The sequence below is a fragment of the Aricia agestis genome, chromosome 3 (assembly GCF_905147365.1).
Source record: "Aricia agestis chromosome 3, ilAriAges1.1, whole genome shotgun sequence".
NCBI classification, from domain to species: domain Eukaryota; kingdom Metazoa; phylum Arthropoda; class Insecta; order Lepidoptera; family Lycaenidae; genus Aricia; species Aricia agestis.
The window spans coordinates 7,696,164-7,840,342 of NC_056408.1; the positions used below are offsets into that span (position 1 = coordinate 7,696,164).

At 35.4% G+C, this 144,179-nt stretch overlaps 3 protein-coding genes across 4 annotated transcripts in view; 2 read left to right on the forward strand and 1 right to left on the reverse strand.

Annotated features, from left to right (window-relative positions):
• LOC121740331 (trans-Golgi network integral membrane protein 2-like) overlaps positions 1–5,262 on the forward strand; it is a 7,630-nt gene extending 2,368 nt beyond the window's left edge. Inside the window, exons 3-4 of the mRNA XM_042132999.1 lie at positions 3,455–3,585; positions 4,510–5,262. Of these exons, the coding sequence (XP_041988933.1) occupies positions 3,455–3,585; positions 4,510–4,644 (266 nt within the window). The 3' untranslated portion in view covers positions 4,645–5,262. The remainder of the gene's footprint in view (positions 1–3,454; positions 3,586–4,509) is intronic.
• Positions 5,263–13,432: 8,170 nt separating this feature from the next.
• Positions 13,433–15,418, reverse strand: LOC121740442. The gene is made up of 2 exons (XM_042133133.1): positions 14,213–15,418; positions 13,433–13,453 (listed from the first exon to the last, which is right to left on the reverse strand). The coding sequence occupies exons 1-2, from the start codon at positions 15,416–15,418 to the stop codon at positions 13,433–13,435; spliced, it is 1,227 nt and encodes a 408-aa protein (XP_041989067.1).
• Positions 15,419–29,820: 14,402 nt separating this feature from the next.
• LOC121740332 (tachykinin-like peptides receptor 86C) lies at positions 29,821–98,733 on the forward strand. Of its 2 annotated transcripts, XM_042133001.1 has the most exons (10): positions 29,821–30,087; positions 51,247–51,389; positions 55,037–55,250; positions 63,453–63,587; positions 70,189–70,266; positions 75,428–75,575; positions 92,516–92,712; positions 93,499–93,602; positions 96,153–96,236; positions 98,589–98,632. In XM_042133001.1, the coding sequence occupies exons 1-9, from the start codon at positions 29,948–29,950 to the stop codon at positions 96,197–96,199; spliced, it is 1,206 nt and encodes a 401-aa protein (XP_041988935.1). In that variant the 5' UTR covers positions 29,821–29,947; the 3' UTR covers positions 96,200–96,236; positions 98,589–98,632. The 2 variants fall into 2 exon arrangements, with proteins under 2 accessions (XP_041988935.1, XP_041988934.1); XM_042133000.1 differs by lacking the exon at positions 96,153–96,236 and having other exon boundaries at positions 98,589–98,733.
• Positions 98,734–144,179: the final 45,446 nt, after the last annotated feature.

Genomic DNA, 144,179 nt, shown 5'->3' on the forward strand with positions numbered 1-144,179 from the left:
AAAAACAGGGCCCGTACCACAAAACGGTTTTGAGACTCAAACAATCGTACGAGAATGTTGCGTCCTACTCTAACCAAACGTGAAATGACCTTGTTAGAGCAGGACGCGGCATTCTCGTCCGATTGTTTGAGTCTCAAAACAGTTTTGTAGTAGGCCTACAGGTTACAGAATAATTAACTATTACTGTAGTTGATATCAAATTTTTTACACTGTATTTTACTTACTGTATTTTATCTTCTAATTTAAAAAACATGTTTAATGATTTACGTAAAATAATATCATAACTCCAAAGATAAATATCCATGGATGTAGTATCAAACTATTTACAAGATAAAGTAATTTTGTTGTAACTAAACATTAAAACCTTTTAATAGGTTCTGTTATCACAAAACCAAAATGATATCATGTTTTTTATCGTGTTCAATTTATACCAGTTTATTATTTACAAAGCAAATATTTTTGAAGAAATAGTATAAAATTACATGTAGGTATAGACGTCGAGGAAAAAAGTACTTAATATTACTACTAGCATTACTACTAGAATAAGTCGCGTTTAGTCCCGAGTCTCACTTAGGGGGGTATTACATTATCATTTATATATGATCATTTCTATGATCATATATAGGATCCAATATAATATATGATAATCTAATATCCCCCTTAAACTAAAGAATTTAGCATAGCTCTGCAGATTGCATAATATAATACTATTTGACTGGCATTACACTGGTAAATAATTTACCTCTATGATTTGTTCTGCTAACATTTGCCTACACTTGTGACGTAACATTGCAAAAAATTGAGAAACGCGAATCATTCGTCATACTGACGTGCTGAGGTCAAAATAACGGCATATTTTGCCGTTGCCGTTATATAGTGTTTGCAGAGACTAGTAAAGTTTCGTCAATTACAAACGACAAAGTTTTAATACAAAAATGTATGTGCTTAAAATATTGGTGGTCAATATCCAATAGTTAGTGTAAAGTTAAATTAGATACACAAAAGGTGTTTCATCTGTTTCATGGTCAATCATTCAAACGAATATTATGATAAAATCTATTATAGAGACTTTTTGAGTTCCAGGATGTTTCCGGGAATATTCGATAGTTTTATCCTGGAAAAGATTACACGAATCCGGAATCCCGCGCAATATTCGTAACTTAGGTGCTAAATTAAACAGCTGCCTTTATAGTTGCCGATGGGCTATTTTAAACCTTGCAGGCATTGAACAACTCACGAAGCACATATTTTGTGATTCATAAGGTCACTGGTGTCACAACAGTGAAGACCTCGACCTCCGAACATTAAAAACCTTTATTATAATTTGTAATAACGATTAATAATATTATTATAAACGCAGTGACTAAAGTAGGCTCAAAATGAAAATAGTGCGTTGATTGCTCCAAAGATGAAGTGTTTAAACAAGTGTTTTATGTAAATTCTCAGAGAAAAACAAGGTCAATCATACTGAATAACAATAACTAAGTAAATCATGTTTTTTTTGTCATAAGTGCATGTGGTTTTTAAGGCCCAGTAGTCCCTAAAATAAGCAGTTCGATGTTTGTCAGTACGAATATCGACGTTAAGGACGTTAAAATAACATTCATATCAGCGCGCCTTGTACAGCTGTGGCTGTTACGCGCTCGCCGCGTGCCTTGATAATAGAAAATAGGAGTAAAAACCTTTTGTGTTTAGTATAAACACAAATCAAATATATCAAATCGTTTACGTTAGGTTACGACACATATATACTACATTTTTTGTTTTTTCTAGGAAGTGTGTAATTTAGCCATAAATGATTTAATTATGAAAAACAGCACTATAACAGTCATCTTTGAGATTTTTTTCTATCGAGCAGAATTTTTCAAATTGTGTACTGCTGATATACCTTTGCGTTTAGGAAATTTTCTTAATTTTAAAAGGTACTTATTTTATAAGTACTTAAATAATGACATTTCCTTTACTAAAAACGTGTTTTAAAAAACCCATTTTACGTAGTTGCAACAACCACAGCGCCTTAATCAAAAGCAGAAAAAAGTATTATGAATGCAATCTATATATTAATACGTGAGCCAAAAACTTTGTATCCCTTTTGACGAAAAATGGGGAAACGTCGGTGAATGAAATTTCGCACAGTTATAGTTTATAAGGTGAAGGAGTGCATCGAGCTAATATTATTTTGAAATTATGTTTTTATCATAAATTTTTTTAACAAATAAAACATTACACACACTACAACACACACACTAGGAAAAATGACATATTTTTGAGTGACAAGCCTATTCATACGAATTATACTCTTTTATTTATTGTTGAAGTCTGTTAACAAGATGACAAATTGAAAAAGGATTATAGTTTTTTTTATTGAATCTGAGATACTATTAGACAATGCTTACACGGCCAGTCTGAGATCAGCCGAGTCCCAGAGACAAAAGTTGAAAAAAAAAAGATAAAGACAATATTTTTTTACAAAATATAGGTAGTGGTCCTAATGTCGTTCAAACTAAGGTCGAATTTCGACCATTGGGCGATCTCTAGTACAAATTACTGCGCAAGGGACTTGTTATAGGCAACAAATTATGTCTGTTATATTATTCGTAAGTATGTCTATTATCTTTTGGCACAACAAAATTATGATGGAATTTGATATAATCCAAATACTATATGAGGCGGTAAAGAATATGGGATAGTTTTTAGAAAAATGAATTTCGGGGCATATAAGTTGCGAGTGTCGTAGTATTTTGCATTTATAAATAAAACGCAAAACCATTTAATGATTACAATAAAATGACGTTCTGTGTTAATAAAATGTTTATGTACTATCAGAAAAGTTGATTCCTAGGTAGATGGGGCACCTACGTAGTTTGGTGGTATTACATCAAACTCTTAGAGCCTGTCCACACGGCGCATTGCGTCAGCATTGCGTGGACGCAGCGCTGCCGTTGCGTTGTTTTACATATATACAAATAACCAAGGTGTTCACACGGCGCGCTGCGTCGTGACAGCAGCGCGCAACGCACACATGACGGACAGCAGCCCCCGAGACGAAGCGGGAGGGGGTGTTTACGTCAAGACTGCTTCGTAATAACTAATAACGCTGCGATGACGCAGCGCCCGTGTGGCCGGCTATGCGTCAAACGGCAGCGCTGCGTCGACACAACGCTGACGCAACGCGCCGTGTGAACGGGCTCTTACCCAGCCGACAGATCACAAATAAGATTGAATTGATATGACCCCACCAAAAATGACGTTGGTCTGTCAACTGCCTAGGAATCAATTTCCCGATGGTACTATCAGAGAAGTTGATACCTAGGCAGATTGCGGACCTGCGTAATTTGGTCGCTTTATGTCAAAATCAGCTGACGGTTCATGGCTCGTATTGAATTGACTTAATCTGACCAAATGATGTAGGTAGGTACATTTACATTAAGTACACTCTTTTTTTTTTCTTCAGAAATATTCCCCAACATGCAAGAGACATTCACGGAGGATGATGACCATTTCTTCCCCTTCTTCATGACTGCCATAATAGTGGTTGTGTTGCTGTACATTCTGTATCATAATAAGAACAAATTTACTAAAGTGGTAAGTGAATTGAGCTAATTCATCCTGTAAAGTGGTAGTAATTAGCAATAACTTACTCAGAGACATTTAGTGAATACTTAATTAGTAATTTAATGAAGACTGAGAGAACATAATTATTATATTATATTATTACTAAAACAGTCGTACCGTCGTACCGTACATAAACTGTACGATTTGTCACGCCAACTTTTTTTTTTATGATATAAGGGGGCAAACGAGCAAACGGGTCACCTGATGGAAAGCAACTTCCGTTGCCCGTGGACACTCGCAGCATCAGAAGAGCTGCATGTGCGTTGCCGGCCTTTTTAGAGGGAATAGGGTAATAGGGGAGGGTAGGGAAGGGACGGGAAGGGAATAGGGGAGGGTAGGAAAGGGAATAGGGTAGGGGATTGGGCCTCCGGTAAACTCACTCACTCGGCGAAACAGCGCAAGCGCTGTTTCACGCCGGTTTTCTGTGAGAACGTGAACTGATAATATTTTGTGCTAAAAGCAGAAGTAATGATTATTTTGCTCCATAACGTAAGAATACTCGTTTCAATTATTTTTTCACTTTTTATTATGTTTGATGGGAAACCTGAGTGCAGCTTAGCTCATGCAATTTCTTTCAAGAAATATTTGGCCTTAACTCGTCGCTTCGCTGCAGTGTATTTCCGCCTTTTTTCCCGTTGGGGAAATGCGTTTACGCATCCCCGGCAGTCTGAAGAGGGCTGAGGTCGAAACTGAGGTTGAAGGCCGCGCCTGGGCATACCCACTAAAACCCCAACGGTGTTCCTGCTTTTCCGCTTTAGGCAGGAACACCGAGGCGCATTCGGACGTGCGCGTTTTCTGCACGCGTTTTCAGCTCGCGTTTCCCAAACGCTACAGAACTAACTTTACTTCTTCAGGCCAAAGAATATGAAACTAATCATCAATTACCACTTTCAGATATTAGGTTTAATAGTGGAGGGTCGCCAGGGGCGGCGACGCAACAGCCGCGGCCACGCCTACCGCAGACTGGACACGCTGGAGCAGGCCATGAGCAGCAGTAGTGCCGCGCCGCCCAGCAAGATCATATATTAATTAGGTTACAGGCTCTGACACTCCCCTATAAACCGCAGAATATTAACAACACAGTAAAGAGTACCTCGACTTCAAAAGAACTGGTGAATCTACGCGAGTTAGGCGCGAGGACCACTTTCGAAATGTTTCATAATGCTGAGTTATTTGAGTAACGCCGCCTGCCGCCGGCCGACATGACATAACGTCGAACGTATAAACGTGATCTCTTCTGCCTACTACGAAACTGTTTTGAGACTTAAACAATCGGACGAGAATGCCGCGTCCTGCACTTATCAGACGACACCAAACCTGTACTATATAAAATCTACTACGCACTATTATAAAAATTTTAGTACACTGTTAAGAATGTACTGTAATGTACTTACTATTAAAATGTGTGCACTTTAAATCGTGTTTCCACGAATACACTAGAACTGGACGTTGACATACAAAATTGAGTAATTTCCGTCTTTCCTAAATCCTAAATAAATCACGACGAGACGAGAGGTTAAGTTATCTGTTTGATCTATAGAATCGACTAGTTTGAAATATCTTAAAATCTTACACATTTTTGTAATTTACTAAAAAAAAAAACATATTGAAATGATGAGCTATTAACAAATGACTTAATTTTATGCAATTACCTAATTAGCATAAAATATTATCATTGATTTATAATGCTAAATCAATATAATATTTTTTGATTACAAAATATGGAGTGACATTTAAGACGTGAGGCTATTATTAAATTCATAAATTAAAAACTAAATCGAGGCTTAAAAGCATGTTCATAATGTAATTTTCAATCGCGGCAAAATATTCAAAATTAAAATAATTATAGTGCGAGATATTGTTGACTGTTATTTTACTCTTACTCATTTAAGACAAGTCTACGTACCTACATATAAACTGATTGTCCGGTCCTTTAAGTCCTATCAATGTCAAAATTTTGCCGTCTCTGTAATACTTAGATGTTAGCCAACAAAATTTCAGTCAAACATAGTGGGTGTCAGAGCAACAAACATATTTTTATGTTCGCAGTCTAAAAAGTTATTTATATCGAGGTTGTTAGTTTTTAATTTTATGCTAAGTACTCATATACGGTTTTACTCGATCGAGCAATCACGTAGAGCAAAAACTACGGCTTGAGCTTTCGTCCACACATTCAGCATTACTCGATAGTTTTACTCCAAATCGATTAAAAAATATCGTGTGGACCGCAAAACTCACATGCTTGACTATAATAGCTCGACGGCTCGCGTCTAGTTAGTTCGAAGGAAATTAGATTTAATTCCATCGAACCGGCTCGATGCGAGCCTTCGAGCTGTGAGTTTTGCGGTCCACACGATAATTTATACTCGATTGGGAGTAAAACTATCTAGTAATACCGTATGTGAGTACTTAGCATTATTAAGCGTATACACAACTTTTATACACGTTTCTTATTCCTAGATTTATATCTAGAATGTAATGAAAATAAAAAGTTGTTTCGATGATGCAGGTGTACGGACTACGGAATTTAACGTTATGATTGGTACTTATTTCCATGTAAAAAAATTATAGAAATGAAACATTAAAAATATATAGTACAAAAATCATAGACATTGGATTAAGTAAATAGAAAAACAAATTGTAGAAAAGTGAGAAAACCTACAAGCTTTCTAAAGCATAACATTGTACTGTTCTCGTAAGCTGGTTTTTCAATTATTACAAAAATATTGACGACATATTATTTTTTAACTAAACAATACATAATATTTTCAATTACAGCTCGGCAAGGCTTTAAATGAACGTAGAGCAGAGCTCGACATTGACGGGAGCGCTGCTGGTAAAGGAGAACTGTCAAACACATGTCAAAAATGTCAAAGATGACGTTTTTGTATGATAGAAGCGTTTAGTTCCTTTTCTCGCCACATTCATATAAAGCCTTGTCGAACTGTATATAAATAATTTCACGAACAATATTTAGCATAGAAATTATTCAATTAGTATTATATTTTTCGATACTAGCGCCATCTATGCTCTGTCGTGCGGCAATTTATGGAAACTGTAACTGTACAACGTATTTTCCAGATGGCTCTGCTAGCTATTCCCCCTAATCTGTTTTCATAATCCAGTGTCTGAATTTTATTTCGCATCTTTTCCGTTAGTAATATCTAGTTTAGTTTCGCAGCTTGGGTCCTATACAATAAGTATTTAGAATATCCTATAAAATTGATAAGTTTTAAAATTACGGAAGTACAATGTTAGATATTTAATTAATTATATCGACTGTTTATTTGATATTCGTTTATTGAGAACTTTACTCGTACTTCTCTTATGGAATTTATGATTATTATAATAATGTAAACAGAAGACTAGAAAAGTATTCTATATTAAATATCTGGCTATGGTAAAATTTACATTCAATGTATCAGAAAAATTGATTCATAGGTAGAGTAGATGGACTAATTGAAAGCCTGATCACGTTAACCCGACAAAATGACTTAGGTCTGCCAATGAATCAATTTATTTGATGGTACCTATGTAAATATTGTAATACTTTTATGTATTCGTGGTACAGTGGACTAGAATAATTAAAATATACGTTGTTTTAATCGCAGATTTCTGTCTTACTTACGAGTGCAATAGTAATAAAATCACTATAACTTTAAATGTTTGTGAATTAGAATTTTCATATTTGTCCTTATTTTATTTATTCAAATTTCAAACTGTCTAAATTTTATATTTATAGATCTCTGTCGCACATTCTGTAGCTTTTTACCGTTAATTTCCAGTGTTAGCGGGTAGATTTAAAATACAGTGTAAAAATTGATTGTAGTTTTTTTTTGTAATGATTAATATTATAATCCTTACATATTATGAAATTGGCGTTTTGTTGTACAGGCCACTTTGATCTCAAATATCTCCTCTTTGGTTAAGAGCGCTTACAGACAAATGGCACGTGTCGGCGGCACGCGTCGGCGGCAGTCAACGGCAGGCGACGGCACGTGTCGGCGGCAGTCGACGGCACGTGTCGGTGGCACTCGACGGCAGCCGTCGACAGTTTATCACGCTTGCAGTTGTGACGTACCACGTAAAGGTAAGCGTCCATAGGTCGGTATATATGCAACGGACGTCTCGCATCAAACAGAAAAAAATTTCACATTACGTCCACTGTATCGGCAGCGTACGGGTTACCGACTAGCCAGTATGTTTATCTCCTAATTAGTCCAAACAAAGTTCTTAAGTCAAAATTTCTGCTTTCGACTTTTCCATGCACACCCCCCTTTTGAGCATTAATTTACTAGGCTAGTCAGTAATCCGTACGCTGCCGATACAGTGGACGTACTGTGAAAAAATTATCCGTTTGATGCGAGACGTCCGTAGCGTACGATACCGACCTGTGGACGCTTACCTTTAGGCGGTACGTCAGAAGTGGGGGCCTACCAACACCTCTACTACGCGACACCGTTTGACAGATGAGCAATATTACTTTAACGTTAAACTTGAAATTTCGCTTTATTTACGATTATTATGAGTTCTACCTGTGTGTGTGAGTGCTGCAGAAACAGCTCGAAGAAAACACGGCACGGTTTTGGTTCCAACGTTTTCGTTCTGGAAATTTCGACCTTCAGAACAACCCCCGTGGACGACCTGAGACCAAAATGAACAGTGAAGAATAAAGGTTATTGTGGAAGCGGATCCATCGCCAACCACTTCAGCAGGCTTCGGTGTAGGTGATAAAACAGCTTTAATCCACTTGAAACAAATTGGTAAGATAAAAAAACTTGAAAGGTGGGTACCTACCTCATGAATTGAGTGGAGCAAACCAGAAAACACTCGTCGACTGCTGCGTTACATTGCTCAACCGACACAATAATGAAGGGATTTTAAATCGGATCATTACTTGTGATGAAAAATGGATCCTTTACCTAAATGTATTGTTAAAAAATAAACCGCAATTTAAAGTTACCCAAAATGACTGCATGGGATATAAATTTTATTTTGCTTTTAGTAGGTATTTCTTACAACAGAAATTCATTATGTAAAAATCTCAGAAGTCTAGCTATAGCGGTTCTTGAGATACAGTCTGGACTCTGGAGACAGACGGACACACAACGAAGTGGGATTTCACCAATCACACTTCAAGTACTTAATAGTCTTTACCCTTTGAGTACGGAACCCTAAAAACTGCGTAGTTCAAAGAAATAAAAATTTCATAGTTTTTACGAATTTTTGTGACTTATCTCGTGGCTTGGACCATAGATTAAAGCCGCATCCCTAATTATATAAATATCTATGTAAGCCGTCCTTTTTGACCGACTTCCAAAAAGGAGGAGATAATATTACGTTCGGCTGTATGTATCTTTTTTAGGGTTTCGTAGTCAACAAGGAACCTTTATAGTTTCGGTCTGTCCGTCCGTCTGTCCGTCTGTCTGTCTGTCTGTCTGTCTGTCTGTCCGCGGTTTTGCTCAGAGACTATAGAAGCTACAAAGCTGTAATTTGGCATGCGCATTATAATATATACGACATCTGTGGCTCAATTGGTTGAGTGTGTGGCAGCTCAAGCTGGGGGTCGCGGGTATATATATATATATATATATATATATATATATATATATATATATATATATACAAGAATTACTTTCTACCGTAGAAGGTAATTTGAATAAATTTATAAGTAGGTACGTAGAAATTGTACATAATAGTCAAGTCAGAATCATTCTTCATTACAGTAGGTTATACTCCTAAATTATATATATATATATATATATATATATATATATATATATATATATATATATATATATATATAGTAATACAAGAATTCTTTCTACCGTAGAAGGTAATTTGAATAAATTTATAAGTAGGTACGTAGAAATTGTACATAATATTCAAGTCAGAATCATTCTTCATTACAGTAGGTACCTACTCCTAAATTATTAATAATAAAAATAATAATGATTTAAACTACGATTTAAATATCTATGGACGCCTCACACGACGTCCGTCTGGCCCCGTGCTAAGTAGTCCCGTGCAAATTCGAGCGTTAAAAAACCTGTGTCGTATCTTTTTATAATTTCTTACGCATTGTCGTATCTATCTTTTATCCAAAAATTGCAGTTTTTCGTCTAGTTACGACAATTTTTTTTAAGGTCTGTGCTAAAAGGTGTTAAAAATCCATGGTCGTATCTTTACTAGAATTTATCGTAGAAAGACGAGATATAGACCATTCGACGCAGATTTTTTTTTATACAACAATCAATTAAAAAGTGATTTTAGCCAAAATTCAAGTTCACTTCCGCTTTCACCCGTCGATATATATATAATTGGAATCTCGGAATCGGCTCCAACGATTTTCATGAAATTTAGTATATAGGGGGTTTCGGGGGCGATAAATCGATCTAGCTAGGAATCATTTTTAGAAAATGTCATTTTCATCGAATACCGAGCAAAGCTCGGTCAAATAGCTAGTTATTATTAATGTGATAATGGTTTAGTGATCTGATGGCGAATATCTAGCATACCTAGGTATGCTAGAATTTCTTTCTTTCTAGTTGTGTGTAGTTCTTTCTTACCTACTAATTAGTAGGTAAGTACCAAGTACTCTATTAGTAATCTTATCATAAGAGTAGGTAATCTTATGATAAGATTACTAATAGAATACTCTTATCATAAACTAGAAAGAAAGAAATTAAGGATAGCAAAGTAGGTATTACTTGCTATAATATTCATATAAATCTGTTTGTGTTCAGTTCACATTGGATTTAATATAGGTAGAACTACTTAACCTTTGTTTGTCCTTTTTACAATGAGTCATTGTACCATGTACAAACGAGTACATGAGCTAATATAGTTCCCTTACTCTACGTAGAGCTTGAGTAAATCAATAAAAAAAAATCTTCGATTCAGCTATAAAATATTTCAGGATGTTTTTAAAGAAATCTACTACCTATTTCATTTAATATAAGATACTTTTCCTTTCATAATTTTTCTAGGAAGGTAAACGTTAACAAACGCTGTTAGGATTAAGGCGCTCTCAAATTTCATGTCCATTCCTCGCAAAGGGTCAAGTAATGCGATATTATAGACCTTTGAATCGAAAGAAAACTTAGCGTCTGTACCTATTCCTTTCAGATCTCGAAAATAAAGTCTGTAACATTACTTGTTTTGCAGAAACAAGTTACAACTAGTAAGCAGTAAATTCGATTACCTAGAAACACAAGACGGCATTTTTCAAAGATTATTCTTATATTATCTTTCAAAGATTATTCTTATATTATCTTTCAAAGATTATTCTTGTAAACCTAACTTACCGTACGTGGGTTGATTGAAAAGTTCTTGGCCTAAAATACTTCTGCATTACTTTTTTTTTAATGAAATAAGGGGGCAAACGAGCAAACGGGTCGCCTGATGGAAAGCAACTACCGTGGCCCTTGGACACTGGCAACATCAGAAGAGCTGCAGGTGTGTTGCCGGCCTTTTAAGAGGGAATACGCTCTTTTCTTGAAGGTTTGCAGATCGTATAGGTCCGGAAATACTACGGACAGTTTGTTCCAGAGTTTTACAGTGCGCGGCAGAAAGTTACGCGAGAAATGCACGTTGGAAGACTGCCACTCATCAAGGTGATGAGGATGGTATATTTTTAGCGTGGGACGATGGCGAAAAGTTGCAGGTGGTATGATTCCGAATAATACCTCAGAGCACTCCCCGTGATACAACCGATAGAGGATGCAGAGTAACATCTCGGCGTAATTCCAAGGGGTCCATGCTGTTTGAAACACTATGGCAGTCAACAATTCGAGCGGCCCTTCGTTGGATACGACTTACAAGCTTATTTTTTTTTAAATGTAATAAGGGGGCAAACGAGCAAACGGGTCACCTGATGGTAAGCAACTTCCGTCGCCCATGGACACTCGCAGCATCAGAAGAGCTGCAGGTGCGTTGCCGGCCTTTTAAGAGGGAATAGGGTAATAGGGGAGGGTAGGGATGGGAAGGAATTAGGGGAGCGTAGGGAAGGGAATAAAGTAGGGGATTGTGCCTCCGGTAAACTCACTCGCTCGGCGAAACACAGCGCTAGTGCTGTTTCACGCCGGTTTTCTGTGAGAACGTGGTATTTCTCCGGTCGAGCCGGCCCATTCGTGCCGAAGCATGGCTCTCCCATGTAAATTTATTACTTATACCATGTATCATTATTAACTAGCTTAAAAAGCTTTAAACCATAAACCCACGCTTTTTGTACATTGCTTTGTTAGCAAAAAAATTTTTGAAGAACCATCTGCGCCAGTAAATTTTATAGGCGCGCGTTTTCAAGCAGTTGGGCTACGAATAATAAAAACTAAGGAATCGTAACTCCCATACTCATAACCCATACTATTACCGTTTTAAATTTGGTTCCTTTTGATCTGTCATATAACGTCAGCCTAGTACGGCTCAAGGTCACCTAAATATTGCAAAATGTATTGAAATGTGTACCTAAGGTACTCTTTTTTGACAAGTGTTGTGGAGCATGTTTTTTGAGGGAGTTACTTTTCCTTAGTTTTTATTATTCGTAGCAGTTGGGCAATGAGGTAGCTCGAAAGTTAAATTGATTTTTTGACAATATTTTGTATGAAAGAGATTCAAACTATATTCACTTAGAAATGTTGAGTTATTCATTAGAATAATTTTATAATCATGAACCCAAATAATAGCCTACTATTTTAATGAGGGTGGATAATGGAGCTAATATTATGAAGAAATTTTCTTGAAAAAAGTGTGCGTTACAGATTAAGGCCACAATTTTTAATTGAGGAGTACTCCTTATTAATTGTACATTTTTTTAATGTAATGACAAATTTTAAAATAGTAATAGTATCTATAATATCTTAGGTCTTTACTGTAAAAAAAATTGCAGTAGGTAGGGCCCTGCGAACATTATGTTCGGATTGTTGTAAATTGGGACAACCCAGATGTTCGCGCGCCCGCCTTGCAAGGCTTTTTTAGGGTTCCGTACCCAAAGGGCAAAGACGGGACCCTATTACTAAGACTTCGTTGTCTGTCCGTCTGCCTGTCCGTCTATCTGGCCGTCTGTCCGTTTCCAGGCTGTACTCAAGAACCGCTATAGCTAGACTTCTGAAATTTTTACAGATTGTGTATATCTGTTGCCGCTATTACAACAAATACTGAAAACAAAATAAAATTAATATTTAAGGGGGGCTCCCATACAACAAACGTGTATTTTTCGGCCTTTTTCGCTCTATATGAATAATGGCCCTTGAAGAGATAGGCACTTGAATTTTTCACACATTCTTTTGTGTTGTTATATTATGTGTATTTTATTATTTAATAATAATATTGAAATAAAATAAAAAAATAAGGGGTGATCCCATACAAAAAAACACAATTTTTAACCTATTTTTGCTCTGTATCGTTACGGAACCTTTCGTGCGCGAGTCTGACTCGCACTTGGCCGATTTTTTTTAGGTACTTATATATTTTATGAAAATAAATAAATATTTACGTAAAAAAATTTTCGCTATCCAAAACAAAACTTTAGACTTGGTTGTCAGTATTATGGTATTCGGTATATATAACATTTTTCAAATCTAAATTACAGTTAACAGGGATGGAGCTGATATTCACAATATTACAATGAGACGAAGTCATAGAAGTCAATCATTTTGTAAGTCTTTTTTAATCAACTTTTTAGTCATTAAAATTTATTGTACTTAAATAGATTTTTTAAAGACATAATATCTTCTAGTTTACGTAGACTGAATTTAAAAATAAAAGAAAAACACCTTAAATCATTTTATTGAAAAAAAATCTTAAGGCCGAGAACTTATCAATCAGCCCTAGTAGGTAACTGAAATAGGAAGGAGTATTTGAGTGTAGGTGGTAAGCACAATATAGTTACCTAATCGTAAATGACGGAAGCCGTCAAACTTATATATTTTTCCCGTTATTTCCACATTTTCCACTTAGTTAAAACTTTTTAATCGGGACTTAACGCGACTTATTCAAGTAGTAATGGTACTACGAATACATACTTTTTCTCGACGTTTCGGCCATGTTGCAACGGCCGTGGTCACGAGGGGACTGCAGGAGCGCGACGTCTTCGTTTGCACCGGGCGGTCTGTTCTACGACTACCCTCGAATTGTCCAATATTTGTGTTCCAATACACTGAAAGTCAGTAGGTTCACTGCGACACACAACACTAACTGTATCCGGGTTTGCACTTATAGACACAGGTGACACATGCGGTTTGCACCTATTAATCACTGGATTCCAGGCGGGCGACAATTTAAATCCGTCCTCACGATTGAAATTCTTGTACTTTTTAATTTCAATTGCTTCACGTATTACTCTCGTGTGGTAATGACGATCCGTAGAGAGGATTTTAGGGTCGTGTAGCTCCATCCAGTGATTAGTCCCCATATCAAGCAGATGTTCTGCTACCGCGGATTTATTTGTCTGGCGATTTTTCACTGCGGCTATGTGTTCTTTCACTCTTTCGCCAATAGTCCGTTTCGTTTGGCCAATGTACGAACTGCCACAGCTACAATCTATTTTATAAACCCCAGGAGTTTGGAAAGGTAAGGAATCCTTTGGTGACCGAAGTACTTGTGATATTTTACGTAATGGAGTATACACAGTCTTAATGGAGTATTTCCTCAGCTCTGTTCCAATTTTGTCCGTTACGCCTTTGACGTATGGTAAAAATGCTGCTTGACGGCTCACCTCCGGATACCTCGTTTTCTCCTTCCACCTTCTCAATCCCCTCGACACCTTATATCCGTTCCGTCTAAGTACCTCCTGAACATGTGTTAGCTCCTTGGGTAAATGTTCAGGGTCACAAAGGTTATGAGCTCTGTTTGTTAGTGATGATATAACAGATTGAAGATGCCGAGGATGATGGTGAGAAGATGCGTGTAGATATCTGTCAGTGTGTGTAGCTTTTCTGTACACAGTGTGGGACAATGTACCATCCTCCTTCACTTTGATCTCCAAATCCAAAAATGCGAGGCATCTGTTTTTCTCCATCTCGTAGGTGAACTTTATTTCTGGATGGATTGAATTAAGGTAATTAACATACTGTTCTATTTTCTGTTGACCCCCATTAATAATGCAAAAAACATCATCAACGTACCTCTTCCAAAGCTTCACAGTACATGGTCCAGTAGCTAAAGCTAGGTATTCAAAGTGCTCCATCCAGATATTTGCAATTATCGGTGCCAGGGGGCTACCCATTGCAACGCCATCGATCTGGAGGTAGTACTGATCTCTGAAGAGAAGGTAATTACCGTCCAAACAGTGTTCAATGAGAACAATATATTCCTTAGGCAACTCATGATCACACAGCTTGTTTTTAATCACCTCGATGCAATCTTTGACTGGAACGTTAGTAAAAAGTGACTCAACGTCGAAACTCACCATGGTATCTCCGGGTTCCAACCTCATACTCTTCACTATGTCCCTGAAATGGACCGAATCCTTCACGAAAGACGGTGTTTTCCCAACTAATGGTCGCAGCACTCCAGCAACATGTTTAGCCAAGTTGTATGTCGGAGAGTCAATCTGACTCACAATGGGCCTCAGAGGAATGTTCCTTTTGTGAATTTTAGGCAGACCATATAACTTAGGGGGTTGCACAGGTTTGGGTTTGTGTAGAAAATTGTACTCGTCCTCCGTGAAGACATCTTTGTATTCGTGGATCAAAATTCGAATGCGCCGAGTAACTCTGGCCGTTGGATTATATGACACTGGCTTGTATACATTTGTGTCAGACAGCAAACTCCTTATTTTCTGCACATATTCTTCGGTACTCATAACTACAGTAGCGTTTCCTTTATCAGCAGCACTAAGATGTCTTTGTTGTTTCTTAACTGTTTAAGTGCTAGCCGCTCTTCCTTAGTTATGTTACTCTTTGGCAGCTTCGACTTACGTAATATCACCGCTATATCCTGCCTTATAACTTCTGCATCCGCGGTTGGAACTTTATTACGTGATATAGCCTGCTCCACGCTACACACTATTTCCTCGTAAGGAATTCGCTGAGGTGTCAATGCGTAATTCATTCCTTTGGCCAATATACTTTTTGTAGGGTCATCCAGCACTTCATCTGACAAATTGATCACCACACGTTCAATGTCCGACATAGAGTTTAGAGTCCCATCACTAGTGGGTATCCGAGGCTCATCACGACGTTGGTGGGTACACAAATTATTAAATTTGCGGTCGTGGCTCACTCTACATAACTCGTATGTTCGCGACGCTTGATGGAACGTTATACGATCACATTTATCAAAATCTTCAGTAGACAACACAACAACAACAACGTCGCGCTCCTGCAGTCCCCTCGTGACCACGGCCGTTGCAACACGGCCGAAACGTCGAGAAAAAGTATGTATTCGCGACTTATTCAAGTAGTAATGCTACTAGCATTACTACTTGAATAAGTCGCGTTAAGTCCCGATTAAAAAGTTTTAATTATAATGCAACGCGAAAGTTTAAAATGTTATATTCCACTTAGCCCAAGAGCCAGCGACAGGCAGAATTTCGTCATTTTATAAACGCTGAAAGTTTTCCTGTAGGTATATTATGACTCTCATGTCCCTTTGTTCCCTTTAATCTTAAAACTACGTAACAGATTTTGATGCGGTTTTCTTTAATACATAGAGTGATTCAAGAGGAAGGTTTATAAGTTTTTTAATTTTATAAACATTCATTAATAATTAGTGGAGATATACTGTTATTTTTGAGGTATGTAATGTGATGTCTTAAATTATTAAATTTTTTCCGCTTACATTGCAAACGCACGCTGAAGCCTCACGATATTTATCAAAATAATGTACTAAGTATTGCACACAATGAAAAGGTATAAAGAAAACTCCGCGATGGTATATGTCTATCTCTTATGAAAATCCCACAATAACCTTGTTTCGTCATTTACTTTTTACTACAAATAATTACTAATTTTCGAGGCGATTTTAACCAATAGGTACGGAATTAATCCTTATTCAATTAAATACTTTAAAATATACGTTAGTTGATTTAATATTTTATATTATAGATCTATATGACCCTTAACAGAATAATATGATTCAAATGAATATTTTCGAAGATATTACACACTTAAAAATTGCGGGAAGTACCTTTTGCGGTGGTACCGACCAATGCGGGCCACGGGTAGTAGGTAATGAATCAAAATCAAAACTAAATACTGAATCGATTTTAATCATTTTTTCAGTGACAGTGAGTTACATACGCTATAATATTATAATATATTTTATACCCGTGCGAAACCAGGGCGGGTCGCTAGTCGCAAATAAAGTAATATAGATATTAGTATTCAAAAAGTAGCGATGAAGTGTGTGTATATTCAAAATAAAAATTATATTATTGTTTCCCATCTCTATAATATTTTAAATCATTCAAGCGTTTAAAATAATAGAACCTGGATGACCGAGCTTTGCTCGGTATAGCAAACACTCGTTGAATTCGTGTTACTTAACAACGCTATGTTCTGGAATAGCTTTAGCTGTTGTTGTGTCTTTAAAGCAATAATTAGTTGCTCACAAAACAGTATTATTATTCGCCAATAGATGTCAGGAAGAGTCATATTTTTCTGTTTATCGATTATCGATGAAACACGAATAAAAAGACATTTTCTAAAAAAGATTCCTAGCTAGATCGATTTATCGCCCCCGAAATTCAAGAAATTTAGTAGGTATATCCCCTATATATATATATATATACATACAAGAATTGCTCGTTTAAAGATACAAGATAAAGGGCTAACCTAACCTAACCCAACCTTTACACGGAGGGGTTTAAAACAGCAAAAATATCAGCTTTCAGCCATCGTTTTAAAGGAAAATATTTCTACCTTTTTACGTCTGGAAAACTGCGTTGGACAAATGAAAATGGAGCCTTCACGTACAATAGATTTGTTATCGTTATGATCAAAGGGATTGTTCTAGCTTAATCAAACAGGAGATTTCTCCTGTAATGCAAGCTTTACTTTCTAAGTTATAAATAACTAGACGTGTCCTGTTATCCCACCTGAACTATAACTACAAAAGTAACCTTTGTTACCTATCTATATGTCATGATCTCTGTATACTTGTGACTTTCATCAAAATTGTTCCAGTAGTTTGTAGCTAATTGAAACTTATAAACATTGAGTTACTCATTTCAACAATTTAAATCAAATAAACATTTATATAATATGCACTTTGGCATTAAAACCAAATTCTTAGTGTCTTTTATGAACCAGAGTCAAACACTTCTGGCTATGATAATTGTAAATTTTATACGTGGGAGAGCCATGCTTCGGCACGAATGGGCCGGCTCGACCGGAGAAATACCACGTTCTTACAGAAAACCGGCGTGAAACAGCGCTTGCGCTGTGTTTCGCCGAGTGAGTGAGTTTACCGGAGGCCCAATCCCCTACCCTGTTCCCTTCCCTACTCTCCCCTATTCCCTTCCCTTCCCATCCCTACCCTCCCCTATTACCCTATTCCCCCTTAAAAGGCCGGCAACGCACCTGCAGCTCTGCTGATGCTGCGAGTGTCCATGGGCGACGGAAGTTGCTTTCCATCAGGTGACCCGTTTGCTCGTTTGCCCCCTTATTTCATAAAAAAAATAATAATAATAGCTTAGTTTTATTCCCGTCTTTTATTTACATTTAGATTTAAGATTTCATATTAGTAATTCCTATTGGAAAATGTATTATCTTGTGTCTCATTTTTGTATTATTGCTGTCCCTTTCGCACGGGAATGTAGTGTGTTTCACACAATTGTTATTGCTGTCTCTTTCTTGCATAGTTGCACTTGAACTATTGTTGTCTCTTTTTACATAGTTTTATTTACACATTTTATTGTTAATTTATCTTATAAGAATGTTTGTTTACCATTGTATTAGCTTATAAGAATCCCATTTGATGTCATATTATGTGTAAAATTTTATATTTCATAAACGGACTGCATTCGTTCGACAACAACCGATAGACCCCCACGGGCTCTAACGGTACAAAGGGCATTGGGTAACTTTGTATGGACCTGTGGCGTAATTTTTTTTTCCAGCGGCCAGGGATAATACCATTACTGTTTTATAGCACTACATTAGAGAAACATAAATTAGTAATAAAAATTGTTCTAAGTAATATCGGAGCTGAGCTACGATTATTTTAGTATTTTATTTTTTGCACCTTAAGTTCACAAAATCAATAGTAATTAACGTTACTTTATGGAGCTATCCTTAACATACAGGTGTAGAAAGAGTATATTAATCCGATAGATATATATTTCTCACTAGCTATTGCCCACGACTTCGTCCGCGTCAAATATGAATAATAAATACTTAGTTAAAATCTCATTAAATGAATGTTAAGTCATTCTTCTTAAATGTACGAATAACTAAAGTTAAAAAAAAAGCTAAAAGAAAAAACTAAAACTAAATGATGAAATGAATAATTGTACTTGTATAGCTATATCTACACGTTGTAACAAACCTAAAATACTTTAGTTAGGGTATAATATATTATACTAGCTGTCCCGGCAAACGTTTCTTTGCCATATATAGTGTCCCTTGTATAGAGTTCACTGTGAAAGGAACTGCGCTGAAAGACCAAAAAAAAATTTTTGTGATTTAAATGGGCAAGTAGCGCCCTGGCGTAAGAGGTTCCCCATACAAAAGTGAAAAAAATGTTCTCTTTCAGCGCTACTACTTTTACAGTAAACTCTATACACGGGACTCATACACAGTGCACAGGCACACCCTAAATTATTATCACATTGTTTTATTATACCATGTATACTAATATTATTATGAAGCTGAAGTGTTTGTTTGTTTAAAAGTGCTAATCTCAGGAACTGCTTGTTCTATTTCAAAAATTCTTTTTGTGTTGGATAGCCCACTTATCGAGGAAGGCTTAAAGCTAATAAATAATGCCGTTTTCTTGAATATTCATGTTATAATTGAATTTACGTTTAGTTGAAAATGCGAACTTAAAATGCCGAATATCTCGGCTCCGATATAGTTTAGCTACATGTCCCCCATAATAAAGTTTACTCCCCTGGATATGTTCTTTCTTAATATGCCGGTTTGGTGAGTGGCTGCGAGATTTGAAAATGACGCCAATATTACCCAAACCCCTTTTCTATATAAACACGCACTTTCTCGGTGCATACACATTCACATCCGACAAGCCAAGCAGATGCACGCGTAAGCCCTGCTCCACCAACACTCCGCTCCAAGCAGTACCAAGTTTTCCTCCTGTGTTTCCTTCTCATCTCCTCAACCTGCACCTCCTTCTCCAGGAATCCATCCGGCATCCTTCACCCACAAGATACAGTCCACTGCTCTACCACCTGGCGACCACGGCCCCGCCGAGTTTGTCGTGTCGCCAACAATAATAATCATCCGAATTTCTTCGTTTTTTCGTAAATAACATCATAGTGACAAGTCTAAATTACAATCATTGATTATAATTTAGACTTGTTCTAAGCATGTTATTATTTACGATTTCGTGACCACGCTTTTAAACAGGGCTTCTGATCTAATCTTCCTGGTATAAATTTTATACAAATTTTTACATTTAATACGAAGTGTTTTTGACTCATCTCATGGTTTGTCCACACTTATTATGTTTGTGCTTTATAATTTGCGAGTGAGAATGATACATTATGAGAAAAGTCAGAAACTGCAAATTAATTCTTAGCCAAAAATTTTAAAGCACACAAACATTTTTACTCACTAAACGCGAGTATAATTTTCAGTTAACCTAAAAATTTGCTGATTCATTTCTTTCCGACATTCTTGGCACAAGGAATTAGCTAAAAATGTGTTAAACAGACTGTAAGTTTTTGGGCTTTTTGGTTTCAAAGAATGTTGGCATTCGCTTGTGGCTTCTAGCCAAACAAAGTAAAGATTTATATATCTAGTTAAACAAATTTGCCTCTTGAAATATGAACTTTATTTTAAAGAATACTTAGTTAGTAAAATAATAATTAATAAAAACATAACACAGGACATTCATCTTTTCCAGTATACCAAACTAGGGCAACAATTTTTTTTAATGAAATAAGGGGGCAAACAAGCAAACGGGTTACCTGATGGAAAGCAACTTCCGTTGCCCATGGACACTCGCAGCATTAGAAAAGCTGCAGGTGCGTTGCCGGCCTTTTAAGCGGGAATAGGGTTAAGGGTAATAGGGGAGGGTAGGGAAGGGAATAGTGGAGGGGATTGTGCCTCCGGTCAACTCAATCACTCGGTAAAACAGAGCGCAAGCGCTGTTTCACGCCGGATTTCTGTGAGCCCATGGTATTTCTCCGGTCGGTTAAATTTCAGCTCGATCGGTTAAATATATCTACTTCAAAATTGAGTTCCAAAATTTCACCCGAACACATATACTTACATACATACAGAGCAAGTTAAATAAAAGCTTTTAAAAAAGTAAATAATCCGACCAAAATCCGACATGATGCAACATGCGTCTTAACAAAATATTGACAGAAACGTTGCCAAACGTTGAACAAAACTTTTTGTTTACTGTCTATGTTAGTGCTGCCGTCTAGCGTGAACGCATTGCACCATTAATATGCCTATCAGTAAGAAAAAAACATAGTGAAATATCAGTAACAGTCATTAAGTATAATAAATTGTGTAACTACCAAAATTTGTGAGTGTGTGTTACCTTGATTTTCCAATATAGTTTTATGCTAAGTACTCATATGCTGTTTTGCTCGATCTGTTTTACTCCAAATCGAGTAATAATACTGTTTGGACCGCAAAACTAACAGCTCGAAGGCTCGCATCAAACCGGCTCGATGGAATTAAATATATCGCTTTAGAATAAAATTATCGAGCATTGCTGAATGTGTGGACGAAATCCCGAGCCGCGGGTTTCGCTCGACCTTATAGCTCGAAGCATTAAATTAAATAGTCAAAAGATGACTGACCTCATAAACGCATTATCTGTAACAGTAAAATTAACCGCGATTGAGATCGTAAACTAAGTTTTATTAACAACTAAATGACGCCAGCAACTCCGCTGCGACATAATTCCTTTATGGGGAAACGTAAAGTTTCTGGTATAAATAGTATCCTTTCCCGGGACATAATATTATACTTTGATACCAAATTTCAGGAAAATCGGTACAGCGCGGCGGTTTGGGCGCGAAGAGGAACAGACAGACAGACATACAAACTGACAGAAATATAGACACTAGACAGACATACACAATTTCGCATTTATAATATTAGTATGGATATGGATAGATCGGTAAACAGACAACTGAATCCTAATAGTACGACAAAAGTTATCTAAGCTTCTAATAAATACAATATACTTATTGAAAATGTATCCAGGATATTCTAGAAACATTTTATTGAAAAGTTATACTCCGACTTGGCGTCTTTTAGCGATATCAATACAGTAATATTATGTAGGAACTCTGTGCATTTCAGTGGAAAAGCTTGGAGTTAACTTTCAGTCAAGTTCAAACGCCGCCCTTGTGAGGTCGCGTCGCGCGCGATGTTACAACTTGTTGCTACAATATTATATTCTTGCTATAATATTATAAATATTACAAAATTATAGAAGGTTTTATCCAAATTGTTGAAAGTGTTAAAATTATTGGTAAAGTTTTTAATTGGGTATGTACTTCAATTGATTTTTGGTACAATGTAAAACACTAGTTTATTGGCGTAATGGTTTAAGAAAGTTTAATTGATATTTTAAAAGTTTCTTCTTCTAAAGTATGACTTAACAAATTTTTATTTGGTACGCTCTTTGTAAGATATTTCTAAATCTATCAGACATTTTAAATATTTTTTTGAAAATTTATGTAAGTTATATTATTATAGTTATCATGATCATATTAATATTATTAACAATAAAACATTTGCAGTTTGCAAATTTTTTAAAGTTTGTAGATACGTTATTAGGTTTCCTCTATGGTACCTATTGCAAAGCTCTTAAAATAACTCGAGCTAGGTAAATATAAAATTTTCGGACAACATTAATACCATTCCCGTATAAAATTTTACAGGAAAATTTTGGAAAATTCAGTTCACAAAAATATCCAATACTTACCTGAAATTCTCATCAAAGTGAACGCTGAATTTTAAATTTTTTCGCACAGGAATAGATATTTCATTGTGCAGGCGGCAATCATCAAGGGTAATGACTTTTCCTGAAAACATCTAGCGCTAGCTGCTTTTTTTATTTTTTTATTTGACTATTTATTTCAGGCATCTAGGCCCATAATACAAATACCTTACAGACTAACATACATATTCATATTAAGGACTAACATACATATTATTATTATATATTTAAAACCACACTTTGTCACGTGTTGGCGGCTACGTGACGCGCTTCGTTCCGGAGTCTCCCCCAGGACCTCCGGTAGACCACATCCATCGGCCAGAACTCCGGCGCCTCAAAGGTCGAAAGAAGATTCGTCGGTACTCTCACCACAAAGGAACTAAAGTTAATTTTGTGGCGAGACTGCAGACCTTCAAGCGCAGTGTCGTCTTCTTCTGGATGTGGTCCACGACGTCTTTGACCTCCATGGACCAGTGCAGGCGGGATATGTACAGGGGTGTCGCGGGGACCTCGCTCCGCAGACGCAGCTCAGGTGCATAGGGTGCGGTGCCGCGATGGTTGCGGGCGGTGGGCTTCTTCTTCCTTCTCTCTATCAGTATGAAGCCCTCCTCTTCGTCCCCCCTGCTCTCGTCCTTGCCAGGTCGAGAAGACTCTACTTTGCGGCTCTTCGTAGCCTTGCAGCGGCTCTCCATAGTCTTGCGACTCTCCAGAGCCTTGCGGATCACATTCTCCCCATTTGTTTTCTTCCGCGGGGGAGGTGCGGGGCGACCAGCAACAGTCGCGTATTTTTTCTGAGTCGCCTGCGGACCCTGCGTCGGCGCAACCGGGAGTTTATTGTTGGCGTTTTCATTTCAAGTTGCTGATGAAATATCATACGAGTAGTTTTTCGTCTTTTTTTTATTAAAATTTTATTTTTAATTTTATAGTACCTAAGTACTTACTGAAAAGTCAAGAAGGGCGGGAAAATTTTCTAAACGTAATCACGCTTAAAAGGTGTATTTTTTTCTTTATATTTTCACAGACGCTTATTACATTTTAAATATTGTCACCTTGCACATTCACTTGCGAACCGCAAGTGAATAGATAAACTCCTAATCTAAATCGGAAGTTGCGATTTTGATTGGCTTACGTAGAAAATATTAACCAATCAACAACGCTGTTGATCAAATAAACTCATGTTAGAAAACCTCAAACATAAATACCTAGTTTTCAATTTTCTGCCAAAATTATTTTTCTGATAACACTTGATCAAAGTTGTATGTTCAATAATACTTGTGAATCGTTGAAATTCGTTTAGTAAGTTATCTTCTACTTATATTATTAAAAGCCCAAAATTGTTTTTCTTTGAAAAGTTGTGTGATAAGAGCGAATCTGATTTATCAAATGGGTATAGTTAGTCTAAACCAGATCCTAGAGAAATGCGAGGCTTAGGCGTGGTTTTCAGACCTTTGGTTGTCCGCTGTCAAAACCCAAAAACCCTAAGCGAGAAAAAACATAGATAAGTTTTCCTAGAAACATACTAACTTCAACAAAAGTAATTTATTGAAGATTATAAAATAATTAAGAAATGTGAAAATTTCAAATAGTATGTACGACCATAGTTTAAGGCTAAATTTACACCGCCTCGGAACGGAATGGGAAGACTTTTTGAAACGAAACTGTACATAGCATAATGAACTTTATTGTCAACAGTAAAACATACAAATTAAAATGCGATACGCGCGTCTTTCGCGGAAATCAGAATTCTCGAGAATTCCGCGGAATAAATTCCGCGATACCAATTTTTCAGTTCGTATTTAATTTGTGTAACTGTTGACGTAAAGGTTTCGCTTTGGTTAAAAGTCGCCTCCATTTTGTTCCGCGCCGGTATAAATTGAGCCTACAAGTTTTTCCGGAGTACAGTAATAATATACACTTTTCATGCACTTTTTCCACTTTTATTAATAACAATTATGTTTTACACGACCGGTTTCGATAAAATCATCATCAGGTGTAATATTTTCCGGAGTAAACTCAATCAAATCCTTATAGCCGGCGCCAGACATGGGCTTCAAAGTTTGAGCAATCTTTGCACAAATAGGAAAATGCTAGCAATTAATTTGCACAAATAGGCAAATGTCAGTGCCACACTTGGCGAATTTGCGTATTTGATCACATGTCTGGCGCTCGCATAACGATATGTCAATATGAACTCAAATAACATAAGATGGTCGTCATAAAATGCAAATAAATTTACTAACTTGATATACTTACCAACGTAGGGCAGAAGATAAAATAAACGTTAATTTTCCTGGCAAGTGGGAATTAAAAACGTATTAAAAGTCAATTTTCATGATTTTTTGTTTCAATTTACCGGACAGACCATCTTCTCGAAACAGGTAGCCTTCTCTCCTCTCCTAGCTAAAATCCTGGGTACGCCCATGCCCATGTGTGTGCACGAGTCTGGTCAAGTTGGCCTACCATCAATCGGATTGATCGGTCTCCTCAAATACGCAGGCCTTTAGTAGGATAAACAGTGTGTCTGTACGCCATGGCCCATGTATTATAATAACACAATTATGAATTTGAACAACGCTGCTGGCACGCCTATCAATAATATTGATTTTCATTGATGATCAACACGATATGTTGTGACATGTCCATCCAACATTATAATAACATTATAATATTATAAAACCTCATTGCTAACACCAAAATAATATTTGTATTTAATATTTGCTTTTCCGATACTGTTTCTAATAGTAGGTATCCTTAAATTTTTATGTCCAGTCACGTTCGTGTATCAATGAAAAAGTAGACACCATATTGCACAAACTCAAAGGCTGATGTGAGTGATCCCTTTTTCGTATGTACTATCAGAGAAGTTGATTTCGTACAAATTGGAGTAAAACCTAAAACAAAAAAAAAACAAAAATTTTGAAAATCGGTTCACAAACGGCGCGCGGCGGAGGAATCGTTGAACATACAAAAATATATTATATAAATATTATATCCACAGCCGAACGTAATATATTATAACCTCCTCCTTTTTGGAAGTCGGTTAAAAAAACAACGACCGTTTTTATTGAATACTAGCTTTTGCCCGCGGCTTCACTCGCGTGAAATTCGAAAATCGTGTACAATACGAATATTCTTGCAAATCTCCTTTAGAAACATGATGTTTTTCCAAGACCAAAAGTAGCCTATGTTACTCTCTATCCTTTCAACTAAGTCGATGCCAAAAATCAAGTCAATTGGCTGCGAAGAAAGGACAAACAAACAAATACACTTCCGCATTTATAATATTAGTATGGATAGCTGTTTCCCGCGACTTCGTAGGCGTTAGCATAGTATAATAACGGAAATGGATAATACTCTCATTTTTATGGTCCCTTACTCAAATGGTAAAAAACGGAACCCGATTACAAAGGTATAATATCAGCCTGTCCGTCTGTCCATATCTAGGCAAAGCCTCCCTCATATTAATCAAATGACACTCGAAATCTGTAGGTTTCACTATTAATTAATAACTTACTTTGTTCCTAAGGAATAAGAATTAAAACTCAACACTAACGACGCAACATGTTTTTGCTTGGCAACATAACGCAACCCTTACAGATTTGTCATGTCTGTCTGTCTGTCTGTCCGTCCGTATGTCACAGCCACTTTTCTCCGAAACTATAAGAGCTATTATACTATTGAAACTTGGTAAGTAGATGTAGTCTGTGAACCGCATTCAGATTTTGAAACAAAAATTAAAAAAATATTAAAAATTTTAGAGGTCCCCATAGGTACAACTAAATAAAAAAAAATATTCATCTACGCTATGCCTGTGTGGTATCTATGGATAGGTCTTGAAAAATAATATTGAGGTTTTTAATATCATTTTTTTCTAACCTGAATAGTTTGCGAGAGAGACTCTTCCAAAGTGGTAAAATATGTGTCCCCCCCCCCCCCCCCTCTAATTTCTAAAGTATTTAAGTATTCATGATAAGTCAAAAAAAAAATAATGATGTACATTACTATAAAAACTACCAACGAAAATTGGTTTGAACGAAATCTAGCAAGTAGTTTTTTTAAATGTCATAAATGGTAAACCTTAAATTAACTTTCATTAAATCAACTCAAACGTAAAAATAAATCAAAACCTTTATCCAGTATACAATATTTTTTTTTCATTTGACCTATGCGTGTTCGTTTGACCTATCTATAGGTCTTCAAAAATCATATTGAAGTTTTTTATGTAATTTTTTTCTAACCTGGATAGTTTGCGAGAGAGACACTTCCAAAGTGGTAAAATGTGTGCCCCCCCCCCTTTAACTTATAAAGTAGGGGTATGATAAGTTTAAAAAAAATATATAAAAAACTACCAACGAAAATTGTTTTGAGCGAGATCTAGCTAGTAGTTTTTTTTTATGCGTCATAAATGGTAAACCTTAAATTAGCTTTCATTAAATCAACTCAAACGTAAAAATAAATCAAAAACCTTTTAATTTCATAAAAAATAAACCTTATTATTGCTGCGGAACCCTTCATGGGCGAGTCCAACTCGCACTTGGCCGGTTTTTTTATTAAATCTTAGATATACTAACGGCCGTTCCCAATATTTGATCTATCTCTGGTTTTGCCATACTAGAGATAGGAATAGCCCACAATTGACATAAAATTATGTCTAATGTGAGCTATTCCTATCTCTAGTAGGGCAAAACCAGAGATAGATCAAATATTGGGAACGGCCGTAAGACAATGCTTACACGGCCAGTCTAAGATCAGCTGAGTCCCAGAGACAAGAGTTGAAAAGAATATGATAAAGTCAATATTTTTTTTTACAAAATATAGGTGGTAGTCCTAAATTTGTTAAAACTAAGGTCGAATTTCGGCCATTTGGCGATCTCTAGTAAAATTATAATATGCTTGAATTTTAATAAATTGGTTTTACTTTGGAAGCTGATATCATGAGTATAATAAATAAAAATAGTAAATTAATAACGTGGAAAGAAATGTTCATATACTGTAGATTTTGGGTGTATTTTTATTATAGTTTTGTAGCTTTCAAATTACGAGTTATAAAGCTCTAAAAAGCGGTAAATTACGGCATCTCCGTAGGGGACAATCTATGATACTTAATAATTTAATAAAATATATGCGGAATAACATAATGTTTACCTTCGAATTTATTTACGATGGGCAAATTAATTCACCATGGGTGTGGTTAATGGAAACGGGCTATTTTTATTGCTGATAAAAGGAAACAAATAACACCGCCGAGTTAAGTGAAAGCTGCAAAATGGCGCTATAAAATTACCTTTCGCGAATTGTTACAATTCGCTATCAATATTTCGTTATAACTATTAAGACTGTTATCCGACTATCAAGGAAAGAAGGTTGTTACTTATTTACTGACATTAAACTAAATAATACAATGCTCTTCTTCATTACTCGTAGGATGGACACTAGTGTATGGCCAGCTCTACAAATTAAAAAAAAGCTAGATTATTTTAAAAGAATATAACAGCTACTTACATACTGCCAGTACCATTACCATTAATGTGCGTAAACCAGTTTTTTTTTTTATGAAATAAGGGGGCAAACGAGCAAACGGGTCACCTGATGGAAAGCAACTTCCGTCGCCCATGGACACTCGCAGCATCAGAAGAGCTGCAAGTGCGTAGCCGGCCTTTTAAGAGGGAATAGGGTAATAGGGGAGGGTAGGGAAGGGAAGGGAATAGTTGAGGGTAGGGAAGGGAATAGGGTAGGGGTTAGGGGATTGGGCCTCCGGTAAACTTACTCACTCGGCGAAACACAGCGCAAGCGCTGTTTCACGCCGGTTTTCTGTGAGAACGTGGTATTCATCCGGTCGAGCCGGCCCATTCGTGCCGAAGCATGGCTCTCCCACGTATAAAGTTAGACTGCAGATTAAGAAGGTATTTTGCAGATTATCTAGGTGAGTCAGTTAAAGTACTAAAAGTTTATTTTATCCTCAATAAATTACATAAAACAGGTTATTGTTTAAAAAAATACGTTATTTATTTGTAGAAAATTATTTAATATAATTTTTTGGATATAAACAAGGGAAAAAATTATTAAATTTTAAGTAAAATGTAACTCCACTAATAAAATATAAGAGATCGTATCAACTAAAGAGAACCAGTCATAACAACAACAATTTTAGGTTGACAAGCTTAAGTTAAAGTTTTTAGGACTGAAAGGAAGAGAATGCAAACTAAGTAGTTTAAGTGAAAATATTATAACCCTTTTTTTTTTAATTTCACACTTTAACGGATGGTAAAAGTGAATCTGCAAATTACCTAAGTAATGTGCAGATTCCCTATTATCATCCGTTAATCGGTTATATCTGTAATAAATCCGTATATATGTTAATATAATATAATATTAAACCAATAAAATTAAATTTTGATATCAACTTTCGTAATAAAATTGTAGAGCACAATAAAATCTTTATTCCTTTGTTATTATTTGACAAGATAGAGATAGCTGCAGTATAATTTCGTAAAGTAAAAGGAACTGCAATAAAGTTTATATTCTTTTGAGTTCATTATCAGTATTATTGTTACAAGTTATACCCTGAAAAATTAGGAGCAAAATATAAAAATTTCTGCAATATCTACCTAATAAAATTATGTTGTAATGAGAAAGTTAATATCATAAATCTTAATAATTCAATTACCTGCAAGACGAAGGCAAACAATAATTTAAGTTACAAAACGTACTTATGTAAATATGAAAACAATTATGTCTTAGGTACATTTTCAAATACTTAAGTCAAAACATTTTTCCTCAAACAAGGAATTGAGGGAGTTGGATGGAATTGTAGGAATTGATGGAGCAACTAATAAAGTTTATACCAAAGTTACGTTTGCCAAATAGCCATAAAATAGCATCTAACTTATTCAAATTCCTCGTAATTCGTTTTTATAATTCGTAGCTCGTAACATATTATTATAAAGCAAGTCTATTATACATAGGTATTGGAACTCTTCTCAGAACTTATTACTTTTAACGTTTATTTCTTTAAGTACTTAATTAAGTACAATAATAATTTTATCTTAATATATCTTTAATATTACTTTTACTTTCATCTTATTTTTATTTTAATAACGAATACTTTAGAAGAAGAATCGTAAAGACACGTAAAGCGACATTCATCGCGCCAGTGAATTAAAAAACAAATCTCAAAGGAGAGAAAATGTTATTTACAACAAAAGTGTGACGTGAAGTGTAAAATAAAGTCTCATCAGAAGAAATGAACGCCGAATTGGACATCCAGAGTTTCATTAACTGTACCCAGCAAATCCTGGGTCGAGACCTGCTCGACGATGTCCTGAACGTCACACAACTCCTGGAGTCTCTACCCGCACAAATTATTGAAGATATTAAGCTCAAGTAAGTTCGCTATCTTATTCTTGGATTTAGCCGTAAGTTGTGATTTGGATTTCGACTTCTAAATTAAGCCTAACTAAACCATCATTGAGTGAGTCGGCTTAATTGTATGAAAGTGAGTTTTCTGTAACTTAGTTTAGCTGGGACTTGGGATTTAAGAGATACTTAAATAATATTATGTGATTTTACTTGTCAAAAAGTTTTACACACTAGATGACGCCCGTAATTCCTTTCTTGCGTAGGAACCGTAAATTTTTCCGGTATATAAAGATACTTAATATACATCCAAGACCTATAAACAATGAACAACCGTTAGATCGGTCGGTGCGATTAAGGCTGATACCGCCCTGAAATTAGCAGACCGATGTCTGTCAGTACGAATATCGACGTAAAGGACATTAAAATAACAATTATATCAGCGCGCCTTGTAAAGTGGCGGTTGCGATGCTCGCCGCGTCCTTGATAGGGCGAAATAGGAGAAAGTTATACTTTTCACATGGACGTGATTGTTCGATTAAAAATTCCTCGTGAGGAACTGTAGTGTAACAGACAATGTATTAAATATAAAATTTTCAATGCTTTAAGCCAACAGGTTAGGAAGTTTATAGAATATTTGCAGAAAAATCGATGAACACAATATTAATATATTTTTTTAAAACCTATTGAGTTTGGAAAAAAACCCTCGTGAGCGATCGAAGATTAAAGAGCAGTCTACAACATATATTTTTTTCGGTATTGTGCTTTAAGTTACGCCCGACTTTATAGAGGTTGAACTTAAACTAAATTGCCAGGTAGCCCCTTAACCACTGCGCCACAGAGGTCGTCAATGTTCAGCTTCAGAAAATGAGTACTTCTACGGATTGGTGACACTGCTGTCATTGATACTGGATACAAAGCAAATACGTAACTATTGTGTTACGAATTACATATCGGTTTAGTGTTATCCGTCCTTGGCCAACCAAAAATAATTTCAATGGACATTGTTTGCCAAAGTAGTACAAATAAATCGTTATTTATTATAGGTATGTCCAACCCACTACACCCACTACAATGCTGTAGTATTTGTACATGATTGCTGGAGGATCACAGAAAGAGATTTTGATATAAAAGATAAAGATAAGAAAAATAAAAATTGATTACATTCATTATTATCATAGAGCGTTAAGTTTTTTATATCTTACGGAACCCTATATTTTTCAAAATAAAAAGTAGCCTATGTTACTCGTAAATAATGTAGCTTTCGAATGGTGAAAGAATTTTTAAAATCGGTCCAGTAGTTTTTGAGCCTATTCATTACAATTAAACAAGCAAACAAAGTTTACCTCTTTATAATATTAGTATAGATGAGACTCTGTTATATAATCCATATCTACTAATGTAAATGCAAAAGTGTGTCTGTATATTACCTCTTCACGCCCAAATCGCTGAGACAATTTTGTTGAGGTATCGAGATACCTTGAGTCCCAGGAAAGGACATATTATTATGAAACTTTGTAAAAGACATACGAATGTTTTTTTTAAACCATCACACTTATTTTTATACGCTTTTTATTAGCTTCACCTGTATGTTTGTTTGTAACCGACTTCTTTGGGCGCGATTTTGACCCACTTTAAACGGATAGATTTCGTTCAAACTTTGTAGATTTATCGAGGACCGATGACAATATACTAATTTGATATAGATATAACCAAATTAAAAAGTAAAAAATAAATAATAGTTAAAAAAAACTAAAAACACGCTTTTTATAGAAAACCAAACTAAAATATTAAAAATAAATTTTAATAAATTTAAATTAAGAAGTGTTAAAAATTTCAATAAATTTAAATTAATAATAGTGTGAATTAAAAAATATATATTTTATTTAAAAAAAAAGCGTGGGGTGCTTTTTAAGATATTATCAAAATGATAATCATTCTACTCTGAATATCTGTCAATAAAATATTTATAACAGCTATAATTATTGACACCATGCACACCACGCTTTTTTTTAAATACCTATTTTTTTTATTCACACTATTTATTTATTTAAACAATTTTAAGGTTAGCCAAGGTCTAAGGACTTAGGTATTATGTTTATAAATTTTTATATGTAATTTGATGTCTTCACTCTTCAGATATCTTTTTATAGATCCTACTTCCTAATATAATATTATAAAGGTGAAAGTTTGTTTGGATGTATGGATGTTTGTTACCCTTTCACGCAAAAGCTACTGAACGGATTTTAATGAAACTTTACAATAATATATTACAATAATATACATCAGAATAACACATAGGCTACAATTTTAACCGACTTTCAAAATGGGGGATGTGCTATGTTCGTTTTTTTATGTTCAACGATTATTCCGCCGTTTGTAAGCCGATTTTCAACATTTTTCTTTTGGTATATAGGGTATCATCTCAATTTGGTATTATATTCACAAAAGTGGTGATCTGATGAAGGATCCATAAGTAATCGAGGGAACTCCTTAAAATTTATAGGAAAACATGTGGTGACTTCGGTTTCGTGGGAAGTATTCTAAGCATATGCTACCAACAAGTAAGATTTTGCACCGAGGTATACCTAGCATACCATGGTTCGGAAGGTGCTGAGAGAACTCCTGATTCTTTATAGTTACAAGTTTGGGAGTTTCGGCGTTGTTTTAAGAACGGAAAGCATATGCAACTATGCAAATTACATTCATCATCATCACTACCATATGGTAGTGATGATGATGAATGTAATTTGCAAGGGTCATAATAGGCTCATAATCATGTGACGATGCATATTATAATATTATAATATGCATCGTCACATGATTATGAGCCTATTATGACCCTAATATTGGTACTTATCTTAGTCTTTTAGATCGAGACTCGAGTTTGTCAAGCGATAATTAAAAAAAATCTATACTTAATATTATAAACCTGAAGTGTATGTTTGCTTGAACGCGCTAATCTCAGGAACTACAGGTCCGATTTAAAAACTTATTTCAGCGTTAGATAGCTCATTTATCGAGTAAGGCTTTATATTATCACGCTAAGACTAATACGACCGAAGTAACTCAGGAAAATGTGGGAAAAACGGGGCAAATATTAGAAACGGTTTTGTCTCACGAACTACTGGAGCAATTTTATGGCAATATTTGGCACAGATATAGAGTAGATCACGTGAAGGAAGTATAGCTATTTTTTATGGGAAAATGTACGGTTTCCGTAAAATTCCTAATTATCGCGGGCGAAGCCGCGCGGGACATCTAATTGTATAATAAAATCCCTCCCACATACGGACGAACTTAATTTCACTCTATTATTTTAAGCAATCTAATATTAGCACGTTGAAGAGTTCCTTAAAATATACTGACATAATATATTAAATTTATCGACAGATAACTCGATTTTCATTTAAGTCACGAGCAAGAATAACATTTCCTTTTTTTTAGGGTTCCGTACCCAATGGGTAAAAACGGAACCCTGTCCATTTGTCTCCAGGCTGTATCTCAAGAACCGCGGCAGCTAGACTTCTAAAATTTTCACAGATATTGTATTTATGTTGCCACTATAACATTAAATTATACTAAAAACAAAATAGAATTAATATTTAAGGGGGGCTCCCAGACAAAAACTATTTTTTTCTATTTTCGCTCTTTATCGGTACGGAACCCTTCGTGAGCGAGTCCGACTACGATTTTTTCCTTACGAGGCGCGATATTTCTGGGAAACGCGTCGAAACCTTAAATTGATTCTGTTAAGATATGCGTGACGCCACAAACTGTTCAAATATATTGAAACACGGATTATGTTGATGTTTCGTGTCTGTAACGATGTGCGTGTAAGCTTTATTTTAATTATAAGGGTGCATCGAAGGTAAGTCCATTCAGCCAAGTGTCCATCACTCCAAAAACGTACAAAAAAAATCTGCGTACGTAGGTACGTGCGATTGGATTAGATTTTTTTATTACGAGTTAAAATGATATAAAAAATTAAAAGACGAAACTATCCTATGTCCTTTTCCGGGAGTTCAAGTATCTTTATACGTATATCCATTGAAATCGGCTGTTAATCGTGAAGACGTGACAGACAGACAGACTACTAAGTAGGATATGAAGCATAACTCATATTTTGATTGTCTCAGATAAATTCAATAAGGCGTTCGATATAGATCATTTCCTATTTAGCTTAAATTACATTGACTCTTAAAGGCGTCGCATATTTCGGGTTCTGGTGTTGTCCAGATTAAAATAATGTAATATGGATATAATATGCATAAAGTATTTTAAACTTCAAAGTAAGAGAGAGAGAGAAGAAAAATACATACAATTTATTCAGTATTTTGTCAGCGCAAAAATGGTATAATATAGCGTCATAATTATTACAGAATAATATTATGTTTTATGGACAGACATAATACTGAAACAAGTTAACTATTTATTAGGACATTTATTATTACATTAATGTTGGTTGTATCATTCTTCCTCATTCAAGTCTTTTCTGACCGCATAATAGGAACACCCTGTATACAGAGTTCAGCAAAGTGTTATCTGGCTAATGAACCTTTTTACAATCAACTCCTTACAAGTTACCAACAAGGGTTGTTTAAAAACACCCTTAAACAGTTAATTACTTAGCGCTCCCACAGAGTGAATATACAGAGAGATAATAAAAGAAAACTTTCTCCGGCAACTAATAAAATTAAATGGGACGTCATTTTTATAAGTCTGGAAAATACCAATTAGGTTCGTAAGGATTATTATTTTTTTCAAATCTTTTCATCGGATTATGTTGTCTTTGACGACATATTTAACATATAATGTGATACGTTACCAATCATGACATTATTATTATCTATATATTAATACGCGAGCCAAAAACTTTGGATCCCTTTTGACGAAAAATGGGGAAACGGAGGTGAATGAAATTTTGCACAGTTATAGTTTATATGGAGAAGGAGTGCATCGAGCTAATATTATTTTGAAATTAAACTTTTATAATACATTTTTTTAACAAAATTTAATAAAACATTACACCCACTACAATGTGTACACTACCAACTTTCCATCTTTTTGAATGACAAGCCTATACATACAAATTATAATAATTAATATAATTTACGTAGAACTCTAAAAAGAAGTAAGTACTGAATCTTATGTTATTAACTTTTATAATATTTTCTATTTTAGGCCAAATATTGATTTCTTTTTAAAGTTTTTATTTGTTTTGAGCCTTGAATAATCCTAATAAATATTTTCATACAAAGTGAAAAATGGACTTAAACCTGAATGTCATAAAAATTAAATACATGGGACGAAGGGCTGGATGAAAAAATGTAAAAAAATCATATCTAGTCTTTCGTCCCATTGGGACGATATTTTTTGGGACGAAATACACAACTGCTCTACACTAGTAACTAGGGGAAGGACGCTGCTCTAAGTCGCAAACAAATTTAGAGCTACGCACGAATACACTGCAAAAACAAGAAATGGAAAAACATAAAACGATCTATTATAATAAAACTGTCAGATGAAAACCAGCCTTTATTAACTTTCTATTTGTATCCGGCACCCAAAAGATTCATTTCAAGAAAAGATACCCTTAATATATTAGTATTCCAAACACAAAAAATATACAAATTCCGAACTATCCATTGCGTAAAAAATAGTTCATAAGAATATGCTGTGATAGAACCAAATAATATGTCTGTGACAATATGTTTCTATACACCATTTTTTGCCAAAATATCATGGTCTATAATGGTAAATAGCACAATGCAATAGATGAGTCATTGAGGCACACGCAGAATTTTTAGAAGGATATATTCTGCCATCTTTATTTCGATATTGTACAATATAATATCTGTGATGAGGCTCTGAGGAGGATCGAAGGAGTATAATCTAGTATCTACTTCTGACTTAGAATAACGTATAATATTATGGTAAGCGGTAGATACAGTATAGGCACAGTATAGCAATATGACATATCCCTACAGTAGTGAAACGAATGTACTTGCGCAGAGCAACGGAGGGGTACCCGCGGGGAAGCGGGCGGCGCGGGCCCGCGTACACAAACTCGCGGAGTTTGTATACCTGCGCCCACAGGGGTGACGTTGGCGCGTTGTCTACGAATTTTGTGTTGTAAAACGATAACTTATCTTATAAACAATGGGATATTATAATAAATGTTCAGTGTACGGATGTAAATCTGATTCAAAAAACAAAAAGGATTTAAATTTTCATAAATATCGGCTCATAGTTTACACTAATATTGTGTTGGCCTTGGCAGCATTTATTTGCATCTCTGTTTTATTGTTTACGTTGTAAGAAGTGTAACAAGGAGAGAAACAATATAGAATAAATTAAAAATCTGTCAAATACCCTGTTGCATACTAATTAGTACCTACCTAGCTAGGTACACACATCAAGTGTAACATTTTGTCCTTTGGACCGCCCTTACCGCGCACGTAATAAGAGTTTTAACCGGGGATGTTAGACGGCCACTTGGAAATCCTTGTATCGAGCTGGCTGAAAACTGGTATCGGAGACAGAAAACTGGTACGCCTGTGCTCCACTCCGGCGCTGCGAACACTGATGACAAACTGTGTCGGAAGTCGCATCCCAGTGGAAAAAATTAATATTTTAATTTCGTATACTGTTAATAGAGGGCAGTAATCATCGAACGCACAGAAGAAATATCATTTATTTATTGAACACACATATATCTATTATCACAGGATAACCTAATACAATAGATAGGAACCAAAAAACTTAATAAGTACTAATATAACAAACAAAAACTTAAAACATCAAACATTAAACATTAAAATTATGACAAAAAACAAAATGCGGCTCTAGTAAATTCAGTCAGTGAACACGAGAACAGATCAACATGTAAAGACAGATTGTTAAGCGCTCGCAACGCCCGTGTCAACGGCGCTCGCTGCAGCAGATTGGTGCGCGCGCGCGGTACCAGCAACAGCGGCGGCCGGCGCCGGCGCCGCGCGTACTCGTCCGGTCCGCAGCAACTTAAATAAGTAAGTTGCGAGAGCCACCTCCCTACGCAATTCAAGTTTGTAGTAACCCGTCATACCTAATACAAACAAAGATGGATACAATAAAGGGTACCCGGGGTAAATACCATACATCCTTGAATACAAAATATGTCTCACAAATTTATTTTGTATGCGCTCAAGTATTAATTTGTACTTATTTTCGTGTGGCGACCATACAGCATTATTGCATTCCAAGTGGCTCTTTACTAGCGTGGCTCTTTACTATCATTTTGAACTCCATTATCTTTTTGATATTGTACTGCATAATTCGGGTATAAAAATAAAATATATCGAAAAAAATAGATAAATTATTCATAACGAAGATTTTTATAAGAAACGAGGGTTTGTTTGCTTAACCAAACAATGGAAAAGAAGTCCGAAGTAAACAAATTGAGATTTCGAAAAAACATTTTTACACAAAACACAACTGTTTATCGAGACTGCTTGCTATAAAAAAGTTTTATATTATAAAGGAAATCTGATTGGAATGTTTTTTACATGCATCTTTGAAATTTACCGGTTATTCTATATGGTCAGTGTATTTTGGTCGGTCGAGGGCCAATCTTGGTATTTTTGCGTACAAGAACCAAGTAGTCTTGGTACATGGTACGTGGAACCAAATCTGGTATGTGTACCAAGAAATTGGTACGTCTGACGTCCCTGGTTTTGAAGTGCTTCTCTTACACCTGACGTGTGATTAATTATTGGATATTTTATGTATTCGAAATTTCGAATGCGTCTTCATTGTTAATCCTTCGATCGTGATTCGTGGATCCTTGGAAATCTATTGTTATTCTATTGTGTCTCCCTCACCGGTGAGCTTATGGGGCTTGATGGGTTAATTAAATTTTTAAATAGAGAACTAAAATCATTTATAAATAAAGTTTCACGTAAATATCTGGCAGTACGACATAATATGTAAATAATAAATATAACACGCTGATTAAACAGATTAAATGATAACATTTGCATTACAAGCACAATATTTTATTTTTATTTTATTTCCCGTTCCGTGGCAACCCTGGCATATCTGCTCGGTACCTATCATCGGTGGCGGCATCGTGCGACATCAAAGGCGTTTCGTTACTGTAGGGACTAATATTGCTATACTGTGGTATAGGTAATTATTTACAACGTAGTATGTTGTAATTAATATTTGATTATTCCTAGTAACTTTAAATATCAACACCATTATTTAGAACGAAAAATATCAAAAAATGTCTTAGTCAATAAACGATATTTGAAGCTTTCCAATATTTATTTCAATGTGTTCATTGAACTCTGAAACTTATGGCACAAGATTATTTAAGGGGAAAATTTTGTCCAATACTTTTTCTTTGAAAGCGTGCGGGCTTAACAAACTTTAGCTCGCTACAATAATATATTTAATCCCTCGGACCAGGGGCGGATCTACTATAAGGCTTTTTGGGCTGCAGCCCAGGGCCCCGCGAATACAGAGGGCCCCCAACCGAACTGAAACCAATAGACGATATTGTCAATAATAACAATTATCCAGAATTTAAAAAAATCCGATCATAAGGTTGGCGCATTATCCAAATGCCGTAGACGAACATATAAGGAATGAGTGCATTCAGTTAAAATACTACTTACTGCAGTATAAGACAGAGTCTTACACCTCTTGCAGTGAAATTTTTTGGATAATTTATGAAAAGAAACTTGTCGATGTTTTCCCAAACTGCTATACCATCTTAAAGATTTTTCAACGATGCCGACCACTAGCTATGAATCAGAGCCATAGAGAAATATAATACACGGGGAGCAGAGCGTTCTTTCTCCGAAGTCGTATATACTATATAGAAAATAAATACAGGACAACAATGTCATCATTAATTATCAGTTCTTTCGATAAATTTCGATTTAACAAAAGACCTACAGTGCGATGACCAAATAAAAGAATTTGCAGTTTGTTAGTTGAAAGCGCTAATCTCCGAAACTACTGGTCCTATTTGAAAAATTCTTTCAGTGTTAGATAGCCCATTTATCGAGAAAGGGTAAAGGCTATATTTTATCACGCTAACACTAATAGGAGCGAAGAAATAGAGGAAAATGTGGAAAAAACGGGGAGAAATTATTTGACAGAGCTTATTTGAACGCGCTAATCTCAAGAACTACTGGTCCGATTTGAAAAATCCTTTCTGTGTTGGATAGACCATTTATTGAGGAAGGCTATAAGCTATATTTTATTACGCTAAGACTAATAGGAGCTAAGATATAGAGGAAATTATGGAAACACGGAGGAAATTATTTGAAAGGGCTTATCTCACGAACTACTGGAGCAGCAATTTTTCTGTTATTTGGCACAGATAAGAAGTAGACAACGTGAAGGATCATAGGCTATTTTTTGTGGACTAATTTGCCTGTGAAATTCTTAATTTACGTGGGCGAAGCCCCGCGGAACGTCTAGTATAAGATAACCATTTATAACCCATATAAATAAATTAAATATTTTGTTTTCCTATTTTCTTCCTGTACTTAACATATTATATTATTAATATATTACACTAGATGTTCCGCGCGGCTTCGCCCGCGTAAATTAGATATTTCACAGACAAATTAGTCCACAAAAAAAAAGCCTTTGATCCTTCACATGGTCTACTTCTTATCTGTGCCAAATAACAGAAAAATTCCTCCAGTAGTTCGTGAAATAAGCCCTTTCAAATAATTTCCCCCGTTTTTCCACATTTCCCTCCATTTCTTCGCTCCTATTAGTCGTAGCGTGATAAAATATAGCTTATAGCCTTTGTTAATAAATGAACTATCTAACACTGAAAGAATTTTTCAAATCGGACCAGTAGTTCCTGAGATTAGCGCGTTCAAATAAGCCCTTTCAAAAGGAAAATGTTGAAAAAACGGGAGGAAATTATTTGAAAGGGCTTATTATTAAATTATTTAATTTCCTCCCGTTTTTTCATCATTTTCCTCTATTTCTTCGCTCCTATTAGTCGTAGCGTGATAAAATATAGCCCATAGCCTTTTTCGATAAATGGACTATCTAACACTGAAATAATTTTTCAAATCAAATCAGTAGTTCCTGAGATTAGCGCGTTCAAATAAGCCCTTTCAAATATATTTCCTCCCGTTTTTTTTCCACATTTTCCTCTATTTCTTCGCTCCTATTAGTCTAAGCGTGATAAAGTATAGCCTATAGCCTTCCTCGATAAATGGGCTATCTAACACTGAAATAATTTTTTAAATCGGACCAGTAGTTCCTGAGATTAGCGCGTTCAAACAAACAAACAAACTAAATAACCATAAATAACAAACTCTTCCGCTTTATAATATTATTAGTATTGAATATACCTACATCACTACAGAAAACAGTTTCTTGTCAAAATAGCAATTAGTTGAGTAATTAGGTAGGGCCCCTAAGCAGTATTAGCCCAGAGCCCCACAAATTCAAGATCCGCCCCTGCCTCGGACCTTCAAACCTTTAAAATGTTGAAGGTTATGAACTACGTCGTGTCCTCTTATCAAAATAATATTATATTTCTCTCATTGACTGTGTAAAATACATTTTCGTTTATTGGAATCAGTTATCTTAAAATTAAATAGACTCTGGGAGAAGACAGAAATCTTAAATTTACGTGTTAAAAATTATTCATTCGCACAATTCATCGTTGAATTAATAAAGCAAAATTTGACTTCAGTTAGCGAGATTGCTCGAAATGACGACCATTTAGAGAGGGTCAGAGTACCGGAGAAGTGTTGAGTGATTTACTCTCAGTGAAGAGCTGTCGCTTAGCGATGATCGATAGAACGAATTCAATTCTTTGAATGCTAAATTTTTATTGCTTAGCCTATAATAAATTTGAATTTAGAAACACACAACTGTTCTTTCATCTCTTCAAACCAATTGGGTAAGTACATCTTTTATGCCAGTAAGTATCATGTGGTTTTTTAAGCAAGTTGCCATTTTTTCTCAATTGAATATTAGACGAGATGAATTAAAACTTTAAAACCCCATCATGTAAATCATGTTTATATTTTACCAAGACAGTATTTATGTGTTTAGTAAAAAAAATATTGGAAATATTATTATTTATTTACTCATAATAATTAAATCGCATATTTTATTGTCAAGGTGTACTAATAATTACATGTATTCTGTGGTCAAAACCGATTTATAAAGTGCGAGTCTTTAAATGAACGTAGGTAGGAGCGCTGTGTGGTGGTGGTAAAGAACTATAAAAAATGACGTGTTTGTATGATGGAAGCGTTCATTTAAAGCCTTGTCGAGCTGTATATGCGGTTTAGCGGCTAGTGCAGACTACACCCGAGATCATAAGCGACAGTGTATAATTATGTTACCGTTAGAATGCAGAATACGTTAACGTGCACATTACCTAGGTAATCTGCAGATTCCCTAATACCATCCGCATGGTATGAATTTAAAAAAAAAAATATCTATGGAATAATATTTTTTAATAATAAATACCTTGTCTGCATAACAGCCTGCCTAGCATATGTCAACGAGATATCTCACTCTCGAGATAATTAAAAACTACTCGTCTCATAATGTCAAAATCTCGACATTATCTCGACAAAACTCTGTAACAATGTGTTATTTCGATGATAGATCTACGCGAGAAAAAATGTTTGCCATGCTAGGGTCAAAAGAAATGAAGAGACAAACCATTAAACATTAAGAAAACATGTAGAGTGAGATATCTCGTTGGCGTATGCTAGGCAGGCTGGTTTACGCACATTAACGGTAACATAATATTATATACAACGATTTATTTCATTAGCGGCGCTGTGGTACTGTCATTTAAACATACAATTATTGATTCAAAGCTAACCCACCCGTTCATGCGGACGCAAATTAATCCAGCCGGCAGCCTAAAATTGTCAAAATGTACAACAATCGCCAACACGTCTATTGTTTGAATATCACGTACGGTATTCAATACACTTACAAGTGTACGTGACAGTAACAAATCAAAAGTTACAAAACGTAGTAACTCCAAAAGATTTAATGAACTCGGCTCTAACGAGGGAAATAATAAAACTGTGTAAAATGTGGCTCGAGTGTAAGACTTCGGAAAATTAGTTTTCCTGTTCCACTTTACGACTCCCCATGCAACCTGGAGCCTTTTTTCTTGACGCGTGAAGAATTATTATAACTTCTAAGGATAAAATGTCACTGATAATCATATTGTTTTTAACTCGGGTACAGGTAGGCCAACTTGTGTTAGTCTGGGTTAAATCTAACCCGGGGTTAAATCTTAATTGAAGAAGTAAGTGCATAAAGTGGATAACTAAAATTTTATAACATAACAATAAAAACTTATTTTTTCCCTTATTATTTGAACAAACCTTGTAACTTATCTACTTCATAATCTGGCTTAAAAAAAATATTGATAATTGATTACTGAGTAAATGTAGCTTAAAGTTAAATAATTATTTACCCAACGCATGGACACCGGGCGCGGGAAGGGTAGCGGCGCGGTGTTTCTTTGATGGCGCACGCCGCCGCGCCGGCCGCATAGTATGCCTACTTGCCTAGCCTCATAATTTACTTAGTGCCCATGATCCATATTTTATTTAAAGGAAAATTCGGACAATATATCGGACATATAATGAGAATCGAGTACACACTCTCCTTAAGCATTGAACATGTCTCACCCGTCATGTTGTATTGGCTATAGATAAAATCCACATTTTTAATATCAAATCATTTTCATTAATTCCTCGTATTTATGAAAGAAAGGTTAACAAAGGGTTACTTTCAACCCGGATTTGCAAAAGCGGGCCTTACATGAGGTACGTTTTATATTGCCCTCGTATGTTGAACTTTATGTTTTATTTTAAGCCCTAACACCAAACAAGATAAAAGATAAAATTGTGTCATAGTCTTTAGACACATGAGTGTTGAGTAGTCATTTTTGTTTTACGTGAGAACGCAGTAAAAAGTCTATAAAGTGGTAGCACGTTCCTTGTGCGTGATACTTCACACTTCACAATCCTCACTTAGCCTGACTCATAGAAAATACAGTGTGTAACAAATTTTAGTAATCTTATCTTATATCTTTAAACGAGCAATTCTTGTATATATATAATATATATAATTGGAATATCGGAATCGGCTCCAACGATTTTCATGAAATTTAGTATATAGGGGGTTTCGGGGGCGATAAATCGATCTAGCTAGGAATCATTTCTAGAAAATGTCATTTTCATTGGATACCGAGCAAAGCTCGGTCAAACAGCTAGTAATTATTATACCAGAGGGCCTAGACAAGTGGCAAGCGATTATCGTAAACGCCTACATAATGTATGGGATTTGACATTAGTATTCGCTAGCGAAGCGATGACTTATGTCAAATCGCATACATTTTTTTGGCGTTTACGATAATCGCTTGCCACTTATCTAGTAGTTATACTTTAGGGTGCGTATGAAAAAGTGAAAGTAGCAGCGCTAATGCCCATTTTCACCAACAACACCTAAAATTTAGGTGTCCCTTAAGCCAATATAAGGGGCACCTAACGTAAGTTTTGTTTCAATAATATAGGGGATGAATTGACAACCCCGTAACTCTTAGGTGACGTATATCACTACATAGTATAAAACAAAGTCGCTTTTTCTGTCCACATGTCCCTTTGTTCCCTTTAATTGCGGTTTTCTTTAATAGATAGAGTGATTAAAGAGGAAGGCTTGTGATAAATATAAAGATATTTATGGGAGTTCGCTATTTTACAAGTAATATATCAGACGGCCATTCGATAACAGATTCATTGTCAAGGCAACCGTCATCTAACGTCGTCGTCGTTGCCACATACGTCACCTAAGTATTACGGGGTCGTCAATTCATCCCCTAAATTATAAGGGTCACCTAATGGTTTGGCGGATGAATCGCATAATAGGTTGTTTTAATCAAAATATACGTCACATAAGTTTTACGGGCTTGTCAATTCATCCCCTAAATTATAATGGTTTAGGTGTTACTTAAACTTCGGTGAAAACAAAACTTGCGTTAGGTGCCCCTTATATAGCCTTAAGGGACACCTAAATTTTAGGTGTCGTTGGTGAAAACGGGCATAAGAGTTACTTTATTATTATTAGTTATTATATTATTATAAATAACATGTTGTTTATCAGGGCCAGGACGGCGGGTGGGACGAATTGGGTCTCCACCCCATTTCGACAGCTGGAACAGTCTCTCAGTGAATCACCTATCATGGCCATGCCATCAGATGCCATGATCAAGGTGTATAGCTTTTCGAAGCAGTACCAGGTTTTTATACCTTCCAGGGAGGACTGGGAAAGAAAAAACCCAATCGATGTCCGCCCTAGCGACATAGTTTGGTTCACGGATGGATCAAGGAAAGACAACCGTGCGGGAGCCGGAATCTACGGAGGCAGGCCACGAAAAGGCAAATACGCCTGTTTGGGGGAGTTTGCGACCGTGTTTCAGGCTGAAGTCTTCGCTATCCTCGGTTGTTCACTAGAAAGCCTGGAGATGGCCCTAGTTAATAAAAACGTTTTTATCTTCTCCGATAGTCAAGCTGCACTTAAAGCACTGACTGCCGCAGAAGTCTCGTCCAAATTAGTTCTGGAATGCATTGAGACGTTAAACATGCTAGGAAGGAACAACAACATCCGCCTAGTATGGGTCCCGGGCCACAGCAACGTCCCCGGCAATGAAACCGCTGACGAACTGGCTAGGCTTGGGGCCGAGAGTCTTATATATGGTCCAGAACCAGTCTGTGGTATAACTACCAGTACCACAAAGCAAGTGCTCAAGGAATGGGGTCACAGACTATGCAGGAAGCAATGGGCTGAGACCCCTGGCCTTGAACACTCCAAGGCACTAATTCCTGACTTCAACAAGAAACAATCAGAATTAGTGTTCACCTTGGGTAGGAACCAATTAAGAATCCTTACCAGAAGCCTAACTGGGCACTGCAAGCTCAACAAACACCTAAACAGAATGGGTATTTGTAGCATAATGACTTGCAGATTCTGTGAGGAGGAGGATGAAACACCTATTCACCTTCTCCTCGACTGCCCTGCTCTACTACAGAGCAGGAACAGGCACCTTGGTCGCCACGAATACTCGTCCACAGAGGAAATTCGTGGCACCAACCCCAACCATATCGTTCAATTTATGAGCAGTATTGGGTTGGGGATGATACTCTAGTGCGAAGGAGTCACAATAGATCCTCATGGGTCGCAGTGACGTCAGGGCTACAGTGACCTGCATTCTTAAAAAAAAAATAATAATAATAATGTTGTTGGGGCGTTTCTCATTTAGAAACTTAGAAGTGGCATTTGTGATGTGATTTTATTTAGAACAAAGTTGATCAACTACATAAATTATGAGATGTATCCAACTAGGTACCTAATGATAAATTAAAATGATGATAATATATTTTGCTTGTAATTCCGTCATCCTTAATTATACTTTCATTTTTTAAATTGCTTTGCTTGTATGGAAGCAAATTAAAAGAGAGTTTACGCAAAAAATTAAAAGGAAAGCATGATAAGGTGCTGATAAGAAACTCAGCCTACAACCATTAATATTTAATATTCCAAGCAGAAATACGTCATTCATATGCGATAAGGCTCATCCAAGCATTATTTAAAAGAAATTCATTATTTAAAGAAATTCAATTAAGCTATGTCATTAAAAGACGCTTAAAATGCCAGTAGCACATTATTTTTGATAGTATTTTTAATAATATTTTGTTATTTATTTTTAATGTCGAGTTCATGTTCAAATTTAATTTATGAAAATTTAAACAAAATGAATACGTGCTAAAAAGCTGTATTTAAGCCACTAGAGACAATACTAAAATGCGCATTTAGTAAGTATCAAATTATTATTAATTAACTAATTAATAAGCCTAGACGTTTACGGTTTGTTATAATTAATTATACAATAGTCATAATAAATTGGGTCGCACCTTAGCCACAACATTTTACAATTATAATTTTGCGAACCTCCTTCAAAATATAATATTATTAATTATTATAATAATTATAAGTAACTAGCTGTTGCCCGCGACTTCGTCCGCGTCCACGTCAACATTTTTTTTAATAAAAAGAATCATACGTAACTTCTGATACCTCCAAGATTATACGTACCTACAAAGTTTCAAGATGATTCGTCCAGTAGTTTTTGCATGAAAGCGTAACAAACATCCACGCTTTCACATATTTAAATAATAATAGTAAGGATACGAATTACAATCTGACATTAAAATTATTTATAAATACTGAAATAGCTGCACACATGAAAATGTCAATGATATGTACTATGTAAAAGCGAAAATGCTTACACCATTGTATTTAATATTAAATTCATTTCAAAATATTCACATTTATTTACTGGACTACCTGTAGCATTTCTAAAAATATTTATCATTTTATAAACCGCAGCAATTGATTTATACGACATTATTTTGGAGCCAATTATTTTTACATCACGGTCCTCAGATGGCTTTCTTAAAATGTCTTCATTCATTTACTTAATTAAAACGTCGTTGGATATTTTTGTTGGCCATTTTAATTACCGTCAAAGTGAAATCGGGAATTTTAGGATTATTTCGCAGACATTATTTCCCAAACAAATTGCGTTTTAATCTTTAGTTCGTGTTGTTGTTTAAAATTAAAAATATTTGGAAATATTAAGAGTGGGCTGCCAAATTTTGCTGTGTTTTCTAATAAGTATTACGATCCCGGAAGACGATAGACTCAAATGAAATTGAGATTTATTTAATCATTGTATATTTATCTGATATTTGACTAACGGAAAACATGATTCACTTATTTTGACTCGATAGTTATATTTTTCGAAATTATGAATCTTTCTGGGCTTTTCAACTAATATCTGTTACACTTATTGAGTTTCTATCATTAAATAACTTGCACTACTATAATCACACACTTTATAAAATAATAGCTAAAGGAAATATTAGTATTGTATTTAATTTTTAAGTAATCATCAAAAAAATATTTAGGACTTACGACCTTTACTTTCGTGCTATTATGCGGAAACAATTGTTACGCGATATTGTTCACTATTAGCTGCAGTGTAAAGCACATTGCCCGGGAGCACGATTCATGGAATCATTGTACCACGATTGGAGGATAGCGTCTTGACAGCTGTAGGTTCTTAATGATAATTATTTATTTATAAACAATGTTATTTTAAAAGTACTTATAGATCACTCGCGGAAAGTTTAGTGTTTTGCGCATGATTTGTGGAAAGTTAAGTTTTTATTTAAGACCATCCCCTGAGCAAACGACCTTGACCATACATTTGCCGCGTTGCCGAGATTGCATCAAAATCATATTTTTTTAATTATCTTAGTTCAAAATTAACCTAAAAAAATTCAAACGGTGAATACCGTATGTAGTTAATGACGCTGTGCATCTATTGGCGTGTGTTTTTCAAATAAACGTAATTTGTAAATATTTTGTATTAATAGATTAGGTATTATATATATATATATATATATATATATATATATATATATATATATATATATATATATATATATATATATATATATTTTTATAGTATTTAGTAGAATAGTCTCACTCTATTAGGTATAATGTTTGCTTATGACTTAAGTTACATTTAGATTACTCTTCATTTATTTTATTTATTTTCTTCATCCTTTCGCACTATTGGCACCTACACAATTTTGTTTCTGGACACCTAAAGGTTGACTGGTAGAGAATGCCATCTGGCATTAAGTCCGCCTATGTACCAACATTGTGCAAAAAGCATAAATAAATAAATTAATAAATACTAGGGAGATGCTGAATGTATGCTTGAATTTAAATAAATTGGTATTACTTCGGAAGCTGATATCATGAGTATAATAAACAAAAATAGGAAATTAATAATCGTAAAAGGAATGTTCATATGCTGAAGATTATTGCTGCATTTCTATTATAATTTTTTAGCTTTCAAATTATGAGTTAATAAGAGTCTAAAAACGGTAAATTGCGGCATCTCCGTAGGGGGAGGGCCTTAAGTTAAATGAATATTTTTATTATTTATCAATGTAAGACATATTGTATTCTTACGCGTTTTAAGACAATGGGCATTGTCCAAAAAAAAATCACATGTACTTTTTATAATTTTTTTCGTTAAAATAAGGTATTTTAAGAATATAAATTAAATAATTTTGAAATTCGTTGGCTAGTTTTTTCTCAATAAATTTTTAAAGTTTCGCTCTGACGTCATCATCGGCCGCAATTGATCTCTGCAGTATGTTTTAAATTTCCTTTCAATCTTATTTATAATGGCTGGTTCGTCAAATGCAAGTTCTCATTATGTGAAAGCTGATACGAGAAGCTTACCAAAAGTTCGAAACGTAATGTTGGTCGAATTTATTGCTAATTTAACGCCATTGAAGGTCAAACAAAGGTTAAACATATTTGTTCAAAAATATAAGTAACTAATGGGGATTTTTTTCGTTTATATACAGAAAAACGATTACTGACCTTATTCCTCGAAATATTTTTGTAATGAGCAAAATTAAAAAAAAAATGGACAATCCCCATTACTTTAAGTATTCTAATCGGGCTCCCATACTACAAATTATATTTTAGTAAGATCTTTTGCCTTAGATAATATAATGTCAGTTTTTATATATTTTGTAGCTAATTAAATTTGATACTTATTAAAAAATATATTATATCAAAAAAGGTAGCAATAATTTGCTGTATATCGTTTATACCTTTAAGTAAAATCCGATGGTATTCATGGTAAAAATCTAAATCGCACAAGGAAAATTGAACAAAGCCTTTATTTATATTACGGCTTCCCCAGGGGAGAGTAGAAATATATTATGTGCTACGTCCAATATACTTTTTAAAAGGATTCCTTAGGCTTATTAAGTAAAGTATTGCCACCAAGCAAGCAGCGATCGACAAATTAATATTCAATTAAAATGCCACTTTATGACATAGACTTTAGTCAACGTCATAAAGTAGGATTTTATTTGAATTTTTAGGACTAATAGTCTATGTACTTAAGTGGCATTATATTTTATTTTTTGTCGAAAGCGGCTAGCTGCGGTAAAGATCGGAACGGCACCTTCAGTTTATCTCCGCTGTTTGTCTATACTTTCGTATTTCTACTGTAGCCATGCTACGGGTGCTAGAATCACTGGAGTCTGGATTATAGACTAGTACGTATATTTAATAGTAGTATTACATACCAAGTTTGAATCCTAATGCTCTTTTCGACTATAAGTGGTATTAGAATGTACAGAAGTTTTGAACTATGTGCGGAGTCTGCCCAAGGGGATTGTGGTTCGCCGGACTATACGTAATACAAGCACTCGTAGAATCCGAAATTTGCCACTCTGAGATAGTTAATACTTGTTAACATGAGCACTTTAGCCACAATACGGTACTCTTCAGTGGGATAATATCAATATTTGATAGTATACTTTCAAAGACCGAATTTATTGCTTCAAGTAACTCAAATATTTAGCACATCGAAGCTCACTGCCCAAGCCGCGACAGGACAAAAAGATTTCAATATTCTTGGGTCCAGCTGGCCGATTCTGTATCGTACATTTGTGAGTTAATCACTGAGTTAGTAACGAAGCAGAGGAGTGAGCAACGGAAAGTCTCACTTTTGTATGCAAGTGAATACAAAAAGTGGCACTTTCCGTTACTCACTCCTCCGTTTCGTTACTAACTCAGTTATTAACTCACAAATGTACGATACAGAATCGGCCAGCTGGATTTGTAGTAAATACGTGTTTATTATAATATTTATAACAACTTTAATTATTTTTAGTTATTTAATTTTATATTTCAGTTGCCTGGTACCCGTGGCCCAAGTTCTTCTAAAACTAACTAAATAAAAACTTTTAAACTTTTACTCCATAACAGCTTGTATAATTCCTATAGCCTGTTGGAAATGGGTCGGTATTCTTACGTAATAAGCGTTTGGGTTAAGCCGCGTAAGTCGGATGTTGATACAATACTCGGAGAAGAATATTTATTGGGGAAGTTTCGTAGAATCCGGTCCAACGTGCAGAAACCGTTCCGGAAATGGTGACAAATGCTGGCTCTTATGGCATGAACTAACGACTACTAAAAGTTGAGGAAGTTAACAACAATGAGGTCGGAAATATTGCCGGTTTAGAAAAGCTACGACAATGTTTACAGTGTTCTCTCTCTTAGCTTATAATAAAATGTGAAATGGCAACATTTTGTTATTTCCATTATATGATGAAAATAAAAAGAATGAAACAGAACACGTTTGCTTGTAGATACGCATATATTATTTACGTGTAATAAGTATAGCATTTAGCAATATTCTGTCACAAGACTGTCGAGTGACAGACAGTGTGCACTATTCTTTACACTTGTTGCAACTTTGTTATTACAAAGATATCATTTGGAGAAATTATTGTAAAAGACACTTTAAAAAATGTTATTTTTTAAAGTGTCTTTTTATTTATTAGCAATAATGTGTTCAAAATGAAACCTTGTAGCGAACCAAACAGCGCATAATCCTGGGCCCGTACCACGAAATGGTTTTGAGACTCAAACAATCGGACGAGAATGCCGCGTCCTGCTCTAACAACGTCATTTCACGTTTGTTAGAGTAGGACGCAGCATTCTCGTACACACCGACTGGGACCTCACCGTTCAAAACATTAATATTATTATTATGCAATTTATAAAACAATAAATATATATTTATTTATTATATGTATAACATATTATACTCTATTCTATTAAATATATATATACACATATATATTTTAAAAAAAAAAGTGTCCATGGCGTGATGGACCACAATTAATTAAAATTCATAATATTATTTCAATTATCCTTGGTGCGAAAAATCTAAATAATAAAATAACAAAAAAAGGATATGGACGAACAGTCCATAGACAGCCCCAATTTTATAATAATAAAAAAAAAAACATTCTCGTACGATTGTTTGAGTCTCAAAACCGTCTCCTGGTACGGGCCCTGAATCGCGCTTTCGAAATATACGACATTGGCTTTCAGCTGACCGAATATACAACCTCATTTTGTCGGAACTAGGAAGATCTTCCTTTAAGGCCTCCACTGATATTCCTATATTGGTGACCAAGACCTAATTTAAAATACCTCAACTTGTTCCAGGGCAACCCTCGGCAACTGCATGGGTCTGGGCAAGCGGCCCTACAGTCCGCCATGGTGGAGCCAACTCTCCTGGTTCATCGTGTTCGCTACCATGCTAACGCTGGCCATCATTGGGAACACGTTGGTCATATGGATCGTACTTGGTAAGTTTTTTCGTCTGATAACTTAGAGATGTATGGCGGTACCCACAATTCGCCTAACATCTGCATTGAGCTATCGAAGTTTTCGACAGTATATATAGTACGACAGCTGAAATTATCACGTGGGCTCCGGCCTGACCGAGCATAACACCTCGCTCGGTCGGAAGATCTTCCTTTGCGTATAATTTGCGTATAAAGTATAATAATTTATATTTTAAATAGTTCAATAAAAGTGTACTTAGTTCCTTGAAACAGCTAAGTACAATCATTTTACTTAAGCTGGTTCTTGGAACTGCCGCTAACATTAATTGTTAACAAATTCAAGATGAAAATTATTAACAATTTCTATGTTGAATTTGTCGAGGATAATATTATAATTATTAATATTTTTATCGCTCTCTTGGGCTTTATGTAGTTTTTTTTTACTTTCTCGTTATAAATAAATTATAAGCATTTTCAATCTATCACACGGCCATTTATCTATTTCATTTTTGAAGTGAAACTTCTTTAGGAGCGTTAAGAATGAATTTACGTACTACGTAGAAGAGGATCAGTATAATACTAATATTGCGTCACGTAAGCAAAATGATATTTATGTCAACAGTTTAATCCACAAATTAAATACAAGCCAAAAACCGGAGAATTCTCGAGAATTCTGTGGAAGATGCGCGTCGAATTTTTGACTCGTATTTCATAAAGTTCATTGCGTTATGTACATTGTACAGTTTCGTTGCAAGAAGTCGCCTGCGTTCTATTCCGCGGCGGTATAAATTGAGCCTAACAAATTGAATCACAATGGATAGAATGCAATTTTAAAATTGCTATTCGAGCTTCATTCTTGTAAGAGGATTACTCCATTACCCACTATGAGAGCTGTTAGCGCGTGCAGGAATGAATAGGATCTAAACTGTTTACTTAGCCGAGCGCTCTTGAGAACGGCGGATTATTTCTGAGCATAACTTACTTAATATAGCAGCAGAGCAGCAGAGCATAACTAACTTAGGACTAATTCTTTGGCTATAAAATTTGGTGATATTCTTTGAGGCGTGCGTGGCCTAATCGTATTTAAAAGGGAGCAGACGTTTTCTATATTTGAAGTTGCCAACAAAGCGAAAGGTGCTCACCGGGAGCATTCGCGTAAAATGTAACATTATAGATACGACTTTGAGCATTCTATTGCAAGTTGACTTCACTGTCACGTAGCATATTATATTATTATGTTACAAGTTGTATTAAGATATTAAAAATTGTATCATTACAAGGTGCGCATTGTAATGCTCGGTTTTCCTCCCTCACTGATGTAATGCTCGACTCTGTAACGTTACATTACAAGCTCCCGGTGAGGAAGCACCTTAACGCTCGACAACAGCGATTGGTACTTTGCATAATGTCACGATAATCGTTTAACAATAATATTACCAACACTGTTAGGTCTTATCTGGTTTATGTGTTACGACTTAAATACGTGATCAACCACGCCTGGATTTGATGTTATTCTCATAACAGTAAAGAAAATCATAGTCTGGAAACCTTAATGCTTGAGTTTCATAATATTATGACGCACTTAGTTTCTCCAGAGTAAAAACTAAATACGTCATAATATAATTATGAAAATCTATATCTTTACTGTACATAATATTATAAAACAAAGTCGCTTTTTCCATCATGTCCCTTTGTTCCCTTTAATCTTTAAAACTATGCAACGGATTTTGATGATTCTCTCAGTGTTAGATAGTCCATTTATCGAAGAAGGCTATAGACTATATTTTATCACGCTAAGACTAATAAGAGCGAAGAAATAGAGGAAAATGTGGAAAAAACGGGGAAAATTATTTGAAAGGGCTAACTTGAACGCGCTAATCTCAGGAACTACTGGTCCGATTTGAAAAATTCTTTCAGTGTTAGATAGCCCATTTATTGAGGAAGGCTCTAGGCTATATTTTATCACACTAAGAGTAATAGGAGGATGTGGAAAAAACGAGGCAAATTATTTGAAAGGGCTTATCTCGCGAACTACTAGAGCAATTTTTATGTTATTTGGCACAGATAAGAAGTAGACCGCGTGAAGGATCATCTAAGGCTTCTTAAAGGGATTTTAATCATTTTTTCAGTGGCTATAAGTATATTTTATACCCGTACGACGCCGGGGCGGGTTGCTAGTAAACAATAAACAAAATGTAGTCATTGTCATAATATTATCTCCAGTTCAGTTTAAAACTGCGCCAACCCAAAAAATATTAACTGATCATTTTAATATGCCAGACCATCAAACAAAACAATGTGTCTAGTTTTAGAACTATAAAACAAGATTTATATTTTTAAAGCGCAAAGTAACATAAAAGACAATTTTAATCTGAATTGTTTAGTTTTAAGTGGAATAGTCTGCTAGGAAAACCCCTGAGAGTTGTTCTGAAAGGATCTAAAAGTTTATTGACTTTTAACACTTTGTTGGTAAAATTATTATAAGAAAAGAAATAAAAAGAGAAGGTCAAAAACCCTATGTCCATTAGCAATGTGCAAACCAAAACACAAACGAAATTAATGTACCGAATAATAATTGTTTTGGCAATAAATCATAGCCATGTATATTAATGTGAGTCTGGAGTTTCTTGGCTTCTTACACACAAACTTTAATAACTTAGTACCTATTCTGGAAATCCGTTTGAAACAGTTCTCCATCAGAAGCTTCAAGAATCCTAGAAGTAAGGCTTGGTAATAATTAAGTGCATGCTTACCAGAGCAAAGTTAATTTGCATTTAATTGCAGGGAATATACGACGAGATCTTGGATCTATTTGCCTTGTCGCTCGTCGGAGATTTATGTACGGTCACGGGCACTGAAATGATGTTTACATGTTAATGATGCTTATTAAATGTCATGACACGATGTTATTTTTAATAAAGAAGACTTGTCCTTTGCCATGAGCTGTAATCCGGCTCGACTATCTACAACTCAAAATAATAATAATAATCTTATATATAAAATTCTCGTGTCACAATGTTAGTCACCGTACTCCTCCGAAACGGCTTTATTGATTTTTACCAAATTTTATATGCATATTCAGTAGGTCTGAGAATCGGCTACTGGGTACTTTTTATATTGATAAGTGCATTTGTTGAATAAATAATAGTAAATTATTACAACTCGAAACTGACGACGACCATTGTTTGTGCGACGGGATAGCGACATACTTAACATACTTATATAAACGTTTGCCGGGACAGCTAGAATTAATATGAAAATAATTTGACATCGGAAAATTTAATCTCATATTTTTCATTTACTTATCTATAATAGTGATTACACTTTATTACCATTTGGTACCAAATGGTAACAAATATTTTACTTTACCTATCGGTAATAATATAGTGTAATCAAGTTAGCAACGCATTTTATAGGGACTATTTGTTATGTGATTTTAATTGTGCATCGCTATCAATTATTAAAGTATGCTCGCATTTTCTGTGTGTATGTGTGTGTGTGTGTGTGTAGTTAATACTTGTAATTAGGGAAACTTAAAATTTTAGGGAGATCGCAGACTTTTTGTGCGATCGAGTCTGAATCGATCGCACAAAAAGTCTGTCTGAGGTCTCCCTAAACTTCAATAAGTTCTGCCTTCAATTTTTTTATAATTTCCTGTCCTCCTTTAGCTCATCGGCGGATGAGGACAGTCACCAACTGCTTCCTGGTGAACCTGGCGGTAGCTGACCTCCTCATGGCGACCCTGAATGGTGTACCCAACTTCGTGTTCCTCGTCACCGCAAACTGGCCCTTCGGAGCGATCACGTGCACTGCTAGCAACTTCACTGCAAACCTTACTGTATCTGCGGGAGTGTTTACACTGGTTGCTATTACGGTTGACAGGTTAGTATTAGTTTCACTGCAATGTTATGGGCGCACTCAAAGACATTTAGGCCTCAGTCACGAATTTTGCGGGCAGCGAGGCGGCAGTGGTGGCGGTGACCTCGGAATCTGTCCAGTGTTTAGCATGACGTGCGCCGCTGCTTCTAGATCAGTTTCATATTATAAATATATTATATATGTCGCAGCCAACTGGTTGAAATAACAGTTCAATTAAACAGCTAGCCCTTTGACTGAACAACGCCATTCAATCAAACGTCTAAATTTTTAATAGAATATTTAAGTCGCTCAAAACGTTCAACACTACAGCTGATAAAAATGAAATGAAATGCATCACCAAGGTATTTAATGCGATTGTGTTCAAAATGAGCTGGAATACAATTAATCTACTTATTATCATTACGCTTGTGTAATAATAGCACGATAATAATGGTCACTTTAGTTAATTTACCATTTAACCAGTTGGCTAAGCGTCATCTAGCTGTAGTGTTGTACGTTGCAGTCAATAAGTCGGCTAAACGACGTATGGCCGTGTGATTGAATGGCATTGTTCAGTCAAAGGGCTAGGTGTTTGATTGAATGGCTTTTTTAACCAGTCGACTGCGACATATATAATATACATTGGAACACGCCGCGATGCCACCGCCCCGCTGCTCACTGATTTCGAAGCTGAGGCCTTAATGATAATAATTAAACTTCAATTTAATAAAAAAAATTGACAGACATTGGGCTCAGGTCAAATTCTTCACTTCAGTTAATTCATTCATATTCGTCTCTGAGTGAGTTATACGAGTTTTCAAACCCGAGGCTCTGCCCGCGTAAATAACGTATTCTACGGAAATATTATAAATTTTTGAAATAAAACATCATAATTATCTGTTAATCCACCATTCCAAATTTTGACAAAAATATTAATTTGTTAGGAGTTAAAGTGTGTTTTGCGTGCTATGTTGCTTCTTAGTAATTCAAATAAAAAATTATATACTTCTTACCTACAAGTATATGAATTATTATGTTTTGACTAGATGTCCCGCGCGGCTTCGCCCGTGTAAATTAGGAATTTTACAGAAACCGTACATTTTCCCATAAAAAATAGCTTATGTCCCTACTCCCTTCACTTGGTCTACTCTATATCTGTGCTTAATATTGCCATAAAAATTGCTCCAGTAGTTCATAATTTCTAATATTTCCCCCGTTTTTCCCACATTTTCCTGCGTTTCTTCGGTCGTATTAGTCTTAGCGTGATAATATATAGCCTATAGTCTTACTCGATAAATGAGCTATCTAACACTGAAATAAATTTTTAAATCGAACCTGTAGTTACTGAGATTAACGCGTTCAAGCAAATATACTCTTCAAGTTTATAATATTAGGTAGGTATAATTTTTTAATTATCGCTTGACAAACTCGAGTCTCGATCTAAAAGACTATGAAAAGTACCAATAACAGGGTCATTATAGGCTCATAAGTCATAACCATGGGACGATGCATGGTATAATAATATGGTAGTGATGATGATGATGATGATGAATGTAATTTGCACAGTAGCATATGCTTTCCGAAACATATTATGGTGGTTTTGGTTTTATAAGAAGCATCCTAAGCATATGCTACCAAAACGCAAGATTTTGCACCGAGGTATACTATGGTTCCGAAGATATTAACAGAACTCCGGATTCCTTATAAATACAAGTTTGGGGGCTTAGGCGCTGTTTTAAGAACTGAAAGCATATGCTACTATGCAAATTACATTCATCATCATCATCATCATTACCACGTCAGGGTCACCAATGTCACCAAAATTAAACATAACAAATTCAGCCTTAACTCCAGAGCGTAAGGCACACATTTGACATTACTTCTGAGAAGTAAGCTGCTTCGATAAAGTAACATGCATGTCTCACTTCTGACTACTTCCATACAAAGTAATACAAACTGGGCGAAATTGCCGAGATATTATTTACCTACTATTCTGGAAAACAACCTATTTTCAACCTTATGCATTGCGTTTAGTGTTCATTAGTACAATAATTGTCTGCCGTCTCGCTTTAATCTGTCAAGCGAGCGGCGCGGGGCCGGGCGCGCACTAGCGGCCAGGCCGCGGCGGCCATCGAGATAGTCATACCTTAGTATGCAACCGCCCGCGCCATAGACCACACCATAGATAATACATATAATGGCGGCTCTCGACATAGGCGAACGCGTTGGCCAATGCGTCTGCAGACGCGTTGGTCCAATGTGTAGAACGGGCGTTCGCGCGTTGGCCAACGTCTAAATACCTACGGCCAACGCGCGAACGCCCGTTCTACACATTGGGCCAACGCGTCTGCAGACGCGTTGGCCAACGCGTTCGCCTATGTCGAGAGCCGCCATAATATATACTGAGAGACCACACGCACCTGGGGCATAATTCTCAGGATGTGAGAAAAGTTCATCTTCGAATAAAATACCGAATTATTAGATTTTTACGAGCGTAACACAGTTTGTGTATTCTCAAAACTTCACATCACAATATTTCGTGCAAAGATCGCTCGAGTCGAAGGAATGGGACCGGTTATAGATGTCCGAATTCGTACACCACATGTGGCCGCTTGGGAGTTGAAGCGTTCAAGACCGGTTTCCTGCACGATATAATTTGTTGCTAATGTACCAAAAATTTATTTATTATAATATAACTTAAGACTTCCATTTTGACTTTCGCATTTTACTATTACTAACACTAAATTATATTTAATTAATTAACTTTCTGACATTACCTTTACATTGTTACACTAATTTTGATAAAATAATAAGTACTTAATTGAATCCTACCGTATTTTGTAATTAATTATTATAGTTCAGTAGCTGATATTTTCGATGTTCAATTGCCCGCCATTTATATGGCAGAATGTATAAGAACAATATATTAATTAATGTTAAGACCTATGTAACACTACATTCTTGCAATAAAAATATTCTATTCTATTCTCGAAATATTTCGTGTAAAGATCGCTCGAGTCATACAACTTACAAGTGCTAGGGACCGGTAGATGTCCGAATTCGTACACAAATTCACCTCCTATTGGTGGATATGTAGCAAAGTAGTTGTCAAATAAATAAATTACGAACAATTATTCGTGCTTGTGTTTTTTTACGATATAATTCCCTACTTATAAGTTAATGTGTTTAAAAGAAACTATTTATAATTTCGATAAATTAGAGTAGCTTGTACAAATGTATATTCTGTGGAGTTTTTTTGTTCTATTTTGTTCTATTATGTAGTTTATATACGTTTTAGGATTATTACGTTTATTATAATATGGGAACTAATTTTTTGAGCGGTTATTTAAATATTTGAGATGTTATTATGATCAGTTTAAAAAAATATTGAGCAGTTATTTAATTTTATGGCGGTTGATTAATTATTGCGACTGTAAAACATGGACAGTAATAAAAAATAGTTGGGCAGTCCAATAACTGAATGGGAGATAAAAATTATGGAATGAGCGGTTCGATTGCCAGTTACAAAAGTTTCAAATATTCTGGCAAACTGAAGATTCAGCTATCTGGTACCGACTTCAAAATGATGAAGATTGAGTACAGAAATAGTTGAGTTTTAGCCGAATACGGAAAAAGGCACTATTTGATAGGAAAAATTATTTAATACTTTTTAGTTCATAATTTGTATTATAAGGATGTTATTATTGTTTTTACCTTGGAAGTCGGTTTTAATTTTTTGTTAAAAATAATAATAGTCTTCAAATATTCGTAGAAGTCCAGGGAAGGTTTTAAAGTGACACGAAGTTCACCGTGACAGCTAGTAATAAACTAAAACTGGTATATTATATATACCAGTTTTAGTATATAGTTTTATATAACTAAAAATGGTATATTATAATGATTAAAAATGGTAGAGTGTTCCCATGGAAAACCTTATACGGGTGAAGTAGTATATTATAACTTCAAAACAATATTTGAAACAAGTGTTTATCTTGCTGTCTACGGCAAATGTGTAACAGTATAGAACGTATATTTTCCTTTTACCTGAACTGAAAATTCTCGCGAGAGACCATTCATAAAAGGTTCTCACAAAATTGCTTTTGCGCTGTCTGTGTTTGGACGAAATAAAACACAACAGCCCAAACTGAGTTATAACTCGTTGACATTTTCAGTTTTATAAAAGTTTGTGGCAATTTACTTTTTACTTTTTTACACATAGCTATTAAATTAATTTTATTTTATAATATTTCTATAATTTTGCCCTTAGTCCACACCGCCCTTTTTCCACACAAACGTTGTCCCCTGTTTCCTCCCTGGATAATGCTAGTAGAGTTATAATTTTTTCCTGAATATCTACGGCCACTATGTTTTCCCTATGTTTTCTTTTTTTTCCTAATTTAATTATAAATCAGATATTAACGTTCAAAAACCCAAAAAAATGGCCAGTTTTTTCGCTGTGTCCAAACATCCAAAAAACAGATTTGGCTAGATTATACTAAAAAAAAAAAAAACATAGGAACACAGCTCAGGCCTTTCTTTAATCTTTAATGAAAAAAGTACTTAAAATCGGTTAAGTTTTGGATAAGGAATCCGGGGACAACGAATCGTTGATTTTCTGCAGTTGTCTCTATTGCGTTCTGCGGTATAGGCTCGAGGTAAGGGAGACAGCTATAGATATTACACGTACTTTTTTTTAATTTCTCTAGCCCCTGGTGTATCCTCCTAAGTGGAAACCGTACATATTTTTTCCTATGTATCTTCTTCATGACATTTTTAAGGACACATAAAAAGGGCAGGGCTAGCATTCAATCTTCATTAAAGGATTTCGTGCATCGCTGTCTATCCGTTCGTCTAAGGTTTAATTTATAATAGCGCAGAGTCGAAGCGAAGCGAAGCGAATTTCCAAAAACTGAACACAGAAAATTCTACCTTAACTCTAGAGTGTAACGCATACATTACTTCTGCGAGGCCAATCAGCGTTGGTCGGGCGCATTCACGCGAATTCGCGCGGATGCGCGTGTCTTCTGAGAATTTAGAAGTAATTAAGTGCGTTAACGCTTTAGAGTTAAGGTTGAATTTGTTATGTTCAGTTTTAATGATTCGCTTCGGTGCACTTCGACTCTGCGCCAGTATAAATTGACCCTAAGTTTGGCATCTAGCCTCGTGTTTTGGATCATAATAATTTGTCAAACTTTAGTCAGACTCATAGTAATTTGCGGTAATTTCACGTAATCATTCTTCCTTTTTCATTCCATTCGGGCGGGTAATGCGACAAATAAATCTACTTGCGACAGTGACTGATTGGGAATTTCCCACAAAGACTCCACTGGACACTTCATTTTTACAGTCTGATAAAACGCAGATTCATAGGCTTCATTTCTCACATATTTCGTTGCTATCTTGGCTGGCTTGGCTTGGCTATTCAAGAATTCTTGTTTATTTAATATAATTTTCAATTTTTATAAGCTCCTAAAATTTTCAGTAGTGCTGATAATGAAGAATAGCTGCGAACACTTGTAGATCATGTCAGAAAAAACTGGATTAAAATCGGCCTACCCTCTTGGCGACTATGAAACTCAAAGACACACATACCTATGATATTTAGACATAAAACACCCCATTTATATTCGTCGTAGGTTACAAATACAAAATGTTTTTACCAAATTGGACAGAAATTGTTTCGCATGGATAACATTACCATAATAACAATAACACGTATTGCAGTTTTCCGGATAGCTTTAATAGGATTGTATGAAATTTTTCAAATGCTTCTATATGGATCAATTTGTAGAAGGAAGTTACTATAATTATGGTGAGACGTGCCCCGAGTGTTAAAAACGACCCATCCTTGGTAGAAATTGGATAGTAACCTTGGATCGCACAAGAAATGCCGTAATCACCTCTAATACAATTAATTACTTTTTCTGTGGGTTTTTATTCTATATTGTACTCGGCAAAACGAGGCGGTAGCGGTCATTGACCGCATCTTTTTTGTCTAGGCGCTAAATGAAAAATGCTTGCACTGTATTTAGAATTTATTACTGCACTGTATTTACAAATTATTACAGATTCATCGGAAAACTTCTTAGTAACTCTTAGAATGATAATTTCCAACTTTTTATGAGTTCGAAGTGATAATAATATGCTTCATATTCAGTTTACACCGAGTATGCAAAATACGATACCGCCCATCTGATCAATAAATAACAAGTTTTTTTAAAGGGAGTCAATGACCGCTACTGTCTCGATTCCCCGAGTACATATTAGTAATTAACTACCTTTTTCTTACAGTTTATGATAAAAATAGGGTATTTTGTGAATTATATATTATATATTACAACTTTTGAAGTGAATACTTCTTAGCATCGTTTTTGGCACTTTTTGTGGGGTCAATTCAGACCAAAACGCGACGCGATGTGGTCTGAATTATCCTTAGAAGAAGACGTGACACGAAACCTAATCGGAAATTTGTAAGACAAATGTAGGAAGCAATAATATCCTTTTTACCGCAATATTTTCTAATACGCTTATTGTTACTGCATGCAGGTAAATATTTTAATCTTGGATGAAAAAAAAAATGCTAATCACTGAATTCTAACAGCAATTTTTAACAGATGCTACTTACCTAATATCCGCAGTTTGTGATAAAAAATACTTTGTAATGTGAATTCATATTTATTGAATAACTCTGTCCTAAGTAAATATAATATGCTATTATGAACTTATGTCTGAGTAAATCTAGTCTTTTAGGTATAAAATGTAATGCACAAAATTACTTTAGATAGATACCTTGAACGTTATTAAAAATATACAATGTGTCCCGACACCGGTGTCCGATCCTTTAATGTCATGATCTATGGCATATTTTAACGACAAATTGGCCCTAAAATTTTATCTTTCTCTCACGGGAGTAAAATGGCAGCCATTTTAGTTTTTCTCGGGCTTTCACACTAATCTGACCAGTACTTCTCATGTAAATATCCTATGAAGATAAAAAAAGATCTCATTTCATAGCTAAACTTGTGGACTACGCTTACACAGGCAATAGGTTATAAATTTCGTGGAATTAAATATAGAAAAACCAAAGTTTAAGAAAAAAATTGTGTATTTTGTAATTAACGGCTTTTTGTGAAAAATCTAGCACATTAAACTGTTTTTTTTTATTTTAAAAAGATAGAGGAGGTTTTTATCTTAAATATATTCTTTATTTCAATGCTCTAAGTCAGATAGTTTAGAAGTTATAACGATTTTCCTATGAAGTATAGGTCAGATTAGTATGAAGCCAGATTTTTTTTTCAAAGTTAGAGAAAAAAATATTTGAAACCCAATTTGTCACTGCAATATACCATAAATCATGAGTTCGATTATTTTTTCTCCAACTTTTGAAAAAATAATTTTCTCTCTGAGCATTGAAGTAAAGAATTTATTTAAGATAAAAACCTCCTTTATCTTTTTAAAACAAAAAAGAACCAGTTTAATGTGCTAGATTTTTCATAAAAAAACATTAATTAAAAATACACAAAAAAAATTCTTAAGCTTTGGTTTTTTCTATGTTTAATTCCACGGAATTTATAGCATATTGCCTGTGTAAGCGTAGTCCACAAGTTTAGCTATCAAATGAGCTTTTTTATCTTCATAGGACATTTACATGAGAAGTACTGGTCAGATTGGTGTGAAAGCCCGAGAAAAACTAAAATGGCTGCCATTTTTCAACCGTGAGAGAGAGAAAAAAATTGAGGGCCAATTTGTAGATAAAATATGCCATAGATCATGACATTAAAGGATCGGATACCGGTGTCGGGACACATTGTATATTTCAATTTAAAATGTCTTCTAGAAAAATTATATTGCAAAAGTGGCCTCAAAGAACAGATTTCGTTTTTAATCTTAGAAAAATTAATTTGACGTTTAAGCTAGAAACCTTTTTGTATATTTTTCACAATAACTTAAAAGGTGTCTGACATTTTAATATTTTGCTTTATAAACATAATTAAAATGATTATTATTAGAAGTAAAATAAGTAAGACGAGGCATAAAACTTTAACACAAACATTGTGCCTCTAAGCCACATTATAAGAATTTCTGATCCGAAAAATTCGGACGCCCGCCGGGTACCACACCCCACTATGAGCAGAGTGCGTTCCGGTGGGGCGTCCGAATTTTTCTGATCAGAAATTCTTATAATTGTAACTTTGGTGTAAAGTGCTCTATTTTTTTTTCTTTTAGGTACGTAGCAATAGTGAGGCCACTGCAGCACCGTCTGAGTAGAAGAATAGCTAGAGCTGCGCTACTTACTGTGTGGGTAGCCAGCGCGTCACTCGCCCTACCCAGTCTACTCTACTCCGATACGTTATCGAAAAAGTAAGTATAACTTAGGTTTTTTTTTAATTATGAGTTCCTAAGATAATAAACTGTAAAAGTTTATAAAAACTATAGAACGCTTCTTTAACTTTTTTTTATTTTAGCAAATTATTGCATTGTCATTGGCAATACGCATGCAAAGTTTCGAATTAGTCAGACTACTGGAGATAGGTAAAAACTGTGCTCAAAGATTCCGTTACTTACATACAGCCCAAGCTAATAAAAGCGTTTTAAAAATATGACGCCTTTAGATATTGCAAATACTAGGATATTCGCCCCTGCGGTAGGATCTATTCAGTACCCGCAACTCTGCCTTAAGCGGATAGTGGGATAGGGGATGGGGGTATATGGCCTTCCATGGTGTCGGCTTAGTAGGTAGACCGACGCCAGGGAAGTCCCACATATCGGCCGATATGCTTAATCCGCCGGGGATTGGAAAAAAAGGATGTCCGCCCGCCCTCTTCGAATATATTCGGTGACCGATTTTCATAAGAAAGAAAAAGAAGTAGTCATTCAAACATTTTTGAGAAATAATAATATTATAAAATTCCAATAATAACCGATTATTATTATCGGCCTTTTTTGAAGTGAAAACTTCTTTAGCGGCGTTGAGCACTTTTGTGGGATGGGTAAAAACTGTGAAACTCGCGTCAGATTCTCGTGCTGATCGAAAAACCGTAACACGGTTGGAGAGTAGTGTTGTAACATCGAAATCGATTAATCGAACAATCGATTATTTTTTTTCGATTGTCGATATTTTTTAATCGATTGTAAGGGTCTCGATTATTTTAAATCGATTTCATAAAAAATGGGTTAAAATAAAATTGTGAGGATTTCGATTAGTTAAAAAAAAACGATTTTTTAAAAATCGATTTTCATAAAAAATGGGTTAAAAATTTTGTCGATTTCGATTAATTTAAAAAAATCAATTTTTAAAAAATGGGTTAAAAAAATAATGCACAACGTTAATAATCAAGTTTTCACTTCTGCCGGCACTCCCGGAGTGCAACCCGTCTTTTTTTTTTAAAGAAGGCAGGGGCGGGGTATATATATATATATATATATATATATATATATATATATATATATATATATATATATATGTATATGTATATATGTATATATATATATATATATATACAGGGTGTAACAAAAACAAGTGATAATACTTTAGGGTGTGTACGTGTTCCCTGTAGAGATTTCACTGTGAAAGTAGCAGCGCTGAAAGACCAAATTTTTTTTCACTTTTGTATGGGCAAGGGCCCGAGCGTCACGAGTTTCTCCAATATATATATATATATATATATATATATATATATATATATATATATATATATATATATATATATATATATATATATATATATTTATAATTTGTGTTTTATTGAATACCGAGTATATATAGTAGTAGGTTAAATAGCTAGTAATAACTAATCTAGATACTATATAATAATAAAGTAGGTATTAACTTTTACGGATGTTATCAAAACGTAGCAGAAACTTATTTATTTGAAGCATTTAATTGACGTGTATTTAACGAAAATCCCTTCAGTGGAGAGCTATAATAAATTAAGTATTGTCAATTTTCAACAAAGTTTAAAAGTGGTGTTTTAATAAATCTTTATTTAAGATGTCTTTCAAACTAATTAAAGTAGTATAACATTAAAAGTAAAGGAGTTATTATTAATAAATTACTTTCAAGCAAAAAATTAATATTTTCTGAAGTAATTTCTCTTAAACTGAGGTAGGTTCTAAATAAAATGAATAAAAGAATTTTTCCAGTTAAGGCCACGATGACACTTCACTTATTTTTAAAGTGAAGAGACAACAGTCTAATTACGATGAGGTAAACAGTACTCTTTCAAAAATAGTACCTTGGTTTAATGTTAACAATTTACTTTTGAATTCTACGAAAACTAAATGTTTAAAGTTTACTTTGCCCAATGTATGGGAAGTTCAAACCAATGTACTATTAAATGATGAGAAAATGAATTTGGTGGACACTACTGTAGTTTTAGGTATTATGCTTTGTTCAAACCTACGCCACCAGGCGAATTTTGAATCAAAACACACATTTGACAACTTGACGCAACTTGACGCTCCCGCTTCGCAGTCGCCTGGTCGCGTAGGTTTGAACAAAGCAACACTAGATAGTAAATTACAGTGGGGTCCTCATATTGCTAAACTCGCAGATAGACTTAAGAGAAAGATTAGGGAAATTTATTTAGGCACGATTATTATACTTTAGCTATTTTCACATTAGAATGTCATTCTTTATATGGTATCCGGTCATCGTCATATGGTATCATTTTATAGGGAAATGCTGCCGATATATAAACTATTTTTGTGCTGCAGAAGCGAGCTATACCTACGTTCGATTTACAACATGACGTCTACATTTGAATCTTTGAGAGAAAAGTTTAAAGAAATTTGTATTCTGACAGTAGCTTCTCAATACATTTTGGATAATGTAATATATTATAATATTAGAAAAAATATAAGTAAAGCCAAAGGTGACATTCATTGTAGAAACACCAGAAATAAGCACAAACTAGATTTGCCAGTGATCAGACTAAGTAAAGTCAGTGAATCTTTTAAAGGTCAATGTATACGCCTTTTCAATAAAATCCCAGAAAACGTTCAAAATATTTCCACTGATAAATTTAAGAAAGTAGTCAAAGAGCGTTTGTGTGCAAAAGCAAAGTATTATAAGGTCAATGATTTCATAAACGATGGCACAACCTGGGAGTGGGATGGCTGCTTGCAAGGCTACTTCTACATTATTGTATAACTTACAATAATAATAATTAAGTTACAGCATTGTAAATTTTATTTTAAAAGATTAATTTTTCATCTCACTTTTTTTTGGTAAAAAAGTGGGCCCCGTGCGAGATTCTTACGGGTCTGTCGCTGGTTCACGCCACAGTTTTTCGAACCGCAGTTCGAAACAGCGAAGGATTGTTTTTTAATTACCCGACTCATACCGCGGTTCAAAACAGAGAAGACCTGTTTTTGAATTAGTGGATTCGAACCGCAGTGTCGATAGTTCTATTATTACATATTCCTTTAAGTACAGTTAAGCTCAACATAATTAAGAAATCAAAAATATTAATTTTAAGTCTTAAGACCAAACTAAAGTAAAAATATGCGAGATGGGCGCAAAAAATTACCGACTTAAAAGAATAAGTAACATCATAAAAGAGTTATTAGCGGGTGAAATAACCATCGGTCACTGCCTGGAAAAATTAAGGGTTTAAAATTAACTTTATAAAAATAATAATTTTACTCCTTTTGACTGTTTTACTACTTTGTTTCTTTTTATTATTTTTGATTATTTTAATTTTTCGACTAAGATTTTATACAGTTATGTAATTTTAATTTTTTTTATTTACATTAAATATTATTCGTGTTGATTTGTTTAATTTTTTAATGTGATTTTATACAATTATATAGTTTTAATTATTTTTATAAAGATTATTTTCTTTTTGAATATTTAAAAATTACGACTGCGATTTTATGCAATTAAAACCTTATTATTAAAGTTTCCCAGTTTTATGATTTTGAAAGAAATGTAATTTCTTTATTAAAAATGTGTTTTTATTCCTTTTTGAAACCACTTTTCTATACGTCTGTACAAATAAATAAATGAGACTAAAAAAGCGACCACGAATTTAAGCAAATAATTATTGGCTTAAATTCGTGGTCCGAATCCACCCATAGCAAAAAATAATTAATTAGTGGTTTCACACCACTCCAATCACCGCGGTATGAATCGGGAATACAAAATATTTCAAAAACGGTTCTTCGCTGTTTCGAACCGCGGTTTGAAATTCTGTGGTGCGAACCAGCGAAAGACCCATTCTTACGCCGGTTCTTCTCGACGGGATAGTTCCCGAACCGATGCTACCACCGGTTTGGTTCAAAAATAACAATTCCTTGCAATTGTTTAAACAATGTTTGTTTAAACAATATGGCACCGGATTGCGCGATGGCAACATGCATTTATAGCATCAGGAGGGCAATTTGAAGAGGATCGCATAAATAATTGAGGTGGAATAGTTTCCGGTACTCATGCGCCGACTCGTGCTGGACTAAGGCTTTAAATATAAATTTATGCAAATCATTGTTGACATTTGCAAATGGCCGCCCTGGTTGCCGAAAAATAAATAAAACGCAAACCTGAAAGATTACTTCTGTTAATGTTCCATGCATTCCCTTTTTTATTTTCGCCATAAAATGTTTTATAACCCTTTTGTACTATTGTTCCTGCTTGTAAATATTTTAATATTAAATCAAAAAATAGCTGAGCTCAAACATTTATTTCCATTAAGTCAATAATTTGATGTTTCATGAAAACAATAGTAGTAAGTAGAGTATACGCCTAGTTTAATATCAATTACACACCTAATAACTAGATGAATCACCATTTACTATGGTCTATTATTTAAGGAATACAGGAGGAAAACGTTATATTCCATTAAGTAGCAGTTGCGTCGTTCAAATTAAAGAAAAACAACGCCGTAGATCTCACTGACACTGGCTTATGTTCAATTCAGTTGACCCTAGATTTGGGACGAAGACCCAGACCAGTAGTTTATTAGTTGTCGTAGGCATATTATATTATAATATGTCTCCGACGCTATAGCATATTTTGCAGATTTATTAAAGCTACGTCGTAGACTGTAGCAAAGTCTACGCCGTAGACCGTTGCAGAATCTACGCGGTAGAACGTAGTGGGTCTACGCCGTAGATCATTATAAAAATGCTATTTTCCTTTATTAAAATATTCAAAACAATTTTCTCAGATGTTATAAATCTCAAGTATCCACAGAGTATAGGTAAATAAAGGGTCCAGAGAGCACTCGAGTGGCAACTTTTCTTTGAAATGGTCCGTAAAATTATAGCGTTTGAAACCAAATTATCTTCTTGCCCTTGTGGCTTGGGCCCATCTCGAAATTCAAATCTTGTTTATACGAGACCTTGACTACGACAGAGTTATAATAATGCTAATATTTATTGTATATAGTGATAGGCTCAGGTCCGGTAATGTATAATATCTATAATAGTTTCTATTAATTTCAGAGTTTATAGAGTGATCGCCTTAGTCAAACTCTTCTCTCAAGCCTCTTTACTGTTGTAACTAACTTTAAAGTTGTTACAAAAACAAAGTTGCATTTTGTGAAGTTATTTATTAGTAGATCATTACTTATTTTACTTTTTGACTGTCACAGCTGTTTATGTGTCTTGTTATTTTCGTCACAGAAAACCGGCGTGAAACAGCGCTTGCGCTGTGTTTCGCCGAGTGAGTGAGTTTACCGGAGGCCCAATCCCCTACCCTATTCCCTTCCCTGCCCTCCCCTATTCCCTTCCCCTCCCTACCTTCCCCTGTTCCCTTCCTTTCCCTCCCCTATTACCCCATTTCCCTCTTAAAAGGCCGGCAACGCACTTGCAGCTCTTCTGATGCTGCGAGTGTAAATGGGCAACGGATGTTGCTTTCCATCAGGTGACCCGTTTGCTCGTTTGCCCCCTTATTTCATTAAAAAAAAATGTAGTGTTTGTCAGTAAAATCTTACACTCATAAAAATATTACGTGCGTGGATATATTGGAAGAGCAGGGATCAGACGGGTTCTTCGGCTGGATGGTTTAGATCCATTTCTGTGGTACTATGTAACGATTTCTTCAAAAGGCGGCGCGGTCGCGCTGTCATTATTATATACAGTGTGTAGCAAAAATAAGTGATAATACTTTGGGGTGTGTACGTGTTCCTTATAGAGATATATTTTTTTTCCACTTTTGTATGGACAAGGGCCCGAGCGCCACGAGTTTGCCCATACAAAAGTGAAAAAAAATTTGGTCTTTCAGCGCTTCTACTTTCACAGTGAACTCTCTACAAGGAACACGTACACACCCTAAAGTATTATCACTTATTTTTGTTACACCCTGTATACTTTGATCACATTACACATATATTATATACTTTGCGAGTTTCTTACGCCGGTTCTTCTCGCCGGGGTAGTTCCCGAACCGGTGGTAGGCATCAGGTAGACATTCTGAAAATATTTGATTCAAATTTACTCAGAAATAAAACATTTTTTATTTATTTATTTATTTATTTGATTTAGCTGCCATGCCGCTAAACTGCAAGTTCGGTCGGACTCATATAAATCGAGACTTATTGGTAGATTGAATCACTAATAAGTGATAACTGTTTTACGTTATTTGTAAATAGGTATTGTATATGCGTCTATTGGCTTTTCCTGTTTTTTACGCCTCTAGTCCACCGACGTAGTTCGCTGCGAAACAACGGCGAACCGATTTACTGTCTCATCTGCCACACGACAATGCGTTATATTGCATCTCGCTCTATTCCTGTTTCGCATTTGTTTCGCCACAGTTTCGCAGCGAACTGCGTCGGTGGACTAGAGGCGTAAAAAACAGGAAAAGCCATAATAGACGCATGTACAACATTTACAATAACGTAAAACAGTTATCACTTATCAAATTTGTGATTCAATCTACCAGATCTTAAATTATGAACGGCGTATACGTTTTACATTGTTATATTATGTGAGTTTTAATATAACCTATTTTTTCATTTAGGTACATAAACGGGGAACGAAAAATATGCTTCATCAAGTGGCCAGACGGAGGTTATCCGACATCGAAAGCAGATTATTGGTAAGTGGGAATGGATAAGTCAGTACTCATTAAACTTTTTGTCTTCCCATAATTCGGGTGGCACCAATTATAGTTGCCAGTGAAAAAAAACGAGATTTTTAAATTTAATTTTATTTGTATTCCATCTATGGAAATATTTTGGAACTGTTTTAAAGTAAAATACTGTTTTATCGACTTCACATCCTAAACTTTAACTCAAAGGAGGAAGGTATATTTTTGAAAATACATGGGCTTAAAGGAGACCCTTTCTCAAATCAACAATAGTCGCCACCCGTATTCAGGGCTGACATCGCGAAATCAACTATAGATGCCACCCGTACAGAAAGGGTTAATAACGCATTAACTTATTGTTCACTCCAGTAGAGGGAGTGTGTAGATTCCTTAATATAGTGAAGAAGAATAATTATTTTAAAAAAATGACTGTTGATGTTGAAGTTACAACTTTGGAAGCAATACTGAGAATAAGATTAGAGAGAAAAATGACGCAAAGGCGCTTGTCAACACAAATCACAAAAAAATATTTGCTCTTTCGACGCTGCTACTTTCACAGTGAACTCTATATTATAAGGGACAGATACCCTAAAGTATTACCACTTAAGGGCCCCCGCAGACTGCAGACTTTCTATCAGCCGATAGTACTTTGATCGGGTTGGGCTGTTAGCGCGTACACTACGCCAACTAAACAGTTGGGTTGGCGATGAGTGCGCAGACTAGGCAACATTCAGCCGATTGTTCTCGCACGATTCCATTCATAGCGATAGATTTTTGAATGGAAAATTGTAGGGTCACCGCAGACTTACAATTTCAAGTTGGCCGACTATCGTACAACTAAATTGCGTAGTTTCACAATTTAATTGGACAACTTTTTAATTTGCAGCTCTCGTAAGTCGCTATAGCTGTTGGTATACTATGCGATTTAGTTGGCCAACTTGAAATTGTAAGTCTGCGGTCACTCTTACACGATTCGGATTCCTGCCGAGTCGGCCGACCAAACAATTGGCGTCCTGTGCGCTCGTGGTAGAACGTCGTACTGAGTAAGCATCGGCCGACAGTTTTCCGATGCTTAAGTTTGAAAATTGAAGGCAATCGTATTATACGTGGGAGAGCCATGCTTCGGCACGAATGGGCCGGCTCGACCGGAGAAATACCACATTCTCACAGAAAACCAGCGTGAAACAGCGCTTGCGCTTTGTTTCGTCGAGTGAGTGAGTTTACCGGAGGCCCAATCCCCTACCCTATTCCCTTCCCTGCCCTCCCCTATTCCCTTCCCTTCCCTACCTTCCCCTATTCCCTTCCCTTCCCTACCCTCCCCTATTACCCTATTTCCTCCTAAAAGGCCAGCAACTCACTTGCAGCTCTTCTGGTGCTGCGAGTGTCCATTGGCGACGGATGTTGCTTTCCATCAGGTGACCTTTTTGCTCGTTTTCCCCCTTATTTCATTAAAAAAAATAGTCCATTAAACTCAACCATCGGCCGACTCGGTATCGTTGTAATACGCGCACTTCCATACAGCTTCATACTGATCAAGAACTTAACACAATATAAGGTATACTTTCTAAGGGTTTTATGTAGGGTTTTGACTTTATCGCATGTTAACTCCAAATAGATGTGGCTGTCGACATTGGTTTGCGCCAATTGGGTTCAAAATAGCGTCTATGATGTAAAGTAAAGTTCAGTGAACTATATCAATTGAACCCTCTTTATACTATCAAGGAAAAGCTAAGGCCAAAGATCAAATCTAATTACTGACGCATTTGGGAATAATCGTCGCTCTGTTCCAACTCGTCAAGGTTTCATAATTAATTTCAGACTTTACCCGTGTCAATGTAGTGATATTATTTTGTGGGGTTTCTGACTTTATCCCTGTTATTCTATAACTAGAGTTACACAATTACACGTTTAATTAGTTATTATTAATTAACAATTATTATTTATTAGTTATAAATTAGTTACAGACTTTTTTTTTAACTTTTATAAGGGATGACATTCTTGAGACTGTGGGATGTTTGTGTAATCTAATTGATGGTTAAACAAACTTACCTTAAGTGAAGTTTGACCATAATTATGAGAGTCGCTGCATCCGAAGAGACTTTATAATTAACATGGTAGTCGCCCCCAGCTTCCGGCATCGAACACTTTTCAGAGCTTCCTGAAAAAATAAAATAGACGGCGCGGCAATGGCGCCATTTCTGGAGCGGGATTTTTACCCCACCGCTACCGGTTTCTCCCCCCAGTTTACCTCGGAGGCTCACTGCAGATCGGTCCTCATTCTTTTTAGAGAACGTATAATTAAATAAATTACGATTTTCCAAAAACATTTTAGGGTTTTTGGGTGGGAGAGTAATAAAGTCTCTTCGGATGCAGCGACTCTCATAATTATGGTCAAACTTCACTTAAGGTAAGTTTGTTTAACCATCAATTATAAATCGTCGCTGCATCCTCGAGACTTTATAATTAACATGGTAGATGTTCAGCGTTCTTATGGAAAATCGTCATTCAAATCTTTAACACTGCAATATTAAAAATATTTATTGCAGAAATTAAATTTTTATAATAATTATTTATACCTAAATATAACAGTGTATATAACCATAGAACCATAGACTAAGGAAAATATTTTCTCTATGATATTTTACTTAAGTTTGAGATGCATATTTTATAATAGTATTAACATTATTTTTGGTTAAAATTGTATTAGCAAATGCATTAACATTTATAGGTAAAACATAGGTAAAAGAGGTCTATTATAGAATTTACCAAAAACGAGTGCTCTACCTGACCACCTTGCGACTCTATTCATAGTCTCCGTGGAAATGCCGCCACGACAATCCGCCGATGTAGAGGCATGACGAGAGCAATGTGCCGAAAACTGTCAAGTGCCTTGTTGTCGTCAATATTAATCTATCAGCTTTATCTGTATTCCTAAGTAATTGTGTTTCTTGTAAGTAGATTTCTAATGTGAAAGCTGGACAAATTTCTTTTTTATGATTTTGTAATGAACGATTATGTATGGTTGATTTTTATTAGGATTAGAGGTTTAATCAATTCGTCTTGGATAGGTATTTGAAAAGTGGAGTTTCATCTATTTATATTTGAAACTTTTGTAAGAGAGAGTGTCTGCACGCGTTGAGCGGTTGCCAGTGCAAGTAGCGTTACTATTTTTTATTATTAATATTATTACTATTATTATTTTGTTAATGTAACTGATAAAATTTCATTTGGATACCAATTACTTGTAAAATCAAGAACTAATAATATATTAGCATCCCAAGTATTCTGATGTTTAGGAAAACATAATCAGGATAATATGAAGACACCTTTAAGTAATCTAGACTGACATTACTATCTGTGCTAAACCTTTTACCTAAGATGAGAGAAAGCGCCGAGATGGTACTCACTCCTGAAAAACTAGATCCTAAATTCCTAATCTAAATTTTTCAGTTATAAATTGCTAATAGCAATTTGATTTGAAACATTGAAACAGTCAGAAAGCTTATTTTCAGTAAAAAAAAATCCAAAGAGTTTATGGTGTATCGTATTGCTTAAGCGTGTTACTAGATAAAAGAGTAAATTAAAGGTGATAATAAAGATAATAATATTCTGGTATAAAATAGATAACCTTGGACGATAATATAAGTTTTAAAAATAATGGATACCACGCCTGACTAGGCCAGTAAGGGAAGACGATAACGCCAGATGCTTGATCGTTGATTATTTTACGTACCTAAACATTTTAATATTAAAGAAAATGGAGGAAAACAGTAGAAGTTCAGTAATTTACTGTAAAGGTGTAAATATTGTATGCGTTAGGATGTCTTTTCTAACAAACATATTTATAACATTTGGCATTAATACGGGAGGCAAATAAATCAATGTCTGGAAGACAAAATTTGTCAGTAAACTTGTGGTAGGCTTCAATGGACAAACTCCATTCAGTATCTATATTACTGCATCTTGACTCCCTGTCTACGTCAATATTCTCTTTGCAATTGATATATGATGCAAAAATAAAAAAGTGGCGTTCCTCGCACCATTGTCCATTTTTTTTAGCTGTGCTTTATTATTAAGACTAGAGATCGCCCAATGGTCGAAATTCGACCCTAGTTTCAATGACATTGGACTACTACCTATATTTTGTAAAAAATACTTTATCATATTTTTGATTGGCTCAGACTGGCCGTGTAAGCATTTTTTAATAGTATCTAAGATTCAATAAAAAAAAAAAACTATAATCCATTTTCAATTTGTCACCTTGTTGTCAACAGGCTTTAACCATAAATAAAAGAGTATAATTCGTATGTATAGGCTTGTCATTCAAAAATCTGTCATTTTCCTAGTGTGTGTGTTGTAGTGTGTGTAATGTTTTATTTGTTAAAAAAATGTATGATAAAAGCATAATTTCAAAATAATATTAGATCGATGCACTCCTTCAGCATATAAACTATAACTGTGCAAAATTTCATTCACCTACGGGATACAAAGTTTTTGGCTCACGTATTAATGTATAGATGTTCGTACTACAATCCTCCCATTATGTTGATGTAGGAGATTGCAGTCCATATTATTATCAATTCTCAAGAGAATTTCTTTAATATACAAGGAATCTGCAAAACATATTAATCATTTTTATGATTTATTTAAGGCTGCCCGTAACTTTTATAAATTCATAATTATGATATTGTGACTCTCCATCGTTCCAAAACTCATTTGATGTTTACCCAACGCAAGCTATTCCCCATCATGTGAGGGAAGCATCCGATAATATTTTAATCACAACTTACTTATGAAACCGGAGCCATCGTCTAGTATACTATTTAAATGACATATTATGTGTAGACAATTCTTACAATTATTCATACAGTGATAACGTTAATGAAATTATAATTTTATTTAAAAAAAATAGGCTTTGTAATCAATTAACAGAAAAGTGACATATTTCTGAATACAAGAAAAAGATTTTTAGGTTTCAAAATAAATACAGATAAATTACTTTGGAATTAGGTACCCCATATTAAAATACTTGAAACGATCAACAAGTAAAGCATCAGGTAAAGCCAGCAAGGTTTATCATTTTGACAGGTTCCCGTAGTATTCAGTCGTGGCCTGTATCTGCCGAGCTGATGTGATAAACAATAATAATATATAAATATTATTGTTACAGTTACAACTTAGTGTTCCTAGCGGTGACGTACGTTGCTCCTATGTCGGTGATGGTATGGGCGTACGCGCGAATGAGCGCGGTGCTGCGCGGCCGGACTATAGGAGAGTGCACGCACCATCAGACACAAGTCATCAGGGCGAAGAGAAAGGTAAGCTTAGAATGAACTAGAAGCATTCTTAGGGTAAAATCACATTGCAACATGTGAGACGATGACGTTATGACGTATTTAAATACAGCTATACAAAATTTTCAACAGGTAGCCTAAAACTGCAGGCGGTAAGTCTAGGTCATTTCAATGTGTCCCTTAAAAATTATCTTTAAAACCCTCTGTATACATTTGGCCAATATGTAGAGACGCACTTGTCCATAATACGCGCTGCCCCAATGCGCTAACACAATGCGTTGACTCAATGTTGGTCCAATGTGTGTGTTTAAAGACCAACCGGTCCTCTAAAAACAATATGTACAATTTGTGGTAAATTTTGTATGTAATCGGTTGTCATGAATAAAACATGCTTTTTATCTTTTTTGGACACGGACATCGTATTATCTTCGTTAGTATACTTTAAAATCGAACTCCCAATATAAAAGTAAACAGAGAAAAAACAGGCTTAGAAAATTGTTTAAATTATGTGAAGTGGAATTTTTTTCGAAGATTAAGATGCTATAATTTAAGCTTTAGAATTAATTTTTATACAAAATTTGTTTCTATTTGTTTCTATTCTATATCTATAAATGTTCATCCGTAGTATATTCAACTTCAATTTTACCTACTTGAGAAATGTCTATATTACCCTTTTTGGTCCAAAAATCCTTTTTACATTCAATCTATTAAATCTCATAATGCATTTAAGGGAATTAAGTTAGAAACATAACTCAAGTAAGAGTACTAAGACGTAAAGCGCTGGTTCTCAAAGTTTGAAACTACGCTTTGAGCATAGATATCAGTCTATTAGCGTAATAATTCACTGAGAGAAAACTAACGGGGTGACGCAGTTTGTAAAAACTAAAACTCCTTAAATAAATATTTTAAAATGTCGAAGGGCGACACAAAAAAGTCGGCCAAGTGCGAGTTGCATCAAGGGTTCCGTACCGTTATGGTGCAAAAATAGGCCAAAAATTGTGTTTTTTGTATGGGAAATAAAATTAAAAAATTAAATTAAAATTTTAAATTTTTATTTTATTTTAATATCATTTTTAATTATTAAAGTACAGATATAACTAAGGCATTATTGAAAATTTCAAATGCCTACCTGTTTCCATTATTAATAACGAGCAAAAAAGCAAAAAAAAAACACGTTTGTTGTATGGGAAATTAAATATTATTTTATTTTGTTTTTAGTTTTACTTGTTCAACAAATATACAGTTTACATAATCTGTGAAAATTTGAATGAAAAGTCTAGATTGAGCGGTTCTTGAGATACAGCCTGGAGACAGACAGAAAGACGGACGGACAGACAACGAAGTCTTAGTAATAGGGTCCCGTTTTTACCCTTTGGGCGCGGAACCCTTAAAATGAGCAATCGTTAATTAACGCGTAACGCGGTAAATTTCAACACGTTTAAACAATAATGTTTTATTAAGATGGCGTATGCTCATACAAAGCGGTCCTCAGAATTTGTTCCTGTACGACATATAATATATATATACGTGGGAGAGCCATGCTTCGGCATGAATGGGCCGGCTCGACCGGAGAAATACCACGCTCTCACAGAAAACCGGCGTGAAACAGCGCTTGCGCTGTGTTTCGCCGAGTGAGTGAGTTTACCGGAGGCCCAATCCCCTACCCTATTCCCTTCCCTACCCTCTCCTATTCCCTTTCCTATTCTACCCTCCCCTATTACCCTATTCCCTCTTAAAAGGCTGGCAACGCACCTGCAGCTCTTCTGATGCTGCGAGTGTCCATGGGCGACGGAAGTTGCTTTCCATCAGGTGACCCGTCTGCTCGTTTGCCCCCTTATTTCATAAAAAAAAATAAAAAAATACCTACCTCTGGTATATCTATAAATTACAATAATGAATGCGACAGATAATACGTTACGAATGATATTGAAAAGGATTGCTATATACCTACTTTGAGTTGCACATCGGCACGCATGCGCGATTATTCTGTCACACAATTATATCTGTCCTTATCACGCTGTAGTTGTCGTCCGTATTTTCTATCCTTTTTTAGTTTAATTTTTTGCATTGAATAATTTGTCGATAATATTGGAAAATATCAAAATAAAATTTTTTATCTTATAACTATAATTTTTGCATTTCCTAAAAAACGCAGATTGGCATTTTAAGTCAAAAACGTGACACAATGATATTCTAACGTGACACCTCGTCGCTCACTCGCTGCCAACATGCAACTAATTCAAAAGAAGGCACTTACCTTAATTTGGCCGATATCTATCTTTTTTTTATAATAGAATATCATAGCGTTTAAAGTCGTTTTATACAGAAGGCAGAACAACGTGGCAAGCGACCGCGACCGACAAATACTCAAATAGAAAATTACACAAAACTATGACAACTAGCTTTTGCCCGCGGATTTGCTCGCGTTAAAAAGTATTATTATTAATTAGGTAGGTACAGTTTTTGCGGCTTAAGTGTTGATTCAGACCGAAACGCGACGCGAAGATGCATTTATATATTTAGACGTATTAAAATCTTTAGACTAGTACCTACATTTCAGGTGTAAACACAGCATGCAACAGCAGCAATTCCATAATATTTTTACACTTGTGAGAGTAAACTCTATCCGGATGTGATCAAATTATTTATCATACATGACACAAGTTGGCCGCTTATTCAGTCTCGTCCGTGATTGATGACGGTGTTTTTATTATGATTGATCACACTTTTTCTCGAACACTTTATATTCAGAAACAAAAAACTGATGACTGGCATAATGGGCACTTATTTTCATAAAAGAGCGTTATCTGATTACGTATATATATATTTTTTATTTATTGCCCATGAAGGCTTACTTGAAGGTTTACGGATCCCATTATGAACAGGCACATAATGCTTAGGAAAATCTGTGATTTTGACATATTTAAGACTAGATGATGCCCGCAACTTCGTTGCGCCAAATGCGCGAGGGAACCGTACACTTTTCCGGGACAAAAAGTAGCCTACGTCCTTTTCCAGGACTCAAAGTATCTCCATACCAAATTTCAGCATAATCGGTTTAGCGGTTTGGGCGTGAAGAGGTAACAGACAGACAGACAGACAGACACACTTTCGCATTTATAATATTAGTATGGATAGATAAGTGAAAAACGCATATTAAAGTTTTGCAGTAATGCCAATTACTTAATCATCAATTTTCTAATAAAATTATTATAAGCGACTATCAAAATTTTCTACGGCTCACGGCTACACCTGTATGTTTATGCATGTGTAACAGACAACGTACATCCCACGGGAATTATACATTTCATATATCGTAATAATTATATTTGTGCCATATTATGTCATCCAAATTTTTTCTATAGTTTTAGCGCCTATGGAATCTATCCACGTCATGGAAATTTCTCGCAAATCAAATATTTATCAAAAGCTCAATATAACAGAACATTAAACTCACCGATTTCGCAAAGCAAATTTTTACGAACGTTATAAATTAGGCTTTACGGCCGCTAGTTTTATTTTTACACCTGAATAAATGACAGCTGATTATCATAAATACTGTAGGGTATTTAAAGTATTTGATAAGAAATCTTAATTTATGGGACCTATCAGACAGAGAGCGGTCACGCGTTCAAACGTTCTACGTTCGCATTCTGCTTTCGAGCGGTCAGCCACAGAGGAGGAATTCTGACGCGATCAGAACGCCCCTGCGTGAGTTATAGTAATACCTACAACACAAAAAACTCAAAACTGCAGACCGCTTGAACGCTTGACCGCAGCTGCTCTTGTTGCTTGTGCGTGTGCGACCAGCTTTAAGGCTGCGTTTCCACTGAAGCGGAGCGGAGCGGAGATTAGCGGTGCCGAATTGACCAATCACCATGCTCGAAATCTTCGCTGTCATTCCGCTGGAATAGCACGATTGGTCAATTCGGGCATCGCTAAGCTCCGCTCCGCTTCAGTGGAAACGCAGCCTAATAGTATAAATTCAACAAAAAAGTAAAAAAGTCAAATGGCAAAGTTGTAGGATTGTAAATGTTTTTTTTTATTTTTGCATTGTTTGAGAAGAACGTAAAATATTTTTTTTCACTATCGGAAAGTAGAGATTTCAACGAACAGAAAGCATACCTACTTTATGAAAAAAGCTTACATTTTGACGGGTGAATTTTCGATTGAAAATTAGGGTACTTTTTCGATATTAATTCAAAATAAGATGAAGAAATAAATATTTCTAATCAAATAAATTACAGCGTATTTGGGACATAAAAAAGTAAGTTTTCACCACGTAAAAAAAAATTGTAAAAGAAACCAAAAACTTGTTATTTTTTTAATTTTTCACATCAATTTTGAGATTATGTGAAAAAAGTGTAGTTTTAGATCTTTTATTACCTACAACTTTGCCATTTGACTTTTTTCCATAGGCTTTTAGTTTTACCGGAAATCGAGATAAAGTGTTTTTTACCCTTAAAAACTCACCCCCTACCTCTTCCCGACTTTAGATTGCCCGTGAATTATTTTTCCTTCAGTTTTATAATATTTTTCTCCTTTTCTAATGGGTTTTATCCTACTATTATTATTTTTCCACTTTTTTAAAGGCTACCCTGGTCTAATTCAATCCAAAACATATTAATTAATTCATGGAAAAACAAGCAATTACAAGCTTCGGGACAAAAACTACTGTTACAAGTTGCCATTGCAGCGCTGAAACTTTTGATGAAATTACAAAGGACAGATGGGAGCGTGCCTCCGCATATCATTAAAGTGATGCTCACAATATTATGTGATTTAATGCTCCTCAGAATATGTTTTACACTATGAATTTGATTATATTACCGTATCTTTGTTTTGTCTTTGCTAGGAGTACGCGGCTGAAAGGAATACTGGAAGGAGTACGAAAAAAAACACTCGGACTGCCGCGATAAAATATATTTTTTATGAACTTATGCAATTATTATTATAATTCTCATACGTCTAGTCGTACGCAAACAAACGCCGTGCCGAAGTCTGGCAACGCGGCAGGGGGGGGGGGGTGGGATTAGTTTATTTTCGTTACGGAAATTCATAAACTTGTCATCGCGCTTCAAGCGCGATAAAAGTATAAGCTAATAAAATTAAATTAAGAAATTAAAAAAAAAACCCCCGCCAAAACAACTTTAAAAAGTAATGAAATAATATTTACTGCCTTTAACCCTTAATTCGACCCTAAATAGCGGGCTATACGTTTACTTTAAAAAATTCTAGCTCGTAAATTATTCCATATTTTAATGAGGTTTCTCTATTATACTATTAAAAACTCTTCTAGTTTTTATAAAAAAATACTATTGTGTATGTTTCAAAGAAAAATAATATAAAAAATCGAAAAGTGTAAACCAAAGTCGATCGTTTGCAGGATTGCAGGATACGTTTTTAAATAATGTTATTTAAGATATTTATAATGGTTTAAGTTACACTTCAGCAATAATTATTAATTGTCAACTATCTGAATCATGCGACTGAATAACAATTTGGACAAATCTGCTTTCATATCATATCTATGCCTAAAGTATACGTCTAGCCGATTATACATTGCCGCTTTCTCTGAAATCACACTACGAAATTCTATGTATAGCGGGTTTCACTTCGTCGAATTAAAGGTGAAGTCGGTACTATCATCCTGGACCTTTTGTTAACTGCTGCAGCTGGAGCTGTTGGACTTATTGGACTTATACTTCGTCCATGGTCTTCATTATACTTAATATTTAGATATTTGGTCTCAGATTTGATAATATCTATGGGAAAATTGTTCGGCCCCTTTAGTCTTAGCTTACTTTTGTACTGGTCTTTGAAAAATAATTTGTGTATTCTAGGAATTTAACATTTCTACCTACTCTTAGCTCTTACAAAAGCTTTCTTTTCCTCATTGAGTGAGATATAGCTTACTGAAAAAAAGTTTTTCTGATATTCCTAATTTTGTAAAAATTGGTAAATTGCTAGTTTGAGACATTTCTTTTTAGTTGTCAATGGTTTTTTTACAAAAAATACATATATAATTGGTTTTTGATATAATATTACCTTTTCCAATGTTTATCCTATTGTTCTCTAGGCATATAACTCTATTATAGGTCATGAAACATTGTGTTAGAGCTTTCAAAGTTTCTGTCATTACTGCGCTTTTCCCAACCAGCCATATGTAAATTATATAGCTGTATTTTATTGAAATTTAATTTTTTTATAGATCAGGACCTTAAAAGCGTCTTCTAAATGCTTTCTGAAATCAGCCAGTTGATAAATACTTTTACTCGAAGCTTCAGAAACTTTCATCTGCGAATGCTCTTAGTAGTCAAATTTTGATTCATTTTCAAATCCTTAAAGAAAACCTTCAATTTGTAGAACATTACATTTTAAATTAAGTATATAATGTAGCTACTACTCTCTGTGAATATTTAACACCCTAAAAAGGGCACTTATAATTATCTTTAGCAGAAACTTATAACTACCCCTATGTTTCATCCCCAATAAATGTCGCTGTTTAAGCAAATCGATATAACAATCTAAAGAAACAGCTATTATTTGTCCTAACTTTGCCTAAAAACGAATTAATTCTTCTAATATTATTTTATTTCTAAAAAAAATAATTAAATGTAATGTGCTCTGAATCAGAGTTGCATAGCGGGCTATACGTATATATTGGAAGTTTGTTTTGTAGGAACCCGGCAATGTATAATATACTATACTATCATTTTCTCGAAAATTGTCAAAAAGGCATTTTTTTTATATTTTTCTGTACATCTTTAGACACTAGAGGAAAGGTATATGAAAAAAAAATTAAAAATTCCGAAAAAAAAATCCGTCGAATTAAGGGTTAAGTTCAAATAATTCCTAACTTGTGTAAAGTAATATTTTAGTCCATAATTGTTGTCACTTATGGACTAACTATCTATCTATCTATCGGGGGACCGCCAAGTAAACTACAACCTACAACCGTCAAGTCACTGGTTACCTATCTCGATCAAGATCGCTGTGAATTGGGACTCGAAATAAATACCAACAAATGCGAATTCTTCGCTTGCGGAGACAGCCGAACACAAAATCACCACTTTTGACTCTCTGCTCCCTGGAATTAAAACCCTAAACAAATCTACATTTTCTCTCCTAGGCGCGCCGATATTCCCGGATGCCATTCCATCAACCCTAGAAAGTAAGGGCAAAATTCTAACACATGTCCGAGAACTTCTCACCAACCTATCTTCTCACATTGCCTTAATACTGTACCGCAGCTGCTTCTCTCTGCCCAAGCTCACTTATGTAATTAGGACAGCCCCCACCTGGCGATTTCCCAAGGAGGTCTGTCAGTTAGACAGTATTATCCGATCCACACTGGAGGAAATACTCAATATTTCTCTAAATGATCCGCAATGGCAACAGGCTGCGCTACCGGTAAAACACGGTGGTTTGGGCATTAGGAGCATAGGGTCTGTTGGTTTGCCGGCATTTCTTGCGTCGTCGAATGGAGTTGCTGACCTTGTTACTAACATTTTAAAAGCCCAAGGTGCAAGATGCAGCATCCCCTTTTTGACCGATGCAGAAACTGCTTGGCAAGAATTATATCCTGGCATCAACCCCCCCCCCCCCCCGAGGATGTCACCTCCCAGCGTGCATGGGATGACCTCAGCTCCACATATACCTTAACGCGTATGTTGAACTCATGGTCAGAATCAGCACTGGCCCGTATTAAGGCAGTTTCCTGCGTAGAATCTAGTGCCTGGCTCCAGGCGTTGCCGTCACCACAGCTCGGCACCCTTCTTGATAATAACACCCTAAGAATAGCAGTGGCCCTGAGACTAGGCTGCGAAGTGTGCGAGCCTCATCGCTGTCCCTGCGGTACTGAGGTTGACGCGTACGGCCACCACGGGCTCAGCTGCATTAAAGCTGCCGCTCGTTTTGCTAGACACCACGCCCTCAACGACATTCTCCGTCGAGCCTTGGTGTCGGCGAACGTACCGTGCGTGCTTGAGCCCCCTGGCTTGAGCCGGAGCGACGGAAAACGCCCGGACGGCCTTTCCCTGATCCCTTGGAAGAAAGGTCAGTGCCTCCTATGGGATACCACGTGCGTTAGTACGTACGTCGCTTCTCACATTTCTGGCACTGCCCGAAATGCGGGATCTGCCGCTGAGCACGCTGCTCGGCAAAAGCACAACAAATACGCGGACTTGGAAAGTCAATACCTCTTTGTGCCTTTTGCCGTCGAAACGGGAGGTCCGTGGTGCAACAATTCAAAAGCTTTTGTTCGCCAGCTCGGACGACGGTTGCGGGAAGCAGGCAACGATCCACGCTCCGGCGCGTACCTAGCCCAACATGTCTCCCTGGCCATTCAGCGCGGTAATGCGGCCAGCGCGGTAATGCGGCCATTTGAGCATAGTGCGCTGCGGGGTGGTCTTTTTTTTTTATTTAGTTTTATTTATTTATTTAGTTTTGAATAAGTTTTTTATTTATTTATTTATTTTTTCAATTATTTACCTGACACCTGTATATATTGTTATTGTTAATTTTGTAGTTTGAATTATGTACTTACTTAATTTAATTAATAATTAGTATAATAGAATATTATTGTTTTTTATATTATTCCAATTATTATATATTCACTACCAGATAAATTTATTTGTAGGCGAGTGGTGGACCTACGTAATTTGGTCTTGTTATGTCAAGCCCAGCTGAAATACCACAATTCTACCATAGACATAACCGGACCAAATAGCGTAGCCACTTGCCTATATATCCGCCATATTCCGTGTAAACAACTTATAACAGCTGCCGTGTGTGCATCGTGATTTTTTCTATAAAAAGATGTAATAATGTATCATGCTATAATAATAATAATTAATACTAGATACTAGAGATCGGCCAATGGTCGAAGTTATAAGTTTCAATGCTATTAATGTTCTATTAAGTACCAAAATATTGACTTTTTTCTTCTTCTTTTGGCTCCCCGCTTAAAGTATTGACTATTTCAGATTTAATAAAAACAACAACAATCAATTTTTAATTTCACAACAGACTTCAACCATAAATAAATAAAAGAGTATAATTCGTGTGTATAGGCTTGTCATTCAAAATATCGTAGTGTGCACACTGTAGTGTCTATAATGTTTTATTTTTTAAAATAAGGTAAGTATTTATAATAAAAGCATACTTTTAAAACAATTTTGGCTCAAATTCAAATTTGAGAGAACATCAAATTACTCGATGCACTCCGTGTCCATAAAAGCTGTGCAAAATTTCATGCTCCTACGTTTCCACACTTTTCGTAAAAAGGGGTCCAAAGTTTTTCGCTCGCGTATTAATATAATATGATGATAAAATTAATCTTTACAGCTGCCGAGTCTGAAGAGCATCTTCATAATGGAATATATTTTGTGAATGTCGTTTATGCATTTAAATTGAATTGTATCACGCAATAGTCTTTTGATGGCGTCCATCAAGGAGCGACTAAACGTAATTATGGTTAATGCTCTGTGTAAAAGTGACCTACGCACTAGATGACTGAAATTAGTATTAAGCATCTGGAATTTTTTATTAATGAGTTCGGTAATAGTACATGTTTAGGAAAATCTACTAATTCTATCTTATTCTGGTAGACTACTTCGATGCGCAGAAACTCAGGGGAAACTTATTCTTGTTTATCAATGATATTATATTATTATTATAAAAAAGGGTTGTTTATGATTAGCTTGTGCATTTTTACGGAGTCGAAATATTAATATGCTGGAATTTCATCAAAATCTACTCCTTCTCAGTGGCTTATGCGTTAAAAGGTTACAGAGAGCCTGACATACACACTTTGCCCACTTTTGTATATTAATTGGTTCATGATACATTTCTTTAAAGTCTATTATGGTCTCGAATAGCAAAAGAAATCACACTAATTTTCATTTAATATCAAGGCTCATTATCATAAACCTATTGACTAGAAAATCCGAAAGCGGTAAGTCACAAAATTATTCCACTTTATGTATGTTGTATTAAGTAAATCCTTAATTATTTATTTCTTTTAGTAGATATCCTGTCAGGGCACCTTTTTTTAATCTAACGATTTTGTGTGGATTGATTTGGTGCTTTTAGTCCAAGTGAACACGCACATGAACGAAAATTTTCCCTCCCATTAGACGTTGCCATTTAACAGGTTGATAAGGTTTTGTAAATGGTGTTCGGGTTAATTGTGATAGATAACTAACTATTCATTCCTTTGGTTATTGCTTGAGTTTTATGGGCTGTAGACGGAAATTGAAGAATGTTTTTCAGGCCGTTACGAGACAAGAAATATTTATAATATGGTAAAAGATGGCCCCGTACGAGTTTCTTACGCCGGTTCAAACTAGGCCGCTTAGATTAATCATTGGTCTTCGCACGCGGCGCTACGACTAGATACCGCGCTGAATAGAAAAAACAGATTCCTAAATGCGGCAACTCAATATTGTAATGTGTGTAAAACAATGCACAAATATTGTCGTGGGCGTAGATAATTGGGTTGCCTAATACGTGACTGGTGCCCGATCAATGGGGAGAAATTAGTTGCTGTTGAACCCGCATACTAACAGAATTCTGACGTGTCAAAATGTATGAGCGGTGCGGGGCGTCCGAATTTTTCTGATCAGAAATTCAGATAATGTGCGGCCGGGCTAAACTGAGTAAGTCTAATCGAAAAGAATGTGATAAAATAACGTTTTTTAGGTCAACGAAATATAATGGGTACAATATTGATGAGAACCCCCCTCCCTCGTGGAAGTGTTATCGCGTCGTGATTGTTGAGTTTCGATTCTCCTCTTTTAGGAACAAAGTATAAATTATTAAAAGGAAAATTATTGTACCCTAAACTAAACATACACTTTTTTTGGAAAAAAATTATCCATCTCCTATAAAATTATTATATTATGCTAACGCGGACTAAGTCGCGGGCAACAGGTAGTGAATCAGAACCAAATAAATTGTAAAACATTCTCATGATTCTCGATCATTTGAGGAGTTGGATAGTTTAAGATCGAGTGAATCTTAGCCCCAAAATAATTGAAATAAAAATAAAGTTTAAAAAACTAAAACCCGACTACTAAAACACGCTCTAAAAAGTACGAAACAAGAAAACAGTTTATAGGGATATGGAAATGTTTAAAGGATAGCCGTGGTCGTATTTATAATTTTTCGATAACATGCTATTTTCTACATGAACATGAAATAATATAATGAAATTTTTATGTCCAAATTAAAATCATTTTTTCACAAAGCATATTTTCTTCTTTCGTCCTTTAAAAGTAGTTCAAAGCGGAATAAAATTTTATTGCAGTTCATTTCATACGTAAATGAATAGTATTGTTCTGAAAGTCTTTACTTAGTATTCTGGACACACAGTTTTGATTAAATATTTTTATCCTTTGGGCTGAAATCCCTTTACACATTTTGAACAGTGACTATGATTGGCGTCATTGTTTGGTTACCGAAATGTTTTTAGCTGTGAAAAAACTCGTGAATTCATAAATCAAATTATTTAGTGCGTCAAAAATATGCAGACAGGATATAGAATGCTAGCTGGTAGTAATAATAAATTTTCACGACACAAGAGAATATATTGTGTCGTGGGGAGACTAGAGAGTTAAATAATTTATTATGTACTATACCTTCTTCTATTTAAATATACACAATAGGTTGAACCAACAATATATTTATTTAAATAACAAGTTTTTTTGCAAGTTTTACGACGTCTTATAAAAAGTATATAACTGAACAGCCGTTCAGTTATATACTTTTTTCTCTTTTATAATATTGTTTGTACCCACAAATATTTTAGAATTTTATCTTAATCTAGTTTTGCCCCATCACGTCTTATGACTTTTTTTACATAATTTACTTGTATATTTTTATTCAAAAGTAAATTTTAGAAACACCCTTCCCTTTTTTTTTATTAAATAAGGGGGCAAACGAGCAAACGGGTCACCTGATGGTAAGCAACTACCGTCGCCCATGGACACTCGCAACATCAGAAGAGCTGCAGGTCCGTTGCCAGCCTTTTAAGAGGGAATACGCTCTTTTCTTGAAGGTTTTGCCAAATAAATTAATTCCTGCAGAATATTGTGAACACGTCATATTGTAAGCTACACTCTGTTGTTCTGAGCGCTGCATTAAAATGTATTCAGTTAACCCGCATTAAAATTGTATAAAGCCTTCTCCCAAGAATCCATTCCGGAGCAAAATAAAAGTGGCATTAAAACTTCCTAAAACATCTGGCTGTTTCTGTATATCACTGTATCGGGTCTTAGAATTTATAGCTCCATAAAAATAGTATAAATCTAAGAAATTGTTCGTCTTATTATGTACTTTTAAAGGAAATATACTTAATATTTTTCCTTTACCAATACGTATAATAACATTATAATGAATTGCTTTCCAGACGATGGGATTCTATAGTGACGTAATTTATATTTTTCCCATTAATAGCTGGTGCCCGCGACTTCGTCCGCGTCAGCATAATAGATCACGTCGCAAGTATTATTTTTCAAAAATATTCAATGTACAGAATTGACTTCCCTACGATTTTATTATATGTATAGAATATAACTTAGTTTGTTCCTAAAAAGGAGAAATAAGACGCAATACAAACGCCACGACACCATTTTGTTGTAAGTAACAGATCCTTGGTGGGGGGGGGGGGATTTGGGGGGGCGCGGCCCCCCCCAATTCAAATGACACTCGAAAACCGCATGTTTAGTGTAGTTTTTAACTTTGTTCTTAAAAAAGGAGAAATATAACTCCGTGACATCGTTTTGTTTAGAGAAAAATTTTAACCCAACCGTTGGGGTGGCACAGCCAAACCCCCCCCCCCCCAAGAAACGACCGGTGCCTAAGCTCTCTGTATAGATAAGAGAGATAAAAGCTCATAAAGCTCATAGCAAGGCAAGGAGTGGAGATAGATACAAAGTGTAAATGAGAAATTTGTGGGAAATTTTATGAGCTTTCATTGTGTACGGCACTTTTTTTCTCTACAACGCACTGTTTTAGCGATATGAGCAAAAAACTAAAAATAATGAAACTTGAGCCCCTCCCCTCCCACCATAGGTAATATCGTTATAACATATAGCCTATGTGTTGACCCGACCTCTAAGTAATATCCGTGCAAAATTTGAAGTAAATCCATCCAGTACTTTCTGAGTTTATCCCGGACATACATATAGACAAACAGACAAAAATTCTAAAAACTATATTTTTGGCTTCCATATCGATTGTAGATCACGTCGCAAGTATTATTTTTCAAAAATATTCAATGTACAGAATTAACTTTCCTACGATTTTATTATATGTATAGATTATTATTATATATTAGACTAGCTGTTGCCCGCGACTTCGTCCGCGTGGACTTCAGTTTATAGCGCGCGATGTCAACAAAATTGGTGTCAAAAGCTTTTATAAAAAAAACCCTGGTACCCCTTAAATCAAAACAGCTGTGCAGTGTGCACATAATAATATTTCAATTTTTTTAATTAATTCATGAATACCTAAGCGGCCGCATCCGGCCGCGATAACAATGGAAAAGCTATTGTGTCTCGTTATTCCACGATCGATGGGTTAAACTATATTTTACGCCAAATTTTTAAGCTTATTTAGCCCCGCAATTACATAACTTTACCCATAAACTATTTATCATTGATAGGTTTAAGGTTATGTCACTGGCTCACTGTATAGATAAAGTACTGATTTATTAAATAACGTACTTAAAAAATAACAATCGAAAAAAATCGGAAACTGAATATGAGATAATACCACCTCTTATAGAAAGACTTTCGGGCAAGCGTTAGCGCGATGTAGGGGAAGCACGGCACCGTCTATTTTGAATTTTTGGAACTAACGTAATTTGAACAAATTTACGCATTTTTACCCCCTTACAACGCTTTTTTCCAGTAAAAAAGTAGCCTATGTCTTTTCTCAGGCTTTAGACTATCTGTATAAAAAATTTCGTTACAATCGGTTCGGTAGTTTTGGCGTGAAAGCGAGACGACAGACAGACAGAGATACTTTCGCATTTATAATATTAGTATAGATTAGTATCATATCTGCCTAATAAATTATGTACGAAGGTTGTTATTGGACTTATGACTAAATTTTCGATGAATTATGATAGTATTTTTATTAAAATTAAGGCACACAAGAGAGTAGTTAGGGAATTTATTTATTGAGATCAACGGCATATTATATTGAGAAGTACCTGGATGACCGAGCTTTGCTCGGTATAGCAACCACTCATTGACTTCTTGTATATATATATATATATATATATATATATATATATATATATATATATATATATACACAAGAATTGCTCGTTTAAAGATATAAGATATAATTAAAATCAATTGCGTTTTTAATCGTATCGATGATCTTAAAACAAAATATCCATACTAATAAATTATAAATGAGAAAGTGTGGCTGTCTGTCTGTCTGTCTGTTACCTCTTCACACCCAAACCACTGAACCGATTTTGCTGAAATTTGGCATAGAGATACTTGGAGACCCGGGAAAGGACAAAGGATGGTTTTATTCCGAAAAATGTACGGTTCCCGCGCGATAAACTAATTTTGTTGTTGTTGTGTCGGAGTTGCGGGTGTCATCTAAAATAATAATAATAATAATAATAGCTCCCACACCGATTTCGGTGACGGTGGTCGGTTTCATTGAAACCAGGCCAGCTACGCAGGAGTAATTTTATAGCGCCCAAGTATGTGCGCAGTACACAAGAGCACTCTCTATTCCTTTACTCTCATAACCCAGTGGGACGGAAGACCGACACGACTGGCGAGAAATCAGGCGCAGGACCGACTTTTTACATGCCCATCCGACGCATGGATCATCTTACTTGTCAGACAATCAGGTGATCAGCCTGCATTGTCCTAACCAAACTTGGAAATAACATGTTTCCAACGCGGGAATCGAACCCATGACCTCCGAGTCAAGAGCCGCGCTCTGTACCACTAGACCACGGAGGCGTCAGTCATGCGGGTGTCATCTAGTAATAGTATAAAATACCTCCTATATTATATCTTACAATTGATGTGGCTATTTAACAGCTGTTATTTCCATGTATTAAATCAGAAATGGTTAAAAAGCTCTTAATAAAAACCTTTTAACAAATGCGTATTCTATACCTATAATGTTTTATCCTTGTTTACAAACACCACAAAAGGCTTTTGATAGATAATGGTCGTGTAGCGTATCCATTGTGTAGCTATTTTTCTTAGTAAAAGCGTAAAACTAAATGTGAAGTAATTTCAAAGGATTTTATAATAGAGGACATAATTTGATTCCTCTACACATATATAATACCAGCGGTAGGCAACAGGCGGACCGTAGTCCGTATGCGGACCGCGAAAGGTCGAATTTCGGACCGCGAAATATTGTAATGTATTTTATACCAAGTACCAATTATTATTAAAATGTAGATAAGGTATACGTGATACCTTTATTAATTGAACAATCTTTTTAAGCTACATACGACAAATGTGTTTTTTCTGGACCTCATTAAAATTTTCCCACAGTTTCCGAACCCCACCTAAAATTACTTGCCGACCCCTGATTTAGACGCTAGTTCCATAATTTCATTAAACTAGAACAATCCCTGACCCGTTTACATGTGACTTGTTCGAAATAATGAAGTAAATATTTCGTTTTCATATATCTAACCAATTTATGCTTAAACTAAAATTGAATAGAAACTTTAATATTATAACAAAAGTTACGGAAATTACCACAACCCAAGCTAATAAACTGTTTAATATTTTGAATACAATATTTTGTTTTCTTAATAATAACAGCTTGTGTTCAAAACAGATGGATCATAACGATTAATATAGTTTTAATAGTCTAAACAGCAAAATAATATTAAATATTTATGTTCATTTCTAAGTATTCAAAAGTTTGTTCGCTCCAAACGTAGGATTCTCCAATACTGTTTCTTGTAAAATCTTATACATTTACATTAAAGTCAACAGTAACACTTGTAATATTATTGTTAAATGTTGCTTTTCATAATATACTTTCTTTTACACAATTTTACGCCACGCAAAGGATTACGCGTCAGAATAATGTCTGTCAATCATTTAACGCCTTTCGACGTTGGATATAGAATATTTTTGCTCAACACTATTAATATAAAACTTCAAGTCATTTAACACAATTCACGGCTATGCTCAGATATATTAAATAATAACTTAATTTTAGTTTAACAAGAAAATGTATATTTAGTTTATGTCTAAATAATTTGTTTTATTACATTAAATGTAAGTTACCATCAAGTCTCTCTCAGTGCGGCTGTTAGTCGTGCCAAAATGTTTTTGTCTAGTACAGCGCAGTAGCGTGAAGATCGCAAAGTTTAGGAGCTTTGAACCTAACAGCATTCGAAGTTTGGTTAGCCGATGTTAGAATCGAAGCTTATAAGTTTCTAGGACAGCTGTCTATTAAAATCTAGATTATCTTAAAACAATCATAACTTAATCATAAACTCAAGTTTGTGTACTCAACGAGTGCTACGTGATTGCTACGAACGGCTACGAAATAGCTACGAAAGAGCTACGGTTTTGCTACGAAAAAAATGTGTAGATTAAAATAATGCTTTCGACTAAGTGCCGGTGGTACTTTCTATCCAAAGTTTGAACAGTTGAAAGGGTTGTCGGCTGTCATGTTTTCTTAGTGCAAGGGTCATGAATTCTTCTTTGTCTTTTCTGTTAGGTTACTCCTTATTATAATAATAATGATAATCGTCTCCACAACAAACTATTACAGTACCACCCGACCTTCTTTTGGACTTCTCTTCACTTGTCATTACTTAAAAGTGTATCAATATTTTTTAAGGTCCGGTAGATTGTTAACCAAACATGCTTCGGCTGTATTTCTTCTTCCTCCACCTAATCCCGACTATGGTAAAAAGGCCTTTAATTCTAACGTTCATCCCACAGGTGGTGCGAATGTTCGTACTCGTGGTGGTGGTATTCGCGCTTTGCTGGCTACCATACCACGCGTACTTCGTACTGGTGTACCACCACCCTGACATGACGACGTCCCCGCTGGCGCAACACGTCTACCTGTCATTTTACTGGCTCGCCATGGCCAACTCCATGTTCAACCCGCTGATATACTATTGGATGAGTAATAAGTGAGTAAAATTCTACTTTGGCAAAAATTGTAGTCTATAAAATGACATCTGCTTTTCGTCAATCATATAAGGGTCAATTCATATTGCAACATGACGCGTAAAGAACAAGGGGCATTTTTGTATGGAACCTGTTATACCCAAGCTGTAGCACATCCACACATAATATTTCAAATGAAAGGGCTTGAGGTATAATATTTTATTATATGACCTAAAATCTCTAAACCATGGGAGAAAAAATTAACGAGGGTAGAAGTTAAGAAAAAATCACAAAAAACATCCTGTATTATTGCATCAATTTATACTGTTGCTTTAAGGAATAATTTCTGGAAAGTAATCGTATACGGCAAACTTGAGGAAAGTGTTGTATTTATTATATTGATTTACATTTTAAAGAAATGTATGAGAAAACAACATAATGCTAAAAATCGAACCTTTTCTGGATTTTATCGTATATAATCACTCTGGAGAAATTGTTTATAATTAGCAAAACTAGCAAATGAAACTTAAGTAAAAATGCGGCTCGCCCCGCTGCGCCCCATCACAATGTGCGTAAATAAGTCCGTTTTGCCGCTAATTATATCGAGAAATAAAAATAAAACGTGCAATTAAGTACTCGAACACTTAACCAGAATATTGTGTAGGCGATGAAGTAAATGAAAAACTATAATTGCTTAACTTGAGTAAGTGTTAGTTTTTCCTTCAACGTATATCATTCGTCACACGTTTGTGGCCAAATTTTGTTACGTGAGGAAAATAACTGTCTAAAATAAGGCTCTTTTCCTACAGGTTCAGGATATATTTCCGAGTAGTATTATGTTGGTGTAGGAGCGGGAAGACGACTTCTCCGAACGACTTAAAGAAGCAATTTGAAATGAATAAGTCCTTCTCAGGTGGGTGAATCTTTATTGTATCGTAAACCTAGAAAATAAAACATTTCACAAACTTTTTTTACTTTATTTCTGTGATTTTGTTGAAGAAAAATATTTTTTACTTAAATTGTACATGTATTTTCTTCAACAGAAAGTTATAGAAATATTTCAGATGTAGAAATGAATGGCGCAGTAAAAAGTTAGGTACTTATTTTTTTATGAATTGCAGAATGCGCGTTTTAAGAATTGTTATGACTGAATAGATTTATCGTTTTTTAAATTTTTATGGAGAATTTTAATTGTGAAAGAAAAACATAAAAATGTAATATTATTATCATGGCCAATAAAAACTTTTTATTATAAAAATATATTTTCCCTAGATTCAACAATGTTTCCTTACTTAAAAAATAGAGAACAACAATAACGATTATTTGCTGCTTATTTCTAAAAAAGTATTATCTTCAAATGAAAATATAAAGATCCTCAGCTTCACCATAATGAATTTAACAAAAGGAAAAGAACAAATTTACCTCCAGAAACGTTTGCGTCTGCTTCGGGTCCGATTTGAATAAAAGATTATCTTTGTTTGAGGTGATGTTAAATTAAAGTAAGGTACACTAATAAATAATAAATTATTAACTCTTTAAAAGGTCTGGGTGTTTTTAATATACCTACTTAGTATCACAGAGTCATTTTAATGTCCTATTAAGAAAAGCTATTATATCTGTAATTTACATAGAATTAGAACGGTAGAAAAGGCATTCCATACAATCGTCAGCGCGAAAAGAAAGGTGCAATATTTTACACGTTATTACTAAGATTTTATATATATATTTATAATATAATATTTAAATTATTGTCTTCCATTTTAAGAGAAAAATCAAAGCGAAGCGTAAAATGAGCGAAAGAGAAAGTAGTAAGTATATGATATTACTGTAAGACAAAGCCTTCTTTGTCTACAATATTTTCTCGATTCGATTAAAGCGTAAAATGAGCGAAAGAGAAAGTAATATATGCTATTACTGTAAGACAAAAAAGGATTACTGTAAGTCAATATTTTCTCGATACACATTTTGCATGCAAAAACATTGCTACAGTTTTGACGGCATACGTCGTATGACGTATCTAAGTATTTTGATATCGTTGGTAATTTATTGAAAACATTAAGTAGTAGAGTAGCTAGAATGAAAATCAGAACGTATTTTATAAGTACACATTTATGGTGGTAGTTTAATATATTATTATATTACATAATTATAGTGGTAACAAGATACAGACGTACAGCAAAAACCTTTTGAGTAAGAAAGCCTTTTAAAATTCTAGAGAAAATTTTAGTAATTTATTGCATTTATATTTTGCAACAATTTTTTGTAATCGTGGGCTTATCTACTTTTAGCGTAATTGAAGTGAATAAACTTTCAAAACAAAATGTGTAAGTCTGAGTGATTTAATTTACTTAAGTGAATCTATTTTCTTTCAAAACGTAAATTTCTCGTCTTCGCACGGGTATAAAATACATAGCCTATGTCACAAATTGAAAAAATTATTAAAATTTAAAATCGATTCAGTAGTTTTGATTTATATTCATTACTACCCGCGGTGACCCGCATTAATGGCCGGTACCACCGCAAAAGCTACGTCCCGTAATTTTTAAATCTGTGATATCTTCGAAAATCATATGGTGTAAAGGGCCATATAGCTATATATTTAATCAATAATGTATTAAAAGTATTTAATTGAATAAGGATTAATGCCGTATTGGTTAAAATCGCTTCGAAAATTACCCATTATGTAGTAATAAGTAAATGTAGTGTAGTAAAAAGTAAATGACAAAAAAATGTTATTGTGGGATATCCATAGGATATAGACATAATATACCATCGTGCATCGCGAAGCTTTTTGTCGACCTTTTCATTGTGTACGATACTTAGTACATTATTTTGATAAATCTCGTAGGATTCAGCCTGCGTTTGCAATGTAAGCGGAAAAAATGAAATTATTACGACATCAGATTAGAAACCTCAAAAATAACAGTATTTTTCCACTATTTAACATTTGTTATTATACTTATAAACCTTCCTCTTGAATCACTCTATCTATTAAAGAAAACCGCATCAAAATCCGTTGCGTAGTTTTAAAGATTAAAGGGAACAAAGGGACATGAGGGAAGAAAAAGCGACTTTGTTTTATACTATGTAGTGATTTCCAAAAATTATGGAGACGCAAGTTCAATGTTTAAATTATTCAAACTGGTATAATAATATTTTAACAAAGCGACTCAAAATGTTTTCATACCAATGTTCATCAAAAAAGGCGACCCTAGACAATTTATTTTATTGTGCAAAATCATTGAACAATAGTATTGAACAATTTATTTGACAATAACATTGAAAGGCTTGTTCAATATCAACCCTAACAAAAATATGTCCATTTTGTATAAGCTGTTGTCCTCTATGATGACAGACGACCAACTAGACGGCCACCAGTTAAACTTCATTGTTATGTGCAACATAATAATTTTGTACACACCCTATGAGTGTTCGTGCAAATGAAATGGTGATTCTGTTACAGTAAGCCAGCGTCATTGTCGGAACGGCTCATCATTCAGTCGGGCATGACAGTCACGGAGGAGTGCGTCGCGGCCGCCCGCTAATGGTAACATTACTCATACTTGACAGCTACTCAATTGCCAAATTTTCTTATTGAATGTTATTATTTTTCTCATGTTTTGTCGCTTCGTTATGTTTTCGCGTCATATTTTTGTGGATGTTTTTTCTTGAGTACGTTTTGTTATTGTTCATTGATGTGGAATTATCCTTATAAAGCCCTATAACTTTTTCACGCCAGGCCAGCCACGCTGTAGAGGAGCGATACTTCGTATATCATAGCACTCACGTTTTGTATCGCGAATCACGCGAGCGCAGCCGCTGCGTAGTGCGGGTTCGCTCATACAATTTCATAAAAATTGCCTCGAGATGGCATTACCGATGAATCAGTCCAAGACGAAAATAATGACCAATAGCAAAAAACGTAGGGTCGAGGTAGACGGAAAATAAATACAATATGTCGATAATATGTATAATATCTACTTGTGGCACTTACAAAGCTATTTTACTATTATTTTTATTATTATAATATCTACTTGGGCCAGCTAGTCTTTTTTGATAATAGACAGGAAGGAAGTCAATTGTCGAATAGAAAACGCCTGACAGTCCTACTAGTCCATGAATACGCTGATGAAGGGAGATCTACAAATCTCCCTGAAATGCAGACTCGTCGACATGTGTATTCTGCCCGTACTAACCTACGGCGCACAGATCTGGTCATTGAATGAGTCGCAACGGTTCCAACTCGGGGCGTGCCAAAGAGCGACGGAGCGCAGCAATTTGGGAGTAAGATTAACAGATACAGATATAATAAGAAATAGCACGCTGTGCGCCAAAACTGGTATAATTACAGACATAGGCATAAAGACTGCTAAACTGAAATGGGACTGGTAACCGCATGCATCCTGACCGCTGGGCAAAGATCCACAGACTGGGTACCTGATGATGGACGACGCCGCCGTGGCCGACCTCGAAAAAGATGGCGCGATGAACTTGACACATTTGTGCCAGGTTGGCCGACGGTAGCGTTGGAGCGGGATGAATGGAAGGACTTGGGGAGGCCTTAGCCCAGCATTGGTACAGCACCTATGCCGTCCCATAAAATAATATAGTAAATAATCCTCTTAAAATATTTATCGCGACATGTCGTGGCGTTCTTATAAAGTTAATATACTAGGTATATTAACTTTATGGTCGTTTCGCTGCAGCGTAGGCCGCCGAGTGCGGTATCACTATAATAATAATAATAATAGCTCCCACACCGATTTCGGTGACGGTGGCCGGTTTCATTGATAATTTTATAGTGCCCAAGTGTGTGCGCAGTACACAAGAGCACTCTCTATTCCTTTACTCTCATAACCCAGTGTGACGGAAGACCGACACGACCAGCGAGAGATCAGGCGCAGAACCGACTTTTTACATGCCCATCCGACGCATGGATCATCTATCACTATAAGTTCTTTTTGTAACAGAAGATAATATTATCTATATTATAACGTAGAGTGAAATTATTATTCAAGAATCTTCAACTTTTTAAGATTTCATTGCGTATCTCATTAACATCTCAAACAAAATTAAAAGTTTAATTAACATTACAAAAATACTGAGTTAACGTAAAAATATTCATAACACAAAATTTGGGCGCAAAAAGGAGCCTTATCCTAACGGATATTCGAGACAGCTGTCGAGATTGCTTAAAGATAATTAGAGTTTTGGTGAAGATAATAGAAAAAGGAAGCGTTTGCCTATCGCCGGTAATGAGGGAAACAATAAGCGCTGAAAACTTCCCTTTTGTTAATAAAAGTTCTTGAGATACAGCAGGAGACAGACAGACAAACAGATAGACATATACAACAATGTACGTACGTAACGTACCTTTTAGGTACGGAACCCTAAAAATAACCAAAACGCAATAAACGTGTAACAGGTAGAAATATGTGCCTATAACCATGTGGAGTGCCTCTTTAAATAATTGAATGCGACGTTGATTTTTTTCTTGTCTTACCGCAAAATTCTTATTTTCTTTTTCACAAAAGATTTGTACATTGTTTCTGCAATCCTTTACCGTCTTATTTCCATATAATTCGGTGAGCTTTTCACAGTCATTCTTCAACTTTAGGTTAAATTATCACATTTTTGAACTATGGTTCCAAGCACGACACGAATAATAAAACTTTATAATAATAATTAATGTCAAAATGGATATTTTACATCGTGGCTTGGACCCAAAGTAATGTAACATTTGTCATTTTCATTTTGTCATAATAACTTGCTGTCGCATTGTTCTCCCGATTAATTTTACAACTTTGTCCATAGGACACTCGAGTGCCACAGAAATTTTTTGTTTATTTGTCTACAGGAAAACGGAAGCCCCAATAACTTTTTGTTTATTTGTCTACAGGACACTCGAATGCCACAATAACTTTATCAAACGCGAATGCCGTGGCCGCCAACCCACGTGGGGAATGTGAAGGTGATTTTGTGTGTGATAATAGGCTTTAATTTTATTTTTAAGCTTTGGAAGTGATTGTTATGCAGTTAGAAAGTTATAAAATATGTTATTTATTATGTCCCATCAAAGAAATTGATTCAAGGGTACACGAGGGTCCTAACTCCTACGTCATTTAGTCGGGGTAAGTAAATTCAATAATAGTCGTGATCTGTCGGCTGGATTTGACGCGACCAACTTATGTAGGCCCGCCGAGTGCCTATGAATCAATTTCCTGATAGTACATTGCATAGGCAGTTGATAGACCAACGTCATTTGGTCGGACCGTGTCCATTTAGAGCTGGTACACATTGGGCGTTTGAAAAAGCCCAATGTGTACCCGCTCTTATTGTGATCTGTCGGCTGGGTTTGACATAACGCGACCAAACTACGTAGGTCCCCCAACTGCCTAGGAATCAACTTATTTGATATTACATAGTAATGTTTATAAAACTGGTGAGTGTTGTGTTACGCCACTTTTTCTCAAGATCCTAAAGTTGTGTGCGGCCTATAAACATTGGTTTTACGTAAAAAGCCAAATAAGGTTTAACCTTTCATTCTGTGGGTGATAAAATAATTTTATGTCTGTAACTATAATTATTCTTGTTGTTGTTGTTCGAAACGTTTTATTTATGAACGAATATAATATAAAATTGTTGTGGTATACTGCATACTTACTCGTAAATGCAAATAAAATGTGGTATAAAAAAATATTGTAAATATGAGTGTAGATAATAACGTTATTACTGTAGAACATTTATATAAAATCTGTTGCCTTTACAAACTGTATATTTTCCTTCTCTGTAGCTTTGTAAAAAGTCGCGTTTTTTTTTTCTAAAAATAGAGACTGGTGCAAATTATTTAGAAGTAATCATAATAATATCCAGTGTAACAAAATTATTGTATTGTAAATACTAACTTAAAAAAATAAAATTATTGTAATCTTCAAATTATAGAAATATTTTCGTATATAAATCCTGTAATACATAATATAATAAAATGCATTTTATTTTTATACAATTTCTGGCTAAAATTTACAAACTTTAAATTAAAGTAGTTACCAGTTTTCGTTTTTATGTTACCCTATCATTTGACATCACGTCTTATGTAAGCAGTATTTTCTTTTTTCAAAGGTGTTGACATAAATTATTATTATTTTATTACGTCTTTTGAAATGCTTTGTTGTCATTCACTTGTCATTCACACTATACTTTGTTGTAACAAAAAAAAAGAAAAATGTAATATGTTCATATTGTATTTTATGAGAATCTAAATAAAACATTTGTTGATATTGGGGACATTGTTTCATTTTTAAATAAAGTAGTTATCGGCCATTCTCCGGAACTGCTGCTGCGGAACCCTTCATAGGTGAGTCTAACTCGCACTTGGCCGGTTTTTTAGGGTTCCGTATGCAAAGGGTAAAAACGGGACCCTATTACTAAGACCGATTGTATGTCCGTCTGTGTGTCTTCAGGCTGTAACTCAAGAAAGGTAATAGCTACAGATTAGAAATTTTCACAGATTATATATATCTGTTGCCTCTATAACAACAAATAAGAAAAATTTATACGTGGGAGAGCCATGCTTCGGCACGAATGGGCCGGCTCGACCGGAGAAATACCACGTTCTCACAGAAAACCAGCGTGAAACAGCGCTTGCGCTGTGTTTCCCTACCCTCCCCTATTACCCTATTCCCTCTTAAAAGGCCGGCAACGCACCTGCAGCTCTTCTGATGCTGCGAGTGTCCATGGGTGACGGAAGTTGCTTTCCATCAGGTGACCCGTTTGCTTGTTTGCCCCCTTATTTCATAAAAAAAAAACAAATAAAAATTAATATTTAATTTCCCATACCACAAATGTGATTTTTTGGCCTTTTTTGCTCTATATTAATGATGACAACAGGTAGGTACTGGAATTTATCACAAAATCCTCTATATGTTTACTTTAATATTTAATAATAAAATTTATATAAAATAAAAAATTAAGGGGGGCTCCCATACAAAAAACACAATTTATGGCCTAATTTTGCACTATAATGGTACGTATAACGGAACCCTTCGTGCGCGTGTCCGACTCGCACTTGGCCGATTATTTAAATATTGAAGGGCTTTAAGGGTTTTAAGGGTTGCTTAAAAAACCGCCTGTTTTTCTTTAAAATCAGGCGTTCTATTACCTACTTTAAAAAAAGGCAGTTTTTAATTAAAGCAACCGTAATTAATATTGTGTTTTTGTATTTTTTCCAATGACTGGCACTGTCCAATCACTAGTCATTTGTCACAATCGAAAACTACTAAATTTAAAGTTGCATGTACGGGGAGACATAATGCCGTTACATCAACATTTTTGGGCTGGTTGAAACTCCAATATGCAGCGTGATCCTTTTTGGACAAGTTGACCACAGTTTTTACATTAAATTTATTAAACAAATTTGAATAAAATTAAAGTTGTATGTACAAGGAGCCATAGTGACGTAATATCAACATCTTTGGGCTGTCGGACTCTCCATACGCAGCGTGATTCTTGTCGGACAAGTTGACCACAGTTTTTACATTAACTTTATTAAACAAATTTGAAAAAATTAAAGTTGTATGTACGAAGAGTCATAGTGACGTCATAGCGACATCTTTGGAGTGTCGGACACACCAGACGCAGCGTGATTCTTGTCGGACAAGTTGACCACAGTTTTTAAATTAACTTTATTAAACAAATTCCAAAAAATGAAAGTTGTATGTACGAGGAGCCATGGTGACATATCGACAATTCCAGAAGTCAAGCATTCGAAAACGCAGCAGCACCGAAATTTTTCGCATAGAAAAGTTTGTCGGACTCATCGTAAACAAGGCACTCACAAAGTGGTAAATTTGTATGTATCAGAAAAAAGTTAGTTCCGTGACTAATGTCTTTCGTAACTTTGTGTCTAAACACTAGGCCGAAGTTACGCGGCGTAAATTCCGCATGATTCATACGCATACAAAATCCGGACGGAACGCGACGGAATAGTGTGTCATCGGCAATTTAAAATACATTGCGGGCGTAATCATGCGGAATTTACGCCGCGTAACTTCGGCCTAGTGTGTTTAGACACTTTGACACGATTTTTTCGGTCTACCTTAACTTAATTTTTCGAGCTATCCCAAGCAGCAAAACAGTCGAATAAGGATTTTTTTACTCAGCCTTTAATCGTATAAGAGCCGGGTAACCGTTCATAAAACACCCATTTATCGTATAATAGCGGTTATCTCGACTATTTGGCAATATTTGCTAATGTGTGCTTTAAGGACGTCGAATAAACGTTTACAGCACTATGTTTTAGCCCTTTTACTCCACCTTTTAGCAGATGCTGAATGAATATGGCTAAAATACTCGTTATTCGATCGTTTGATCTATAACAGTCGTATAATAGCTGTAGAATAGATGATTCGCTGAATTGGGTGCTTTTATACAGCCGTTACTCAGCTCTTTTATGTTTCTATAAAAGCTCTATAAACGCAATCGAATTGCTTATGGCAACATTGCTGCTGTTACTGCACGCTTATAGACTAACTCTTATAGTAGAATTAAAAACGTTCGTATAGGAACTGTAGTGTAATTAAGAGCTGTTATACGATATTTACGAAGCGAACCCTTAATCCTGTTATCATGGCGACACCTTGTGCTATAAATGTGGTGACCAGCACTCTTACTCGACTTTTAATGGAATAAGTTAGCTGTAACTGCAACTAGATTATCAATATGGACAATGGCAGTAAAAAAATATATTTTAAGTATATTTAATTATATTAATTAGTCTTCAAATTTAAGAAAATAGGCAGCGCATGAATGTTTATGTAAAAATGCCTTTGGGTTTATCAATAAAACTTGTTGCGCATGATGTTTTGGAGTAGCTACACGAACAGAAAAAATAATCACATATTGATTTCTCAAAAACTTGATAATATAAATAAGGATTGAGATGTAGTTTAATAACTATAATTGTTTTACATTAAATTTATGTAGCACACAAGCTCGCACTCTTTACAGCACTAATTTGTCGAGTAAAAGCATTCTATTCGCTGTTATAGAACTAAAAAGGAGAATAAAAGCAATTCATCTGCTATTATAGCACACTTTATCTGTATAATAGCAAATCAATTGCGTTTATTGAACTAAATATCCTATATACGCATTTTGGTTGCTCTTAAAACACTCTTAGTGTTTTCTACCACTTTTACTCAAATCTTACAGCATTTTTTTGTTGCTTACTCAGCGCTTATTCCACTTTAATAGGACTTTAGTCTGAATAATTTGCGCCTTTTTCGCGTCGAGTAAACGTTTACAGCACTTTTACTCGACTGTTTTAAGAACTTTTATAGAACTTAAAGCGAAAACAAGAACGTGCTCTCGACCATTATAGCACGTTCATTTGCTGCTTGGGATTATAATACACACTTAAGTTAAAAAAAGTATAAATTGGTGACGTAGTTATTACAGCATACAGCCCAATAAAATTAATTTACAGAAATGCAGCTGTCATATTTTTTAAATTGTTTAAATTGCTATAAGTTTGTCTACCAGGAAACGATAATTAAACGACACGTTTCCACTTGGAAGTTGTAGAGAAAAATCTTTATTGTTTACTAGACTAGTAAACCACAAAGATTGTTTGTGATTGTTTGTTAGAAAACTTTTGAGAGCTTTTCTTAGCCTTGTAAACGTGACACTATAACTGACATTATTGAATGAAACTACATACCTAGTTAAAAATACTAACACACGTTTATAGATTGTTGTACCTACCTACTCTAATAAAATTTGACATTCAACAAAGTACTAAGTAAACATTTGAAAGAATAATAATATTATCAGTTTTAATTTTTTAAATAAAAGTTTATGAAATTTAAATAATGATATAATGTAAGTTTTTTTTTTTATGAAATAAGGGGGCAAACGAGCAAACGGGTCACCTGATGGAAAGCAACTTCCGTCGCCCATGGACACTCGCAGCATCAGAAGAGCTGCAGGTGCGTTGCCGGCCTTTTAAGAGGGAATAAGGTAATAGGGGAGGGTAGAGAAGGGAAGGGAAGGGAATAGTTGAGGGTAGGGAACGGAATAGGGTAGGGGTTAGGGGATGGGGCCTCCGGTAAACTCAGTCACTCGGCGAAACACAGCGCAAGCGCTGTTTCACGCCGGTTTTCTGTGAGAACGTGGTATTTATCCGGTCGAACCGGCCCATTCGTGCCGAAGCATGGCTCTCTCACGTAATTTATTATTATTAATAAGGTACCTTACTCGTAGAACTAAACTCCAAAGCTCCCGCACGCGCACCCCCGCCTCGGTGACGCCCACTTCGCAACTGGCCGTGCAGCAGAAATCGTAATATTTTAATTTCTCCATAACTTCAAAACCAAACGTCCAATTTTGATCATTTAAAGACCAAAAATATTATCTATATAAACGGTACTTAGTGATGAAATAATTTATTTTGGTAAGGATTAATAGCATGAGTAAAATAAACGCGTTTAAATGTAGTCCGAAAAATATTTAAATAAAAAAAATGATTGTTGTGCCTCACTCGACATAGGTATAATGAGTCGCGGACTTTTTAACCCCCGACAAAAAAGAGGGGTGTTATAAGTTTGACGTGTCTGTCTGTCTGTCTGTCTGTCTGTTTGTCTGTGTGTGTATCTGTCCGTGGCATCGTAGCATCCAAACGGGTGGACCGATTTTGATCTAGTTTTTTTTGTTTCAAAGCTGACCTGATCGAGAGTGTTCTTAGCTATAATTCATCAATTCACCAGCCTGCTCAGTGCTGGACAATCAGGGTTTATCTGGTTCATGAAAGGCCGTTAGCAACTTGAAGTCGTTTGCTGGGTTTTATATTTCATTCTAGTTCGTGATATTTGTGAATATACAATATACGTATACACATATTATTGGAAAGTTGACCTGGTGCTGCAGCAGCACCTGGTAATCAATAGGATATCCAACTCCTCGCCAACTTAGAGCAAAGGTTTCGTGTTTGGGCTCATTTTAATTGCAACAACCAGTAAGAAGTAAATAGACTGTAAATATTTACATGCTGCTGCTGCAGCATCACCTGGATTCTATAGGGCTTCGTAAGAACCCAAAGTGGAGGTTTCATTGCGCCGCCTATCGATTGGTGTATTCATCAACAAAAGTTCTAATAAAAAGGGGTGGTTATAAGAGGTTGAATTTTTTCGTCCAAATTTTTTAAAGTATTTTCTCCGTGCTAACGAGGGTCACATTTCGGCCTATCTTTCGACAGGGGTTGATTTTTGAGAAAAGTTTATCTGAGCTTTTTTGCTCCCCTTGGCGCCCCCTATCGATTAGTATATTCAAAAAGGGTGGTTATAAGAGGTTAAAATTTTGACGAAAAATTTTTATAAGTATTTTTTCCATAGTGCCCCGTTTCCTTCAGTCCAACCCAAATGTGTGCCTTACGCTCTGGAGTAAAGGTTGAATTTGTTACTTAATATGTTCAATTTTGTGGTACTTGAAATATTATGTATTTTGAAACAACATTAAGTATATTTTTTTGTATTAAAATCGCTTTGAAATGTACCAAATAAATAAGGACATAACGAGATGACTGATGATATTTTATGGTGTTGTGTGTATATTGTATCCATATACAACCATATTGTTGTCAAGGTATGTCGGGGGACCGCTAATGTAGATGTTTGTTTTCACTTATCATTATAGTTTAAGGATCTATCACAGCGAACCGAATCGAGACAATCAGTGACTTGGCGGTTGTAGGTTGTAGTTTACTTGGCCCCCTTAGTCCCCCGACACACCGTGACAACAATTATGGACTAAAATATTACTTTACACAAGTTGGGAAATATTTGAACTTAAAGGCAATAAATATTATTTCATTACTTTTTAAAGTTGTTTGACGGGGTTTTTTTTAAATTTCTTAATTTAATTTTATTGTTAGATATTAATAAGATCCACAATTAATTAGAACATATTTTTATGATTCTTTCTTTTATACTTAGTTCGCTCGTACGGGGAACCAAAACATCATCAGGAAACCCGAACATAGTTGGTCCCAGACGTATTGGCCTGTTCATTCCTCTGGACTAGGCTGAATGTGTTCCGAGAATGCCGTATGTGCTTGGGCATTTAAGATCTTATCCCAGGCACTACAGCGTAGTTGAAATGTGTTTCATCACATATTATCCTTTCAACTTTGAAAGGATATCTGATGTTATAATATGTACTAGCTAAAAGCCGAGCTTCGTAAGAGCTCCCATCACACCTTGACTGACTGGTGATAAAACGTCATCTATATATTATAAAAAACCTTGACTGAATGATGATAACACATCTACATATAAATAAAAATTACTATGTTAAGAGGATACACCAAGGTCGAGAGAAATTGAAAATAGGTATTTGATAATGTATTGCTGTCTCACCAATCTCAAGTCTCCCACCGCAGAGCGCGATAGAGACAACACGACAAAAGTTCTAATAAAAGAACAGAATATCTTCGATTCGTTGTCCGCTAATTCCTTCTCCAAAACATAACCGATTTAAGTACTTTTTTCATTAAGAATTAAAGCAAGGCTTGAGCTGTTCCTATGTTTTATTTTTTTTGTATATTCTGGCCAGTTTTGATTTCTGGGCGTCTGAACAGAGGAAAATCTGGCCATTTTTTTTGGTTTTTTGGACATTCTTATCTTTTTTACTAATAAAATTATGAAAAAAAAGAAAACATAGGGACATGCTAAATGCTAATAGTGACCATAGATATTCAGGAAAAAAATCATAACTCTACCGGCAGTATCCAGGGAGGAAACAGGGGACAGCGTTTGTATGGAAAAACGGCGGTGTGGACTCCTCTTAAAGCACAAATCAAAAGGCGTGATAGTTTTTCCGTAAAGGGTACTACAAAATGCAAACATTGTGGGATATACTAGGGCTTACTTTGCTCGCTCTGATTATGTTAGCTCTATCTTCCAAAGATTCAATCAATGTTGTACTGTACAACATTGATTGAATCTTTGGAACAACAACTTGTACACATCATACACATTTAAATTACAAACACAACATAAATATATATATATACATATAATAAAACTGTAGTAATGACAATTCTGTACATTAAAGATATTCAAAAAATAATAAGCAGGGACTGTCACTACATCGCTATAGAAGCCAAAACTGTGGTTAGTTTTTTATCTGTCTGTCTGTCTGTATTTTTGTTCCAGCATCACACGAAAACTAATGATCCGATTTGAATGCGGTTTTCGCAGATAGATTTGTATTCTTCCAACTTAACATTTGATGTATAAATTTTTTTCCGCCACCTCTCTAAGGGGTCAAAAGAGGGGGTAAGATTTTGTACCAAACTTTTTTCTTTAACACGAAAACTACTAATCCGATTTGAATACGGTTTTCGCAGATATATTTGTCTTCTTCCAACTTAACATCTGCTTGCTTAGCACGGGGATTGAAATTTGTTTCCGATCTTCGTAGACAAAATATAACTATAGTTTTTTTGATAAGAGATCCTACGTTTAAGTAAATAAGGTCGTAGATACATTGTCAATGTTATTTTATTTTGAAGTGCATTTTGTGGACTGTTTTTATTACCCATTGTTTAGCGTGGGAAAATTGAATTCCACCCTCAAAGAATCTACATCGCCAAAGTGCTAGACAAATTGTGTAACATTTTATACAATGTTTATAAATCCGAGCTCGCAAAACAATAAGTCGTAAAAGTTGCTCGAAAAACTTACATAAAAAATGATTATTGTTGCCGATGAATCTACGACCTTAAATACTTTAAATCAGGAACTATTTTCCAAGAAACTATAGTTATTTCTTGTTTTTATCTATTTCTTCTAGATCGACAATCCCCGTGCTAGGACAGCTGCTGGTGTATAATTTTTTCCCCCCACCCCTCTAAGGGGACCAAAGAGGGGGTTAGATTTTCTATCAAACTTTTTTCTTTAACATGAAAACTACTGATCCTTTTGGTTTTATTCCAATTAAACATCTGCGCAGCCTAAGTTATAAATTAAGAGTGTTTTTTTTTTTTTTAATATATTTTATTTATTTCAAAAACTTAAAAACTAATACATTTTAAACCTCGCCAAACCAAAGTTTAACGGCGAGATACGCTCAATAACCTTTTTTTTATACTATTCTATTGTATACATTGTGCACTAAAACTATAGTGGACTGAGTCAATATGCCAATTACCAAACATCTGCTTTTTAAAATCCATCACAAACAAAAATTCTTGGGCATTGTTTAACATCTGTTACTAAAATAATAGGATACACAAGTTTAGTAAAAAACGTACATGTCGCGATTTCAACTTAAACTTTCTAAATGTTCTAAAAAAAGAAAAATTGAATATATATTTTATACTTAGCTTAACCTATACATTTATATGATTTATATACGATATGTCCGATGACAGACTCAAACATTTAGCACTTCGACTTTTAACTTTTTCTTAATATCTAAGCTTTGGTGACAGTTTTTCCTCACCCCTTAATATATTGTATTTGTTACATATTTCAGGTACTAAATACTTATTTGTCCTCTCTCCATAGTAATTTTTAATTTTAGGTTTTATCAATCTTTGCTCTCTAGCCCTTTTAGTATTATATTTATTATCTATTGCTTTCTTATACTCGCTACTAAAGTAATATTGAATACCGATTAAATATTCAACTTTTTTGTCAATGGGTAAGATATTAAATGTTTTAAATAAGTTCTTATAATCTTTTTTATACTCTATTTTTTCCTTTTTACTTAATAAGTACTTTATTAATCTTAGTTGTATGCTCTTAACATTATTTAAATATGTAGTAAATGTTCGCCCATACACAATTAAACCATAGCTTAACAGAGAGTCTGCGAGGGCGAAATATACAACTTTTAAGGTGTCTACATTTAGTACTCTCTTGAGCTGATAGAATTTACCTAACACTGATCTTAGTCTGTTACATACATCTGATATGTGTTGTCCCCAGTTGAAATTTCTATCTATCCTTAAACCCAAATATTTAAAATTGTCAATATAAGAGATTGGTGTACAACTACATTTATCTTTATTTAAGTGAAGGCATTCATATGAGTGGCCTATTATTGTTAGATCGTTTATACTGACATTCTTTGCTCTACGATTATGTGGCGAGTGCAGGTGCATACATTGGGTTTTTTTTAGATTTAATATAATACCATTATCGTGCGCCCACTTCGTTATGTTTTCGAAATCTTCCTGTATGTTCGCGCGCGCTTCTGATACATCCTTCGAGGCGTACACCACACTCATATCGTCCGCATATATAAATTCCTTACACTTCTTTATCACATTCACCACTCCATTCACATGCATGGTGTATCCGACGGGGCCGTAGACGGAACCGGTGGGCACACCCATACTCACATCCTCGTCATCGCCAGTCACCCCATCTATCACCGTTCGTATTTTCCTGCCGCTCAAATAATTCTTAAACCACATACCGGTCGGCCCACGTATACCACATTCATCCATCGCCTGTATTAATATATTATGATCAAGTGTGTCAAAAGCTTTTTTATAGTCTATGAAAATGGCTATGACTTGTTTCCCAGAGTCTAAAGCTTCATTCACATAACCAGTGAAACTCAACAAGGCTGTAGTCGTCCCCCTGCCTCTCCTAAAGCCATGTTGTGTATCCGTGAGAATGTTATAATTTTCAAGGAATGTGCTTATTTGTTCTACGACTACTTTTTCTACTAATTTATCTATTACAGGCAGAATTGCTATTGGCCTATAATTTGCCTACTCCGAATGACTGCCCGACTTGTAAATCGGTCGTATTATTACACATTTCAGCTGGTCAGGATATACACTACTCTGTAAACACATATTAATAAGGTTTGTTAAAATAGGACTAAGCTGTTTTTTTAGATACTTAACATCTTGTACCCGTATATTATCTACACCTGCAGACTTACCACACGATAGAGTATTTATTAATTTTTCAACAAACGTTTCATTAATTTTCCTAAATCTAAAACTAATATTACATGGACCGAGTTTTCCTAAATATTTTAAGATTATACTATCTACACTACTTTTCTCTACCCCTAACCAAGAATTTATATTTTCCCAAATTTTCCTAAAATTGTAAGGGGGACCTTACAATTTAAAATTTCTGACTGTTTATATTTATTCTTTGCTATATTTATTAATTTATTTAATTTGTTTCTAAATTTAGTATACTCTAACCTTTTAACCATATTTCTAGGCTCATTTTTCCACACTTTGAATAAATAGTCCCTACGTGATATCATTTTATACAATCCCTGATCGATCCACGGCTGCCGTGTCCGTTTATTTTGTTTAATATTAATAATAATCTTACTGTCCCTGTAGAACTCATCGAATATTTGGCATAATTCGTTATATAATTTACACACATACAATTTAACCCGTACAATTGTGTCCAGTCATACTCATCGAATTTTTTAGTTAATATTTTTTCATTAATTACATTTTTAACTCTATAACTTTTTGAATTTAGATTACCTCTATAATTATTATTATTTGAAATTTTAAAAGACAGTCCCACCGCGTAGTGATCCGACGCATGCACCTCCAGGACGAACGATAGCGCTCGGCGCTTGTGGCATCTCGCTCGCACCCACACGTGGTCCAGGCACGATGTCTCGCTTCTGCCGTCGACGATCGCCTCGCGCGTTACCTACTTCCGAACTCGGTATAGCGCACTGCAGTCCTAGTTCGTACAATGTGTCTTTGTACTTTCTTGTAACCGGGCTTTCTACTCCATTCAAGATATTTATGTTAATATCTCCAATTAAAATAATTGTCTCAGATTTAGGGATATTTTTAATTATTCGTTTTCTTTCTTGTAAAAATGTCATTTTGTTATTTTGAGGCGGTCTGTATATGGCAATAATATGTGTTCTACTTATTTCTTTGATCAGCTGGCCATGCAATAATTCCGACGATCCCGTAATTCTTCCTTGTGTATCAAACGTCAATTCTTTCTTTGCGTAAATTACTATACCTCCTCCTCTTTTTTTATCTCTGCTTAATATATGGCTATTGTAATTATTTATTTTGTAGTATGCTAGGTCTTCGTTTTGAATATTTATTTCACTCAATATTAATATGTCTAATAAATACCTATTTTCTTCTAAAATTATCAATAATTCGTTAAAGTTTTTTTCTAAGGGACCTTATATTTATTTAGGTGCATTAAGTATATTTATATGTCCGTATCTTTGACTTAAGTAATTCTGTATTTAAATTTTGAATATTCATGTATCTTTTGAATTCAAAGTCGCTAAATATCGTATCATCTTGTAAATTATCGAATGTAAAAAATAAAATAAAAAATCAGGTAGTGTTTACACGTCGCGCTGTTTGCACTATTTTGAATTTTGAGCCTCTTCAAGGTCATTAAGTACTTGTTCGCTCTTTATATTATAAATTCTTTTTTCGTCGTTATTCTTTTTCATTAAAATATTTCCATTTTGCACCCATATACAGTGTGTAACAAAAATAAGTGATAATACTTTAGGGTGTGTGCGTGTTCCTTGTAGAGAGTTTACTGTGAAAGTGGCAGCTCTGAAAGAAGAAATTTTTTTTTCACTTTTGCATGGGCAAGGGTCCGAGTGTCACGAGTTTCCCCATACAAAAGTGAAAAAAATGTTGGTCTTTCAGCGCTGCTACTTTCACAGTGAACTCTATACAAGGAACACGTACACACCCTAAAGTATTATCACTTATTTTTGTTACACCCTGTATATTGGTAGCCTTTAGGTCTCATCATGCTTCTAGTCATCCACAATAGTTGTCGCTTAAACTTTGGTAACCAAAAGATCAACAGTTTCGAGTGTCATTGGATTAATATGCTGGGAACCTGTCCCCAGCCCCTACATACAGTTTCGAGTGTCTTTGGATTAATATGCGGGGGACTTTGCCCCCGACCCCTACTTGGGGGGGCTGCGCCCTATGCTGGCAATGTTGCTAAGCAAAATGGTATTGCGTCGTAAGTGTTGAGTTTTAATTATCCTTCTTTAGGAAGAAACTAAGGTATTAATTAAAAGTGAAATTAATCTAACCTAAACATACAGATTTTGAGTGTCGTTTGATTAATATGCTTTACCCCTGCCCCTACTTGGGGGGCAGGGGTAAAGCCTCTTCCTTCCTATAGTTTGTGCGTTTTAAGATGATATGGGTGACTGTTTTCATATTCCTTGCTTTTTGCTACGGGTTTTTTTACAAGAAAACAAAAAAAAAAACAAAATGTAATAAATTATATTCTATCTACAAAAACAAATGTTTCCTATAATTGTAAATGAATAAAAATGAAAAGTTGCTAAATACTAACTTATTAATATAAAATTATAAAATATATTAACTGTGAAATAGGAGTATAAAATTATTGTTACGAAAACATTTTAAAAAATGTCAGATGCATGAAACGGAACTATTGTCAATAGAGATTGACTCTGTTGAATCGAAATCAAATCGATAAAAAAGGGCGGCCATCTTAAATCGCCGGCACCACTGAAATGTCAGTACGAAATCGATAATTTCGATTGCAATTTCTTTACGAAGTGATTCGATATTTTTAAACTATCGATTAATTTTTGTTAGGTAACTTCCCTACTATTGTCAATTATAATGTGTCACGCATATCATCATAAAACGCACAAACTATAGTATCTAATGTTGCCAAGCAAAAACGTGTTGCGTCGTTAGTTTTAATTATTCTTCTTCTTTGTACAGAATTGTCATTTCTACAGTTTTATTATATTATGTATAGATGCGAAAGTGTGTTTGTTTGTTTGTCCTTTCTTCGCAGCCTAACGAAGCAACCAATCGACTTGATTTTTGGTATAGACTTAGTTGAAAGGATGGAGAGTAACATATAGGCTACTTTTGGTCTTGGAAAACATCGTGTTTCCAAAGAAGATTTGCAAGAATATTCGTAATTTACGCGATTTTCTAATTCCACGCGAGCGAAGCCGCGGGCAAAAGCTAGTAATATAATATATTATCTATACTTATAATAAAATCGTAGAGGTAAATTTTTTGTACATTGAAAATAAACTTGAAAAAACAAGTCAGGGGCATGTTAGAAGAGTAGTAGAACACATTTTAACTGTTTTTGAAATTTTTGTTTCTCTGTCTGTTTGTAATCTCTGAATCCGCTGGACCGATTTCAATGAAATTTGGCATGATTATACCTTACATCCCTGGTCAACATCTTAGATACTTTTTTTAAACCGACTTTCAAAAAAGGATGAGTTAATGTTTACTTTGCTGTTTGTGGTCAGATTTATTAATTCTTTTTTTGTTGTATAGATTGCCCGAATTTGATACCATGTTTACAATAAAATCGGCCAAGTGCGACTCGGACTCGCGCAAAAGTTGTGCTTTGTATGGGAGCCCTTAAATTTTATTTATATTCTAATTTTATTAATAATTATTAAAGTACACATATAATTAAGGATTATGTGAAAATTTCAACTGCCTGCCTGTTGTCATTATTGATATCGAGCAAAAAAGGCCAAAAAAATCATGTTTGTTATATTCCCATACAACAAACATGATTTTTTTGGCCTTTTTTATTGTTGTTTTTTTTCAGCATTTGTTGTTATAGCGGCAACAGATATACATAATCTGTAAAAAAATCAGAACTCTAGCAATAACGGTTCTTGAGATTCAGCCTGGAGACAGACAGACGGACAGACAACGAAGTCTTAGTATAATAGGGTCCCGGTCGTTTTTACCCTTTGGGTACGGAACCCTAAAAACGGTGACTTGATAAACTCAACTCAAACTCAAAAATTTTTATTCAGAATAAATTTTTTCAAATATTCTCTGAACGTCGGGGCTACACAGATGCCTACCACCGAGAAGAACCGGCGTAAGAAACTCGCACGGGGCCATCTTTTTCTAAAAAGATGGAAAATTACAAAAAATATATTATTATAAAATAACAGTGTCATTATGACTAAATAAAATACAACGAATGTACAATTATTATACATATTATAATGAAACAGCTCTGCAGGGGGCGACCTTATTCCCATGGTGTACTATCATTCATGAAATCAGTAACTTTATAGTACGCTTTGGTACACAAACGTTCTTTAACAACTTTTTTAAATCTATTAATTGAGAGATTTTGAACGCTTTCTGGGATCTTATTATAAAGGCGTATACATTGACCTTTAAAAGAATTTTTGACTTTAGTAAGTCTAGTCACCGGAATTTCAAGCTTATGTTTATTACGAGTATTTCTCCCATGGGTATCACATTTTTTCGTGAATTGATATATATTCTTTTTAACATATAATACATTTGATAGGACATATTGAGAAGCAACAGTTAAGATTCCAGTTTCCTTAAATTTTTCTCTAAGTGAAGTATTACGGGCCAACTTGTAGATTGCCCGCACAGCTCGCTTCTGCAGCACAAAAATTGTATTTATATCTGCAGCATTGCCCCACAGCAAAATGCCGTAGGACATAATACTATGAAAGTAACTAAAATACACTAGACGTGCTGTTGTTTCATCTGAAAATTGTCTAATCTTACTTACTGCATATGCTGATGAACTGAGTCTGTCGGCCAACCCAGCAATATGAGGGCCCCACTGAAGCTTGGAGTCTAGTGTAATACCTAAAAATACAGCTGTATCCACTAGCTCCATAACATCACCATTTAAAAGCACATTGGTTTCCGTTTGCCTTACATTGGGCAATTTGAATTTAATACATTTTGTTTTTTTACTATTAAGTAAAAGATTATTAACACTAAACCAATGTACAATCTTTGAGAGAGCATTATTTACTTCGTCATAACACGCATTAAGCCGTTTGATATTGAATGTAAGAGATGTATCATCAGCAAATAATACTATCCCATATTTATCTTTAATTAAGAATGGCAGGTCATTTATATAAATAAGAAACAGGAAGGGTCCTAATATAGACCCCTGTGGGACCCCCATTTCAATTTTTGCACCAGCAGATTTTTTACCATTTATCTCAACCCTCTGAGTTCTATTTGACAAGTACGATTTTAGGAGGGCGAGTGCTGTGCCTTTTATGCCATAGTGACAGAGTTTCCTGACCAATGTTTTGTGTTGCACGCAATCAAAGGCCTTTGAGAGATCGCAAAAAACTCCTAGAGCATCCTGCGACGTCTCCCAGGCATTAAAAATACTACTGATCAATTCAACGCCTGCGTCTGTAGTAGATCGTCCCTTTGTAAATCCAAATTGTTTATTATGTAAAATATTATTTATATTTAAGTGCGTTAGTAATTGATTCAGTATTATCTTTTCATAAATTTTACTCAATGTCGGTAAAATAGATATAGGTCGGAAATTAGACGGGTCCAACTTACTACCAGATTTAAAAAGAGGTAAAACTTTACTGTGTTTCATTAAATCAGGAAATACGCCACTTTTTATACAATCATTAAATATAGTCGCTAAGTAGGGCGCGATAACATCGATTATAGATTTAATAACTTTCATTGATAGGCCCCACAAATCAGTAGTGTTCTTAATATTTAGTAAATTGAAAGTTTTTAAAATGTCTTCAGGACCTACTTCTTTAATACATAGATAAGTAATGGAATTGAAGAAACTCCTCGAAATTGTGGTTTAATTGTAGATTATGAATCTGAGAATAAGAGGTAGGTTAAAGAGAGAGATGCTACATTAAATCCCGTCTTCTATAGTCTATCCTCTATCTCCGTCACAATATGTTCCTTTCCTCTATTCTGTGGCCCCCATCCCCTGTCCACTCCAAGCGGTCTTCGAAGAAAGGATTTTTCGAAACGATAAGTATCTGAGGTTCAAGTTTCCTGGGTCTTTGATGTAAATTAAAAATTTCGTGTGTAATATAGATCCAATTAAAATAGTCGTAGATGGGTGTTCAATTTTCTAAATCTCGATTTTAATAACATACATTCACGCGGACGAAGTTGCGGGCAACAGCTAGTGTCATATAAAGGACTAAAGTTAGTTCTAGGAATCCGATCATGTCACCCATGAATTTAATTCCAGCGTTCCTGGAACAAAGTTCTATTCTCAATTCTGAGATATTTCTCGTTAGCATACATCGTCGTGTTGCAAAATAATTACGCTGAATATGAAACTACAGTTCGTATCGAACCCGCTAACGACCTGTAAGTTTAATAGAAACATGTAAGTAGTAACGACCTTATTGCAACTAAAATCGTGACTTAGGAGCATCTGTGGTCTAGCGGGTAGTAGGGTCCATGTTAGATTTAGGAGGTGGTATCCACCATTGAGACATTTTTAGATACTCATTACATTATACGGACACTCGTTCGGTTAACGAAGCCATCAAGAGAAAAAAATTCAGTTAATTTCTATTTTCTATGGAATGTGCCGGCTATTTTTGACCCCCGACATTTTTGTCTAATATAAGAATGTCAATATGTGCCTGAAGCCTGAGCACAGTATCCATCATTTAAAAATATCATGTCCCAAACAAAATTACCCGTCCATATCCTTTTTATATATATATATATATATATACAGGGTGTAACAAAAATAAGTGATAATACTTTAGGGTGTGTACGTGTTCCTTGTAGAGAGTTCACTGTGAAAGTCGCAGCGCTGAAAGACCAACATTTTTTTTCACTTTTGTATGGGGAAACTCGTGACGCTCGGGCCCTTGCGCATACAAAAGTGAAAAAAAAATCGTCTTTCAGAGCTGCTACTTTCACAGTGAACTCTCTACAAGGAACACGTACGCACCCTAAAGTATTATCACTTATTTTTGTTACACACTGTATATATAAAGTGTCCATGGCGTGATGGACCACAATTAATTAATATTCATAATATTATTTCAATAATCCTTGGTGCGAAAAATAAATAACAAAAAAAGGATATGGACGAACAGTCCATAGACGGCCACAATTATATAATAAAAAATAAAAAAACAAAATTACCCAAAAATAATGCAAAGACTTTATTTCATTTTTTACTGTAACTAAGACAAAAGCATAACACAATTTAACGTTTTGCACTTACAACCTCATAACGTAAAAACCCTGTTTATGCCACAGTCTATCTACGTTTACGCCCCTTCACGGTATTTACGTCACAACCAACAAACAAAAACGCTTTGTCCTCGAATGAGGTAATAAGGCTCAATGCCAGTACTGGAATATGAATTGTTTTGACAATAGACAAAATTGTGTCAAGTGTTTGATATTATCTTACCCTTTATGTATGCATGTATGTCAGTAGAACTCGTATATAAATCAAAATACCATCCATCCAGTTCTTATAATATTCTTTCAAACTGGCATTAAGAATAATTGCCACGATGGAGGACAAAAGAAAGCTGAGTCATACTGTGAATAGCACCCGACGAATTCTTTTGATCTACTTATCTTATTATTTCCTTTATTTGGAATTGAACGATAAAGGTACGCGCACAGTTTGTCGGCGCGTGCCGGGGCGGATCGGGGCTCAGCGCAGCGCAAAATGCGCTATAGCACACTATTGCCGGGCCGCGTCGCATCGCATTGACGGATTTTAACGCTCACTGTGCCGGGGCGTGCCGGGGCGGATCGAAGCGGGCCGGGGCGGGTAGGCGCGCAATGCATGGACGGATTTCGAGCCGAGGCTTGCCGGGCCGCATCGCATCACATCCGCGCGCCGCTTGCTATAGCACACTGTTGCCGGAGCGCAGGAGGTCTTTGTCGGGCCGTGTCGTATTGACGGAAATTCGCCAAGCAAAAATCCGCGCCGATGCGCCCCGGCACAGTGTGCGATACGCGCATCCGCTTCCATACAAATTGTATGGAGGCGGATTTTCGCGATGCGCCCCGGCACGCTGAGCCCCGGCTCGGCCCGTCTCAGTGTGCTCACTCCTTAAAGCTGCATTTTAGCTCCGCGAAATCGCTTTTCTACTAAGCAACTAACAACATCTGAAAGCCTTTTAAGACACATATTGTTATGATAGTAACAATGTTATCAATGACGCCATTATAATATTATAACTAGCTAAAAGCCGAGCTTTGTAACGGCACGCGTCGTTTTTCTGCGTGGTAATAATTTTTAAGGTAGTTTTTTTTTTATATTTTAAAAGTAACCAAACCTTGAGTGACTGATGATAACACATCTACATATAATATATAAATAAAAATTGCTATGTTAAAGCACAAATCAATAAGCGAGATAGTTTTTCCGTAAAGTGTACCACAAAAGTGCTCAAGTTGTAGAATATAGTAGGGCTCGCTTTGCTCGACTTTATAATGAAAACGCTCTTAGCAGTAACTAGATTTTGTAATTTTTTTGTAACTAGATTTTTGTATTAGTACGATATTATGAGTACTCGGGCCCATATAAATTGGACCCAGTGGGTCCAATGACTAGATATGAAATTTTAACATTTTTTCATCTAGCGATTGGACCCAAGTAATTATTTTTTATGACTGTCGGGTTTATGTCCGTAGGACCAGCAAAAAAGTTGTAGATTAGAATAAAAAACAAAATAATTACTTTGTATGAAAATATTTATTGAGATCGGTCAAGGCTCAAGACAAATTAAAACTTCAAACAATTAGTAAAAATAATAGAAAATAAATCAATATTTGGCCAATAATATTAATATAAAGTATTTTAAAACTAATAACATAAGATTCTTCGTACTTCTTTTGTTTAAAATAAAAATAAAGTAGGTATTTTTTTTTCTATCTAATAAAATCACAGGTTTTATTATAAAATAATATCTTAGGTGTACCTTGTAATAGGCTACTTGACCTAATTTTTTTCTTCACGCTAATCGCTTCTTAATCATCCGTTTTCACAAAAAAAAACTAATATTTTAATATTATACACAGTAGAAACCCATGAAAATGTTGATTGAAAAATATGCCTTATAAATGGCGCCAATCATATTTTCATAAAATCATATTTTCAAATATCGACTTTATTTATCAATCATAAGCTTTTATTTGATGATAAGCGTGAAATACGGTTTCCTAGGTCAAGTTCTACTAGAAATATGAATTTGTTCAATGAAATTGAATATAGGTCAAGTAGCCTATTGTGAATTAGTTATTGTTTATAATAATAATGTAATTTACTAGGTTTAAAAACATTAGAATTGCCAGTAGGTCACTCAAATAATATTATTAAGTATGTAATAAAATATTATAATTATTAAAGTATGAGTAATACTTTCCATACATTACTTTTTCTAGTTTTTTATAATATTACAATTTTTAACAAAAATAATCCTTAGATGTTACGTTAAGTGAATTCTGTGGTTTATCTACATTTTACGCATTGATCTACCAAACACGTGTTTTTAGCCGACATCATAATTTATCCTTGAGCTGGGCAAACTTATTAAATGATGCAATCTCTCTCGCACTCATTATGCATATTGTGCAAAATGTACTTTTAAAGTAAAGCAAAAAAACAAGTACACTGTACAATGCGCATGGCGCGGGCGCCCGCGCCGATCGGCTGGTTAAGACTTTAACAGTAATAATTAACGTTAGTTTAATTACACTAAATATGTATTTTTAATAATATTTTTTATTTATTATTAGTTTTAATATACAAAATAATATGGTTACTTATAACTTATTATTTTAGTGCCAACCTTTTTTTTTTTTTAACATGGGAAAATGCTTTACGCATCCCCGGCAAATTGGGGATATCGGCCGGGGTATCCACTAAAACCCCATATAAATTATTTCTAGTATCAATATAAAAAGCTATCGAATGTTCATACAAAATTGCATTAAAAACGGTTGAGCCGTTTTAGAGTTCGCGCACAAACACTGTGACACGAGAATTTTATATGATAGATTTAATTAATATTGTCATTGATATAGAACATAAATGAATATCCTGTTCTCTATCTCCAACAATATATTCACCAGATCGGTATGCATATATCCTCAAATATTTGAATTCCTCCAACTTCACTGTGCAGGTTCCATTCGAAATGTTATTGACGAAGCAATTATACGTAACGGTCTATAAATAAATGGCCTTTATGACCTGAAGGATTAGCTATATTATATTTGCTTATCCAGACTCTATCACCTTTGCCTCGATTTCGCTATTTTCAGCCATCTTTAATACAGCTTCGATTCCAAATCTTTTCAAATTTGATTCTCATTTAAGTGTAACGGCCGCATTTAGAGACATTTGATGATTATTATCTAAACTTAATTTAATGGAGAGTTTTAGAGATAATTTGTTAATGTAAACAGTTAAATAGTAGGGAGCCAACCTAATATTAAAACCATATTTCACACCATCTCATTTACTTCCCAAATCTTATATCTGGGCCATTCCGCTACAGACGGCCCTTAACGAGAATTTTTAAAATGAGCATTAGTTACATTTTTTTATTAGAATATACGTAAGAAGATGTGTATTTACTAAAAAAACAACTTTTATCGATAAAAAATGGAATTATAGTAATTTAGAGCGTTTTTAAACAATATCATCGACGCGATGATTTTTCTCATATTTTTAAATTAAAATAGCATATATTTCAGATCAATGTTTAGTTGTAGTATAGTTACACAACAATACGTAGAAATCTTTTGTATAAATTACACGATTCAATAGTAAGTAGTGATTTAGACTACGAATAATAAAAACTAAGGAATCGTAACTACCATACTATTACCGTTTTAAATTTGGTTCCTTTTGATCTGTCATATAACGTCAGCCTAGTACCGCTCAAGGTCACCTAAATATTGCAAATGTATTGAAATGTGTACCTAAGGTACACTTTTTTGGCAAGTATTGTGGAGCATGTTTTTTGACGGAGTTACTTTTCCTTAGTTTTTATTATTCGTAGGATTTAGACGATTAATTTTGTCAGGCCAGTAAACAACTGAAAATTAAAAAAAAAAACTACAATTTGGTGCAGTTTTATTAGAAACTTACTAGTATAATTATATATTTCATGTCGAAAATTTTTAAATTTGTTAGAGAATTACGATTTAATTCACCTTTAACATATTTGAGAATTTTGATGTTGCGCCCGCGATCGTAGAAATGTTAATAATTTCTAGTACTTATTACTATAATGACTTTTATCTGGTTACATAGTTTTTTTGTTTTATGCTATTTTGAAATAAAGGCAAGTTATTTTGTAAAAATGACTCCTAGCTAGATCGATTTATCGCCCCCAAAACCCGCTATAACGATTTTCATGAAATTTATTATATAGCGGGTTTCGGGGGCGATAAATTGATCTAGCTAAGAATCATTTTTAGAAAATGTCTTTTTATTCGTGTTTTATCGATAATTGATAAACTGAAAAATATGACCCGTCCTGACATCTATTGGCGAATAATAATACTATTTTGTGAGCAACTAATTGCTTTAACGGCACAACAACAGCTTAGCTGTTGTTGTGCCGTAAAAGCTATTCCAGCAGATGGCGTTGTTAAGTAACACGAAATCAATGAATGTTTGCTATACCGAGCAAAGCTCGGTCATCCAAGTACTATTTCATTAACCCATCAATCCCCAAGTGGCACCCAGCTGCCGCATAACAATTGAAAATCTATTGTGTCTGCGATACCCACAATTAAAATACTAAACTTCCATTTCAACCCCTTTAATCAATACGAGGTGAGTAAATTTCTAACAGTAAACGATTTTGCTAAATCCTACCGAACTCTGCTGTGCATGTCTGACTAGTTCAAACAATGCCGACTGGAATCTAAATTGACGGATGCGTTGTCTTTCACCGGAAAGGCCTGTAACCTGTAAAATCTAAATACATTGCCATATACAGAAAATGTTTGTGTCATATAGTCACTTCTATTCAACAATACAAATACCATACAACTATAAAAACTAAGGAAAAGTAACTCCGTCAAAAAACATGTTCTACAATACTTGTCAAAAAGTGTACCTTAGGTAACTACATTTCAATACATTTGCAATATTTAGGTGGCCTTGAGCGGTATCAGGCTGACGTTACATGACAGTTTGAAAGGAACCAAATTAACAAATTAACCAAATTTGTAAGAAAACCCGCTTGCGGATTACAAAAATCGAAACATAATATTATGATTATATATCCTGAAAATTCTAAACTATCTGACTTAGAGCATAGAAGTAAAGGAATTTATTTAAGATGAAATAATCTTCTATATTTTTAATTAAATTATACTCACACCCACAGAAAACCAACGTGAAACAGCGCTTGCGCGTTGTTTCGCCGAGTGAGTGAGTTTACCGGAGGCCCAATCCCCTACCATATTCCCTTCCCTACCCTCCCCTATTCCCTTCCCTACCCTCCTTTATTCCCCTCCCTTCCTTACCCTCCCCTATTACCCTATTCCCTCTAAAAGGCCGGCAACGCACTTGCAGCCCTTCTGATGCTGCGAGTGTCCATCGGCAACAAAAGTTGCTTTCCATCAGGTGACCCGTTTGCTCGTTTGCCACCTTATTTCATAAAAAAGAACGTGGTATTAATTCTCCGGTCGAGCCGGCCCATTCGTGCCTAAGCATGGCTCTCCCACGTCTGAATTTCTCCCACGTCTGTTTTAAGTATTTGTTGTTATAGCGGCAACAGATATACACATTACACAATCTGTAAAAATTTCAGAAGTCTCGCTATAGCGGTTCTTGAGATACAGCCTGGCGACAAACAGATAGACAGACAGACGGACAGACGGACAGACAACGAAGTCTTAGTAATAGGGTCCCGTTTTTACCCTTTGGGTACGTTTTAACCCTAAAAAAGAACCAGTTTAATGCGCTAGATTTTTAGATAAACTTTGGTTTCTGGTTTGGTGGTGTTTAATTCCACGAAAATAACATATTGCCTGTGAAAGCGTAGTCCATAAGTTTAACTATCAAATGAGACCTTTTCTTATCTTCATAGGATATTTACATGAGAAGTAAATAATGGAGTAAAAATTTGAGAGCGTCGATAAAATATGCCATGTTTTTTTTATAATTAATTATAAAAAAAAATATATTTTAGATATATTTATTATTAATTATATCTATTATATATTTTATCATTAATTATCATTTACATTAAAGGATCGGTGTCGGGACACATTGTATATCTGTGTTTATTCGCAAGTTGTCAAAACCTTTTTGGACAAAGCCATGCGTAAGGTTGATTTCCCATGTCGCCCACTGATATCCCCTGAATGAATAGATCATGTGTGAGGCTATGAATATTAATACGGCTCTAACGTCACACGTGATCGTTGCCACAGGAAAATTCCTGCTTATTAGAAACTTTACCTTTGAACCTAGCAGTAGCTTAACCTACCTTATTATGTAACGATTAATAATATTGTAATACTAAAGGCTTGCAAAGCAGTCCTTTCGTATAGCAATTTCAGAGAAAAACTTTATTTTTGACCGACCTCCAAAAAGGAGGAGGTAATACGTTCGGCTGTATGTATCTTTTTTTTTGTATGTTCAACGATTACTCAGCTGTTTGTGGTCCGATTTTCAAAATTCTTTTTGTGTTGTATAGGGTTTAACTCGAATTTTTGTACCCTGGATCCGAAGGTACCGAACAGAACTTTTGAATGCTTATAGGTACAGGTTCGGGGATTTCGGCGTTGTTTAAACAACTGAAAGCATAAGCCAACACATCAATTTGATTGATCATCATCATCACATTATGACACAATTATTAGTACTTTTCATGATATTTTGCATCGAAGCGGATGGTTTTGATGATGATTTCGCTGTTTGTGGACCGATTTTCAAAATTCTCATGTTGTTGATATAATCTTAATTTTGTATAACAACTAGATGTCCCGCGCGGCTTCGCCCGCGTAAATTAGGAATTTTACAGAAACCGTACATTTTCCCATAAAAAATATTTTCCCCGTTTTTCCCGCATTTTCCTGAGTTTCTTCGGTCGTATTAGTCTTAGCGTGATAATATATTATATAATATAGCCTATAGTCTTACTCGATAAATGATCAATCTAACACTGAGATAAGTTCTTAAATCGGACCTGTAGTTCCTGAGATTGACGCGTTCAAACAAACATACTCTTCAATGTTATTATATTAGGTAGGTATAGATTTTTTTTATCTATGGACGCTTCACACCGGGTCAGTCTGGCCCCGTGGTAAGTACCTGATGGACTTGTGTTACAGGTACCAGACAACGGAAATATATTTAATACTTTTATACTATACATATATTTAAGATTTTTATTATATGATACACATATTTAATACACATCCATGACCCAGGAACTTTGAAAACTTTTTGTTCCGTCGGCGGGATTTGAACCCGCAACCTCCGGCTTGAGCTACCAACGCGCTCACCACTGAGCCACAGAGGTCGTCAAACTATTTTTAGAAATAAAATAAAGATTTTTTTTTAATTATCGCTTGACAAACTCGAGTCTCGATCTAAAAGACTATGAAATGGTATAATATGGTAGTGATGATGATGATGATGATGATGATGATGATGATGAATGTAATTTGCATAGTAGCATATGATTCCTGTTCTTAAAACAACGCCGAAACTCCCAAACTTGTATCTATAAATAATCAGGAGTTCTCTCAGCACCTTCCGAACCACGGTATACCAGGTATATCTCGGTGCAAAATCTTACTTGTTGGTAGCATATGCTTAGAATACTTCTCACGAAACCGAAGTCACCACACGTTTCCCTATAAGTTTTGAGGAGTTCCCTCGATTACTTATGGATCCTTCATCAGATCACCACTTTTGTGAATATAAAAATAAGGTAACATACGGCGGAGTAATCGTTGAATATAAGAAAACGAACATAACACCTCCCCCATTTTGAAAGTCGGTTAAAATTGCTACAATTTTAACCGACTTTCAAAATGGGGGATAACACTATGTGTTATTCTGATGTATAAGCTATATTATTGTAAAGTTTCATTAAAATCCGTTCAGTAGTTTTTGCGTGAAAGAGTAACAAACATCCATACATCCATACATCCAAACAAACTTTCGCCTTTATAATATTAGTAGGATGTAGCCTATAATATATTATCACGCTAAGACCAATAGAAGCGGAGCACCAATGAAGAATGTTTCAAAATCGGGTGATTTTTCCTATTGTGCTGCGTAAACGATAAAAGTTTCGCAAAAAATGGCAGAATTTTCTTTATTTACCCATGAATTAGTTACTCTCTCGGGTCTGTGGCTGTTTGGTTGTTCGTTTTGTTCGGTGTTGCTATGTGTCTGTGCGGATGATTTTCTTGCTCTCTGTATTCGATGCCTATCCCTATCCTGGCTGAGGCGAGCCTCACGCTCTACAGATGATTCTCTTTCTCTCTGTATTCGATTTCTATCACTATTCTGGCTGAGGCGAGCCTCACGCTCTACAGACGATTCTCTTTCTCTCTGTATTCGATTTCTATCACTATTCTGGCTGAGGCGAACCTCACGCTCTACAGACGATTCTCTTTCTCTCTGTATCCGAATTCTATCATTTTTCCGACTGAGGCGAGCCTCATGCTCTACAGACGATTCTCTTTCTCTCTGTATCCGAATTCTATCATTTTTCCGACTGAGGCGAGCCTCACGCTCTACAGACGATTCTCTTTCTCTCTGTATCCGATTTCTATCACTATTCTGGCTGAGGCGAGTCTCACGTTCCGTTGACGATTCTTCATCTCTTGCTGAACGTGCTCTTTTGGCATTCACTGTACTACGACCTATGTTCGAACGACGACGTCTTCCAGGCATGATCGTATAGTAATACCCACAAAGCAACAAATAACCCAATCGCAAAGCAAAAACAAAAGTCCGTTTTTCTAACCAAGTCAAATATATTTTTATCGACAATTCAGAAACCAAAGAACCAGAAACAATGAATATCTGAAAGAAAGCGCTGTGGTTGCTCCTCTGCGTTACCGTCTGCACAACCACACAATGACGAAATACACTATCTACTACAATAACATAAGCCCGAAGCTTATGAGAGCCCCCGGCCGGTTCCGCCGTAAACGCTATGTCCCTCGGCCGCCGCCGCGCGACATATTTTTTGATTCCGCGTAAGTTTATACGTTTGAAAACTTCTAAAGTATTGATCGAAATTGTATAGTGTAAAAGACAATTATAATCTACATTTAATGTCTTAGCTTCCAAACATGTTTATTTGGGTAAGGGTTAATGTTGTAAATTGTTAAAATCGCTTCGTAAATAAGCCATTATTTTTCGTAAAAAGTAAAGAACAAAAATGGCTATTGTGAGTTATCCCTAAGAAATAGACATATACCATCGCGGACTTTTTTGTTTACCTTATTAAGGTGTACAATACTGTAGTACATTATTTTGATCTATCTCGTAGGGTTTAGCCAGCGTTTGCAATATAAACGCAAAAAAATGAATTTATTTACGACATAACATTAGAAACCTCTAAAATTATCAGTGTTTCTCTACCATATTATGCATATGTTATACATATAAACCTTCCTATTGAAACACTCAATCTATTAAAAAAACCGCATCAAAATCCGTTGAGTAGTTTTAAAGATCTAAGCATACATACACACATACATACAGACAGCGGAAAGCGACTTTGTTTTATACTATTTAGAGATTACGAAAGCGGTGAGCTGATGATGGCATCTATGAGCAAAAAGGGAAATCCTTGAAATTTATCAAAACACTCATAGTGGTTAAAATGTGGTTTCTTGTAAGTTAAACATATGTTACGAATAAGGAACGACACCTTTCATACGAAGGTGTCTCTTGGTGCAAAGGCACTGAACAGAACTCCTGAACCTTTAAAGATAAAAGTTTGGAAATTGCAGCATCGCTTCGATAACTGCAAGCATTTACCACAATTTCGCTTATAAGTTATAGTAACATAATGTGATTAGTTAACATTCATAGTGGTTATTTACGCAAAAAGTCTTATTTTGTAGATAACTAAAAAGAGTGAAATTATTATTTTTAACAAAAAAATTTAAACCGACTTCCAAGGTAAAAACAATAGTAATATGGACTAAAAAGTATTAAATAACTCTTTAATAGTGCGTTTTTCAGAATTCGTCTAAATCTCAATTATTTCTGTACATACCACAGTCTTTGTACGATCCATATCGTACATCAAGCAGTTTTAGGGTTTTTAAGGAGTCATCATTTAGGACGCGCTCGCGTAATTATTTAATTATTTTATTATAATCAGTTCGCATCGATCAATCAAGGCGATCGTGCGTGCTCGCACACTCGGGTCATTTGATCATCAAGTATCAATCAATAAATCAAGTAACGGTATATCAAGTCTATCGTTTCATTTATCAAGTAAAAGGAGTAATAGCTAATCAAGGACACTACATCCTTTATGGTCCTTCATTTATTATTATTTCGTGAAGTGATCCTAGCAAGGTGCTTCGTGAATAATAAGGACTTCGCGAGTGAAAACACAGACAGTGTGACTTTTCGTGAAGTGATCAGTAGCATTGGATTGCAGTGCATTTTTTATCAAGGGAATATCAGGAGTAAAGATGGAAGATCTACTATCAATTCAGCAGCAGTTGGTTGGAGCGATTGAGCAGCTTTACTCCAACTTCAAGAAAGATGGGCCGGAGTGCAAGACCGGTGACTACATCAGGAGGAGACTGGAAACCCTAGATCAATACTGGCAGGAGTTTCAAAATAACCACTTCAAGCTATGTGGTTATAGCGACAAGTATCACGATTATTTCGTGACCGACCAGCTCAAATCAACCAAGAAGCGCTACGAGCACATCCGGTTGGTCATCGTCAACTATCAAGCACGGGACGCCAAGCCGAGTACAGTGCTGCTGCGGCCAGCGACTCCGTTGGGCGGCGCGTTGACGCCGCAGCCACCCGCGTGCACCTTGTCTCCAGCAGCAAGGGTAGACGGCGCGCACGAGGGAGAAAATCAGGTAACTGTCAGGGCTCAGGGCGTCAACAGCAAGACTGACGAGTTGCTCAAGAAACAAGCGAGCAACTTCAGGGCTCTACAGAGAAAGGTAACTAGTGTAAACTTAGATACGGAGTTAGATAAGTGGGAGCTAAAAGACGTACTTAAAACTTTACAATCTCGTTGGTCGGTAATTGATTCTTTACATCTTGAGATAGATAGTGAGCTAGAGGGTAAAAATAAAGAATATGATTCAACATTTTATCAATATGAACAATTGTACGAAGACATCAAGAGGTCTATCAACAGGAAAATCAGGTCCATGTGTCATAGGGAGAAGTCAACTCCGCAGATGGAGTTGCCTACTTTTAGTGGTAGTTTCCAGCAGTGGACGTCGTTCAAGGACTTATTCACGGAGACTATCCACACCAACGCATCTCTATCAGGCGCACAGAAGATGCAATTTTTAAAGGGCAAGCTCCGAGGTGAAGCTGAGCGTTTAGTTCAACATCTGCAGATTAGCTCAGACAATTACATCACCTGCTGTGAGATATTAAATAATAGATATATTAATAGGAAACTTAATGTTACGTCGCATATCAATACGTTAATGAACCTTCCAGTGTCGCAGCAAGCATCGTTAGGACATATCAAGAGAATCCATGATACGTCACTGGAGTCATTAAACGCAATTAAAAATTTAGGTGTAGACATAAGTACATGGGACCCTCTACTCGTACATATTTTGAGCCAAAAACTTGACGCCGACACATACAACGAGTACGTATCATCATTAAAGCAACCGAGGGAATTACCTAGTCTAAAGGAATTTCTAGATTTTCTTGAAACAAAATTTACGGCGCTAGAGACTTCACGGAAAAAGCAAGAAAATCCGACGGCGAAGCCTAGTGCAAAATATACATATAATTTTAATATTTTTCGCAATCGAAAGTATCAAGTAACCGAGTCAATAAACCTGCATATCCGGTAAAAACAGCTTGTTATGTTTGAAGCGAAAATTAATTATTGACAAGAATTTATGCAAAAATTGTCTCTACGATCATGAAAGTAAAGGTTGTTATTCCGAATCACGTTGTCGACAATGCAACGGCAACCATAATTAAATATTGCACGATGCATTTTGTAACAGTTCATTCACGCCGAAAAATGCAGAGTCGAAGACTTCGAAACCGGAGGTTGGTAACACTCATGTGTCCATGGAGGGCAAGGACCCCGAAATTCTGTTGGCAACAGCCATGGTGCGGGTTCAGGCTCGGGATGGCACATATTCATTGTGCATGATATCAAGGACATCAGTCAATTTTGGCAATCGGAAGATATATCCAAGTCATCTTCGATGTCCCTAGCCGACCAACAGGTCGTAGATTTTTATATCAAGACAACTATTCGTCTGGCGGATGGCAAGTATCAAGTGCGACAAGAAATAGAAAATAAATTAGACCAATCAAAATCAAAAGCTATTGCACAGTTTAAACAGTTAGAACGTAAATTTAATAGAAATATAAATATGGCACAAGAATATAAATTATTTATCAAGGAATACAAACAATTAGGACACATGATACACTCGAATAACTCCGACTCATCAGATTACTACTTACCGCATCATTGTGTTATTCGAAATGAATCAACTACAACTAAATTAAGAGTAGTTTTTAATGCTTCTTCGCCTTCTTCGACTGGTTTGAGCCTAAATGATTTGATAGAAGGAGGTCCAAATTTACAACAAGATCTGCAGAGTCTTCTTATCAAGTGGAGACAATTCAGATTTGGTTTTACATCTGATGTGGAGAAAATGTTTAGAGTAGTATGGTTACATCCGGATGACCAAAAATATCAGAAAATTATTTGGCGAGATTCATTTTTTGACGAGTTAAGCATTTTTCAGCTGTCGACAGTCACGTACGGCACCAAGGCCGCGCTGTTTCTGGCGATGAGACTCTCCGACGCTTAGCTCAAGATGAAAGAAAGAATTATCAAGACAGTTCTGCTCCAAAGGTGATTGAGTCAGCTTTTTACATGGACCATATCGTATACGGAAGTCATTCTGTCGAATCAGCAAAGCGTTTGATACAGGATATTGTAGCGATTTTAAAGCCCGGAGGATTTAATCTACGTAAATGGAATGCAAATAATCAAGATATAATTCCTACAAGTAATAACAGCAGTAATGAGCAATTAAATCATGATTTTAAAAATACTGAGTCATCCAAAACATTGGGCCTTAGTTGGAATCCACAGCAAGATCAATTTACATTCACATCAAAATTAGACTTTGAGACAAAAATTTCTACAAAACGTATTTTCCTTTCGAATATTTGAAAATTATTTGATCCATTAGGTTGGCTTTCTCCGATTTCAACTAAAATAAAACTATTATTTCAACAAGTGTGGCAGTTGCAGTTAAAATGGGATGATCCCTTACCGGAAAATATTATTAAGGAACGGGAAAGCATGAAAATAGATTTAGAAAATATAAATAATTTTTACATGCCGAGATGGTTAGGTATAACAGAAAATAATGTCATCGAACTTCACTGCTTTTCCGATGCATCAACAAAATGTTACGCCTGTGTTGTTTATTGCAAGGTAAGCGCACACGGCCAGACGTCGGTAACCATGATAGCAGGAAAATCAAGACTGGTAAATAATAAACTTACTTTACCTAAATTAGAGTTATGCGGTGCTCTATTACTTATTAAACTATTATAAAAAATCAAGAGTTGCCTGGAAACATATCAAATTAATACTTCCTGCTGGGTCGATTCTATGGTAGTATTAGGATGGATCAATGGTGTACCGGAACGCTGGAAGCCATTTGTAGCCAATAGAGTTAAGCAGATTATCGAAGTGGTGCCGCCCAGCAGCTGGAATTACGTCAAGTCAGAGGAAAATCTAGCTGATAGTGCTAGTCGCGGTTTGTTAGCATCTCAGTTAAAAGATCATGAACTTTGGTTTAAAGTGCCGACTTGGCTGAAAACTGAAAATTTATCACAATATATTCAAAAAACATTTACCACGGATCAAGAAGTGAGAAAAACTAAAAAGGTAGTAGCATCTGTAACTCAAAATCAACAAGAAAATATCATAATAATATTACTGCATAAATATAGCTCGCTAAGCAAGATTGCGAGAATTTTAGCATGGATATATAGATTTATAAGCAAGAAATAAGTTGTAAATAAATACTTAACAATAAGTGAAATAAAGCAAGCAAATATAAAAATTATTAAACAGTGTCAGCAAGAATATTTTAGCGAAGAAATAGAAGCATTACAGAAAGGAAAAAGCGTAGCATCAAAAAGCAAGATTTGCATGCTCAACCCTATTCTGGATCAGGATCAAGTTTTAAGAGTTGGAGGTCGTTTAAAACATGCAAATATTAACTTAGACATGAAACATCCTATTATCATTCCAAAAACCAGTCGCTTGTCTGAGTTAATAATAGATCAGTGTCATGAACTTACCTTCCACGGTGGCGCTAAGCTTACTTCGGGGTTCATTCGACAGAAGCTCTGGTTGGTAGGAGAACTCAAGGCTACAAAGAAGCGCATTTATCAATGTGTTAAGTGCAGAAAGCACAGTCCCAGCCAGCATTATCAAATCATGGGAGATTTACCGACATCAAGGGTGAATCCGTCGCGGCCATTCTACCATACAGGGGTGGACAACACAGACCACGTGTTTGTTAAGGCCAACAAGGGGCGAGGTATTCTAACAACAAAGGGCTACGTTGCGGTGTTTGTCTGTATGGTAACAAAGGCCATACATTTGGAGCTGGTTTCGGATTTGACGACGTCAGCATTTTTAGCAGCTTTACGTCGAATGTCAGCCAGGCGAGGAGTGCCGAAAAATATGTACAGCGATCAAGGTACAACTTTCATCGGAGCAAACAAGGTTCTGCAGGATGAATATCAGCAAATTTTATGTACATACGAAAACACCGAATTTATCAATGAAGTGACGCGCATGGGTATCAAGTGGCATTTTAATGCCCCCTCTTGGCCGTCAGCAGGTGGACTGTGGGAAGTTTCGGTCAAAAGTCTAAAATATCACATGAAGCGGGTGATAGGCGAACAACGTCTTTCCTTTGAGGAGTACTCTACATTGCTCTCTCAGCTCGAAGCCTGTATCAATCAGAGACCCTTATGTGCTATGACCGAAGATCCTGACGACTTAAACTGTCTAACACCATCACATATTTTTTTAACTAGAAGTCCTCATCTCGCATTTTTCGACACCGAAACAGATTTACGTACTCGTTGGCATCATACACAAAAATTATTCGAGGATACCTGGAAGAAATGGCGACAAGAATATCTAACGCAGCTATCAGTCCGCAGCAAGTGGAGACAACCGCAAGAGAACATCAAGGTCAACGACATAGTGCTCGTACAAGTTTTTTTTTAAATAAAATAAGGGGGCAAACGAGCAAACGGGTCACCTGATGGAAAGCAACTTCCGTCGCCCATGGACACTCGCAGCATCAGAAGAGCTGCATGTGCGTTGCCGGCCTCTTAAGAGGGAATAGGGTAATAGAGGATGGTAGGGAAGGGAAGGGAATAGGGGAGGGTAGGAAAGGGAATAGGGTAGGGGATTGGGCCTCCGGTAAATTCACTCACTCGGAGAAACACAGCGCAAGCGCTGTTTCACGCCGGTTTTCTGTGAGAACGAGGTATTTATCCGGTCGAGCCGGCCCATTCGTGCCGAAGCATGGCTCTCCCACGTAAAAGCAATTTGCCGGCCGGGAGGTGGCCACTGGGCCGCGTCCTGGAGCTACATCCCGGAAGCGACGGTTTTGTGAGGGTTGTTACGCTAAAAACAAAAAGCGGCATCATGAAACGCCCCATAGTGAAACTGTCCATATTGCCTGTTAATCAAGAACAGTCAGATGAAAATATCAAGGATCCGGACGATGATGTAAAGCAAGTATATCACGTTACTAAACTAAAAAAAAAAAAAAATTACAGCTTTTCTAAATTAGTATTTACAATTTTATTATTTATTATGACCTTTATATCAAGCTCAGAAGGTTCATTTAATGTTACACCGCTACAAAATCAAAGTTTATACTTCGACAAGGTGACAAACATGGCTCTCATCAAGTACGAGTGGATTATAACAGTATAATTGTATTTTATACTGATCATAAAATACATTAACTAGCATTTTTTATGCATTCGGATTCCCGAATACGGAAAACGAAAACAGAAATCGTATGCGGATGATATGATTCGAAAAAGCTGCATAGCGGCCTAATAGCAATAACATAATAATAATATTATTTGTAGCAGGATACGAATAATAAAAACTAAGTGCAGCTTGTCACAAAGTTGCAATACAATGATATGACGGATGCATCATGTAATAGAATAGAAACTTTTACACACGTGCCCATAAAGGTCAAGGGAAGTACTACCTACATACTATTACGGGAGAATAAATCCTAGTTCTCTTTATATCGGAAGTTAAATGTGATGTTTATCTTTTATTTATCGCAGCACTGTCTTCATATACCCACTAATATCTCAGCTCCTAAAATATTTTAATAGAATTCTCATGATAAAATATTTTAGAAAGGGAAAATATTTCGTTTAGCCAATTTTGTGCAATAACCAAAAAATGAGATCTAACTCTTTACGCTTTCTGCGAAAACAGGAAATATGATGCCATCCTTTCACGGATGTCTGATTAAAGGAAACTCTAATGAAGTCAGGAGTGTCGTCTATAATAACATCTTACACCATTAAGGGCCCGGGTGCCATCAAAATTCTCATACATACGCAATAATACCAAAATCATTTACTCATACGAAAATATTTAACATGTTTGAGTTATTTTTCAGCTCAAAATAGTAATTACCTAGGTTCCTGCGTAAAAATTTACTACAAAATATTTATATATATATATATATATATATATATATATATATAGGAAAAGTCGCTGAAGCGCCATTTTGTCCATATAGAGTTATATATATATTTGGAATCAGCAGATTTTTCTGCGTCGAATGATCGGGGTTTCAAAGCAATCAGAGTAATTTTGTGGCCAGTTAGCAAAATGGAAATTGGCATTATTTTATAAATCTTTTCACTCAACGACGCTCAAAACGATCTTTTCTACACCCATGTTGCTTAAGTTATTTTTCCATTACTTATTTGGAGCATGAATAACACTTAAGCGATTATTCCACTAGCTTGTGTTGTTTACTATGGCACATCAGCAATTTCTGCTTTCTCTCAAAAGTTAAGCTATGGCGGTTAAGCGAAAAGGTCCTCTGGTTATTTCAATAAAGATATTGTTAAGTCAAAAGTGTCTACTGATAAGAGGAAAATACTGCGTTTTAATCATTTTTACCTGTATTTTTTTTAGTTTCTGTGTGACAATAGCGAAAATAATGTTAAATTCAAGAATTTATAAATGGATTTCAGACATTGATTACTGTATCACCAAAGTAACAAAGTTCTCCTAAAGTGCACAGTGGCTTGCAGCACTAGTAACTCTCTCTTGGTGGTTCCAAGTTTTACTACCAAGCTTATAACAGGTTCGTTTGGGTTTGTTATAGTAGACGCTCTTATAAGTTGACTAATTATAGTCGTGTATAGAACGAGATTAGGCGCAGTACAGGCTAAAATGGCCTATACAAGTGTTTCAAAGGTGTAAATATACTTGAGAAAACTTGCTCCAGTAAGTTACACTTGTAATAGACTACAAGAAATAATTATAAATCCACTATAAGGTCATACGCATACAATAGTAATGTATAGAACGAAATGCACTTAGTACCATTTGACATTGTTACTTGACCTTATAGTGGTGTATAAGTCAACTTTATGTGCCAATTATAAGTGAATTAGTTCTACAGTGATTTCTTCCCAGAGTGAGTGTACTTGGTATTATTGTGGGCACTCGAATGCTGTTATAGTCTAAATTTCTATATAAAGGTTTGTTGAAAACTATAAGTGTCCAAAGTATTCTTCGTGAAGTCCATCTAATATCAATCTTAAGAATCAATCTTAAGAAAATACATATATCCAAGGCACTAATTCCTGGCTTCAACAAGAAACTATCAGAATCAGTGCTCACCTTGGGTAGGAACCAATTAAAAATCCTTACTAGAAGCCTAACTGGGCACTAAAAGCTCAACAAACACCTAAACAGAATGGGTATTTGTAGCATAACGACTTGCAGATTCTGTGAAGAGGAGGATGAAATACCTGTTCACCTTCTCCTCGACTGTCCTGTTCTACTACAGAGCAGGAACAGGCTCCGTGGTCGCCATGAATACTCATCCACAGAGGAAATTCGTGGTACCAACCCAAACCATATCGTTCAATTTATGAGCAGTATTAGGTTGGGGATGATACTCTAGTGCGAAGGAGTCCAAATACATCCTCATAGGTCGCAGTGACGTCAGGCCTACAGCGACCTGCCTTCTTTAAAAAAAAAAATAAACTTACTTCCTTGTTAATACATTTCATAAAATAAATGTGTCTGTCTGTCTGCTACCTCTTCACGCTTAAACCGCTGAACCGATTTTGCTAAAATTTGGCATGGAGATACCTTGAGTTCCAGGAAAGGACATATTTTAGTTTTAATCCTGGAAAAATGTACGGTTCCGGCGCGATAAACAAATTTCGGCGCACCGGAGTTGCGGGCGTCCTCTAGTCTATACGAATAACATAAAAAATAGAGGAAACCTTTGTATTTTTGTGTCGTTTGTAACGAATAAACTCAAAAACTACAAAACCGACTTTAAAGTTATTTCACCATTAGATTGATTCATTATCCCTGAGTAACAAAGACTACTTTTTACCGCCAGAAAATAGCTTTTCCTAAGCAAAAATATATTTTTTGCGGGTGACGCTGCGACAGATTAGTTTTTTAATAAATTGCTTAAAATGGTTAATTAAATATCTTATGAGTATATGTAATATGATAGATAAAAAATTAAAATATTTTTATATACTAAATATAAAGGTTTTTTAAACTATTACAACTAGAGCCTCCTCGCAAGCTTTGTTTCAGAAGGTTCCACTCTTCCAATGATAACAAAGACTAACCTTTAAGGTAAAATTATAAACATGTTTAATTAACAAAAATAAAGCTAAGTTAAACAAACTTAAAATTTAAGATTTATTTCATAACTATGCAGTTAACTTTCACTCAAAAATTATTTGACAAAAATTTTTCTTTGACTAAAAAGTATATGACTTAATAAATTACTTACTTGTATATACTTTTTGAGAAAATAATTACCGAAGGACAGAGTCATGTACCAAAAGAAAATACTATCTTGGATATAATAGAGAAGGAATCAAGTACTTCTTCTAAACCATCTTCACCTGCAAGGATAAGTAAAGGTCTAGCTGCCTATGAAGAGTCAATTGACGAGATTTGTGGTAATGCTAAAATATTGTCACTGGAAAAATCTGTGAATAAATCATCTACCTCTTCAAAACCATCGTCACCTAAGCATATTACGAAAAGCACTGTTAACGAATTAGTTGACGAGAAATGTGTTGATGACGACAAGACTAAAACAGGAAATTATAAGTCAAAAATTTCATTTGTTTTCAGGTCGCTAAGAAAAGAAACAGTTATTTAATTGAATTGCTTGTACTTAAGTATTCGATTACTGCATTTTAAAATATCTTAAAACGCTTTAGCTAATTTAACCAGGTCATGTCGGTTCATTTTGGACGTTAAGAATAAAGTACCAGCTGATAAGAGACAATAATGGATGGTAAGCAAAAATCTCTGTTAAGAAATATATAAAGTGATGGTAGCTCAGCAAAAATGAACTTTTCTAAAAAAATCACCCATCCAATAGGTTTTGGAATTTCCAAAATCGGTCAATAGATTGTAAAGAAATGAATTTTTTTCCAAAAATTAAAACTTTAAAACGCTCTCTCCTAAAGTTGCCTATATGGAGGTTAGCGAATTTTCCTTTCTATATATATATATATATATATATATATATAAGCAAGCTCCCGAACGTCACGAGTTTCCCCATACAAAAGTGAAAAAAAAATTGGTCTTTCAGCGCTGCTACTTTCACAGTGAACTCTCTATAAGGAACACATACCCACCCTAAAGTATTATCACTTATTTTTGTTACATCATATATATATATATATACAGGGTGTAACAAAAACAAGTGATAATACTTTAGGGTGTGTACGTGTTTCCTGTAGAGATTTTACTGTGAAAGTAGCAGCGCTGAAAGACCAAATTTTTGTTTCACTTTTGTATGGGCAAGGGCCCGAGCGTCACGAGTTTCCCCATACAAAAGTGAAAAAAATATTTTTAGTATTTAAATACAAAATATTTAAATACTAAAAATATTTTTTAAAGTTACCTATTTTTAAACTACCTAGGTAGTTTCTATTTTAAGCTGAAAAATAAATCAAACATGTTAAATATTTTCGTAAGAGAAAATGATTTTGGTATGACGTATGCATGAGAATTTCGATGGTACCCGGTCTCTTAATATTCTAAGAAGACGTCAAAATAATATATGCAAACAACTTTGAGACGAGAAAATTATGTACAACGAAGTTAGAATATGCAACGCCAGCATAATCGACGTATTTAAGGAATATTTAAAACTGGAAGCAGAAAGACACTTTGTCACACTATCTTCAAAGTCTATAAAGAGTTAGATAATAAGTAGCATGTTTTCTATTATTTTTCAGATTATATTATGAAGCATTCCTAAAAGGTATTTTTTTAAGATTAAATACAATCCTTCTGCTCAATGTAACTAGGTAATAAGAAATAAGACTAAGGTCACGTCAAAAAGGCTCAAACATTTTTTTTTATGATTAAATCAACTATAATATTAAATTAATAGGCGAGTGAAACACTTTGGGGGTCCAAAGTGTTTCACTCGCCAGTTCATCGTCTCGTCAGTTTTTACGAAAAGTGCGGAAACGTAGGAGCATGAAATTTTGCAGTTACAGTTTATAATATGGAGAAGGAGTGCATCGAGCCAATATTGTTTTAAAATTATGTTTTTATTATTCCTTATTTTAATAATTAGTACATTAGACACACTACAACGTAGTGTGTAGTGTATGGTAGTGTGCATGTCGCAGCTGACTGGTTTAAATAGCCGTTCAATCAAACAGCTAGCCCTTGGACTGAACAACGCCATTCAATCACACGGCTTTACGTCGTTTAGTCGATTTGTTGACTACAAAGTTCAATACTACAGCTAGACGACGCTTAGCCAACTGGTTTAATGGCAAATTATCTAGGGTTAGTTTAATATGTAATTTGGGAGAATAGGAAAACTTTTTGTATTTTTAAATTGAAAGATTATTCTCGGATTAAGTTTAAGGGGTGACCAAAAGTTTAATGCAATAAGTAAAAATAAAAAAACTCTGATGCGTGTTTTGTGACGGTCGCCGGCTGCTGCCGCAGCACAGTCACAGTTCTAACCTAACCTACTTTTGGACTTTCTGGATTGTGTTTGTTTTTGTTTTGGCGGGGGGCTGCGCCCCCCGAGCCCCCCTTTTATTTGGGGACGGTCGCCGGCTGCTGCCGCAGCACGCTCGCTGCGCTCTCTCGGCTCCCTCTATGTTGTGGTCTAAGTCCTAACCTAACCTAACCAACTTTTGGACTTTCTGGATTGTTTGTTTTTGTTTTGGCGGAGGGCTGTGCCCCCCGAACCCCCCTTTCGGGGGGGCTAAAAAACTGTATTCTAACTAATTTAGCACATACAATAATTATAGCTGATTTATTATTTATGGAATTGCAATAAATACCTTGGTGATGTATTTCATAATCCCGTAATTTCTCCTCGAATATTTGTTGATATTTGTTGTGCTTAGTAAAGTTAGTAAATCTTTTAAAGGTCAATGTATACGCCTTTACAATAAAATCCCAGAAAACGTTCAAAATCTTTCCATTAATAAATTTAAAAAAGTAGTCAAAGAGCGTTTGTGTGCCAAAGCCTATTATAAGGTCAACGATTTCATAAACGATGGCACATCTTGAGAGTAGGATGGCTGCTTGCAAGGCTATTTCTACATTATTTTATGACTTACAATTATGTATGTATATTGACATTGTATAATTTTAAGTTACAACATTGTAAACCTTATTATAAAAGATTAATTTTTTTCTCACTTTTCTTGGTAAAAAAGTGGGCCTCGTGCGAGTTTCTTACACCGGTTCTTATCGGCGGGTTAGTTCCCGAACCGGTGGTAGGCATCATGTAGACGTTCAGAGAACATTTGCAAAAATTTATTCCGAATAAAAAAGTTTGAGTTTGAGTTTGAAATTTTGATTCATTCGTATGTGCCTCCATAATTTTTGTCTCTTTTATAATACTTTTAACTTTTATTAACTACTTTCTTTCCGAAAAACAACCACAAACACCAACAAACACCTACTAACAACTAGCAAGTTGACGCCATATTGTAAATAAAACGCACCTAGCGCCGCAGCGGTGCGCACTGAACTACTTCAATTAGACGGCGGCTTTTGAATCAGCTGTAGTGTTGAACGTTTTGAGCGACTAAAATATTCAATCTAAAAGCTAGACGTGTGATTGAATGGCGTTGTTTAGTCAAAGGGCTTGAACTAAACAAGCCATTCAACGGCTATTTAAACCAGTTGGCTGCGACATGCACACTACGATATTTTGAATGAAAAGCCTATACACACGAATTTGTATTGTATGACGTGTGTTTATGGTTGAAGTCTATTGTCAAATTAAAAATTGATTGTTGTTTTTTTAATTAAATTTGAAATAGTCAATACTTTAAACGGGGAGCCAAAATAAGAAGAAGAAAGTCAATATTTTGGTAATAGAATTAAAAAGGAATTTCGACCATTTGGCAATCTCTAGTTTAAATAATGCGTCAGTCGATTATGGACATGAAAAACTTATAATTATAATCTATGACTATATAAATATAATTATATTTGGAGATTATATAGAAAAGTTTAAGAAATAAATTCTCCAATCCCTAAAGTACAATAATTTTACAGAAGCGACACTCACAGAATAAACACTCACTACTGAACTTATTGGAAGTTGGAACAGGAAATTGGCACTAAATTCTAATAGAGGACGTATCTGAACTTTCTGCTCAGTTATTTGTTTTTCCGCGTCACCTCTTGTTACTTTTTGTCCTATTTTTGTGGTGTCATTTCTGTCACGTTATCATTTTTACTGTCAAGTAAAAATGATAACGTGACACCACTGCAAGTCTATTTTGTGAGGTCGAGAAAAGAAAATCAGCTTTAAGAAAATCAGTGCCGATTGCAATGATTGCAATCAGCGCCGTGCAATAGGGGCTTCGAGTGCGGCGACCGAATCGAGAAATTACATAACGAAAATAAACCTAACACGCCCCACTCCAACTGGTACAGCTGTGCGGCGCTGAAGCCGTGCATCGTCTAACGTCGTTACAATTCGACAGACTTCAGCACGTGTTTGTGTGCGTGCGACAGACATACCGCGGCAGTCCCCGAGTGCCACACGTGTTTTTTTTTTCAGTGAAGCGGTTAAAGATTATCGTTGGCTATTCCCGAAGCGAGGACACAGATTGGATGAAATATGATATGCGTAAACCGATGCGAGGGGAATTTAATTATTGCCAATTGGGAATTGGACCCTGTACTTAGAGAGTGAGTTTTGGTCACGTAATATTTTTATTCTTATTTTACAAAAATATTACCTACGCTTAGGGTAGGTTGCACCAGAGACGTGGTTAAAGTTAAAGTTATGGTCAAAATTAAGGCTAACTTTAAACACACTTGGCCACAGAATTTGACAGATGACAGCTGGTCCGACAAGGCTATAAATGAACGTGGGCTGGGGCGCTGCTGGTAAAGGAGAACTGTAAAAAAATGCGTTTTTGTATGATGACAGCGTTAGTTCCTTTTTTCGCCACATTCATAAAATATTCTAAAGCCTTGTCGAGCTATGGTTAAATATGGCATCCATTTTTGACTCAAAGATTTGAGATTTTGCATTGTAGTTATAGTTAAAGTTTAAGTTATAGTTAAAATAACTTGGTGCAACCCATCCTTAGTGATTTTTAATTATTCCGTTTGGAACAAACTTACAAAGTACTTAAAATACAAAAAAAAAACTTACACTTACGACGAATTTCTAAATGAAATAAGTTAATTCCGCTACGTCATTTCCTAGTCACTAGTGGGATAAAACCTTGTATGACTTAGAAGCAGTTTACAATATTTTAGCTCTTAAAAATATAACTCTATAATTAAAATACATAATAATAATAATAATAATAATAATAATAGCTCCCACACCGGTTTCGGTGACGGTGGCCGGTTTCATTGAAACCAGGCCAGCTACGCAGGAGTAATTTATAGTGCCCAAGTGTGTGCGCAGTACACAAGAGCACTCTCTATTCCTTTACTCTCATTACCCAGTGGGACGGACGACCGACACGACTGGCGAGAGATCAGGCGCAGGACCGACTTTTTACATGCCCATCCGACGCATGGATCATCTTACTTGTCAGACAATCAGGTGATCAGCCTGCATTGTCCTAACCAAACTTGGAAATAACATGTTTCCAACGCGGGAATCGAACCCACGACCTCTGAGTCAAGAGCCGCGCTCTATACCACTAGACCACGGAGGCGTATTAAAATACATTATCATAATATAATCGTACACAAATCCCTTGCAAACATCTTAATTAAGAAGTTTAATACGCCTCCTACATCAAAACAGTTGGAAATGGGATTCTAAACGTCTCCTCGTTCCTATGAAAGGCTTAAGAGGATACACCAGGGGCGAGAGAAATTGAAAATAGGTATTTGAAAATGTATTGGCTGTCTCACCAATCTCAAGTCTCCCACCGCAGAGCGTGATAGAGACAACACAACAAAAGTTCTAATAAAAGAACAGAAAATCTTCGATTCGTTGTCCGCTGATTCCTTCTCCAAAACTTAACCGATTTAAGTACTTTTTTCATTAAGAATTAAAGCAGGGCTTGAGCTGTGTTTCTATGTTTTATTTTTTTTGTATATTCTAGCCAGTTTTGTTTTCTGGGTGTTTGAACACAGAGGAAAATCTGGCCATTTTTTGGGTTTTTGGACGTTCTTATCTTTTTTAATAATAAAATTACGCAGGAGTAATTTATAGTGCCCAAGTGTGTGCGCAGTACACAAGAGCACTCTCTATTCCTTTACTCTCATAACCCAGTGGGACGGACGACCGACACGACTGGCGAGAGATCAGGCGCAGGACCGACTTTTTACATGCCCATCCGACGCATGGATCATCTTACTTGTCAGACAATCAGGTGATCAGCCTGCATTGTCCTATCCAAACTTGGAAATAACATGTTTCCAACGCGGGAATCGAACCCACGACCTCTGAGTCAAGAGCAGCGCTCTATACCACTAGACCACGGAGGCGTATTAAAATACATTATCATAATATAATCGTACACAAATCCCTTGCAAACATCTTAATTAAGAAGTTTAATACGCCTCCTACATCAAAACAGTTGGAAATGGGATTCTAAACGTCTCCTCGTTCCTATGAAAGGCTTAAGAGGATACACCAGGGGCGAGAGAAATTGAAAATAGGTATTTGAAAATGTATTGCTGTCTCACCAATCTCAAGTCTCCCACCGCAGAGCGTGATAGAGACAACACAACAAAAGTTCTAATAAAAGAACAGAAAATCTTCGATTCGTTGTCCGCTGATTCCTTCTCCAAAACTTAACCGATTTAAGTACTTTTTTCATTAAGAATTAAAGCAAGGCTTGAGCTGTGTTTCTATGTTTTATTTTTTTGTATATTCTAGCCAGTTTTGTTTTCTGGGTGTTTGAACACAGAGGAAAATCTGGCCATTTTTTTTGGGTTTTTGGACGTTCTTATCTTTTTTAATAATAAAATTATGAAAAAAGGAAAACATAGAGACATGCTAATAGTGGCCATAGATATTTAGGAAAAAAATCATAACTCTACCGGCATTATCCAGGGAGGAAACAGGGGACAACGTTTGTATGGAAAAACGGCGGTGTGGACTCCTCTTAAGTTGGGCACTCAAATGTAAATTAATGCTTGTTTCGCTCTTAATTTATTGTACTACAACTTACATGTAGTAGTAAATTAAGAGCTAAACACTTTTGTTTAGGGGTTTAATGCCTATTAAACCCCTAAACAAAAGTGGTAGTTTTAAAGCTTATTCATTTCGGGTTGTTATTGATGATGTTTTTGCTACTGAGTTTATTTGTAATACCTACTTTTAGTGTCAATACCTAAATTTTTTAAATGAAAATAAGGGGGCAAACGAGCAAACGGGTCACGATGGAAAGCAACTTCCGTCGCCCATGGACACTCGCAGCATCAGAAGAGCTGCAGGTGCGTTACCGGCCTCTTAAGAGGGAATAGGGTAATAGGGGAGGGTAGGGAAGGGAACAGGGGAGGGTAGGGAAGGGAATAGGGTAGGGGATTGGGCCTCCGATAAACTCACTCACTCGGCGAAACACAGTGCAAGCGCTGTTTCACATAATAAATTATAGATCCCATAGGCATGATTTCTATTTAATTATATACCATAGTGGAAGCATTTTATGGTGGAAGTTTCCACTATTATAAACCTTTCCTAGACATCCTACTAATATTATAAAGGTGAAAGTTTGGATGTATGTTTGTTACTCTTTCACGCAAAAACTACTAAACGGATTTTATTGAAACTTTACAATAATATAGTTTATACATCAGAATAACACATAGGCTACAATTTTAACCGACTTTCAAAATAGAGGAGGTGTTATATTCGTTTTTGTATGTTCAACGATTACTCCGCTTTTCAAAATGTTTCTTTTGGTGTATAGGTTATCATCCCAATTTGGTACCATATTCATAAAAGTGGTGACCTGATGAATGGATAAGATAAGAAATCGAGAGAACTCCTCAAAATTTATATGGAAACATGTGGTGACTTCGGTTTCCTGAGCAGTATTCTAAGCATATGCTACAAACAAGTAAGATTTTGCACCAAGGTATACCATGGTTTAGAAGGTGCTAAGAGAACTCCTGACTCCTTATAGATACAAGTTTGGGAGTTTCGACGTTGTTTTAAAAATGGAAAGCATAATATGCTACTATGCCAATTACATTCATCAGCATCTTCATCACTACCATGAACCATGTACCGTCCCATTTTGACCCCATTATTGGTACTTTTCATAGTCTCTTATTATACAATGTGTCCCGACACCGGTGTCCGATCCTTTAATGTCATGATCTATCACATATTTTGTCGACAAATTGGCTCTCAAATTTTTCTCTCTCTCTCAGTTGTAAAATGGCAGCCATTTTAGTTTTTCTCAGGCTTTCACACTAATCTGATCAGTACTTCTCATGTAAATATCTTATGAAGATAAAAAAGGTCTCATTTGATAGCTAAACTTGTGGACTACGCTTACACAGGCAATATGTTATAAATTTCGTGGAATCAAGCAAAGAAAAACCAAAGCTAAGGAAAAAAAATGTTTTTTTTTAAATTAATGGCTTTTTGTGAAAAATCTAGCAAATTAAACTGGTTCTTTTTTGTTTTAAAAAGATA

What these genes read in the sequence shown, in the direction of transcription:
- LOC121740442 (XM_042133133.1), bottom strand. Translation starts at nt 15,418, where the DNA reads ATGAGTACCGAAGAATATGTGCAGAAAATAAGGAGTTTGCTGTCTGAC. An exon ending in CATTACGTAAAATATCACAA is followed by an intron (nt 13,454 to 14,212) that starts GTACTTCGGTCA and finishes TTCCTATTTCAG; the next exon opens with TTACCTACTAGGGCTGATTG.
- LOC121740332 (XM_042133000.1), top strand. Translation starts at nt 29,948, where the DNA reads ATGAACGCCGAATTGGACATCCAGAGTTTCATTAACTGTACCCAGCAA. An exon ending in GTTGCTATTACGGTTGACAG is followed by an intron (nt 55,251 to 63,452) that starts GTTAGTATTAGT and finishes TTTTTCTTTTAG; the next exon opens with GTACGTAGCAATAGTGAGGC. An exon ending in TCCGATACGTTATCGAAAAA is followed by an intron (nt 63,588 to 70,188) that starts GTAAGTATAACT and finishes TTTTTCATTTAG; the next exon opens with GTACATAAACGGGGAACGAA.